Source organism: Nilaparvata lugens, chromosome X, assembly GCF_014356525.2.
Source record: "Nilaparvata lugens isolate BPH chromosome X, ASM1435652v1, whole genome shotgun sequence".
Classification (NCBI taxonomy): Eukaryota; Metazoa; Arthropoda; class Insecta; order Hemiptera; family Delphacidae; genus Nilaparvata; species Nilaparvata lugens.
This window is the reverse complement of record NC_052518.1, coordinates 57,732,893-57,849,424: the sequence shown is the minus strand read 5'-3', so window position 1 is coordinate 57,849,424 and position 116,532 is coordinate 57,732,893. Positions and strand designations below refer to the sequence as shown.

The 116,532-nt window shown below is 34.2% G+C and overlaps 3 protein-coding genes and 1 long non-coding RNA gene across 4 annotated transcripts; all 4 read right to left on the bottom strand.

The window, feature by feature from the left end:
• Positions 1-25,992: 25,992 nt before the first annotated feature.
• Positions 25,993-62,127, bottom strand: LOC111058057 (ubiquitin-conjugating enzyme E2 H). The gene is made up of 5 exons (XM_039443368.1): positions 61,913-62,127; positions 48,381-48,457; positions 46,736-46,903; positions 43,213-43,341; positions 25,993-30,720 (listed from the first exon to the last, which is right to left on the bottom strand). The coding sequence occupies exons 1-5, from the start codon at positions 61,963-61,965 to the stop codon at positions 30,593-30,595; spliced, it is 555 nt and encodes a 184-aa protein (XP_039299302.1). The 5' UTR covers positions 61,966-62,127; the 3' UTR covers positions 25,993-30,592.
• Positions 62,128-77,302: 15,175 nt separating this feature from the next.
• LOC120354630 lies at positions 77,303-79,034 on the bottom strand. Its single transcript, XM_039441996.1, has 2 exons — positions 78,870-79,034; positions 77,303-77,800 (listed from the first exon to the last, which is right to left on the bottom strand). The coding sequence occupies exons 1-2, from the start codon at positions 79,032-79,034 to the stop codon at positions 77,543-77,545; spliced, it is 423 nt and encodes a 140-aa protein (XP_039297930.1). The 3' UTR covers positions 77,303-77,542.
• A 17,662-nt stretch (positions 79,035-96,696) lies between these two features.
• LOC120355068 lies at positions 96,697-97,631 on the bottom strand. The gene is made up of 2 exons (XR_005573409.1): positions 97,432-97,631; positions 96,697-96,972 (listed from the first exon to the last, which is right to left on the bottom strand). It is a non-coding gene; the product is annotated as an uncharacterized LOC120355068 (long non-coding RNA).
• A 2,109-nt stretch (positions 97,632-99,740) lies between these two features.
• On the bottom strand, positions 99,741-100,133 carry LOC111058058. The gene has a single exon (XM_022345559.2). The coding sequence runs from the start codon at positions 100,131-100,133 to the stop codon at positions 99,741-99,743; it is 393 nt and encodes a 130-aa protein (XP_022201251.1).
• Between the last annotated feature and the right edge of the window lie 16,399 nt (positions 100,134-116,532).

Genomic DNA, 116,532 nt, shown 5'->3' with positions numbered 1-116,532 from the left:
TTCATCCATTGATTATCCACATTCTCCTTCCAAATCACTAATGGAATGCCCTGCACTAGCAACCTTTATTCTCTGCATCCGCTCTTAAATTCACTTTTATCAAATTAATCTTAGCTTTCCCTTTATATGTCTTCTGCATTGAGATTGGTATTAGAATCAATTTTGAAAACATAGATCATTAACTAGTATGATTAGGGAAAATGATTCGATTAGACAAAAATCATTAGAACCAATTATCAATCCACTAAAACAATTGAAAGATACACTTGTACAACATGCACATACTAGTAGCAGCAGACTTAAAGAAGAATCAGAGGACGATGAGGAGGAGGAGGAGGAGGAGGAGGAGGAGGAGGAGGAGGAGGAGAAAGATACGGGCAAGAAATGGATGTGGATGAGGGTTTGAATAGATCTAATGTAAGTGATATTTTGAATAAAACAACAATAACAGTGGATTTTATTGATGAGTATATACGTGAATTTCATAATGAAAAAATGAATAATTGTATATCTTATGGTATATGTTATGATAGAAAGTAAATGAATACTATATGGGTGTAAAGGATATTAGTATTGCCAATGGTTATTTAATTATCGACAATAATAATAAGTATCGTTTAACAGTTGGTTTGTGTGAACTTCTATTTAAAAAACAGCCTGACCAGAAACTGTACACAGAACGTGATTTAAGAAAATATCGTAATATATTGCAGCTCACCGCTGCTCATTTAGATAGACGCGGTATGTAAAGAGAAATACAGGCTATAAATCACAAATTATCAATCTTTATTTCCATCAAGTAGTAGTAGGAAAAGAAAAAGATCTAGGATGATGATGCAGCGGCAGCTGTTAGTGGTATGGGTTTTATAAGAAATGAATCTACTAGTCGACAGTATGTCTACTGGGATAATCCAAATGAACTGATAGACAGATTAGATATTCTGCTTTCATCACAGCAGGCGGGAAATAGATCACATTCAGTTGAAATAGCTTCTATTATTGAAGAACTGAAAGAAAGTGGTATTATATTAGGTGGCAATGTTGCTGCTTTTAGTCGTTAGTATGTGTTTAACACTTGACAAGAATAGAGATGTCGGGCAGTAGCGCTGCCACCACTGCAGTGAGTAGTACAATAGATCGATTTGGTAGGACACATCATGTGTTTAATACAACAGCACCATTAGTTTTAAACAGTGGTTGTGAATCAGCAGCAGCAGCAGCAACATCATCATCATTAGTGGCAGCAAGTAGAGAATATTTAGACAGTAAACTACTTGAATTATCATCAAAATATTCAATAAACTTCAGTCTGATCCATTGTCACCGCTAGTTAACAGAGAATACTGGACAGTAAATTGCTTGAAATATCATCAAATATATTCAATAAACTTCAGTCTGATCCATTGTCACCGCTAGTTAACAGAGAATACTTGGACAGTAAATTGCTTGAAATATCATCAAATATATTCAATAAACTTCAGTCTGATCCATTGTCACCGCTAGTTAACAGAGAATACTTGGACAGTAAATTGCTTGAAATATCATCAAATATATTCACTAAACTACAGTCTGATCCATTGTGGTCGCCGTCGCTAGTTAACAGAGAATACTTGGATAGTAAATTAAAGGAAGTTTCAACTAGTATAATACAAAAACTACAGTCTGATCAATCATCGCCGCTAGTTAACAAAGAATACTTGGACAGTAAATTGCTTGAAATATCAACAAATATATTCACTAAATTGCAAACTGAATCATCTGATTTAGTAGATAGGAAATATTTGGACAGCAAATTACTTGCAATATCAACTAGTATATTCCAAAAACTACAGTCTGATTTAATTACTAAAAAAGTGTTTGAAAGTAAATTGCATTCAATGTCTGATATATTGAAGGAGATAGCACAACAAAAACAGTATTTCGATTCACAATTGAAAACATTGTCTAAATCAATTAGTGATGATATTGAGCTAAAGTATGTTAGTAGATCGTTGTTTGATCAGAAATCAGACGAATTGAAGACATTATGTGAACAACAAAGTAAAAACAATTGTTTAAAAGATGATGAACTAAAAACTTCATATTTTTTCTTCTTCTTCTTCTTCTTCTTCTCTTTTTCTTATTCCTTTACTTCTTCTTTACATAGCATTCTCATTCTTACAGAACACAGAGTAATATAAATGATACAGTCATGATTCAGCTGTGAGTTTCCCAATCATCAGGAGAATGTTAGGATGAAATGCAAAGAAAACAGAAGGCAGTTGAATAATATTATTATCACAATAGTCCTATAATTGCTTCACATGTTGACAGGTGTCTGGTGCCGAGTTGACTGTGTGTGTGCATCTGTGTGGTGTGTGTGTGTGTGTGTGTGTGTGTGTGTGTGTGTGTGATAGTGTGAAGGAGTGAGGGGCGACTACCGGTCAGTGGAGTGGGTGATAGAGTTGTTGTGAGGATGGAGTGCGGAAGGGGGGTGAGCGAGACTGGAGTAGGGTTCTGCGCGCTATCTACAATCTGGCAAAGGAACTACTCGATTACGCATGAACAGATAGTCCTATTCCGTTAGCCTTCTGTGCTATTATTAATTCTGTGGCCATAGGTACTGCAGAATTTACTTGACTAGAGCATGATATGATCATTTTCAGGTGGTTCTTATTAAGAATTCTGTTAACTTGGTAAAATTTAAAAGATAAATATCTCTTTGTAGCAGCAGTTGTAGTGAGTTGTAGTAGCAGCAGTACTAGTGGGAGGTGTAGTGCTAGCAGGAGTTGTAGTACTAGCTTGACTAGTTGTGGTGCTAGCAGCAAGAGTTGTTGTAGCAGTTGCAGTACTCACTGGAGTAGTAATAACAATGAATGCTCATTCTTCACAGCACAGTGCACAGACCTCAACTGACCTTGCAACAACCACTTCCAGAAAGTCCTGTGATGTGAATGTACAAACCACTCTCTGTCTCAGACAGCACCGTATCGCGCATGCATTAGCAACGGGTTTTTTCCGTTCCATTCAGTCAGTTCTTTGAATGTAACGTTCTTTGTGATGATGGTTACCGAGCACTGTAACTGGAGCCAATCGTCATTCTATTTGATGAAGACATTATTATCCAATGATGATTTATCATTAAATTCAATATAATAATCACCCAGGTAGCACACCTACGTGTTTCCAACGTTGAAATTTGGTTGTTGAGGTCGAATAACCGTTAGCGGTTGAATTTTTCAACGTTTTAAATACAACATTGTTTTCAACGGTTGATCTCTCGTTAAAAACACATCAAAAATATTATTATTACCATCTTCACGCTTACCATCTTCATCCATTGATTATCCACATTCTCCTTCCAAATCACTAATGGAATGCCCTGCACTAGCAACCTTTATTCTCTGCATCCGCTCTTAAATTCACTTTTATCAAATTAATCTTAGCTTTCCCTTTATATGTCTTCTGCATTGAGATTGGTATTAGAATCAATTTTGAAAGGATAGATATTGGTTGAGCTTGCAGAAGAATATCACAATGAACAAAGGAAACAGCTCAAATGTGTAAAACTTAATAAATAACGAGAAAGCTCAAGATAACCATTAAAGCATTCAAGCCAAGTCTAATTATTATGATGATAAAACAGTGATTGGAAAAAAATAGGCCTATATTATATCATTACTAGGAGAAATACATTCAGTACCTTTCTTTAACTTTATATAATTGTTGGGATATTAAAACTTTGAATAAAAAACCTCCAGTAGAAAACCTTTGAAGCCATTCATCTTTTCAAATGTTGCCAAATTAAATCAGAGAAATCTTCTATAATAATTTGCTATATTAATTCTGTGATTGAATCTATTAATTCCTTATAGAGTATCTCTTCTCACAGTATCAAATGATAGTTCTCTATCTCGAAACGGGTATGCCCTCACATTATCGAGCATTCTGGAAGATCTAAGAGTTCAAAAGTGAATTTCTAAAAAAAAATTAAGATAAATATTGTAGTTGTTGGTGGTACTTGAAATGCATGTTAAACAGCTCATTAGTTAATAATAGTCCAGTTACGAGATAGTGAAAAAGGGCAGTTTTGATAATTAATTCCGAAAACGCAACATTTTTCGGGTAATGATTCTGGAGTATTGGATATCTTTACAAAAGTTGACCTTATCAATTCTTTCAAACCTTTTCTCAAGTGAGAGAAAAATGAGTATATTGTGATTCCAGGCTATTAACTATGTATACTAACATCCTGCAAAAATTCAGCTTCACCAATATTATGGATATGGTGACTTATGTAGTTTAAATGAATGTCATAATAGTAATACATCAGCTTCTTCTTTCTTTTCTCATGATATCTTATTCTCTTCATCTCCTACCTATTTTTCTTCATCTCCAAACTTATTTTTCTTCATCATCAAGTTGTAGCTCTTCTTCTTTTTCTCCTTCTTCTGCTTCTTACTATTATCTTTTTGTCATCATGCTCTATTATTTATTCTTCTTCTTCTACTCAAAATCGTCATTTTATTCTTATCATCTACTCATCTTCTTCTTTTTCTTCTCCTCTTCTTCATCATTCTATTCTTCCTCTTCTTCTCCTTCTTCTTTTTATTTTTCTTCTTCTCATTGAAGAAAGAGAAGAATGGGAAGGAGTAGCAAGATAGAAATAAGAAGTGGTAGAACATGAAGAAGATTAGATAGTGGAAGAAGAAGGAAGAAATCTTCTTCTTCTTCTTTTTTTCTTCTCTTCTTCTTCTTCTTCTTCTTCTAGGAGGAGGAAGAGAAAAAGAAGAAGAAGGAGTAGCATATGAGAGAAATAAGAATTAGTGGATCATGAAGGAGGAGAAGAGGATAAGAAAGATGAAGATATACTATACAATAGTGATAAAAAATAATTAATATTTAAAAGATGATGAACTAAAAACTTCATATTTTCTTCTTCTTCTTCTTCTTCTTCTTCTCTTTTTCTTATTCCTTTACTTCTTCTTTACATAGCATTCTCATTCTTACAGAACACAGAGTAATATAAATGATACAGTCATGATTCAGCTGTGAGTTTCCCAATCATCAGGAGAATGTTAGGATGAAATGCAAAGAAAACAGAAGGCAGTTGAATAATATTATTATCACAATAGTCCTATAATTGCTTCACATGTTGACAGGTGTCTGGTGCCGAGTTGACTGTGTGTGTGCATCTGTGTGGTGTGTGTGTGTGTGTGTGTGTGTGTGATAGTGTGAAGGAGTGAGGGGCGACTACCGGTCAGTGGAGTGGGTGATAGAGTTGTTGTGAGGATGGAGTGCGGAAGGGGGGTGAGCGAGACTGGAGTAGGGTTCTGCGCGCTATCTACAATCTGGCAAAGGAACTACTCGATTACGCATGAACAGATAGTCCTATTCCGTTAGCCTTCTGTGCTATTATTAATTCTGTGGCCATAGGTACTGCAGAATTTACTTGACTAGAGCATGATATGATCATTTTCAGGTGGTTCTTATTAAGAATTCTGTTAACTTGGTAAAATTTAAAAGATAAATATCTCTTTGTAGCAGCAGTTGTAGTGAGTTGTAGTAGCAGCAGTACTAGTGGGAGGTGTAGTGCTAGCAGGAGTTGTAGTACTAGCTTGACTAGTTGTGGTGCTAGCAGCAAGAGTTGTTGTAGCAGTTGCAGTACTCACTGGAGTAGTAATAACAATGAATGCTCATTCTTCACAGCACAGTGCACAGACCTCAACTGACCTTGCAACAACCACTTCCAGAAAGTCCTGTGATGTGAATGTACAAACCACTCTCTGTCTCAGACAGCACCGTATCGCGCATGCATTAGCAACGGGTTTTTTCCGTTCCATTCAGTCAGTTCTTTGAATGTAACGTTCTTTGTGATGATGGTTACCGAGCACTGTAACTGGAGCCAATCGTCATTCTATTTGATGAAGATATTATTATCCAATGATGATTTATCTTCAAATTCAATATAATAATCAATATATTATAAATTTATTTAATAAAAGAAAGAGTACTTTTGAAAAATATAATTAATAAAATATAACAGTTGTTATTTAACTGATGTTAAAACACACTATAACCAAGTCAGCATAATTATTGTCATTTCAAAACAAAAACCAAACCCTCAACCTCCCCTTCTACATTTAAAACATCAATAAACATAACTATTTGAAAACCCTCTAATCCCTTCCAGCATATTGCAATATTTCAAAGCAAAATTCTAACCTATCTTTCCACCTTTGAAATATCAAAAAGCATAATTCTACCTGGACCCTAGCCCTTTCTAGCATATTGCAATTTTAAAGCAAATACCTAACCTAACCTTATGGAACATTATTAGATATAATACAAAAAAACCTAACTCCTAACCCCTTCACATTTAATAATTTAGATTTCAAAGCAAAATCCTAACCCCCTAACCTATCCTTTCACATTTGAAACATCAAAATCAAATCAAATTTTATTATGTTTTTATCAAAAAACATAACTCTAACTGCGCCCTAGCCCCATCTAGCATATTGCAATTTCAAAGCAAAAACCTAACCTATCCTAATAACACATTATTAAATATAACCTAAATAAAACCTAACCTCTAACCCTTTCACATTTAATACTTTAGATCGATTCGTCATCTTTAGAACCAAACATGAACATGTGGTTCATTTCATGAACATGTTCATAAACATGTGGTTCATTTCATGAACATGTTCACAAACATGTGGATCAAAGCAAAATCCTAACCCCCTAACCTATCCTTTTACCTTTGATACATCAAAAAACATAACTCTACCTAGACCCTAGCCCCTTCTAGCATATTGCAGTTTTAAAGCAAAAACCTAACCTATCCTAATAAAACATTATTAAATATAACCTAAATAAAACCTAACCCCTAACTCTTTCACATTTGTTGAACTATAGACAAGGATAGCAACACCATTGCAAATCGAACACTACCATCATAACGTGACCTCACTATAGATACTCAAAGAATACTTTTAAATAACTATGTTATAACTGTGACTGTTGCTGGCCGTTACTCTGTTTCTGTGACAAAGAGAAGCTGCTGTGAATGTAGGGTGAAGACAGGTGCGCAGATTGTATGCGCAGTGGACTCGTTTGCAGAGAGCTCCCTCCACAGCTTGTTCCCCGGCCGTATTCATGTACCAGTCTCTGATATCAATGTACATTTGATCGATCGCTGACTGATTACATAGAGCAGGAATCCCGGATGTTAGCAGGCACTGTTGCATATGATGGATGTTCAACGTATCCAGTCCATGTTCCCTTGAAGTGAGAAATTCCTGTGTCCTGTACTTTGGATCCTATGCGCTGGCACTGAGTACTAGCACAAGGTGGAGCGCTGCTTGGTAGATGCTTGTAGCTTTGTTCATCTGTAACATATGTACAAGCAGATTAATAATAGGATGCAATGTAGGTGGCAATCATCTAGAGTGACACAGTAATTTTGAATGATATGTCTTTCACTCAATCTATAAGTTTACTATATATATGCTACTGAGAACCAATCATCTGATGGTGGTATGTTCAGGAAAAACAATGTTTGAAATCAATATTTTGAGGTTAGGGTAGGTCGGAAGAAGTTACTAGTAACTCCTGCAGACCTAACCTAACCACAGTTCATTGTCTACAATTGTTGACATATTGTTCATAGAGCTCCACAGGCAGAAACATGCTTATTCACAAAATATATTATGCATTACATTATGAGGTGACATACTTGGAATCATTGAAAGGTTAGGTCGGAAGAAGTTACTAGTAACTTCTGCAGACCTAACCTAATCACAGTTCATTGTCTACAATCATATCGATCTGTTGACTTATTGTTCATAGAGCTCCACAGGCAGAAACATACTTATTTACAAAATGTATTATGCATTACATTATGAGGTGACATCTGTGACATCTGCTGACATTTTGTTTATAGAGCTCAACAGGTATGAAGACTAAATAATAATAAATTAATCATATAAATCAATACATATCCATTTTTATGAGTAGAATAAGACAAATTCTTTCATCTCTTTTCAAAACATATAATAAAAAACATTTGCGTACTAACCTTTTTTATACAATTGAAGATCAAAATGGCAGCTGTGTGTCCTAGGATACTTTTCACGAAGAAAAGTGTGTGGCTGTGTGCTGAAACGCCGGGTCCTAGAACTGAACGTGGGAGATGTGTCTTCTATAGCTCTTGACTGAACACTGATGGTCCTCTCACTGTTATGAACACTATATATACACTCCAGAGTGGGTGGGAGGCCTTCTGACTTATTTTTATTTATTTTTGATTTTTGATTATTTATTTTTGATTTTCAGTTAATTTTTTTTTCAGTGGCTGTGTCCTAGGATACTTTTTCACAAAGAGAAGTGTGTGGCTGTGTGCTGAAACGCCCCATTCTAGAACTGAACAGATGTGTCTTGTATGGCTCTTGACTAAACACTGATGGTCCCCCCACTGTTGTGAACACTATATATACACACTCCAGAGTGGGTGGGAGACCTTCTGATTTAATTTTATTTATTTTTTATTTTTTTTTATTTTTTTTATTTTTCATTATTATTATATATATATTTTTTTTTTCTAAATTTTTTCCGCAAAAAATAAAATATCTCGAAAAATGTATTTTTTTATTATGGACTTTTTGTTAATTCTTGAATATTCAAGTCATTAGCCGACTTAGAGGAAAAGCCGACTTAGCCGACTTATAATTCTCATCATAATATACAAATATGGTCAAATTACAAACTTCATCTCATTATCATTATTTATGATTACATTGTAATGATAAACCATCTTGTTTCTTGTTAGGAATCCTATTTGTGTTTCTCAGTCGATAAAAAACTGATATCTCATAAAGAGGGAATAATTATTCGATTTAGTTCAATGATCACTTTGGAATTGCGAAAGTCAAGTAATGGAGTAAGTTTAACAAATAATATAGGCTACCTCATATAGAGCATCGTGTAACAGGAGTAAAATATTTTCTCAATATAAATTTACAATTGAAGCACGAATATCTTATTTATTTATTTATTTTTTCATTTATTCCAAGAAAACATAGAAAGGCTCACAGACAAACTCCAGTACGAGCCTTAATGACATAGATGATAGTATAACATTACAATTAACATACAAAAAAGAAAAAAAATAATATTGCATTTCATAAAATCGCGATTCAGTATATAACTAATAAGATTAGAAGAGAACGATTTTTACTTTCCTTGCCCTACTACCATAGGTAAGGAAAGTATTGCTTTCCAAAAAAAATTAAGGTACCCTGATTTCAATTTTTCTATACGTTTCAAGGTCCCCTGAGTCCAAAAACATGATTTTTGGGTATTGGTCTGTGTGTGTGTATGTGTGTGTGTGTGTGTATGTGTGTGTGTGTGTGTATGTCTGTGAACACGATAACTCCATTCCTAATTAGCCGATTGAATTGAAATTTTAAACTTAAGGTCCTTATACCATGAGGACCCGACAATAAGAAATTCAATAAAATTCAATTCAAGATGGTGGAAAAAATGGCGGATAATTACTAAAAAACCATGTTTTTCACACACTTTTTTTTTATGTATTTTAACACGACATGCAGTCAAATTATTGAGTAAATATTAAAAACTTTTACTTTCAATTGAAAGTACTCCAGTCAGTAAGTAAAAGTTTTTAATATTTACTCAATAATTTGACTGCATGTCGTGTTAAAATACATAAAAAAAAAGTGTGTTTATACAAAGCAGCTCGGAATGGATCAAGAAATCATCACCTTTAATGTTTTTCACGTTTTTCTCGAAAATGGCTCTAACGATTTTCTTCAAATTTATACCATGGATAGCTATTTATAAGCTCTATCAACTGGCATAAGTCTCATTTCAGGGAAAATTTCAGGAGCTCCGTAATATTCTTGAGAAAAATGGCGGATAATGACTAAAAAACCATGTTTTTCACGGTTTTCTCGAAAATGGCTCCAACGATTTTCTTCAAATTTATACCATGGATAGCTATTCATAAGCCCTATCAATTGGCATGAATCTCATTTCTGTGGAAATTTCAGGAGTTCCGTAATATTGTTGAGAAAAATGGCGGATTATGACTAAAAAGCCATGTTTTTCACGGTTTTCTCAAAAACGGCTCTAACGATTTTCTTCAAATTTATACCATATGGATAGCTATTTATAAGCGCTATCAACCGACATGAGTCTCAATCCTGAGAAAATTGCAGGAGCTCCGTAATATTCTTGAGAAAAATGTCAGTTACAAAAAAACCATGTTTTTCACGATTTTCTCAAAAACGGCTCTAACGATTTTTTTCAAATCCATACCCTGTATAGTTATTTATTAGCTCTATCAACTGACATGAGTCTTTTTCCTGGGGTACTAATGGGGGTCCACCCAATCCTTGAGAAATGGACTTTGTAACCTCCTTCTCGTGCATGAGGTAGGTAGGTTGAGCAGTTTATAAAAAGAACACAGTCATAGTCAAGATATTTCATCTATAGAACAGCTGTTTTGACGATTTTCGAAAAAATCATCGAATTTCACAATTTACATAAAGGAAAAAGTACTCTGAAAACAATTTGTACATACACATATACAGTTGTCTGATCGTAGTTGCAAATATGTTGCCGTCAATCGTCATTAAGTTATTCCCCTAAATTATTCTCGTTTGATAATGAGGCTTATAGTTCAATGAGCAAGGAAAGTTGTGTGAGTGCGCCACACCAGATTTTTGGGTTAGATTCCGGAAAGTTAGTAAAGGGGAATAGGATGAAAGATACATATAGAAAGAAGAAACCTTTGAATAAAGAGAGTTAGTAGAGCTCAAAAATAATAATTTATTCATCAATTGAGCAGCATAATCTTTCACAAGATCTCTTGAATGTATTGTAGCGGTCATAGAAGGGATCAAGGAATGGGTTTAGTCTATTGTACAATCTCATTGTTCTATTTAGGTAGGATTTGAAATGATGAGCGGTTCTGACAAACGGTATTTAAAATAGCCTATTAAGACTTGGTCTTTTGCATGGAACATGAAAATTTAACAAATTGATCAAATCCGGCATGAATATATTATTATTTTGAATTTCATATAATAACATTAATGCTCTAATGGATCTACTGGTTTTCAATTTTTGGACTTTAAATGTTGATCTTAAGGTTTCAGTGGAAAAAGCTATTGGACAAAATATATTGTACTTTTTAAAATAGAGATATAATGCCAATTACTCCCATGTGATATGACTAAATATTTGAATACAGAGGAAATAAAACTCTACAGCTTTGTTAACACCAAATTTATTAACGAGATGTTAATAACATAATCTTTATAGATACTATTTGATTGAACATAATTTATCATACACATGATGAACATATGTGTTTGTCAAGTTCCGTTCAATCTAATAAAGATTAAGTTATCAACATTATGTTAATAACTTTGGTGTAAACGCAGCTTTATCAACTGATTTCTGTAACTTATATCTACGAATAGATACGTTTCATCTGGCTGAGTTTGACTGATTGTCTTGGGGTGGTACTTGAAAGGAAGTGGAATGTGAGTTATCTTTGTTGAATCTGAAATATTTGGAGAGAATACTGTTGGAAATCTATTAAAGGGGAGATCAGTCTAATTAAGGTGTGAGAGCAAGCAATCAATTCAATGAAACAACTACAAAGAAGGACTCATGAACGGTTCAAATATGAGAGATTGTCAAAGTATATTTGAAAGAAGTCAGGAGCTATTTGTGGAGTTTTATTAGAATCACAATGCAAAATCAATGACTACTTGAAATTTATGACTGATTATTGTAACATAGTTTAAATTATCTTGAATTGTATTCGTGCTCATAAGGAAGGACTCTGGTATTGCACATAGAAACTGTACGAGAAAAGACCCATACTTTTTTCATTCAATCGCACAAACCATGTTATGGAGTCTGTGTTAAATCTAGAAAAAAATACCCAAAGAAGAAGATATCATCTCCAATAAGGAAACATTAACTTTAGACAGTCAATACATTGACTCTCTGTCAAAAGGAAATCTTTAAAATTTAATAATGTGACAACCGGTCATGCTTTGGAGCAACCCTCATTCGATCATCTAAAACTCATAGGTGAGTGATTGGAATAGCTAGTTCTTCAAAGGCTTTCCTAAAATGGCTGCTACTATATAAATAAATCTTAGTATGTTGACATCATTATGGTATCACTGGAGATTGTGAAGAAAGACATCGAAGGAAGTAAAACAAGAATGAATAATGAGAGATGAGAATGATTTCCACATTTTTATTCAAAACTCTGATGGACAACAGAATCTGCATAATATTATCAATGGTCTGGGAGCAAGTGAAGAAGTGTGTGATTCTCTTTTGAATGTATAAGGAAATAGTTATTCGGTCTTCAACTATTTTTATCTGAACATAGTTGTGGCAAATTGTAAAAGTGTATTCTCACCTATAAAAAGAAACAGAGTTCTGTCATTCTCCACGATGCAATCAAACAAAAAATCCTAGTCTTAGTTCATTCTAGAACAAAAAAGATCTGATCTCTGTATTTTTACTAGGTAGCTGTTTGAAAATAATCCATCATTGAAGTTTTAGTGCAGCATGCATTTATACAGTAACCGCAATCTCTGTCAACATCTGATGAATATTTGAAAAAAAACGCTTAATCTCACTTGGCCCATGAAATAATTAGTGAAACTAGTTGTGGATTTGACTAGATCCTTAAATATCGTATACAGATTCGCATAATGATTACATGGCTCTCCTGAATTCAACTCCTACTTCACTTTCCAAAACTTTCAATACGCTGCAAGATTATGGAAACTTTGTGATGAGAAGAGTTATGAAGATTCTCAATGAAGATGGAGTGATACAGGTGGACATAGTTTTTCATGTCTATAGTCTAAATTCAAACAAAGGTAGTGAACATACTAGAAGCAGCAGAGTAAAAGAATCACTCCAATAATATGCTCTCCAAACCATCGAGACTTGATTTTTAAATCTGTGGCAGAGATTTATTAATGTAACATGCAAGAATCTATAAAGGAATAATCCATACGTTAGCTACGTGCATGTATACATCCATTCATTCATTTGTGGATTAAATTATAAATCATATAAATATGTTTGGGAAAGATTAACAGGCATGGCCCAAAACTATTCTATTCCCAAATTTTGATACTGAATAACTTGTTACCATTTCAAAACAGTCTGAACGGGAATACCATGATGGATGAATCAATCAAAAGTTAGTATAACTAACTACCATTATAATAATACTGTTAGAAATAATTTGAATGAATATTTAAATCTTCATTTCATTTTGATTTGACACATAATATGTGTCTTATCTATTATTATATTGTATAATTACTTTCTCGAAAGTTCATGACAAACTGAAGATTCACGAAAGTTTAACATTTTCATATTAAACATAATTATTATGATAATGAATAGATGATGAATTCCATTTCCACCATAAAGAACTAAGAAATTCCACAAACATTTCTTGGAAATTAACTGACCACTATATCAAGTAAGCGTGGTAATATGTGTAATTAATAATGTAGCCTGCAGCGCATCACAATAAATTAATTTAAAATAAAAACAATAGAACATAAACACATATAAATATTATCATTTTCTATCTTAATATATTTCTTGAAGCCCAAGTTTCGTTTATTTCAAACAGTCATTTCTTAGTTTCCTTGTAGAATGAGATGAAGTTTGTAATTTTGACCATAATTTGTATATTATGATGAGAATTATAAATTATTGAGGCTTGAGAGTTGAAAAATCGTGTTCAGTGACCGAAAATACATAAGATAGCGTTCCTGAAATACATAATTTGAATGCATAGAATAGTAGGAGCGATGCGATAGACAGGCCACTACGTGCATTAATCATGGGGGAGGACCGCGCCGCAGCGTAACAGTGCTACTTATCCCCCTCCCAACGCCGCATCTATGATCGTAACCCCCAAACTATATATATCATTGAATTCAGGAAGAAACGGCCTACAACGTTCATTGAGAACCTTTTCCTCTAAGTCGGCTAACGACTTGAATATTCAAGAAATAACAAAAAGTCCATAATAAAAAAATACATTTTTCAAGATATTTTATTTTTTTGCGGAAAAACTATGCGGTTTATCGCAAAAATGTAGAGGACCACATTGAAAGCCAGTTATAAGTACATAATATTGAGAAAAAATTCAAAGCTGTACTATGAATAGTAACTGCAAGACAGGTGATTTTATAATCGCGCGTTTTTTACAACTTACCCCCCTCCCACCAATCGGTCGACCACCCTGGGACGTGACGACATCGAGTTTCATATACACTAGAGACCCCCTAACAATAATCCGAAGTCAAATTCTCTGCCTCTCTCATGTATGCTCAATGTAAGCCAGCGCCTGGACTAAAACGGTTCTTTTTATTATTCTAGCTCTCGAGCGTCTATATTATTACAATACAATATGTTCAGAGCATGTGTTACAACAAACAAGAGATATCTACAATTCTTCAATTTTAGGAGAGCACGTGGACGCCATTTGTGGCTCAAAACCCCCCTCACAAGAGCAAATACTAAATGAAACATGAGACCGTCTTTGCGATATTAACACTAAAAGGATGGTTATTAAGAGTAAACTAAGTGATGAAATTAATCTTCTCACACTTCAGACAACACAACATGAGTTCATAATATGGACGGTCTAGAAGTTGGAAGATCACTGTAGTTCTCCATCACTGTACAACCAGATCATTGGATGCTGCATGTTATGTGGAATTTTGACTGGTCGTGACCCGAGTGACTCTCGTAATCTGATAATGTCAACTCAGTCCGCTGCTCCATTTTCTTCCGTCTCCTTTGTTTCTATCTTTCTTCATCATACCGTACTGTACAATATTAATACTACAAGCTACACATATTTACAATTAAGTTTTTCAGCATGGTGCATCCTTGACACAATAAGGCTACTCAATCCACCCCTTGTGTGAATTCCGCACAATGCTTACTGGCTTGTTTACTCCGTGAACAATACATTATCCATCTCACTCCTTCTCATGTTGCTCACTCATCTCACAAGTCTTACCACTTTCTCTTCCCACTCTAGCCCTTACACTTTCATTTTGTCCTTCTTGTGAGTCATTTGCTGTCCTTCTCCCTTCATTGTTTATTGATTGTTCACAGGCAACTCTCTATTTCCTAAGAAAAGCTGAGCCACCCTACTGGTGGTCTACTACATCAGGCCCAAGCAATGTACGAACTCGTGCAAGAAACATCATAAGGGGAAAACTACCAGGACTCAGAGGACCAGCTCGAACACTTGGAAACAGACCTACCAAAGAAGAAGTATGGAATCTATTATATTATGTAGGTATGCTTGAAATCATTGTTAATTTCACGAATCAAAAACTTTCAGTGGTAAGATCTGGGTTGAGGGACTCAACAAGTAAGTCAAATTATCATGATACAGATAGACTGGAAATGAATGCCTATATTGGTTTACAACTACTTGCAAGCATCCTGAAAACAAATCTTGAGGATATGACTTCACTCTTCTCAAAAGATGTAACCAATCGTCCTTATTTTACCAGCACAGTGTCATCTCAGCGATATGAGACTAACAGCTTGTTTGAGATTTGATGACTATACTACGAGAGAACAACGAAAAAGTGAGTGAAATCTTTCTAAAATTCATTGAGAACTCACAAAAAGTTTATAGTCCGAGTGGGTATCTAACTATTGATGAAATGCTGGTACCATTTAGAGGGAGACGTGGCTTCAAAGTGTATATGCCTAAAAAGCCAAGTCAATATGGCATAATGATCCAGTGCTTGTGTGACTCCAAGACATCATATCTTTATAATGCATATATTCATACAGGGAAAGACTCAGATGGTGTTGATCTTCAACCTACTGACTTGAAGCTACAAAAGCCAACACAAACAGTTGTACGTCTCTGCCAGCCAGTGAAAAACACTCACCATAACATAACTTGTGATAACTATTTCACCTCCATCGAATCTGCAGATATACTCACGAATAATATGGGTTTGACAATGGTGGCACAATGCGAAAAGATAAGCTTGTTATCCCAAAAGAGCTTCCAGCTAGCCCTGCATGACCACAGGGATCCTCGTATTTTGTTTTCAACAAAGACATTACTCTAGTTTCTCATGTCCCAAAGCACAACAAGGCTGTTGTTCTGCTTTCAAGCATGCACCAGAAGAAAGAAATCAACCAGCAGAAGAAGAAGCCAGAAATTGTATGTTTTTACAACAAAACAAAGTGTGGTGTGGACCTGCTGGACATCAAGTGTGCTGTTTATGGCTCAAAAAGAAGGACATGACATTGGCCAATGGCTGTATTCTACCGGATTCTGAATGTATGCAGTGTGAATGCTTTCATTCTGTTCCTTTGCTATAAAGACTCACCAATACTAACGAGATCCAATTTTTTGAAAGAACTGGCTCAGGATTTGGTTGAGCCTCACATGAGGAGACGCCTTCAAACACCCAACCACCAATGCATCATCAAAGATGAAATAACGAAGATGATGAGGGAAGACACTCCTCAAGACAACCAACTGGTGAAGGGTGATGATGCGACTGGTGATAAGCTGGAAAAAAGGAAGACTTGCAGCACGTGCCCATCTGTAAAGGAGAGGAAAACTGCATACTGCTGCATTCTTTGCAGAAAACCAATCTGCATTCAATGTAGCCGCAAGATTTGTAAAAAGTGTTTAATCAGATCTCTGATTTTTGGGATTGTTATCTAAGTCTGGAAGTATGGTGGACGGATTATTGAGTAAAATTAATAGACAAATTTCAATCAATTCCAGCTTTCTAGGCTCAAACTGTGAGGAGAAGACTTGGATAACAAACCCATATTTAGGCCTTTTATCTGATAAGATTAGTAGGGAATTGAAGAGGAATGGATTTCATGTTGCTTTCAAGACCAAACCGATTTTGAATAGTCTATTTAGCTAGAGTAAAGACAAAATTGATATTTGGGATAAAAATGGGGTGTACAACCTTAAATGTGATGATTGTAATGCTTGCTATGTGGGTCAGACTGGTAGAAGTTTCGAAAGTAGATTTAAAGAACACATCAGAGATTGGAATAAACAAAATGAGGAATCTAACTTTGCAGAACATTTGATAACAAATAATCACAAGTTCACAGTTAATGAGAATGTTGAGTTTCTGCATGTTAATAACAAAGGCAGATCTTTGAATATTCTAGAGGCTTTAGAAATAACAAGAGTAATTGAGGAAAATTCCCAGTATAGTTTAAATGACCAGATTCATTTCAACCAATACAACACTACGAATTTAGTTTTATCATAAAATTGTAAGCATACATTAGTCAATAGTTTTTTCATTTACATATTTTTTTTATTATCTTTCACACTTGTTTTCTTGGTTCTTATTTTGTACTAGAAGTAAATTTTATTATCATGGCGACTCTGTTGCTTAAGCCGCCATTTTGTCAAACCATTGAGTGGGAGGAGACTGTCTAGCTAGGCCAATGGCAGGCATTCATGCCCTCGACCAATAGCAGTACTTGCCTACTAGTATAAATTCTGCTGCTCTTGTATTTAGTTTTAGTTTATCAGAGATTGACAATGGTGTAATAACCGAAACCGGTCTTTCTAATTATCAATAAATCAGTGGTTTTTTGACAATTTCTTAGTCTTTTTCATTCAATATGAATAATTACCACAATATCAACTTCTCAACTACACAAAAAGTGAAACTAGCAAGTCAAGCTGAACAAGTGAATATATATTTTAAATTGAAACTCAAGTATGGAGTAGCAGAAGGGAACATTTTCTCCAATAGACATTGCTCGAAACTAAAAGTTATACCAAAGTATGTGGCAATAGCAACCAACAACACTTCTACTATTGCACAGAAGAGCATAAAAACCGCCCAGAAGTTTTGGATTAAGAAGGAGATCAGTCACTGGTATAAAATAAGGGATAGCTTATCTTTCTACATTTATATTCTCCACATACAACTGACAAGCAAACTACACAAGGCTGAGTGGGATTTCCTAGACAACAAATGTAGGGAACAACTTTTCAGGAGATTGAGTGAGAAAGTAGAATTAAAGAACACATCAGAGATTGGAATAAACAAAATGGGGAATCTAACTTTGCAGAACATTTGATAACAAATAATTACAAGTTCACAGTTAATGAGAATGTTGAGTTTCTGCATGTTAATAACAAAGGCAGATCTTTGAATATTCTAGAGGCTTTAGGAATAACAAGAGTAATTAAGGAAAATTCCCAGTATAGTTTAAATGACCAGATTCATTTCAACCAGTACAACACTACGAATTTAGTTTTATCATAAAATTGTAAGCATACATTAGTCAATAGTTTTTCCATTTACATTTCTGTTGGTCCAACAGAATATTATTTTATGTATGTCTATATAATTATAGAATTTAGTTTGTGAAACTTTTTATATTTGTTATATATTAAAATTTTCAATCTTTTATACATTAAATTTCTATGTTTGTTACTCTATTCAAATTATATAATTAAATCAATCTAAATTCATTCATGCTCATATTCTATTGATTAATTATTATCCTTTAATCCTCTAGCCCATAATATTAACATTTTCAAATTGTATTCTGATACCTGTAAAGTATAAAACTACAAAAATGTAATGAAAAAAGATGTGTACAAGATAATACATAACTGATAGGTATATAATATGTACATTGTTTACATATCTGGTACATACCTGATCTATATCAGTTATGTATCAGATAGGTAGAAATGTCCGCTTTTGTGATATCTACCAAGCGAGTATCAGTGATACATATCAGTTATGCATCACTGATATGTAACCGATACTTATCAATGAAACATATCAGTTATGTATCACTGATATGTAACCGATACTTATCAATGAAACATATCAGTTACATATCACTGTTACATAACCGACATGTATCAATGAAATGTATCAGTTATGTATCATTGATACTTGATTGGTACATATCACAAAAGCGGACATTTCTACCTATCTGATACATAACTCATAATATATCAGATATGCATCCGTATGTTTCTGATATGTATTGTAGGTTTCAAGGATACGTATCTGATACCCATCAGATACATAACCGTGCTGTGTAGGATATGATGGAAAAAGAGTTTTTTCCGCTGCAAAGAGTAGTTTTTTCTCTTTTTCAAATGACGCTCCAGCAGTAGAAGGTGGACTTACAGCCTTTAACTAGATGTCATTTTGAATCTTTTATAATATTCTACAACACTGAGCCTGTAATATTGGTGTTTATTCACTCTGAATACATTTACAGGGTAAAAATGAAATTTTGTCCTAAAAAAATCAAATATCAAGAGTTTGATGTTATTATATTCACCGTAGTAAAAGTTAGTGGAATTGGATAAATCTCTCGGATATTGTAGTATGATTATTTTGAATCTTCCAGATGGCTGAATTGACCCGATATCCTCGACATTATTAGAATTACAGATGATTTCTTGAAAATCGACATATTTTTGCCGCCATCTTGTTTTTTTCTACACATCACTATGAAGAGATTGATACCTTTTCCAAGTCTGAACCTTCAAGGAGTCATGAGTAACACGGTTTTCTAATTGTTGGGATTGGCATTTGGTGGAAAAAGCGTGTTTTCCGCTGCAAACAGTACTTTTTACTTTTTTTCCGATGACGCTCCAGCCGTGAAATATGGACTTACAGCCTTCAACTAGATGTAATTTTGAAGCTTCGAAAATATTCTACAACACTGTGCCAATAATACTAGTGTTTGTCTACTGCGAATACATATGCAGGGTAGAAAGTGAAATATTGTCCCCGAAAAATATATGTTTCAAGTTTTTGAAGTTGAATAAATAATGGAAAGAATGGTCAAAATGAGATGATTCTCTCGAACATGATTGTCTGGTCAATTCTGAACACTTTGGTGATAAAACCAATCCGTAATGTCTCACAATAACTTAATAACAAGCGATATAAAAATGTCTGTCAATAATGACCGCCATCTTGTATTTTTCAATGATGTGGAATATTTTCGTTGTTCCCATCATTAATATTCTTATTCGTCTTGTTGTAACGAAGAGATTGAGACCATTTGCAAGTCTCTATCTTAAAGTAGTCATGAAAAAATAGATTTTATAGTTCTAGCTTGTTACCTCATGCATATGGAAAAATGCACCAGAAATCATGCAGGGTTTCCTTTGGAGGGCGCTGGAGAACTCATTTTCTGACGTACAGCGCATGAAGATATATAGCTTCAAAGTTGAAAAAACGCTGTAAATTTTATGGGTTTGAAATTTCTCTGTATCTCTTGTACAAAAACGTTATAATGAAATTAAATTTGAACAAATTTAGAAAAAAAGTTTTTTGGGCTTTTAAAGGCTATAACTAAAAAAATATGCATTTAGAGGAAAATTATATGAAACAAAAATTGTAGAGGAAGATTTTAAAAATATTTTCGTCTAAAAAACGGTTAAATATATTGAACGGTTATTGAAATACAAGCTATATAGCAAAACCCTGAAAATTTTGGCGGCCATCTTATTTCCGATGTGATTTCGACATATCACCATCACGATCCTTATTATGCTAGATTTAACGAAGAAATTGATACATCTTCCACGGCTGTTACTAAAAAATGAGTGCCTTATTCATGACATTTATTGCGCCCGGACTAGTATGGAAGGTATAAATGATAGGCTGGAGACATGCAGGCCTTTATTCAAAAGACTTGAACTGCTAACAGTACCTTCTATATGAAACAATCTTGTATGTGAAAATGAACAGTATAAACCAAAATTTTAATATTCATGATCACAATACACGACATAGAGCCGATTATCATCTGGAAAGCCATAAAGCCATAACAGACTTTTTGAGAAAAAGCCTAGCTATATTGGTAGGGTTTTCTATAATAAACTACCAAATACTTTGAAAAATCAGGAAAGTATGAAAAATATTCAAGAATCAACTAAAAACGTTTTTAGTTGATGGAACATTTTATAGTATCCAAGAGTTCCATTCCATCTGAATATCTGGGTTTGTTTCAAAGTATTGACATTCTGTGTGTATGAATAAACAGTATTTTCTATGTTATAAATAAACTGGACAGCTTTTTTACATAGGTACATACAGCGAGTTATTTTCAAACCATATGTGTATATAACATATGCATATTATATGGCATATTGACTTGTCTTATACTCCATCCTGGGGTCCCCAAGATGTAATCTAGAAAAAAATTCACGCCCTCTTTTGTTGACGATAACGTCGTTTGAATTTATCACTTTATTCAGCCTATTGATTGCGTGTGGCTCAATGTTGGACTTATTTGATATTTTTTTCTTTACCTATACGTATATTCTTATCACCTATAACTAAAAATACCTCATCCGCATTTTGCAATAAAAAGTTCTTAATTTCTAAAAATTCAACATCCCACTTATTATTACAGTTGACATAAACAGGAAATATGTTCAAAGCATTGTCTATTTCAACAAGCACAATATGTTTACATTCTAAATTTTTTAATTTTATTTTTTTTTAAAAGTGGAAACTTTTTTGATACCCAACACCATACCCTTACTAGCACGACCATAACGAGAGATCTCTCCATAGCATCATACTAGTTCAAAATCATAAAGATAACCATTAACATAATCTACATCCTCCGCTATTATATGAGTCACTGAAAATAAAATAATAATGAAATTTAAAAATCAGAATTTTTAACCTTTTGTTTTAGTCCACAAACATTACGGTTTAATATAGGTAGTATTTTTAGAAGATTTCTCTGACTCACAACGATAGACTGCTCGTCACACAGCGGTTGAGTAGTGGGAATTTCCTATACGACTGACGAGATGCGAAGTTCGCCAGGTCCACACGCAGCATCGACTTCAGCTTGGCTATTCCATCCTCCAATTCCGGCACCAACCTTGAAAGTTCTTTTTTCAGAGCCAAAAGCTTACTGCGCTTCACCCTCACCTCACTAGCATAGTCTCTATATGAACCACAATATTGGTATTTTTGAGTTTTTCAACATTTCCAAAAATTTTATGGATGTCTTCATCTTTTGGAAAATGTGCAGTAACTGTCTCTTTGCCTTTTCCCAGAAAATGTGCACGGTTAACAAAAATTTCTTCACTTATACCCCAAAATGATAGAACAAAAGTTTTTCACTTTAGTCACACAGTCCACACTCTGTATACTTTGTATTCCTTTAAAAATTAAATTATTCCTTATTCTTGAGAGGCTTTCTAAATCAATCAGCTTGAGTTCACTTTTTCACATACCTTTTCCATCCTAATAAGTTTTTCCTTCAGCTGAGAGTTCTCCCTTTCCAGAACACTCACTTTGTCCCATAGTTCTTTCATATCCTCCTTGGACGCCGCTTAGCTTACTGTCGAGAATTTCGCTGAACGGCACCATCAATTGATTCAGTGTCATCTCGCCCACCTTTGTATCCATGGTTTGTTTATTACACTTTTTCAACTCACTGTTCTCACCCGGTGATCCTCTTGGCCGTTTTTTAAAAACAAAATTCGAATTACTCATGAAAAACTTGACTAGACCGGACAGATTAGAATCACTAGGTAGCGGAGAGAGAGGGACGATAAGAAAACCGTTCACCACCGAAGCCAAGCTCCAACTTCCAGAGACAATACAACATAATTATTGTATCTGCATGTCAAGCAATGGCAGCCACGGAGTACCTCACGAGGCTCATCAATAATGTTGCTGGCATACTGCACCAGGACCTTGCTTTGAAGTTTGAGCTGATTGAAGAGAAAGTCCCCTATTATCAATATACTCCCAATTCAGTAAGTGAGAGCAACACCTACAAAATATACTGGGACAGATCAGTGCTGACAGGACAATTCCACACAATAGGCCAGATATAATATTGTGATGAATAAGCTGACAAGAGAAATAGTAATAATAGATATGGGCATTCCATGCTGCCACAACTTGAGATCATATACTACAATGAGAAAATTACCAAGTATCTTCCCTTGTCAGCTGAGATAAAGGATATCTGGCATTAAGAGAAAGTTGAAATTGTCCCAGTCATAATATCAGCAATTAGATTTATAAACAAAGGTGACTCTAAATCTGAGTCGGCTGGGAATCTCAAGAAGCACAAGCTACTTGATGCAGAAGGCAGTGGTGCTCAATATTGTATCAATGGTTAGGGCATTCCTGAATATAGCAACAGAATAACATCAAAGTCTTGCCATAGGCCGATTTTGAAGAGAAAAACTCACATAAAAATGTGATGAAAAATAAAATAATAATAATAAATGGCCTTTATTCAATTATTTCATAAAAAGTACAGTATACAAAGCAAATCAGTGTGGGCATTTTTAGCCCATGGCAAAGTGCCGTCTGGGGGAGTTGATTGGAAATAGCAAATAAGATTGTACAAATAAAGACGAAAGTGAGAATTATGCTCTCACAAGAGTTCAAATTGATTAGAAATTGAATTGCTGAACCAGGAAGTATCTATACTGCCATGCATCCTTGCAGTAGCTGCTAACTGCTTGCCAGTCCCGTCCGATCAGATGTGACAGCAGCTCCTCTTCAGACAGGATTCACAGGATAAACAGTTTGTTTTTCTTCTCAGGGATTTGAAGATAAAATGTAGAATTATATTTACAAAGAGGAAATCGTCAAAATATAAAAAATAATAATTTAAGAATAGAATTGATCAAATAGAAATAAATATTTTTTTTCTTTTTATAAATATTATAAAGACTCATTAAGTCTGTTTAAGTGTTGTTTATAAAATATATAATGATTAAATTACATGCTTAAAATTATATTGTCTGATTTTTGTACCAATAAATCTATGTATCTCATTAAATTTTTGTTCTTTTATTTAAATATATGCTCTGCCATCTTCAGCTATGTAACTCCTTTGTAACTCTTCTTCCCATCTAGGAATCACCTCTTCAATAAATTGAATACAATAAATTGTAATTACATAATTGAATGTTGAGATTTCTCACAAATTTTGGAGGCTTACTTCCCAAAACCGTAACACATCAGTAAACAATGTGTCTATAATACAATATTATTATACATTGTAGTATATAGGCTAGTCAATTATTGGAAATATGATTACAAAAAAATCATACCCATCTAGTAGAGGTACTGTGATGTAGAGTTTTGGAAAGAATCTTCCAAAAGGTGTTATATTTTATAGAGATAGTACGAAGTAACTATCTCATGTTTATAAGTAGACCTTTACAGTGATGTACTGGAAATAGTGAAATACAAAAATAGTTTACTAATTGGATGAGAAGACTACCTAAAATAATATTTCCGAAATACTGTATATTTTTTCATTCCAAGCAGTGTACGTAATATCAGTGATCAGCTTACTGATGGAAGGGAGCAAGCTCAAATGAAAATGGTTTCATTCCTGGATTCATCCAGGCCGGGGGTCCATAGGGTAGAGCCCCCTGGCTAGACGAATAAGGCGAGAGAAGCGAGGTGCGCCGAGTTCGTTTCCAGGCTTTTGAATAATTTTTAGATTTATACTTTTCAATTTTTGCAGTAGCAGAAGTTTTCAGAGTAGGTTATAAAAATTAATTTGTATTTCCGTTTGAAATTTTGATCAATGCATCTTGATACATAGACTTTACAGTTTGTTGTAACAATTGAAACACCTCGCTCAAATAGATTAATTATTAGAATAGCTGAGTCATCACTCAGGCCACCGAATTGGCCTTTTGTAGGCTACCAGTGAGCTGAGAGTGTGATGATCGCGTAGAGACTAAACAAAAGGCCAGAACGTTTCAAGGTGAGCTAGAGGGAGGTTGTGTGAGAGAATTGGTGTTTGGAAAGTGATTGAAGTGTTAGTATGCTCAAGAGAGAGTATATACTTTTATAATGGGATTTGTCAATAGAGAGTGCTTCTGTGCTTGAATTTGTGTATTTATTCTAAAATTATCTTACATAAAGTAGCAGGACCCTAAAAACCCAGTGGTGGCAGCGCTACTGCAGAGCACTGTCATGCTCGCCACGCACACCACACCATGAAATGCCTCAGTAAAGGAAAACAGGATAAGAACACTCATTATCATATTGTAATTGATGTTGAATCATTATTAGATATGATTTAGGCCTACTTTGAGAGATACCAGTGCAAGAGTTGAATCTACTCCCTAGATCATAGATTGATCAAACTCTAGTTGGATGCTATTTCAATAGAATTCGTTATGACTGTGCATTTACCAGTAAGAAATCAGGAAATGCTAGGAATAATAATATATAAATGGTTCAATGAAATGGGAGCGGCAATCTCTGTTCCACATTTCCTTATACAGAAATCGCCAATATTGTATCTATCCACTACTTTTAATCTAGGATAAGGGTGGATTCCCGCATTCAGTACCAGTTAACGTGTCCGGTACAGTGCGAATATTATTCTCATAAATTCTAATGAGACTATTCATACTCACTCGGCGGGCTGAGTGGGAATATTCCCATTAAAACTCATGGATATAATATTTTAACTGTACCGGTCACTGACTGATATGACTGTGGGAATCCGCCTTTGGAATTGGTAATCTAGGATTGATGTAAAAAATCATTTCTTTGAACTTTTATTGAATTCAGATTATTTTAATTTGGAACTCATGATCCCTGGTGTTAATAAACATCATATATGTATGAACACTAGTGTATGAAAACTGAAATCAAGTCCACGATGAAATAGGTTAATATAATTGTAGCAAAATGGAAAGTCCAGAAATCATGAAAAATATTCAAATTAAAGAGGTCAATTAATTAGAATAAAATATAGGTCAATCGATTAAAATACTTACCCGATTACCTGTTTTTCCTCAAAAATTCCCTTGAATGTGCATTTTTCATCACCTGAGTAACTTACATGAATAGAAAGGTTGGTACCAGCTGGTAAAGTGCACATCAATTGTGATAAAAGAAAAATAGGTTTTATTAAACGATATGACACAGTATTTGAGTGTTGGTTTTCGAAAAATATGGAATAATTTGAATTGTAATTAGTCGATGGACAAAACTAGATCTCAGTAAAATACTTCTGAAAACTTATTATGAATGAAATAAAATCGATAAATCTACTATACCACACGGCATTCATTCATCGCAATTTCAATGGTTCAACACAATCAATTTCATTCTTTTCAATTCATAATAATAATAACTTTATATTATTATAGTACAAGCTAATACAGAAGAAAAGATCTGTTGAATATTGTATGTCAATCCTATATTCTACAACTCAATCTAAGTTTGGTTGGGATACAATAGAAATGGAAGCAGTAATAATTACTAATCTTAAAGTAGACAACAACACAAATTATCATTAATCCAATGTATCTCAGATGATTCTGAATTACTTTGTGAATCTTGACAAGATAGAAACAAACAGGATACAATGATAAGTCTTGATTTAAACGTTTGGTGAGGGCTACTCTTGTATAATTGGAAATTAAAAATCCAAGTACCCATTTAAAAAAAAATTATTCACAACATATTAATGTCATTTTCAAATGAGTGGATAAAATTGATAACTTTAATTAAAACGTTCACAACATGTTTCAAAAATTTTCCATTTTCTAATGAGTGAATGAAATAGATAAGGTTGATTTGAACGTTTTATTTAACGTTATACATTGCATTCACTCACATGAAAATGGCATAATTAAGCTTATGTTAAAACATGTTGTCAATAAACGTTTTTAGAAAAAAGTATCGTATTTTTAGTTTCCAGGTTACAAAGAATATTCATTTGGAATAGTCAAAAAGATCTCTATCATATTAAACCATGAAAACAAGATTTCCAGTGATTGTTGAAATTCAACACAAATTATGTTTTATACTGAAAAGTCTTTTGATTTTATTCAAAAATACAATATTTGACTTTTCAGCAGTTAATAATTTAATGAATTATACAATAAAATTGTATAACTTATTATTGAGTAAATGTATTATATATTAAAATAAAGTAAGTAAGTAAGTAAGTTTAAATTATATATTTATAATGAGCCAGGTGGAAGAATTTGATAAGACACAATTCACCATGTAACAAAAAATCAGCTAGTTGGTAGAAATAAGTAGAAGAAATAATAATTGCAACTATTTTTAATAAAATAGACATTTAATATTATAATTATGAAAAAACAAACAAAAAACTGAGTTGAATACAAAAAAATAGTAACTTTTTGGTGAGGACTACTCTTATTTATCTTGAAATGAAAAATCCAAGTAGGTACCCTTTTTGATAAAACATTTATTCATAACATGTTTCAGCATGTTAATGCCATTTTCAAGTCAACAACACTTCACTCACTTTAAAATGGTATTAATATGTTGAAACATGTTGTGAATAAATGTTTAAAAAAAGGGTAATTGGATTTCTAATTTCAATTTAAAATGAATAATGTTTACAGACCAAACATGTTTTCTAATCATGAGCTCTGGACGAGGTTAATGATACAAAAAAATAATCGGCTAAAAGCTAGAAAGTATGTATTGAAATATTCATCAGCTCGTTTCTAAAGGCGGCAAATGAAAGGGAATTTTTGATAGTTTATCTAAATTGATTATAACGTGGAGATAATAATAATCTAAATTGATTATAACGCGATTCTAAATACAGATATTTTAATCGATTTAAAATTATGATATTCATATTATTTCTGATTCAATATATCGTATTTTTTATTTGAAACTCAGAGAATTTGGAATTTTAGTCTGTTAGAATTTTGCTTCAATTTATTTAAGCTGAAACATAATATCACGTAATATGGAAAGGCTGACTTAGAAACCTCTAAAATACACATCTTCTAATAAAGCTTTATTCCTTCCTCAACGGTATGTAGCTTTCAATTAATCCACATCCATGTTTTCATTTTCGTCGGTAAACTTCATCCGTGTTTGTTTCACAAGTGATAACATGTTCTTCTGTTTCTTACAACACATTAATCGGAGCTCCAACCGACTTTTTCGAACAAAGTGTCGTCGGGCTCCATGCAAAATTTGAAATTGATAAAGGAAATTATAAACTGTGTATTATCAAGAACCAAATTTACATGCTATCATGGAATGGCTTTCTGGAACGTGTCTACCTTCTGCTCTTCAAAATCAAGGTTTTCTTATTACCCGATATGTGCAAACGGTCGCTCTAATGCTTAGACGGCAGAGCACGGAACTTCGAATATAAATTATTTGGACTCATGTAATAAATATAAATATCATTTGAAATTGATAAATATCCTCATACCGGTTTGAAAAGAGTAACGTTATTTATGAGGTAAGCTCATATTACGTAAAAGACAGAAAATTTGATTATATTAGTGTGTAGAGTGTGAATTACATAGATATCCGTGTCCCGTTGCAGCTAGTGCCGGGTCTAGGTATGAACTATGCCTCTCCATCTTCTTCGGTCTTCCCACCATCGCTCGTCCTTAACCTGTCGCCATCTGTGTCCTCTCTTCTCCACTTCGTTGACCTCTGTATCTTTCAATCGTCCTCTTGGTCTCCTTCCTTCAATCCTCATCTCTTCCATTTACTTTGGCAGCTGATCCTCTCCCATTCTCTTCACGTGTCCAAACCAGCGTAGTCTCATGCTTTTTATCTTTTCCCTTATGCTTCCAATGTTCAGTTCTCTTCTTATACCCTCATTCCTAACTCTGTCTCTTCGTGTCTTTCCCTTTATTGCCCTGAGGAACCTTATTTCTCCTGCTTGTATTCTACTCCATTTCCTCTGTCATTTGATTGTATAAGCACTATACAACATGATAAGTACATAATACATATTATATACATCATCATCTTGACCTTTTCTGGTATTTTTCCATCTCAAATTGAATGTTTAACTGTCTGGTAAAAATTTGCTCCCTTTTGCAATCTTTTTGTTATCTCATAACTTATTTTCCCATCGTCTGCAATTTCACTGCCCAAGGACCTGAAACTCCTAATATTTTTCAGAGGTTCTTCATTTAATTCAATATCTCAGGCAGTATTTCCATCCCTTCCTGCCACAAACCTTGTCCATCCACTGATGAATCATATGCTTTTTCTACATCTATGAATAGTAAAATAGTATTTTTATTAAATTCCCAACTCTTCTCCATCAATAATTTGATTGTATGGTATGAAATGTTGTGGTATTTCTCCATAATTGAAAGAATAAGACGTTGATATTGTCAACGTTGATAAAAGTGGTATTGACAATATCATCTTCCCCATCAGTTGTATTGCAAATACCGATAGAGTTTTGTATTGAAAGAACCGAAAGATATCCTCTTTTCTAAGAGTGAAAATACATTTTACAAATTAAATCATTTTCAAAGAGTTAACTACAGTACCTTATGTAAATACTTAGTACGCATTTATGTTGTATATATTTTTTAGAATTGCACAGATTAAATCGGAGTAAATTTCGATAATTTACAGATAATAACTGATCTGGTAAGAACATTTGAATGAATTATTCTGAACTTGAGGTATAGAGAAGCAGGTTTGGTAGAAAAAATAATTTTAAAGAGCACTAGTCCGGTAAATCTGAGCATCACTTAAGAAATGGAATATGGAAAATGAAATTTCAAGTTCAAGTTTATCCTTGACTCGACTTATTCAAAATTCAAGTATACTCAGCACTGGTATATCACTGTGAAAAATACAAAAAAAGTATACCTAATACATTTCTATCTAGAGAAACTTTTAGCACGCGCTTCCGAAAATATACATTGAGCTATAACAAGTAATAAAATTATTAATAGATTTATTGGTAGGCTATTTTGGTTATTTGTACCGTTGAGCAGGCAAACTCATCAAATACTTGTGAATAAGACAGTTCAAATTCAATCCCTTCAAGTGAAAATTATAGGCTACAGAAAACTACTTGCTACTTGCAAGTAATATCTAATAAATAATGTTTCGCAAATCAAAGCGAATGATAGAATAAGATAGTTAATGTTTGAAATATTTCACATTTTGCTGTAACAAATAATAATATTCTCAAATTGGAAATTATAATAATTTATTTGGAAAATGAAATGTAATTTACTGACAGTAAGCCAGTCTTCATCAAGGTGGAAATATTGGTGTTAATTATTTTCATCGTTTAACTTTATAAAATTCGAATCTTGATACGGTGGAATATAAAATCTAATAAAGGAAACACACACACACACACACACACACACACACACACACACGAATTGATTTTCTGCTCCTCAATCATGCCATTTTCCATTTTTCATTCCAACTTAAGCTCTATCCCTCGAATTATTCGAATTTATACACATTTTAGATACATCTTGAAAATAAAACAACTTCACATATCTGTTGTCATATGAACAGGTGATGCTTGAGAATAAATATACTACAAACTCTAACAAAATCAAAACTAACTCAAAATAAAAATATCGCAAGCTTCCACAATGCTTAAAGAGCGAAATTAGTTGGACAGAGAACATATCTTAACAACATAACTGTCTTTTCACAGAACATGATGAGTAATGATTAAATGCAGGAGAAAAATGTTATAACTCCATGTCCTGAGCTTCGTCTTCACTAAAATCGGACATGGAAGATTCGTCGCTGTCCGATGAGACTCCTTGCTGTTCTTGTTCTCTCAACGCCTCTTCAGTTGCATACTTGCGCACATACTCTGAAAACAGAATAGAATTCTATTGGTACTAGTCTGTCAATGTGTCAACAAATAGCATCATATTTTTGCCCAGGAGAGCAGAAATTCGTTAGTAAGCAGGACTTGAGACTTCAGCCAGTTACAGACACATCAATGTTTAGACGTTCGATTTTTTGCCGTCCTTATAAATAATAATAAAGCTTATTTGCATCCAAATTCGAACAAAAGCCTCTCAATATGAGATATAGTTTACAGGTTGGCAAATTTATTATTAACAAAAAATGATCCAAAAAATTGAAGTTATAAATGATCTAATAAAATTTAATGAACTGAATTAATGATCCAATAAAATTAAAGTCCAATAAAATAAATGATCCAATAAAAAGATCATTGAATTATAACAGCCCACCACTGTTATCCCATATTGAATTATAGATTGAACCAGAGCAAAATATACCATTTTCAGCTGACTTTGACTCAGAATTTTTTTCGCTTCCTAGAATTTGAAGGTAAATTCTGTTGCAGATAAATTTCATGTGGATGGCCCATTTCAAATGTTCATCGATGAGAACACCTAGATATTTAGTACTACTGACTTCTTTATATCAGGACAATTATTACAGTTGATTGAGTTTCGATTGCAGTTACCACGCCTCACCTGTCTTTTTTAAAATTTTTATCAAATATAAAAATTTAAATAAAATTCTTCAATTTTTCCACTGTCAGGAGCATAATACAAAAAAAGAACAGTTCCTTACATAGAGCCTTAGGGAGTTTTTAAATTTTACTATGAAAATGATAGCCTAATGGAATTGTTAGTGAAAATAAGAACATATTTAATTTAGTAATGTGATGATTTTAATTTTATATTCATGTTCTTGGACACAGTCCTTAAATGAGTTCAATTTCAATTTACAATACATAGGTTATACAAAATAATAATAGTAATAATAATGACAATGACTCACCCTTTTTAGAAAACATACAATTAATAATAGAATCTGATGATTTTAATACATTTTATTTAATTTTTCTGTCAATTCATATAAAAAAATAATATTACCCCACAAAGTGTGTCAAGTTTGATTCCCAATTTTATAACATTTAACCGTTTCAAAACTACATTTCATCTCCACATTAATTACCACATATTTCTTTTCCATTATATCACTTTACATTTTAATTCAAGATAAACTTTGAATAAAACTGCACTAGCTAAATCTTTTTACACACAACAAAGATGTTGAACTTCTACGTCCCTAAAAGTACAAACCAGAACAAGACTTGGCTCCTTTCCCTCCAGTTTATAACTGCCTTAATCTCTTATACAACTCTTCCCTCCAAATATTAGAATAATTCTTTTTGTTATTTATTTACTGTTCAAATTTAATAAAAAAGCTATTTATTTGATTTAAATTTCTATTTGGCTTTTTGTTTATTGTTTTATTGGAATCCTGTAAATGATAACATTATGTGAAATTTGTTTTAATGTAATTGGTACAATTCTTTTGATTGATTTAATAAAATTATCAATATTATTTTATCTTTTGAAGTGTTTTATTATTTTTTTTTTAAATTTTAGTATTGGAAACTGTATATTTAATAACTTTGTTGTGTTGGCATCTAACCTACAAACATTATTTTGAATTATCAATGATACATCGACAAATGAACTTTCGACTATCGATATTTCTCTATTTGATTATTCAGCAGGGGTGCCCAGCCCCCCCAAGGGCAATGGCGCATGCCCCCCCCCCCCCCAATCAAAGTGTAATGCCCCCCCCCCAAAGTACCCCAATTCCCAACCCTTTAGTTTTTAACATTAGTCAGTGTATGACAATAAAATTCACATCTTACATTCTAATCTTCCAAAGGACATTATTTTGCTTTGGTCTTGTGAGGAATTCTTTCTGTTTTCATAATATTGTAAAAAATATATACCATCGTTTCTTATCTCTTTTAAAATAGAAATAAAGTATCTTTTTGATATTATTTTTGAGACTAGCAGTGCACCCATTCTTGTTCGGGAGGACTAAAATGTACTACATTACATCAGGAAAAACTACATGACAAATATTTTAATGGGATATTAAAAGATAAGTAAGGGAGGCTTTGATTTTTAAATGTTAAGGTTACTTATAAAAAGTTTTTTTTTCAAAAGTTTTCCATTTTTTTCGATGGTTCTATATGTATTTTGGGGCGCTGAATTCTAATCTGAAATTTGCTGACACGCCAGAGGGCGACTTCACCCCCAAAATTTTGGACTGTTTTTAAGTTTTCCATTTTATCTCGAGAACCTTGAATTTTTCGAAAAAGATCATTCTCTATATAATATTAAAGATAATAAAATTTCCAATGAATTGAGTGGTCGCGCAGGACTACTTTTTGGATTTTTTATCTGAAGTGTTCCAGAAGATACACAACTTTAAATGTGCGAGAAATTTGTGATATTTCCCCCATTTTCACAGTCTCGCATATGCAACGTTGCGTATCTTGTGGAACACTTCAGATAGAAATAAAAAAAGTAGTCGAGGTTGTGATGAATTTTCTCCTCTTTTCACTCCCATGAATTATACTTCTGTTTTCAATACAGTTCAAAAGTTACAGCCAATTAAATGATAATTTTTATTTTCTCATTTTTCTTGCGATTTTACTGTTATTAAAGAGTCTCTAAAATGAGTACAATACACGATAGAAACTTGCGATGGGTCTTAAATGAGAGAAAATTTCATGCTCTATAAGCTGAGTTGCCTTAAATTGATCTTGCATTACTGTTAATATCGAAAAACTGTCGAGACTGTGAAAATAAGAAAAATATTGCAAATTTCTTGATTTTTTGAAAAAAACGTATCTTACTTCACGATTATATTTCTACAAAAATCATTAACCTCACATAAAAGAGGAGACTCTTTTCTTCAAATCAAGACCAAGTATCATTTTGAGTTACCGTGACACACATTTTTGAATATAGAAATCGGTCATTTTTCTATGCATTGAAATATGGGCTAAAATACACTAAAGGAGGAATTTCCTATTTTTTTAACAAATTTTAGTGAGAAGATAAATGATTACCAACCGCCTTGACGAGCTGATATGAACGAGCTGTAGTACGAGGAGATGTGATCATTCAGTCAAAAGTTATAAGTGTTTAAAGTTTTGATCCTGGACGTATCCTTATGTGTGCCCCCCACTAGGGAATACTGAAATCTAACAAGTGATTATCATAGAATATAACCCTCGTAAGGTTATTTCAGCCGAAATATGTTTCTTTTTTGTTAGGAAGGCCATGAAAAGGTATTATAATGGAAATTTGAATTTTGGCTGTAGGACATGATTTTCTATTCTTGGGTGTAATCCCCCTCCCACCACTACTAAATTCAAAAATAGGTACCTAAGGAATTCTGTTCAGAATTATTAATATTGTTAATTCACGTGATGTGTGGCTTTCTATCATTACTAGAAAAAGATCCTAGTTGTATAGGGTAGAAGTGGTAGGTTTGCATAATTTTGAAAACCCCTTAAAAAATACCCCTTTTTTGAAAACTCTTAGCTCCAGAATCAAAAATCGTAGAGTTCCGCGCGACCACTCAATTTATTGGAAATTTATTATCTTTAATATTTTAGGGAACGATTTTTCTCGAAAAGTTAAAGGTTCTCAACATTAAATGGAAAACTTGAAAAAAGTCCAAACTTTTGGGTTTTTTTGGAGTTTTGGGGGTGAAGCCGTCCTCTGGCGTGTCAGCAAATTTCAGATTAGAATTCAGCGCCCCAAAATACATATATAACCGTCGCGAAAAATTCTTTCGGGCTGTTTCCTGAAAAACGATTGGTCTATTATACAAAACGGAAAAAAGTAAAGAAGCATTACAATAGTTACTTGATTAATGTGTGTAAATTTAAAAGATTGAAATTGGCTTCATTTGATATTTTTCACAAATCTTTTCTTCTGTCAAATTCACTAGAGTTTGCGATGTTGTTTAATAGAATAGAATAGAATATGTTAATCCACCAATAAATACAATTTAATGTACATTAGGTGTCATCAAGAATAAAATCCCATTAAGCTACTGAGCCAATTCATAAACATATATTATCATCACACAAAATAAGTATTCACTACATCGACGGGCAAATTGAAAAATTTCTCTACATTATATAATGGGTTCTCTGTTAGCAGCTTTTTAACTTGAGTTTAAAAACGGACTTGATTCATATTTCTCACACTAACAGGCAGCTTATTGAATGCCTTGATTGATAATATTCTATAATGTCCTTGAAGTTTTTTAATTTTTATAATTGCATTCCCATTTCAGAGAGATTAATATCATCATGAAACGCCTTCAAAATTAAAATAATTATTAGATTAAAATGTACATTACAATTTAACTTATAATTGTGCTTTTAAGAAAATTAGGTTGCAACAGCAAGGAAACTCAAACACATGACCATTAAAAATTAAAATTAAGCAAAGGAAATAGTGGAAATAGTGGATGATGAAGTTATAATTTATTTTTGTCAAAGATTTACCTTCAAACTCATAGGCTTGAAATTACTGTACTAAAATTCCTGCATATAAAATATTATCAATTGTATTTTTTATGCTTTTTATTGAGTTACACTTTGCAAAATAATATAACATTGTAAAAGTGGGAAAAAGTATTAAAATTAACTACATTAGGATATCTCTATTTAATACCTTGATCTTTCAACCATGATTCAAAATGTTGACATAAAATATAAAAAAATCATGCTCCCCCCCCCAAAAAATGTTGATGGCGGAAATTGTGCCATGCCCCCCCCCTTGTGGGCACCCCTGTTATTCAGTATCGTTTTGTTACGCGCTCAATTCAAAATATTTATCTTTTTAAAAAGTAACATTATACAGTTTATCTGGAGTTTCAATTTTAAATTTTCTTCAGGTTTACCTGATCTGTTTAATGTGAAAGTGATGTGATTGGTTTTATCAACAACATTCAAGATCAGTGTATTTCTGTCCAGCCAGCTTTTTATAAGCAAACAATTTCGTTCAGCCATTTGATGTAAAAGATTTTATGATGAATAATTCTATAGTCTGATTTCTACTCTAATATTGGCGTATGAAGGAGGCTCATTTTCCTTTTATATTATCCTTAGAATGCAAAATGTCCAAAAACCTTCTATGTACGTCGACGCAAAATTTGAAAAGGAACATATCTGTCAAATTTCATGAAAATCTACAATCGCGTTTCGCCGTAAATGCGGACCATATAAACATAAAGAGAAATGCAAAAAGACTTAGACCTTACTTCGTTTGGTCAATAAAATATAAAAAAATAATTTGAATAACAAAATCTGCAACTGACTCCACTGAGGTTGGCAAAGCAAACTATTACTAAATATCACAGACTTCAGACAACGTGCTGGCATAGTAGGATCACAGATCTAACCCTACTGTTTACTTAGTCTATGGTAACATGGTGACCACTTTTTCATATTCACGGACAGGCGGTATCAAATTGCTAATCAATTGCATACTGATCTATCAAACAATACTGCCAACCTTCGATATTTTGTTATCGACAACTGTCCACACTAGTCTGCTTGTCACATTCAAACTCTGAATCTGAAGTCTCTAGTGCTTAAGAGTTAGTGCTAAAGGGTTTAGACGTCCACCTCCTCCTCCTCTTCTTCTTCTTCTTAATAAACTAATTTGATTAATCAACTGATTTCGATTTAATTAACTGTTGAAAACACTGTGTAAAAGTAGTTGATCAGTTGATAATCTGGAAATAATTAAGCTTTACAGGCCAAGGGCACAAAGTTTTAACCCAATATAATAAAAAGCACTTCAAATGTTGTTCAAAAGAGTTGACGAGGGGTCTTTTAATGAGAAGAAGTCTACTTGATGACAAAGGTTAGTTTTTTCAACTTTTGATCTTGAAAAATTTGAAACTATTTGCAGGCAATCTCTACTTCATGTGCCCTTAATTTTCCTTCAAATTGATTGAAAAAAGCCATTACACACTGTTGTGGCCATTTCTTGAATTGAGTGCGTCTATGTAGCGCTGTTCCGTGTGGTGCTGCCTCCTGGCGGTGGATTGTCGAAAACTGTCATCAGCCCAGGGCCTTCTTCTCAGTCAAGAAAGAAAGCAGACAGGTTCAAGAGTGTACAAACCAGACCGTTCCGACTTACCTTATTTGTTATTTTGTTATTTGTCTAGCCGGACATTATATGTCAATAGTTGATTGAAGTGTTTAATGAATGTCGTGAATATTTGGGAGAAACAAGGAGCAGTGAAATTAATATTGCCAAACAGCTTGTAATCATCGCCAGGCCACAGTGTCAGAGTATCAGAAAGGTATTTCCTTTCCCAAAGGTATTTATCCTTCTCATTTCTGTATTCCATCCTGTATTTCGATTCCAATACCTTATAATTGATAATTTGGCACATATAAAAATTACGACTGGTGAGTCTATTATCTATACTAATTTGAGAATTTCCATATCTTTGCTCACAGTAAAGATTTCTTTTAATTCCAGCTTGAAAAGTATTTTCATTAAATACAATAATAATTTAGATACAGTCCTCTCACTCTACAAAACATTTTGGTCCTCCAGGCCGGATTATCATTCAATCAGTGAATTTATTGAATTTGAAACTTGCTTTTTCCATTTATTATTTGTATTTAGATGTTGGAATCTCTATTTCAATACACGAGTTTTTTGTATTTGTCGGTACATGCTCAAAACAGGTTCAGGCTCAAGGTCGAATTGAACGACCTCATTATCTTCTTATCTCTGTTGAGCATTCGACTTTATCGATCGATTATCAGCGAATAAACGATGAATATTATTGTAGTTGTTGTTTTATAGCTTTGTACTTGAATGAGTCTGCTTTTCACTTGACTGATTGGAAGTAAAGAAACATCGAATTGGATGTTCTTTTATTGTTCCTATTTTGCCTTTCATTTTTTGTCGTTGTGTATTTTTGTCATTTTGTATAGTATTTTTTTTATGTCATTTCGTTGGTTAATATGACAGACAAGGTAGAAAAGACATTGAAAGTCTTACAAGCAAGAAAACAACATTTATTCTTACGAATTCAGCGTTTGTATGACTTATCAAAAGGCATTGAGGATAAAAAGGTTGCCGATCAATTCATAATCTTAGGAGAGAATCTTCCGAAGACATTGGAGGAATTCAAAAGTTGAGTCTTAAGAATTCAAGAGTTGGAAATTGAGTTGAAAGAGGATTATGTTCCTGAATTCACAGATGCTCATCTCGATTTAGTGGCTTTCATTAAACAGGCATTGAAAAAATTAAATCAATCAGCTGAAACTGAAGTTGTATTAAATCCCACAGTTTCAGCAGTTACTCAATCGAATCCTGATTTTAATTTGCCGCATATAGAATTGCCGACTTTCGACGGGAACCAATTGAAATGGGCCAGTTTCTATGAGTTGTTTAAGGTTTTAGTCCATGATAACGAATCTGTGACCAATCAACAGTGGATACAGTATTTATTCTCACGATTAAGTGGTGAAGCATCTTATTCAGCATGTATTGCCCATTGGGGCCAATTACCAAAATATATGGATGTCATTGGTTACTCGTTATCAGGACACAAGATCTCAGACCGAAGCCTATTTGAAACATATTTTTGAATTTGAGGCTCTTAAAGTCGGAAGTAGGTGTGGTCTGACTGCAATTCTTGATCAATTTTGTGCGCCAATCTCGGCTTTGAAACGTTTGCAGGGAGTCAATCTTACAGATATTATTTTCTTGTATCATGCATTGAAGCTGTTAGATCCTGTAACAAGGCGTGCATTTGAGGTGGCAGTAAGAGATAAAGATGTTCCATCTTATGATGACTTGGTCTCTTTTATACAAAAACAGGTTAAATCTTTGCTGTTTGATGATAATAAATTGTTTAATTTGTCAAGTAATTCTGTTGTAAAAAAGACTCAGTCTGCTTCCAAAAATTTCAAAACTCACTCTCATTTGAGTTCAAAGGTGTTTGTCACTCATTCACCCAGCCATGAATTGTCAACTGATCTCAATAAAGCTGAGAGAGGTGTGAGCTGTCTGTGTTGTTCAAAAAAGGGTCATAAATTTGTTGATTGCATTTTATTCCTGAAACAGACCCCTAGAGAAAGATACGCTTTTGTGAAGGAAATTTCGTATTGCTTTCGTTGTCTGGAGGATACTCATTTGAGTAGAGCTTGTAAGAGTAATAAAACGTGTTCTTTATGCAACCAGATGCACCACACATTGTTACATTTTGGGTTGAATGAGTCTAAAAGTAGTGTAGCGTCTGTGAGTGTTGAGAAAAATCTTTCTGTCACCTGTTATTCTGCTACTAATGGTAGTAATAGCATTGTCGTTTTGTCTACTGCTAGGGTGTTAGTGAAAAGTTCATCTGGTGGATTACATGAACTTCGTGTTTTGTTGGATAGCAGTTCTCAATCGCATTTTATTACATACAGTGCTTGTAAAAAATTGAATCTTCCAATTAGTAAATTGAATACTGTTGTTCACGGTTTTGGAGGAAAGGAGACGGTTGTACGTGGACGTACATGCTTCTCGTTTCAATCTAAAATTGACTCAGATATTTGTTTCTCCGTCGAGTCTCTTGTGGTAGAGAGTATTGTTGAACGGTTGCCCTCTTGTGAAATAGATAGGTCTAAATTGTCTCATTTGAGTGGATTACAATTGGCTGATGAACAATTCTATTCACCGAATACAATTGATGTGATTATTGGTGCTGGATTGTTACCTCATTTGCTGAAGTCTGATCGTGTGGTGGGAAAGGTGAATGAGATTACAGCTATAGACAGTCTTTTGGGTTATATCCTCATGGGAAGAGCTCCGGTTTTGTCGTCGTCGTGTGATACGAGCAGTCATGTTGTGTGCAATCTTTCATTGGATAAAATGGTTCAAAAATTTTGGGAATTGGAAGAGTGCCCTGCCTCAACACGGCCGCTAAAACCTCAAGAAGTCGATTGTGAGAATAACTACGTTTCATCTGTTTGTCGTACTGAATCGGGGAGGTTTATCGTTTCATGGTCATGGTTGAAACCCCCTGATAATTTGGGTGACTCGTATGATTCTGCCAAATGACGTTTTTTGAATTTGGAAAGACGTTTGGAGTTGGATTCTACATTGCGTGTTGCCTATCACGAAATATTGAAAGACTATTTGAAACAGGGACACATGTCATTGATAACCGATCAGTCTGATAAGAGTGGTTATCACATCCCACATCATGCAACGCCAATTCGTATTGTGTTTGATGCTAGTGCTAAGACCACCACATCGCTATCGTTAAATGAAATATTGCATGTTGGATCGAAATTGCAAACGGATATTTTTGTTGTGTTCCTCAATTTTTGATTATTTCAAATGGCGTTGATAGCTGACATACGTCAGATGTATCGTCAAATCGTGATGGAAGAATCATGTTGAAGATACCAGCGTATTCTATGGAGATTTTCTATTGAGGATCCAATTGAAACTAAAACTAATGTTCTCACAACTCTTCACACAGATGCGACTTGTGATAATGTGATATATTCATTGATTTAACGCTGTTCAAGCTACCAACGTTTGTTACGTGTAGTAATTGTGATTTTGGAATTTGTTCGTGTATTACCTAAACAGGGTGAGTCTGATTTGAATGTAGCTGAAATGTATCTATGTAGACTAGTACAGAAAATCCATTTTACTAATGAATTGTCTCAATTGAAAACAGGAAAGTGTTGTTCAGTTCGTATGCAGTGTTTGTCTCCATTCCTAGAGAATGAAGTGATTCGCGTCGGCGGTCGATTGTCAACAGCTAATCTTGGTTTTGATAATTGTCATCCAATCATCTTGCCGAAAAAGGACTATTTGGTCACGTTATTGGTGAATAATTTCCATGTGAAGAACTGTCACGCTGGGCCCCGTCTGCTGTTATCCTTAATCAGGCAAAGGTTTTGGATTCTGTCTGGTCGTCTTGTTGTTCGTAAATGTGTTTATCTTTGTAATAAATGTTTTCGGTGTAAACCAAAGATTTCACCCCCTAAAATGGGTAATTTACCGGCTAGTAGAGTAATGCAATTGAAACCTTTCGAGCATTGTGGAGTTGACTACGCTTGACCAATACGAGTTACTATGGCTAAACGACGTAATCCCGTCATTTTGAAGGCCTATAAATGTCTGTTCGTATGCATGTCTACAAAAGCAGTACATATTGAACTCGTCTCTGATTTGTCTACTCCAGCATTCTTGGCTGCTTTTCAACGTTTTCTGTCTCGACGTGGGCCTTGTAGAGTAAACTACTCAGATTGTGGAACCAATTTTGTTGGCACTCACAAGCAATTAGTTCAGCTTTCGAAATTTGTTAACTCTTCTACGTTCCAAACCAGACTTATAGGTGATTTGTCCGATAATAGAATCGACTGAAAATTTATTCCGCCAGGAGCGCCCCATTTTGGTGGCATCTGGGAAGCGAACATAAAGGCAACAAAATCACATCTATTTCGTGTGATTGGTACTCAATTGTTAACGTACGAAGAGATGAATACCGTTTTAGTTCAGGTCGAAGCTGTACTGAACTCGAGACCACTGTGCTCTATGAGTGAAGATCCCAGTGAACCACTTGCATTAACACCAGCACATTTTCTCAAACTTACCCCATTGAAGGCTTTTCCAATGGAAGATGTTGTTGATTCTCCTGTCAATCGTCTTACTCGCTTTCAGCTGGTAATTGTGGATCAGCCGAACCTCCCTCCACTGCAGTGGCCACTGGGTATCGTGGAACAAGTTTTTCCAGGGACGGACGCCAAGTGAGAGTGGCTCTGGTGCGTTTGAAGAATGGGTGTCTTAAACGACCAGTCACTAAACTTTTCCCACTACCCACTCAATAGTGGAGGGTGTAGTCGTGAATCTTGTTTTTTTTGTGTTCTTGGTTGTGGTTGCATGTTTGGATTTTTGTATTATATAATCGTCATTTTTGTCTTTGCCCTAGCTGAAAAATATCTTTTCAGGTGGGGGGGAATGTTGTGGTCGTTTCTTGCATTGAGCGTGTCTATGTAGCGCTGTTCCGTGTGGTGCTGCCTCCTGGCGGTGGATTGTCAAAAACTGTCATCAGCCCAGGGCCTTCTTCTCAGTCAAGAAAGAAAGCAGACGGATTCAAGAGTGTACAAACCAGACCGTTCCGACTTACCTTATTTGTTATTTTGTTATTTGTCTAGCCGGACATTATATGTCAATAGTTGATTGAAGTGTTTAATGAATGTCGTGAATATTTGGGAGAAGCAAGGAGCAGTGAAATTAATATTGCCAAACAGCTTGTAATCATCGCCAGGCCACAGTGTCAGAGTATCAGAAAGGTATTTCCTTTCCCAAAGGTATTTATCCTTCTCATTTCTGTATTCCATCCTGTATTTCGATTCCAATACCTTATAATTGATAATTTGGCACATATAAAAATTACGACTGGTGAGTCTATTATCTATACTAATTTGAGAATTTCCATATCTTTGCTCACAGTAAAGATTTCATTTAATTCCAGCTTGACAAGTATTTTCATTAAATACAATAATAATTTAGATACAGTCCTCTCACTCTACAAAACACACACATTAGGTGCTACGAATGGTCTTGAACAATGATAGCTGGATTAGGGCCGGTTTCCAAGCTCGGGATTTTGCTTGTGTGTTATGTTTGAGAATTATTGTCCTTTGAAGGCCGGTTTCCGAGCTCGGGATTCATATAAGTTCTAGACTTTAAACAGCTGGAGTCAGAAAATTGGCTTTCTGAAACGGGGCATAGTCGTAGTTTTTATGATAATCTTTATTTTCTCACTTCTATAATCAGAAAAGTTTCTCCTTGACAAAATAGAACATTCCAAAACAATTCAAAATAGCTGATACTTAACACTATCTTCTCTTAATTTTACTTTGTGTTCAATAGTCTAGTTTTTCGTAATTCAATTTAAACGTGGACTATGACTACGCCCCGTTTCGGAAACCCAATTTTCTGACTCCAGCTTTTTAAAGTCTAGAACTTATCTGAATCCCGAGCTCGGAAACCGGCATTCAAAGGACAAGAATTATTGTAGAATTCTTGACATAGCTATCGATAAATATCGAAGGTTGGCAGTGTCGTTCTATAGATTAACGATTCGATACCGCTCGTCTGTAGTCACCTAGAAGCATTCGAAACTGCTGCCAACCTGACAATAATTTCTTGTGAATTCCTCCAGTTTAGCCTTTAGTTGAGGGTTAACCCCGAGGCTAAACGTGTGAGTAACTAAAAGTTTAAACTAAACGATCCCAAGGAGCTCGAAGCTTGGGACTAGCAGCGTGAGTCTAGCGCAAGTTTTTCCTAGGTCAAAAAATTGGCTTGGTCTAAAAATGGCAGGTCCTAGAAACCGGGCCTAAGCGTTACATGAATATTTTGAAAGTTGAAGCGTGCAATGGTGGAGCATTGAAGAATTATGATTACAATTGAAAAGTGAAAATACTTGATTGATTGATAATAATACTAACCGTGCACTTTGTTTTTGTATTCATCAGGCTTGTGCAAGTACATAGCTGCCGCATCACCATTCAGAGGATCGATTGGATTCGGATAAGTCAGCAGTTGTGGCAAGAAAGACTCGAATATGTTGGACAGATCTAAAAAGAAACCATCATTACAGACTTTCACTCTTGTAAGGAGTCATAAGATATGCAGTTTTCTAATTGTTATGTTTGACATATGGTGGAAAAGCATGTTAACCGCTGCAAGCTGTAGGTTACTTGCAGCTTACATATTGAAAATTTCCCAGTTCTTTTGTACAAAAAAGTAATAATAGAAACACAAAGGCTACTTTGTGTCAAAACGCAAAGATCATTGTGTCAAAAGTTATGATTGTTTGAAATTTTGATCCTTGAGGTGTACTTATGCGCGCCTCTTCACAAATTAAGTGCATCTAACGAGTGATTCTTATAAAACATGATCTCATAAACTTATATCATTGTGCGAAATCTCAATGTGTGGACAATGAAGTTGGCGATGACGATTGAAGCAAAAAAAAGTGTTTTTCAAGATACAAAGAGGAAAGAGCATTGTTGTCAGGGGTACCGGGAAATCTATATGAGATAGAGCGCTTTACCTGAACTCAGGTATTATGCAGAGCACAAAATTACGCCCAGAAGGATTTTGGATTAAACATTAAAATGGTAGCAATCGTGAGATATTGTTGATCAAAAACTACAATTCATCAAAATTTATATTTTCTTGAAATTTTACTCATTTTTGAAAAATTATAACTCTATACTCACTGAAAATTAAGAGTTCCAAATTATTATTGTGTGGCTTGGATTGTGTGGAGTCCCGCAGGAAGTACCACTTTGCCGACATATCCTCAATCTCCCATGAAGGAGAAATGTGATAGTTTTATTCTTAATTTTCACATGAATTTTATTTTAAAAATGTTTCTTTCAATTTTAGAAAGCCAAAAACACAAAACAAAACACCAAAATCACTAACCCAGGACCGGAGAGTGATAATTTAGAGTGAACATTATGTAAATAATGTTCACCGATTATTTCTATTGTTTTGTAGTATCACTATATTGTTTGTATTAATGTTGTTGGCGTTTGATTTAATTAATGATTCATATTTGTTCAGTTCAAAGTATATAGTGCTTTTTAGGAGTTCTAGAGAATAAATAATTGAAATACAAAAGACCAACAAATTCATTAATTTATCACGAATTATTATTATTTATTGATTAATACAATAAGTACATCACCAAAATGATGAGGAGAGAAAAAATGAGGCAACCTTGTGCTATTCCTCTCCCAAATTTAGATAAGGTTAAAAATTCATTAATTTATCATTCATATTGATAAAATAATAATAATCACACTACTTGAAGCAGTGGTCATTCATTTCAAAAATTTTCTATACCATAGTCTTTATAGTTATTTTGATCAACTTAAATGTTATTCCTTGATTGAAATAAACGTATTATTAGTAGTTTTTATTTTATTTCATTCATAAACATGGAAATTATTTGATAAGCGTTTTTTCCTGTTGAGGGGAGCTTTCATTAATATCAACTATTTCATCAATTAATAGATAAATCAATCAATTTCATTTAGTAAGGTGAATAATTTTTATAATTCACATTACTCGCCTAGCTGGTCTTAAATCACCATAATTCCAATTGGATCAACTAATTAAACTAAAAGTAATGAATGAGATAGAAAATAAAATGTGAAGTGTGATAAGGAGCTAATGCTCAAATGATATGATGTGAAATGATAAATTTTCACGGAAATAAATTATTCATTTTTATACGTGTATATGAGCTCTCAAGAATATTCAATATTAGCGAAGCAAATGTTCATTTATCATAGTTACCATATATTATACTGTATATCTTGAGTATGTATTTTCATTCAACTTCTTATTTTAATGCCAGTATCAAAGAATCAGTTTTTCCATCATCACTCAAGCATTCTAGAACAGAGCCCATATACAAGAGGGGGGACAAAGACTCACCAGAAAGTTTTAGGCCAATATCGGTACCACCTATCTTTAGTAAGATATTTGAATACATTATTATCTCACAACTATATGAATTCTTTGGATCAGCGAAACTCAGTACGGATTTAGGAAAGGTAGGTCAGCTATTGATGCTGTTAGTACCATTGTGGCTGACATTGAGGATGGTTTTAATGATAAGAGATACACAGGATTGGTTCTTTTCGATTTGAGTAAAGGATTTGATGTGGTGGATCACAGAATTTTATCAACTTTCTCGGAATCCAAAACAATGCTCTTAAACTATTAGAATCTTATTTACAGGGTCGTATCGAGACAGTATGTGTGAACTTAGATCTTTCCAAGCCAATTGCTGTACCACATGGCGTTCCTTAGGGGTCCATTCTTGGGCCTCTACTTTTTCTGGTTATGATGGACGATATTGGGTTTAGTATTCGATCCAAGGTGGTATGCTATGCTGATGATTCATCATTAGTTACTGTTGATGTGGATCTCAGTGCACTTGAACAAGAGATGTCCAGATGTCAGGGCGAGGCAGAAGCCTGGTTTAGGGCAATTTTTTAGTACAACCAAGACCCAGACGTTAGTGCTTGGTTTGAGATCAGTCAGAGTGCAAAAAGTGCAAAGCTTCTTGGCATTACACTAGATTATAGACTTACATGGATACCTCATATATAAAAGTGTCTGCTCCAAACTTAGTAGGGTTATATACCTTCTTCGAAGGCTCAAGGATTGTGTACCCACACACTATTTAAGAATGTGCTATTTCGCTGTTTTCTAGAGTGTCTTTATGTATGGTTTGATCTTATGAGGTTATGCCCCAGATGTGCAAAAAGTGTTTTTACTACAGAAAAAGGCTATAAGAATTATATCGGGTGCTGCGTATTTGGAGCAAGCCATTATTTATAAAAGAAAAAGTTATGACAGTTTACAGTATGGTAGCTTTCAAACTCCTACTTCAAGTAAAGAAGGATATAGGATCATATAGATGCAGAGTTGACATCCACAGCCATAATACACGAAATAAGACAAAAATAGATGTACCTTAGACAAGACTGAAAAAGTATTAACTAGTCCTAATCATGTATCCTTGAAACTTTTTAATATTTTGCCTAACTCTGCCAGAAACTTGCCTTTAACAGTATTCCGACAAAACCTTGAAAACCATTTCTTACAGTACCCACTATACTCACTTTTTGATTTCCTCCAGCCGCCAGTAGAAAATCATTTTTTGAAAAACCATAAGTAATAGTACTCGGTAGTCTCTAACTATAGGTGTATATAAATAGGTGCCCTGAAGGAAAACTTTTTATTCTATTAGAATGTATTTACAATGTATAATTTTAATTTGACGTTTCCGATAGCATTTTTTGTATGCACTAAAGGGATAAAAATCACTCTTATTCATTCATAGCTTAATAATAGTGATAAATCGAAGCAGATATTATAGATTAAAATCACAATTTAAATCGACGATTGATATACAAAATATAACATGGAAAGAGATAAGCTTACCATAGAGAGCAGTCCAAGCCTGATTGATGACATCCAAACAAACAGTGCCAGATACTTCATCAATGTTGGGGTGGTACACCTTGTTCATGAAGCCAATTGATGGCGACTTGAAAGGGTAGTGCTCGGGTAGATGAACCCGAACTTTCCATATACCACCTTCATAGGGAGCTGAAATTGTCAATTTGAATTTATTCAAACAATACAAGGTATGACTAGATTTGACTTTCTTCCTGCTGACTCTTCACGAGTATGGGAAATCGTCATAAGATGAAAATCAATGGTCCAAAAGTCAAATTAATACATAAACTAACTTTTTGTATGAACAAAGAAGTAGACACGTTCAATTGTTTTGTGATTTATTTTGTTCTCATTGACTCAGATGTCCTACGGTTCTATAAAGCATTCATTTTTTTATTCCTCGTATTATACTCATGTGTGCCATAATTATTTAAAACTCTATCTCTTGTGTAATTAATTACTTCAATTATGTAGAGGGCAGGCACAGTAGTTGGAAGTCCCATTTCTTTGAGATATCCCCTGCAGAACTCTAGAAGATTTAAACCTTTCATTTCCCTCACAGCTCTCTTCTGGATCCTTAATACTCAATTTCAAATGTACAGAGCTGAATCTATTCTCTGGCTAATAGCTGAGTGAGAGGCTTTTGAATTAATCGATACAATGTGCGAATATGTATTTTATTTTATTCAATGGCTATGGTGGTGTAAAGTATTATAGAGGAAGTAGTTTGGAGTTTGTATTGGTTTTGTATTATTTGAAGAATAGATATTATGTTATTATAGTTACTTAGTCTTTGTCTGTCAATTTCAATGACTAATTATTTCTAACACTTAGGCTCAACTCACACTTACGCGACTCAGGTCGAGAAGAGACTCGACTCTATAATTATAGTCGAGAGCATGTCTTTTCAAATGGTGACGTCGCGGAGACTAGAATCGACTGGTCTGGGTGTCACAATTTGGAAACACATGTGTTTCTTTCGTGTTGCTCTTCTCAGCGCAGCATATGTTTTCAAATGATGACACTCAGACCAGTCGATTCTAGTCTACGTGACCTCACGACTGTGAGACTGAGTCGAGCGTCGACTCGACATGTTGGTCGAGCCTCGACTTGAGTTGCGTAGTACCGTGCAAATTTAATGAAAGTTAGGTTATGTTCCATGAAAGTGATGTTTTATCATTTTAGATAAGACAATAATACGAATTAGATAAGACAATATATTCATAATAAATATAAATTTTGTTACATGCTAATTAGTGACGAATTAGACCTTATAATTTCAATAAAGTATGGTTAGAAAATAGAGTAGCATGGAACAGAAGTAGTGACAAAGAGCGAAAAAGTTGTAAGGTCGAGAGACTGGAGTATCCTCGACTGGTTGTACGATTCGAGTTGAGCCTTAGAGTTACTAATTATGTTTAAAAAATTTACTTTGCACTTCATATTTGGATTAAAAATATTATAAATGATATATATTGTATTTAGAATTTGTTTTTTCTCTAGATGAAGTTATTAATTAGAAGAATCAATAACGGTTAGCCTAAATTAAATCGGAGTTGATTAAATTCTTGAATTCAATTAAAATTAATTAAATTGATGAATAAATTTATCTTCTTTCTCAACTCACTTCCATTAGGTCCATAGAATTTGACGCAGAACTCATTCAATCCTCCAAGTATAGTAACTTCGTGTTTGCTTTCGATTCTGAACAATCTCAATAGGAAAATTGAATCGACATATATAAAATAAAGTATGTAACAATCATGTAATTAATCTAATATGATATGATTAACAAGTAAGGTTGTCCGCCCACTTGCAATTTTTTAAACTTGGATTGTCAACTATTGCTTTGAAGAATCAGTATAAAACTAATTGTATGGTGAACTTGTACAAAAAAGCTGTTAATAAAGCTATTTTTAAGCTATTAATTGTATAAGAACTTGACTGATTTAGGGCAAACATGCAATTGGATTTAAAAGTGAAAACAAAGAAAATACAGACTATATTATTGTTTGTTTTTGCTGAAAACGACTGAGTCGTGGGATGACATTTGTTCTTATTGGCCTGTTGTATTGAGAAGTTGGTGACACTGTCAGATGATGATGGCACTGGTGTGGTGCGTGTATGTGTTCTGCAGAATTACTTGACAACATAGTTATAATTATAAAATAAAGTGCTCTAATACAAAAGCAGTAAAGCAGTAAATTGCTTTTTGCTTTTTTATAAAATACTACATGGCGCAGTCGGAAATAATGACAAAATTCAAAGTTGACAGAAATTATTGTGATATCTAAGTGATTATATTTTGTGAAAGTGAATCTGGGAGTACGTTATGGATAACGCCAAGGTTCCTGGCCCATTGAGGTTAGACGGTAATTTAGCTGAAAATTATCGAAAATTCAAACAAAATTTTGAGATTTATTTATTAGCTGCTGGACATGAAAAGAAGGACACCAAAATAAAAACTGCTATTCTTTTAAATGTAATAGGGGAAGATGCAGTTGAACTTTGCAATACATTTAATCTGTATGATTCATGTAAATCTGATTATGACAAAGTAATCAAGCAGTTTCAAGAATATGCCGATCCAAAAAAGAACATTGTTATGGAACGTTTTCATTTCAATTCTAGATCTCAACAGGAAAATGAACCATTTAATATTTTTTTGACAGACTTGAAAAACTAGTAAAGTCTTGTGAATACAAGGACCAAACGGATAGTTTAATTCGTGACAGAATTGTTCTAGGAGTCTTCGATAAGGGATTACAGGAACGCTTACTTCGTGTTCAGGACTTAACTTTGGATAATGCAATAGACTTTTGTAGGGCGGCTGAGCTTGGTAAAAACAGGGTTGAGGACATTGCAAGTAAATTAAATAAGAGTGTATGCATTGTAAAGACAAGTATTCCATCACGAGTAACAGACATCAGGTAGGCAGTAAATCTTTCTTTAATTGTACTGCAAAGACTGATAGTGAGAGTATTCAAGGACAGCAACAGATAACTGGTGACCGAAAATATGTTTGCCGAAAGTGTTCTCGTGTTCATCCTCAGAGACAATGTCCAGCATTTGGAAAAAAATGCTACATTTGTCAGAAATTCAATCACTTTGCCAGTTGTTGTATCAACCAAGGAAGAGTCAACACTTTATTACAAGACACTAATAAGACAGCTAACAATGACAATGATTCTATTAATGTACGGCTAGATAGTAACACTTTTGTGATTGACACTTTGGTGACAAACAATAATGGTAGCTACAAGGAATGGATAGAAGAAATTTCGATTCAAGGTCAGAATATTGTGTTCAAAATAGATACTGGTGCTGAGATTAATACAATACCACTTTCTATACTATCAGGTTTTACAGGAACAAAGCAGTTATCAAAAACAGAAGTTACTCTTAAAGCTTATGGGGGATTTCAAATTAAACCTGTGGGAATAGTCAATTTAGATTGCACTAGGAAAACTGGAAAAAATATAACCTTACCTTTTGTTGTAATTGATAGTTCACAGTTGAAAGAAAATATACAGCCAATTCTTGGTTTACAGGCAGCAATGAAACTAGGGTATTTGAAAAGTATTGAGGCACTTGAAACAGGTCAGGGTAATAATAGTAAAGAGAGGTTTATAAATGAAAACAAACAGGTTTTTTTTGGAGCTGGCGAATGTGAATATTTCTGTCATATTGAACAAAAAGATGATGTAACACCGGTAGTGAAACCACCTAGGAGAATACAGTTTGCTATAAAAGATAGATTGAGAAGCAAATTGGAACAATTAGAGAAAGACCAGATTATTTCTAAAGTGGATCAACCTAAAAACTGGGTGAGTAATCTTGTTGTAATTGAAAAAAGTGACAAATCTCTTAGACTATGTTTGGATCCAGTTGATTTAAACAAAGCTGTAAAGCGTGAGCATTACATAATTCCCACCTATGATGACATTTGTAGTAAATTATCTAACAAAAAATTCTTTAGTGTTTTGGATATGAGGGAAGGATTCTATCACATACCATTAGATTATGCTTCTAGTGAGTATTGCACTTTCAATACAGAATTTGGATTGTATAAGTTTAATCGTTTACCATTTGGTTTGATCAAATAAGCAGAAATATTTCAGAAAGTAAACTCACAAAATTTTGGGGATATTCCTAATATTGTAATATACATTGATGATATACTTGTTGCTACTGAAACTGAAGAAGAACATAATAGAATAATGAAGCAAATTGTAGACAGGGCTTTGAAGTTGAACATAAAATTTAATTCAGACAAGCTCCAGTATAAAGTAGATGAAGTCAAATTCTTTGGTCATGTTTTTACTGCTAAAGGGGTCACTCCAGATCCAGAAAGGAGGTTGGTACTGGAAAATCCCAAAGATAAGACTGAATTACAACGATTAATGGGTCTTTTCAATTATTTGAGGGCATTTATTCCAGATATGGCATCTATAACTGCACCACTTCGAGAAATGCTCAAAAAAAGGTGTTAAATTTCAATGGCTGGATTGTCACACAAATGTATTGAATAAGTTAAAAAGTCTGATAGGAAAAACTCCAGTTTTAGTTAATTTTGATGAGACAAAAGAAATTTCTATTCAGTGTGATAGTTCAAAAAGTGGAATAGGTTGTTGTTTTAATGGTTGATGGTCAGCCTATGTCATATGCATCCAGGAGTATGTCAGATGCTGAGCAAATTTTTTCACAAATTGAGAAAGAATTCTTAGCAATTGTATACTCATGTCAAAAATTTCATTATTTTATATATGGTAGGAAAGTCAAGGTGCTAACAGATCATAAACCATTGGTGTCTTTGATGAATAAGCAGATTGCAAATATAGTTTCACCAAGGTTACAACGTTTAAAACTTAAAGTGTTGAAAAATGATTTACAAGTTGAGTATTTGCCAGGTAAATCAATGTTTGTTGCTGATTTGTTAAGCAGGGATTATTTGAAAGATAGTTCTGACAGATGTGATGATTTTGTGAATGAAGTTGTTCACTGTGTAGGATTATTTAATAATGTATTGATTTCTGATAGAAAGAAAGACTTTATAAAAGTTGCTACTAAAGATGATAAAATATTACAGGAAGTAATTAATTATTTGAATAATGGATGGCCTAAGAATAGAAATAATGTAAGTGATAGAGCTAGATTGTATTATAAGTTGAAAGATGATCTGTGTGTTAAAAATGGTTTGCTTTTTCTAAGTGAACGAGTTGTCATTCCTACAAAAATCAGGAAGAAAATTTTAAATGATTTACATGCAGGTCATTTTGGAATTGAAAAGACAAAGTCACGGGCTAGACAAGTAGTGTATTGGCCTGGTCTTAATAACGAGATTGAAAATCTGGTTTCGCAATGTCTTATTTGTGAAAAATTTAAGCCCAAAAATGTAAAAGAATCGTTAATACCTCATGAAATACCAGATCTTCCATTCCAAAAAGTTGCTGTAGATTTATTTGATTATGCAGGAGATAGCTATTTAGTACTAGTAGATTATCTGTCAAAATGGTTGGAAGTTAGGAAATTGAGGAATAAACAAGCAAATGAAGTTATTCGAATACTATCATCAATTTTTGCAACACATGGTATACCAAATTTTGTTGTAGCAGATAACGTTCCATTTAATTCATATGAATGCTCAAAATTTGCAAATGATTGGAATTTTCAGTTCATATATAGCAGTCCCAGATATCCTAAATCCAATGGCCTAGCTGAACGTGGGGTTCAGACTGCTAAGAAAATTTTAAGAAATGTATGGAAGGAGGTACAGATTTGCAATTAGCACTACTGGAATTTCGAAATTTGCCAGTTTATAATTTGCATGTGTCACCAGCACAAATCTTGTTTTTGAGACGACTTCGCACTAAACTTCCAATTTCTGAAAACTTGCTTATTCCAAATGTACAAACTAATATTAAAAGTAAATTGATTGAGGTTCAAAGTAAGCGAAAACAGTATTATGACAAGAATGCAAGGGATAGACAATCCTTTCAGACAAATGATAGAGTGACTATACGGAACGGGAACCAATGGGAACCTGCCATGATACTTGAGAAACATTGGGCACCTAGGTCTTATATTGTTGGAAATAAAAATGGGAATATTGTTCGCAGGAATTCTTTTGATATATGGAAAGGAAATGTCATGAATAAGCATAATTTTTACATTAGGAACTATGATGACTTACAGTTGGAAGGGAGGGAAGATTATGAAGGTGTAGAAAATTTTGGAAATTATCAACATATAAATGATAATAATCAAAATATTGGTTCAAGGAGATCAAGATATGGTAGAATAATTAGGAATAGAGAGCGATTGGATTTGTAAAATTTATTCTCATTCAGGATTAGGATATATGTTTGAAAATTGAACTTTGTAATATGTAGAATTAAGTTTATATGTTTGTATCATTTTGTGATACCCTTTAAGGAGGGAGATGTTGTATTGAGAAGTTGGTGACACTGTCAGATGATGATGGCACTGGTGTGGTGCGTGTATGTGTTCTGCAGAATGACTCGACAACATAATTATAATTATAAAATAAAGTGCTCTAATACAGTAAATTGCTTTTTGCTTATTTATAAAATACTACAGGCCACTTTAACAGTTGACCAATTAACTTTTGAAAAAGTTGCAGTGTGGGCGGATTGTCTAATCCCCACTTTCTAAATGATACGTGATCATTAATGTAACATAACTAGTGATGTGGGTCGCAAATACTCCAAGTGGGAAAGGTTCTTATGATTTGGGAATATTGCCCTGGCCAAGAAATTTTGGGAATTTATGAAATTGCTTTTAAATAATTCAAATTCTTGGTGAATAGTTCAATAATCGTCAATCAGCACGACTAATGTTGAAAGTCCCAAAGCCGAATTCCAGTACATTACAAAGATGTTTCAAAGATGATCTTTCTGGGACCAACGTTTTTCAATATTTTCCCAGATCGAATCAGAAACATAAACATTACAGGTGACTCACTCATGAAACAAAGAGTTGGCTATGGCTTCATTCGCCTATTGAATTTGAAAGCATTTCCAGAGTGGTGGCTGACATGATTTCTCATAAAACTCATTTTCTGTACTTGCATGCTTCCTTTTTTCTAGAACAAAAACCTTGTGACCTACTTATTATTATTGTGGACTTCCTGGTTTTTATTTTTATTTTGAATGTATTTATTTTGACCTCCAATGAATGAAGCTCATTGGTAATACAGTATTCTGTTACATCCAAATATATATAATATATATAATACTTATTTGAACAGGTAACACGATACAGATAGATGAACAACACTTGGAAACTTACATAATTTTCCGAAAATTTTCGGTGGCTTCGCCAAATTTTGTCAACGGTTGTTGTAGTTTTAGTGGTGTTTTGTTTGAATTCAAACGGTCAAGACCACAAAGTACGTGATAAAAAAAGGATTACGGAGACCACAGAGTACGTAGTAAAAAAAAGGGCTACGGAGACCACAGAGTACGTAGGAAAAAGGATTAAAGATTGAGGGGGAACCATTATGGGTTACAAGAGGAAGATTTCAAATTTGAATGGGTTATGGATAAGGAAAGGGGTAGATTATGAATATATAGAAAAGAGGAGATTTAAAATTAGAAATCAGAAAAGAATTTATCAGACTAAAATTAGAAAATAGAATTCTAGAATTGAATTGAAATTAAATTCATTCTATTTCAATTGAAAATGTTGTATAGAGTTGATAGCTGTAAAATTAATTTTTTGATGAAATTTATTTTATTTTAATTAAAAATTCGGTGTAGAGTTGATTGCTGTGATACTATTGCTGTCTGTTGAGACCAGGAATGGAAGCAGCTCCAAGCACCCAAATAAAAGTCAATTCTTTCATCTTGACTCCATGAAAGGGGGTTGTGGGAGGGAGAGTGGCATGAACTTTGACTTTGAAGCATTGGTCAAAGTTCTTGTTGTGTTCCGAGCCATGGGTAGGGATGGGTAGGGAAGTATTATTTTTTGAAGGAAGCCCTGTGATTGATCCGGAGGTTTAGGGCAGTGGTGGATTCACCTATGTAGAAGGCAGGACAGAAGTTGCAGGAGAGGAAGTAGATGCAATTACAGTATTGATGGATTTGATGGGTTTAGTTGGTGATAGGACTGGTAGAGGAAATAGAGGGATCAGTGATAGGACAGGTTTTACAGCGGGGGCGTTAGCAGGGTAGGGTACCAGGTGGAGTTGGGATTTCATCAGAGGTGAGTTTTTACTGAAAATTTTCTTGGGGTTGGGAGGCTGCTTATAAATGAGGGTGGATGGTTGCTGGAAAAGGTATTTGGTAGAGGGATTGGAGGAGATGACATGGAACAGATCTTTAAGAACAGGTTTGAGGTTTTCGATTCCAGGTAAGTAGGTGGTACAGAGCTTTGTTTTTGAGGGATTTGGGAATTTTTCGTGGCTGGATTAGTGTCATAAGCTAAATGACTAAAGACATGAGCGTAATACACTCTTTAAAACATCAGGGCTCACAATACAGTAACATCTACTCACATACTCAACACTTTGAAAAGGAAAGTTTGATCTGTCATATTTTTCATGTACTAATTTATTTCATTTCATTTATGTAAAATGTATAAGTAGGTTATCTTTAAATCTGAATTTTTTTTTTTTAAGATTACGTCCTAAAGACTCCAGTCATGGAGTATAAGACAAGTCATGTTATTACATAATAATTCTAACACTAAGTAGTTCAACCTAGTTTAGGTTTGAAAGGAATTCTTGTACACTATAAAAAGCTCTATCAACTAAATATTTTTTAATTTGTTTTTTGAAAATCTTCAAATCATCATTACTTTTCAAGATTTGAGGTAGCTTGTTATAAAATTTCCTACCAATATAATCTGGTTTTTGTTCAAATAACCTACTATTGTGACCCATTATATGATAATCTGCTCTGTTTCACGTATTATACTCATGAACATCTGAATTCTGGATCACACCACTCGTTTTCACATGCATTACAACTTCATATACATACAAAGATGGCACAGTTAATAGACCAAGCTTTTTAAATAAAGGCCTACAAGAGTCTAACCTATTCACTTTCTCTATACATCTGAGTGCCTTCTTTTGAATCTTAAACACTCTGTCCATATTTTGTTGAGATGAATTACCCCATACTAAAATAGCATACCTAATATGAGATAGTATAAGTCCATGGTAAGCAGTTAACAGTAGTTTTTTATCATTCAGCCTAGCAAGCTGCCGCAGGACAAATACCCCAGATGATATTTTATTACATATCCTCTCAATGTAAGGATGCCATGTTAATTTCCTGTCCAATAAAATTCCCAAGAATGCTACTTTCTCTTCTTGGTCTAATTCATTTTCCTCTACAAACACATTTATTTCTCTATCCTCTACTGAATTATATTTACTTTTGAATTGTAGGAATTGACATTTCTTACTATTTATTGTTAATTGCCTTTGCTTCAAGAATTGGACAATTGACTGTACTCCAGTAAAAGCATTTATTTCTAGACTATCTAATAAATAATTGTTAAAGATAAGCGATGTGTCATCAGCAAACAACAGAGCTCTGTGATCTTTTAACTCTTTTGGTAATTGGTTCACATACAACAGAAACAGTAAGGGGCCCAGAATTGAGCCTTGAGGTACTCCAGCCTGGACCTCCAGTTTTTGAGATTTAATTTTTACTATTTCATTCCCATCCACCTTGGTAAGCTCAACACACTGGTTTCTACCTATGAGATATGATTCAAACCATTTTAGTTCTATACCATTCACACCTACAGTTTTTAGTATTTCCAATAATATTCTATGGTTCACACAATCAAAAGCTTTGGATAAATCAAGAAATATTGCGGCTGCCTTCTCACCTGAATCTATTATATCTATTAGTCTTTCAACAAGGGATACTATTGCAGTCTTAGTAGATTTCCCTTTCTGGAACCCATGCTGTTCATCACATATGAAATTAATTTCTTCCAGGTGCATCAATAGCCTATTTAAAACTACTCTTTCAAAAATTTTACTTATTACATTTAGAATACTAATGGGTCTATAATTTTCAACTCTTTCAGAATCACCGCTCTTGAAAATTGGCAAAATTTTTCCTTGTTTCAGATCATCAGGGAGAATACCCTGCTCTAGTGAAGTATTAAGGAGATGCAATAAAGGGTCCAGTAATTCATTTTCACATTCTTTTAAAATTTTGCTTGAGACCCCATCCAATCCTACTGTTTTTTTGTTATTCAAATTTTTTATTATTCTTGACAACTCATCTCTTGATAATGGATGAAATTTAAATACCTTTTCAATTGGCTCAGCATTTAATGTAGTTGTATTATAAGTATTAGTGTTCAGTGACTTTTGGAGATTATATGCAACCTGTTGATAATACTTATTGAAAAAGTTACAAATGTCTACACTATCATCCATATAATTTCCATGTTCATCGATTATCCTAGGGACATTAGTAACTGTATCTTTTTGAGCTGCTCTCCTATTTCTATTAATTACCTCCCAAACAGCAGAGTTAAAATTGGTACTAGTTGTTAATATTTCAGCTGTTTTCTTACACTTAGCTTTCCTCACTTCTTTTGCATAGTTTTTCTTTAGACATTTGTATTTGACTTCACTCGGAACATCCCTCACTAATTTAAATTCCTCATAAGCTTCCCTAACAATATTTCTTTGAGTAAGAATATCTTCAGTTATCCATTCATCTACTTTGTTTAATTTACTTTTTACTTTGACTTTTTTTATTGGACAGCATACACTAATGTGAAATCTTAGAGTATCAATGAATTGCTTATATTTGTAATTTAGGTTACAACTGTTATAAACACTACTCCAATTTTCTTGAAGCAGTTCCTGCTTCAAACAATTTATATTTCCTAGCTCATATTGCTGAATTTCTTTCACAAAAGTTTTTTTTCTGCTTGGATTCTGGCCCTGCAACTTAACATCTAAAATTTGATAGTTATGATCTGATAGATCTGAGCTACCTAACCTGACATTACAACCTTCTAAATTTGTGAGGATATTATCAATAATTGTCTGTGAAGTTCGAGTTACTCTTGTATATTCGTGGACCTTAATTTCTAAATTATTCATATTGATAATATCTCTAATATCCTCTGTCATTTTATCCTGCCTGGCAAAATCGGTATTGAAATCTCCTACTACTATAACATTTGTGAAATGAGCGGTTGTAATTTCCAAAAGTGTATGGAGCAGCTCACAAAATTTTTGCCAGTCTCCATTTGGTGACCTATAGATACCTAACACTGCTACCTCAAATCGATCATCAATTTTTAACCTTAGTCCCATCACCTCTAAATCCATCTCAACAGAAAATCTCTTAACAAAATCCAGTTCATAAGTTTGGGTATGTTTAGCATTGCTAGTGAATATACATACACCACCACTTCTATGAGCTATTCTACAAAATTCTGATCTCAGTGAATAGCCTGGAATCCTAACTTGATTTATTTCCTTTATTTTTAAGCCATGCTCTGTGAAAATAACAATGTCAGGATCCTCCTGTTTAAGAAATACTTCTAATCTGTCAATTTTGTTGCGAAGATACTGAATATTTTGATGATAAATACTAAAAACCTTACCATCTTGTGCTACTCTATCTCTAGCATTTGTAGCTATTTCCCTTTCCCTGTTTTGAGCCAATTTACTAAAAAATCGTTATTTGTTTTTTTGACTGTTTTTAAACCAGAGGATTGCAAACGGCTTTCAATCAGCTCTGCCAATCTATTACAAAAGATTACTTTGCCAGATCGATTTAGATGCAACCCATGATTAGTGAAGTTATGTCTTTTCAGCCTTTCATTTAGAAAACAAATCCCCAGTTGTTTAGAATTCTTATTTTTTAGGCTGTTGATTGTATTATGGATTGATTTGTTTGTCGAATTGATTGCTTTATTTAATTCTGGCCTATCAAACCTATTAGGAATAGTACTTATTATTAAGTTTGTTTTTTTGCTGAGTGGCACAATTTCCTTGATTTTTTCTGTTACTTGAGGAAGATGATTCAAGTTAGGTTCATTTATATTATTTGAGCCACCCAGTACAATTAGATAGTCATTTTCATCAAAGTCTTTAGTTTGTTCCCTAGCTGACTCTACAACTGCATTAATTGATACACTTGGCTTGAAAAAACATTGGACATCAAATTTATTTTTCAATCTTTTATCAAGGAGATCACTGCAATCACGTCCATGACTGGACGTCAGTAGCAGAACTATCTTTATTTCCCTCAGCTATATTTTTGGTTGCTGTCTTCAAAACCTCACTGTACGTTTTATTTCGACCATTTTCAGAGCATTTCCCATCATTTAGGTTAGATTCTATTTTTTTGCATTTGGACGGAGGTTCTATCATACATTTAGCATTATCAAATTTAGATTTTAGTTTCTTTATTTCCTCCGACATAAGACTACATTGATTTTTTAGATTTAGTATTTCTTTTTTATGGTCTTCATCTTGTAATTTTATAATCAGTTCCAAAGATTTAATTTCTTCTACCATCCCTAACCTTTCTTCCTCAGACGTTTTTAGAGTTACTTCTAATTGGTTTTTTAAATTAGTGTGGCTACTTTGTAGTTGAGCAACTTTTTCGGCTAAAGTAGTTTGAGGAACTGGGGTTTTTGGTTTTGGCGTTTTTGAATTTTGGTTTTGGGAACGTGTAAGTACTCCCGCTATGTGTACATTTCTATTAATAACCTTCGGTGTTCTACTTGAGCTCATCTTCCTATCTAAGAAATTATATTACTTGCAATAATAATAATTGATTTATAAATGATAGGATTTGAATTTGGTTATAATTTTAGTCAAGTAAACTATCTATGTTTATTTTTAAATCTGGAAAACCTAACCTCAAAATAACCTCTAAACGATGTTTGGCTTATAAAATAGAATTAAGAATTAAAATCTAAAACAAAATGATAAAACGTGATCAAGAAACAATTAATAATGAAATTAATACAAAATTTGTACTTATCCGTGACTATTTATAACACAAAATCTTCCAAAACCCAGGAGCGAAATTATGTATGACTTTCATTCACAACCTCAAGGTCATACCTCCAGGTCATACTCAAGGTCATTTGCTGTTAATCTTGAAAAACTAGTAGATATTTTGATATCATACATAGTTTTTTTTAAGGCTAACTGCAAATTTGTGTGATATTCTCTGGACAAACTCCTATGTAGTCTTCTGGAATCGCTATAATTATATCAACCTTAAGGGCCGGTTTCCGAGCTCGGGATTTAAATTAGCTAAGTTCTAGATTTTAAACAGCTGGAGTAGAAAATTGGCTTTCCGAAACGAGGTGTAGTCACAGTTTTTATGACAATCTTTATTTTCTCATTTCTATCATTGGAAACGTTTTCCCTTGACGAAATTAAACGTTCCTAAATAATTTAAAATGGCTGGAACTTTACACTATTTTCTCTTTATTTCATTTTGTGTTAAATTTTCTAGTTTTTCAAAATTTAATTGAGACGTGATTATGACTACGCCCCGTTTCGGAAAGCCAATTTTCTGACTCCAGCTGTTTATAGTCTAGAACTTAGCTAAATCCCGAGCTCGGAACCCGGCCCTTAAATGGTTTGAGATATCAACGTGTGGCTTTCGCGATTTATTTTCCTTGATATTCTGAATCGAAATCATGTATCATAATTTGACCACTTTCCCATTTAAAAATGAAATTGGATTCATAATAGCGGTTCCAAGATGGAGGAACAAAATGTTTAAGTGACAGAAAAGTAGTTTTTGGTTCTAATAGGATCCCAAATGAAACCTACTGTCAAATTAAATTATCCTTGTAATAGATATATTAGGCTGCTTCTATAGTTTTCACCAAACCTGTATATCTATCTGATCTCTAATGCCAAGAAAATGTTATAGAAATTTTAATGCACTTTAATTTCTAAAATTAATGTAAACTTAATTATTGGTGTTTGATTTTGCATGCAAATAGTAGCAGATTAAATAGCTTACACATCGAGCTACGTGTATGTATACAACTTTAATGCATAAGTTAATCATTACTTACTTACTTGAATACTTGAGGTCGTTGCCAATGACTGGGGCTTCCAGATAGGCAGTGTCGGAATTCTCAATAAAAATAACCTACATGGTCATTCACACTGTGGAGGTGCTTGACTATAAAATAGGTCTATTAAAATAGGCTATACCTAACTAGAAATTACACTTTATTTGATGTAACTTAAAATAACGTTTCTAACTGAAAAATTAATGTTCTTTCGTCAAGTAAGCACTGGAGAATCTTAGAAGGTTGTGGGATACCGTACTTCCCTTCTCACCATTTCGTATGCGTATTTTGTAACACTCGGTCGTGCGTTAATGTATGTTCCTTGGTTTATAATTAATTGCATAAATATCATTATCAGCTTTTAGTACCATTAAAACCTCTTTGGTAACTCAATACAAAATATGGAAACGAATGCTAATTCCTTGCTACACCTATAAAAATAATCTAATGATAAGTGTATTCTTTGAACTTGAGACAGTTTTAAAGTGTTTCATCCCAACTTAATCATTTTTAAATATAACTGTTGTATTACATGGTATTACCACTTTTGGCGTGACATAAAAGCAAGTTCATTAATTATTCCAGGATCTACTCAATAAATTAATTTGTATGTATGTAGGCTACGATCAATTGAATGAGAATGAAAAAAAATTTAAACAGCCAGTCAAGACCAAATACTGTAAGAATAATCATTTCAAGAATGGGATACGACAATCAGTGAAAATCTTGGCATGCTAAACATGACTTAAGAATTTATTTTCTGTTTCTTCCAATTCATATCCACTTAGAAAATCAAACCATATCCAAATTTCTGTCAAATGACGTACCGTACGCTAGGGCTACAACTGTAGGCTATAGATATTTAGTAGCAAATATCAATAGAATTATTCAAAACAAGAATTTATTGTTCAACTCATAATACTAATTCGAGAATAGTAACAAAGACAAAATAACTCCACTACCTACACACAATTATTATTTAAAAAGATGGGGAGCAAGAGCAATCATTAGAAGTCAAAACAAAGAACAGCTGATGATCTTCTTTGTCACTTCAGCTGAGTATTGGCAGTGGGGAATAAAATGAACAAAGGATACAATTTTATAACATCGGTGTCCATTCGACGTTTTCCAGCACTTGGAGAAGACATTTTTGGAATTTAGAATATGAAACACAGTAATCACTGCCCAGAACAAGTATGTAATGGCTCACTTAAACTGAAAACAGGATCGAATCGAATTACTGTTCTCTTCAGGCTTCAGCAGCTGTTTTAGCCACTGAACTCTATACTAACTGGAATGGACTAGCAACACAAAGAAAGTGAGGCAGCTGGTAAAGATAGGCAACCCGCATTGCTGTGGGATTCGTCGTTTTGTAACACATTGGCTCTTATGGGAAAATGCATTGCACAGTTTCAATTTCTATTTTACTTCTATATTGTATGTCTTATTCCATGGAAGCGTTATTTTTCCTTAATTAAGCAGTTAAGCAGTTAATTGTTAACTTTTTTAGAGCAAAAATAATGAAACAGGTTGAATATGAATAATGAAAAGATTTTTTTCATTTGTGACTGCAGTAGTTTTAGCATTGTCAACTTTTCACAAGCAAGGGAATAACTTTGGGCCAGATTTCAGAGAAGCGTATCATTCATCAATTTTTATTTATTAAACAAGGACAAATATAAACTGTCATGAAATGATTGGGAATGAAAAAACAGGTTCATAGTCCTTATTATTCCAATCCCGAATGTTGTTCGTACACGCAGTCCAAAGGAGGGCTGTGTTTAATTGAAACTATTAAACACAGTCTTATGTTTATTTTGATAGGATATACTATTGTTTTTTGGATTATATGATTTATTGTTACTGTTAAAGGAAATATTTATGATTTATTGTTCAAGGAAATATCTCAATTTAATAATATATGCCTACTTACAGCAGGCTATGAATGTAGAATATTATTTAGGTGTGCATTGGTGTAATTTCAAATGATATAAGAGTGGGAGTTTCAGAAATGAAGCAAATAACGAAGAAACATTTTATTATATTATATGACTATGATAAGCAAACAGTAAAATATGCTACATAATTACCATAGTAAAATGAACAATTTGAAATTAAAAGGTTTCAAAAATTAATTACAATTCAGCTGATAATAATCTCATATTTTTTACAATAAAAGTAGGTAAATAAAATGACTTATGTGGACTCATGATGATTAAATAACACAGGATTATTGAATATGTAATGATGGCAATATACTAGGTATTCTGATAACATTTCAAATCATGTAAGTGTGGGAGTTTCAGAAATGATGCAAAGAAATCTATGAAGAAACATTTATATTAATTGCATTATAATTATGACTATATGATAAGCGAACAGTAAAATATGCTTAATAATTATTATAATATTGTAAATTGAACGATTATTTATTTGAAACGGAAAGTTTCCAAAAATTAATCACAATTCAGCTGATAGCAATATCATATTTTTCAAAATAAAAGTAGGTACCTAAAATAAATTATGTCATCTCTTGATGATAACACAGAATTATTAATCATTTATATTTATTCTTTTTTGAATAAGGATTTATTTGTTCTTTAACTATGTTTTTCATTTTAGATGCTACAAAGTAGGCCTAAATTTTCAATTAGCATAGAAACTATCACCGTATACTATGAATATATAACCAAATATGTTGTTTTATTTTTGGTCAAATAAACTGACCAATATAGAAAAAAGTATTGGAAATGTAGGCCTATAAGGTTCCTTCAAATTAATCAATAGACTAAAAATGTTTGACTTACCTGAGAAATGGTATTTCATTTCCTTTAACATGCCCATTATTCTTGCATCCAAATGCAACACAATACATCACCATTTCTCGGTCGTATTTTTGTTCAATTCTACGCATTTTACGACAAATACATCACAATATTAAAGAGAAAAGGTTGTGATCTAATACTGATAGCCCTAATACTCATTCAAATCCTTTTTTCAACTTTAAAAATGAAAAATCGTACTCAAGAGCTGCAACAACCTGCTTAAATGTATGAGTATGAGAGAGAAGGGAATCCCACACGGTAGGCCTGTCTCACTCACTCCGCCTTACACACTTTTTGCTGTAGCTTAGCATTGGACAGCCCGTTCCAGTTAGTATAGAGTTCACTGGTTTTAGCAGGAATTTGTCTTCAATGAGGCCAACCAACAGATCCAATTTATCTTTCACTCAACCTACAATTTCACCCAATGTTTCGGAATCGTGTAAAGCCCGGTCTACACGACAACGATATTAGCGCAAGCCTGCCAGGTTTGTAGACGGGAGATCGCTGTAAATTTCTGAGGTTTGAAGGTTTGTGCTTTCTTCCATCAATCTCAGCTAGGTTGGCGTCAATTTTTCTAGGAAACGATTATGTCTCATCTATCAATCAAAACCTTAATCGCTTCAAAATGAAGATAGAGAATTCGCGATTTCAGAATCGGATTCAGCACCCTCAAATTAAATATAAGCTAGGTAAATTCTCAAAAATACTCGAAAACAAGGGAGATTTTTTGATGGATAATAATATCTTATATACTCAATAGTTAAAGATGTAGTCACAGCCGTATTGGCTGTGAATTTTTTGTCTTTGCAGCTTTAATATAATAAGATTCATGCTTTACTTGATAAGCAGTATTCTTGATTATTATTATTGAGGAGAAGAAGAAGTGGGAGGAGGAGGAGGAGATGGATGAGGAGAAAGAGTAGGTGAATGAGGAGGAGAGGATGAGGAGGTGAAGGAGGAGTAGGTGGAGGAGGAGGAAGAAGAGGAGAAGGAGGAGGAATAGTTGGAGGAGAAGGAGAAGGTGGAGGAGGAAGAGGAGTAGTTGGGAAGAGGAGGAATAGTTGGAGGAGGAAGAAGAGTGAGGTGAGAAGGAGTAGGTGTGCGAGGAGGAGGTGTAGGTGGAGGAGGAGGAAGAGGTGAAGGTGGAGGAGGAAGAGGAGGAGGTGAAGGAGTTGAGGAGGAGGAGGAAGAGTAGGGTAAGGAGGAGTAGGTGGGGGAGAAGGAGTAGTAGATGAGTAGGTGAAGGAGGAGTAGTTGGGGGAGGAGGAGGAAATAAGGAGGAGGAAATAAGGAGGAGGAGAAGGAGGAGTGGTGAGGAGGAGGAGGAGGAGGAGGCTTGAGTTACTATTCATCTCAAGTTTATAAACACTTCAAAAACTTAGTATAGAATTTATATATGGTTTAGTTCATGATACAAGTTTGTGTTAAAGTTGGTGTCATGTGAACAGAGGTTTGAGCAAACTTGGCTCAAAGCCAGATTTGCTTAAATATTGGTGTCCTGTAGGCAGGCACGGCCCTAGGGACTTTGCCGCCCTGGGCGAGATCGGCATACTGCCCCCCGCAAGTATTCCGTTTTTAATTGTTAATTCCGGGTTCCACCCCTCCTTGAACGATCGCCTAAGGCCAGTTACACATTGGGCGGTTTCTGCCGGGGCGGTAATTTCGCCGTCGCCGCCGTTCGAGCAGTAGTCTATGGACTTGAATGGAAGCTTACACACTGGGCGGCAGAAACGGCGCACGGCTATATTGCCGTTGGCGGCAGCTGTGCAGCCGTCCACTGCCACTGCGGCTGGCAGTGTTTTTGCCGCTCTTGTCTACATAGTTGCGTATGTGACCAAATGGGCATTAACATATTTGGCGGTTGTCTACCGTTGCCGCTGATCAGTCATCTTTCCCAGTTGCTCCAAGTCAGAGGTCTTTGGAAATCAGCCTTTCAATTTGTGTCTTTTTGTAAAGTTGTTTATAACATTTATTTATTGTTTTAAGTGTTTGTGGTTGACGAGTGTGAGAAAATGAGTAAGTTAATAGGCAATGAGTTGTTAATATCATTTGTAGAACAGAGGCCAGTTTTGTGGGACAAAACCCTCAACATAATTAAGGATCGAGATGCAACAAGGAATGCGTGGAAGGAAGTGTGTTTGGAGATGAGGGGGGATTTTGAAACTCTGGATGACAAGGAAAAACCTGTAATATGTTGTATATCACTGTCGATTTGATAAAAACGTTCATTTCAATGAATCCAAGCAAGGCGATTTCTCTGCTGTCCTCTATTCCTTCGACGGTACAACAAAAGTGGTAAAAGTTGTTGCCTTTCCATTTGAAGTTGAACACTTAATAATATAATTATACTTTAGAAAAATGTGCAAAATACAATTAACTGAACACTCATGAAACAGAGAAGTCACAACACGTTCGTGATGAAGAACTACAAGAATTATTTTGGCTACTGATCATATGTGGCGGTAAATTTGCCGCTCGATGTTTGGCGGTATTTTTTCCGCTGAATGTGTAGGCTCGACTTTTTTTCGAGGCGGCGACGGCAGTTTTGCCGCTGCGGCAGAAACCGCCCAGTGTGTAACCAGCATTACTATTGTGTCTCCGCTGTGATGCGACACCACAGAGTCTCAGTAAACTCTGAAAAATTATGTTCAACAATATTTATTGACATTTAAACAAATATTTGACAAATAATATAAATATTGGGGAACAGTAAAGTCCAGTCAATATAGGCATAAAAATGGGGGTTTGGTTGCAATTTATATCGTAGTTCTGATTTTTTAATATTTTATTTGGATACATGATGTACATGAGAGAGGTTCAGAGCCGAATTCTTCATGTAAAATTCCCTTGTGTAGATACAGAGTGGCCCAAAAAGTTTGTATTTTAGGTTCATTTTCCAGTTTTCAGATATTTCCGGCAAAATCAGTGATCGGACAGAAAAATTTGCTCTTGCTTTTTTTAAGATCATAAAATTCTGAATGAAATGAAATCTTTTGGAACTCTCTATCTCCAATGAGTACTGAGTTATGATTCTTCAAATATGAGTGATATTTTAAGAAAAAAATCAATTTTGATCATATTTAGTATTTGATCAACAATATATCCCGATTACAATCTAGATGTAAAATTCAAAATCCCTATGGGCGTAATTTTGTGCTCCAAAATCTGAGACTAGGTAGAGCGCTCTATCTCATATAGATTTTCAGGTTCACTTGACAACAATGCTCATTGTATTGTGAAAAACTCCTCATTTTTAGCTTCAACCATCATCACTATCTATATTGTCCTCACAGTGATATTTCGCACAATGATATAAGCTCATGAGATTATGTTCTATGAGAATCACCTGTTAGTTGCACTTCATTTCGGTATTTCCTAGTGGAGAGGTGCGCGAGGACACGATCAAGGATCGCTTAAGGATCAAGCTATCAAAATGAAGAAGTTTTCTCAGGAAAACATTTTTTTTCAATCATTACTTTCTGAGACATGAGCGCCTAAAGTTTAAATTTTTGGGACAGAACCAAAAATGACCTGTCCCAAAAATTTAAACTTTAGGCGTTCATATCTCATAAAGTAATAATTGGAAGAAAATTTTTCCTAAGAAAACTTTTTCATTTTGATATATACCGGTACGAATCGAAAAACTTTGAAAAATATCACCAGTACAAGAAAGTTTATTTTTAGCCTTCAGCCGTATACTGCAACATAGTATTAGGCCTACTTAACTTGCTAAGTAATTAGAACTACAATTTCTACAAGTTTGTTCAACACACCTGTTTAATTAAGTAGAACTCATCTGACCTTTGCATGGGGAAAATCCTTCACCAATTCTTCAAGATCTGGGGACTGAACTATTTTATGTTCGCTAGACCACTCAGACGTTCCTGGGACATTGTTGTTCTTAGAAAAGTCTTCATTAGCTCGAGGTTGAAAAGCTTCTTATATAATTTTACTATTCACATTATTTTGATATTATGGATTTATTATTTATTTGAATTTTAAAATTTTCCGTTCCTTTAAATTTTCCGCCCCCAAACCTGCCACCCTGGGCGGCCGCCCAGTCTGCCCACCCCTGGGGCCAGGCCTGCCTGTAGGCATAAGGCTCAACTCATACTCTCACAGTAGTGTCAGTTTGTACATACTGCGAGACTTTTTTGCGACTTTTCCCCCCCTCCCACCTCCCCCCGCACCCATCCCACCTTCCCCCCACCACCCCTGCTCCTGCCTCACCTCCCCCGCTCCTGCCACCCCTCTCCTGCCCCCTCCGCCGACCCTTAGAAGGAGAAGAGGCTCTCTCTCTCTCTAGAAGAAGGAGAAGAAGAAGAAGAAGAGGAAGAAGAAGGAGAAGAGGAGGAAGAAGGAGAAGAAGAAGAAGAAGAGGAAGAAGAAGGAGAAGAGGAAGAAGAAGGAGAAGAAGAAGAACAAGAGGAAGAAGAAGGAGAAGAAGAAGGAGAAGATGATAATGATGATACTCTCTCTCTCTCTCTCTCTCTCTCTCTCTGGCTCAGACTCCATGGCATGAAATTGAAGCATTACCCTCAGTTGATGACATGGTCAAGACTTTCGAGAATTGGACTTTGACTCTGTATGACAAACATGCACCTTATGTGACAAGGAGGATTAATAGAAAACGACGAGTACCGTGGATGACTGAAGACATACTTAAGATGATGGGACGTAGAGACAAAGTACATAGAAAATTTAAAAAGACATTTGACTTGGACAGTTTCATAGAGTATAGGAGCCTTAGAAATAGAGTTAAACAGGAATTACGGAACTCAAAGATTAGGTACTTGAATTCGTTTATGACAAACAACAGACAAGACTCTAAATCACTTTGGCAGGGAATAAAAGAATTCGGGCTTGGCAAGCAGAAATCGAATCCACAAATTGACTTAGCTTTGAACAATATAAATGACCATTTCGTTTCACACTCTAACCAACGCGACGAAGTTGTCATTGCTAATCATATCGATGATCTTGAAGAGCAGGTTACAAACTTAGATTTACCAATTACTGATCAATTTCATTTCCATCCAATCTCAAAAGAAGACACTTTCAGAGCAATTCAACGTATTCATAGTAATGCTACGGGTGTTGACAAAATTCCTATTAAATTTATCAAGAAAATGTTATTTGCTGTTTTACCAACCATTACATACATTTTCAACAAGTCTATTGAAGAAGGCATTTTCCCTGAAAACTGGAAGTTTGCTCTGGTTCGCCCTCTAAATAAAGTTCCATCGCCCAATAAAGTTGAGGATTTTAGACCAATCAGTATTTTACCTGCATTGTCCAAAGTGCTAGAAAGACTCATTCATGCTCAAGTTGTAAAATTTCTAGACAACAATAGTGAGCTTCATAACTTTCAATCAGGCTTTAGAAAATTCTATTCAACTGAAACAGCTCTGCTTCGTGTCACTGATGATATAAGGTTAGCTATGGACCAAAGAAAATGCACCATCCTCACCCTATTTGATTTTTCTAAAGCATTTGATACTGTTGATCATACAGTCCTTCTGAATAAGTTGGCTATTCTTGGTTTCAGTCACAACTCGTTAGTTTGGTTTAAATCCTATCTATTAGGTAGGAAACAATGTGTATCTGTCGGTGACAAAAAGTCTACTTGGAAAAACGTTATGCATGGAGTACCACAAGGTTCAATTTTAGGCCCTCTCCTCTTCACTTTGTATGCTAATGACCTTTCTTCCATTATCAAATTCTCCAGTTTCCATACTTATGCAGACGACCTTCAAATATATTTAAGCTGTCCCATAACAAAAATTAACGAAACAGTTGGAATAATGAATCAGGATATCAATTCGATAGTGGAATGGACAAAGAAAAATGGCCTTAAGCTTAATCCCATCAAAACACAGCCCATTATAATTGGATATTCTCGTCTTATAAACAATATTGACTATGAATCGATTCACAAAATTAGTGTAGATGGTAATGACATTCCTTACTGTAGCTCAGTTAAAAATTTAGGCATTATTATGAATAATACTCTTGACTGGTCAGAACAAGTGAACAAAACTTGTAAAAAGGTATTCTCAGCCATGCATGCATTGAAGAAAATGCACGATATCCTCCCTAGAAACATTAAATTATTATTGGTTCAATCTCTCATCTTCCCACATTTAATGTATTGTAATTCTGTTCTTAACGATATGCAAGTCACTCTGAATGATAAACTACAGCGTTGCCAAAATTATTGTCTACGTTTCGTCTACTCTCTCCAACGCCATGATCATATCACCCCAGCCCACATTGCTAGTTCAACATTAAAGCTTCCCGATCAGAGGCTTTTTCGAATAGTCAAGCTTGTTAGAGATATCTTGAAATATGGTAATCCGAACTATTTTAAAGAAGATTTCAAATTTGTCTCCAAAGGTAGGAGGATAGATGCTTCACATACTAGAACCGGAGAAAGTACTTTAAGGATACCCAATCATCGAACTACTATTTTCACAAAATCCTTCTTAGTCAGTGCCTGTTGTGCATGGAATGCACTTCCTGTTTCTATCAGGTCCATCGAGAGCCGAGCGAGCTTCATCCTGACTTTAAAAAAACATCTTTTGGAACAAATGACTGAAACTGTCCGGCCCTAGAACGATCACATGACAACCATCCCCCACCCATCCCACAAATACAAACCTTTAAACCTGTTATAGAACGAATTGTATATATATATTATATAAACTCATGTTATTTCAATTATTCACTGCATACTGCTGTATATTACTGAAAGTTGATTACCCTGATCTACTTTCAGCATACTTCATTTTATTAATCAATTATTAATTATTTGATCTCATCTACCTATATAATTATTTTACTTTATAAATTTTCTGTTTTTTTTCTCTTAAATATTCATATTGATTGAAACTTTCACAATATTTCCATTAATAAATAAATCCTTAGTTTAAATAATGAAATTAACGTTTTGGTAGAGAGTTAGTGGGGAGGATATTTTTAATATTCTTTCCAAAGAATGGACATTGATATGTCCAAACCTCCGCCAATTTATGTAGATGCATAACAATATAATTATTATCTATAGTTATTATATTACAAATTGCTTTTTCATATCATATACAGTTCAACAATTATTTTCTTAGTCTATATAATGTAAATTCATCTATAACTTTGCTGTATTGTAAGCTATTGTATATAAGTGTATAAGACAGTATATATTGTAATCTACATAAATAAAGTACTCAATCAATCAATCAATCAATCAATCTCTCTTGTCATGCTCTAGTTAATATAGTCATGCCTAATTACATTCAGTCATGCTCAATTACATTTGGTCATGGTCTATTTGATGATTAATAGCAGAGAGAGAGATATGTGAGAGAGAGAGAGAGAGAGAGAGAGAGAGAGAGAGAGAGAGAGAGAGAGAGAGAGAGAGAGAGGCAATCTACTGACAGATTTAAGTGAAACGAACTTCTGCCAGATTTAAGTGAAATGAATATCTTACTCTCAGATTTAACTGAAACATGTTCTTGACAACGATGTGAAGTACATGCTGAATTGTGGGTTGTACACACAACGAACATTATATTTTTAATGTTTCCTCAATCATAACTAATGCATAGAATGAACTTGTATATCCAAATACACATGTATCTTTAAACTCTCTAGAGGGTGATCTATGATCTTTTACATTTTTTATCGGCAATGTCATATAAGCATTTCCAGAGATCATTAGAGTTATTAACAATAGCTAATGATTCATCATTATTTGAACAACCATAATGGAAATGTCCGGTTTCTAGTATATCGAGTAATTCAAAAATTTCAGATAGAATTGGAAAGTGAAGATTTTCTGTTTTTGTTAATGCAAGATCACTCACCTCATCACCCATTGAAAATTTAATATTCTTTGCAATTAGATCAAATTCATTGAATGAAATTGTCATCAAGAGATGAGATAGTTTCTTGAACTTTGAAAAGCTATAACAATCAACCATATTTTTCAGTTGAGTGTATGTACAGGTAAAACGTGGTAAGAAACTATTTGAATGAACTTGTATCTGCACACTATACTACACACTTCTATAAATAGCATTGAGCTTCAACGCATGTGAGATCTTTACAGCTCAACTAACAAAGCGATACCGTACTGAACGATTAAACCTAGACATTGCAGGTACAATGGAAAATGAAAACAATCGAGTATACACTAGAAATTTATTTACACAATTCACTACAATTGTTCATCACTTCCTCTTCAATTTTTATTAGTTTACTAACAGACAGTTTATGGGGTCTGTAATAGCATAGATAATCATTTATATCGTTCAAATTCACTGTGTTTAAGAAAATGTCTTTTAGTTGTTTCACCAAATGATGACTTTCATGAGTTAAATGTTTAATTGCAATTTCACAGGCATCATACCAATCAATACACTGCTCTAACCTCATTTCCAATTCACTATCAGCTTGCATCCACTTGCACGGGTCCATGATGAGCAAATGAAGAAACTATACATATGTCGGTACTAATATAGAGAAATTAAACGGTTCCTGTGCCTTCCCTCCAATGCAACATACACAAGCAGTAGGATATTTCAATGCTTGCATACAATAAACACATTGAATTTCTTGTCCGTTATAGAAAAAACCATATCTTGCAAAGTTTTTCTTTTCAGTATTTGAATAGAATTGACATTTTTTCATGCTAAGCATTCTATTGTTTTCGCACATGAAATTTGGAGATGAGTCCATATTTTTCATCATCAAACTATTGTAATGAACCGCCGCGAAGAGCACACAGCGCCCCTGCGGATTGCGATGATGAATTTCACAGGCATTATAACACCAAGAACTTGTAAAGTAGTTAAAATTTGGTTTCTCAATTTCATCCGGTAAACAACATACGTTTTTGTGTAACCTTCTAAGAAACTCAGCTTTCTCTGTACCTTTTGTGTAGATTTTATCATATCCTTCAAGATAAGATATCAATAATTCGTGTGTATAAATAAAATGACCATCTTCCCAGCGTATTTTGTGATAATTGTTCTCTGCCCATGTTACTTGCTTACGCAATTTAGCATTCAATTCCGACTTTGCGAATGGAGACTTGAAATGTAACACAACAAAGCTATTTACCTGATCTAAGATTCCGATTTCTTTCACGATAATTTGATTAGAATTTCCTTTGAACCAATGCATGTTGACTGTTGCAAATTTTCCTACAGGAGAGAGTTTCTTCCTCCTCTTGTGCTGTTTTGTCCTCCTCCATTGTCCTCCTTTGTCCTCCTCCTCCTCCTCCTCCTTCTCCTCCTTCTTCTCCTCCTCCTCCTCCTCCTCCATTCTCCTCCTGTGGTTTAGGTGTACTACATCTTGAGTGATAGTAGAAGAAGTCTTGTTCGGCGTTAAGATCACACTGTGTGTCAATAGATTGTGTTTTCTTCTCAGAATTAGAAGACATTATAGGTGTACTACATCTTGAGTCATAGTAGATGCTGTCTTCCTCCTCCTTATCAAGATCACACTGTATCCCGATAGAGCGTGTTTTCTTCTCAGAATTAGAAGACATTCTAGATGTTAACCGATCAAAGCTAAAACCTCAAATGAGTAAAATTTGAAAAATGCAATACTTATATAGCTTGTGCTCTATCGAGAAATTACTGAACTTCCTTCACCATGGAAGTAAGAGGAGTGTACTCCATGATACGATCACTGATTAAAATGCAATAAGCGGAAGTATTTGGAGGTACAGCTTCCTTAAATTCCATATCTATTCTAATATCTGTGGAGGATTTCAAATGAGAAGATTGATGTGAACAGTCAATTACAATCAGGGGTGTTTTAGTACAAAATGTGTCAAAATCAATCTCTGTTCCAAGCTCAGTATTGATACTATGGTTATAGTACGCCGAGGGAAAATCCAAAAACATACGGTACATCAATTCTTGTTTACCAAGGAGGTTTTCATAAGGAAAATAGTCAGAGTTCAAGTAGACCTTTGCATTTTGAAGATTACAACTATCAAATTCCGAGATTGATTTATTAATTTTATTCTTACGATCTGTTTGAAACACTAAAACAACATACTTTGGTGTGTCGAGATGGGATGCAGTTTTTACTGCCCAAGAATGAACAGTGCTATTTTGTAAATTTGGTAATTCTGAAATCTCCCAATGACGAAAGCTCAGCTTCAGCGGTGTATCAGCATCGAGCAATCTCAAAAATTTCAACCTCACATGATCTTCTAAAGTAATATAGGGAATTCTCCATTGAAGCTTTGTTATTTTTATATTAACATATGTTGCTTCTGTAGACTTGATGCAATTGAGATCTGTTGGCGATCTTAATAATACAAGTTCTTGTTTCAAGTTTAAAATTATTCTTTGAAAGTCTTCAAAAAATGGTAAAACTAATTTAAGAGGCACACAGAATGTAAACTTATTATCTTTTAGTGTATATCCTGCTCTGTCAAACCCAGCCAAGTGATATGTGTTCTTATCAAACATATTTTTCACTAGTATAGCTTCAATTGTTGATGTTAATCCAATTAGTCTTGATTTAGAAATTTGTTGTCCAGCCAATTCATATCGAATTTCATCAAAGAGATTTCCAATGAGGTTACTGGATAATATATACTTAGCTTCTATCAGAGCATCCCCGGCCTTCGCAGCTGGTTTTGTACACTTCACCTCCCCCTCAATAAATATAAATGATTTGCATGGAAGACTGTACTGATCCATAGAAGCCACATGGATGCGAGCTTCATCTGAGGGTTTAATTTCTTGACCCGAAAATACTGTATGAGTATGGAACTGAAATTTAGTAATATCATTATAGAACTCGAGTTGAGATTCAACATCGAGAATTTCACTAATTGCTGCACCGTACATGATGCCAATCTACTATAAATCCCAACTTTTCCAATATTCTCGCGCTTTTCGCTGATATAGCACGTAGCTTTTTAGGTGTTGACTCTATCACGTTTGAGTCTCTAATGAGCTTCTGTGAGCAAATGCTAGTGTGTGGTTTGAAAACGAGGAATCCCATTTCAAGTTCTTTGTTTTTCACGAATGTGAAGTCTAATTGTAATTATATCTCCTCGGAAATCAATAAACGATCCTTCTTGATCGGTTACCTTTACATTAATGCTTTGAATTCTATGTGTGTTTAAAGGCATATAGATTATCGGATTAGGTGTTTCATTTATCAAATACCCACTAGGTACTCCAGGTGAGAACTCGTATATAATATATTTCTGTTTGCCATCGGAGTAACTCCCACAGGCTATATTGCACTCAACTACAATAGAGTCAATATTTGTTATGCTAACTAAATGCTGAGAATAATACCATTTATTCGGTTGTAATATAACATTATCAAAACCAAGCATTTTTCCTATTGAAGTAGATGATGTAAAGTCAATAGGCTTATCAGAACGAATTTTGAGCTTCATAGTATTCATGTTAGCTCTTATATTAAGTTTCTTTTTGTCACTATTCAATTTACTCTTTAAAGCTAATATAATGTCATCAACTTCATATGCACCCGTATCAAGATCAATTAATTTATCACCATATTTGAAGGTAGAATTTTTACCTTTTATAACATTTGCAATGCTATTGTAAGTACAGAAATTAATCAATCCAATTTCCCATTCTTTATTTTTATCCAAATCGAGAATTTCTTGTAAATGTTCATAGAGATCACTTGATCTAGATCGTAATGTAATAACAACCATCTTATATGTTTTCGGTACAAATACTGGATTACAACTGGTTCGCAAAAAACAAGAGCATAAGGTGTCCACATATATTTGTATGTAATGGTTGCATGTGCTCAACATTGTAAAAAATATTTACACCTGTTTTTTTTCCAATATTTATTCAATTCATAAGGTGGTTGTAAATTACCAATTGGATCAAAATAGTAAACATTTGATCCTCGTTTCTTATAACCAACCCAGTGTGTACCATGTCCGGATTGAGTGTCTAAATTAACAATACAATTCTCATTTTTTAGAATTTTATTAGGTAATGTATCTATCATGTATACACCTCGTAGGGGAATTTGTAATAATTTACACCATTTTATTAGATCGTGATTGGACAATTCACCATCGATATTCATTTTTTCACCTTCTTTGTCTTTCTACGTTTTTTAACTCCTTTTTTCTTTGGGAATAAACTTACACCATATGGTGAGGAGGAGGAGGATGTGGGGTTGGGCCCAATCAAAATACGACCACCACTCGAGATTGGAGGGTACGGTTTCAAATAGTAACCTCTACCTGCAATATGCTGTTTCAACTGAGCAATAGCTTTTTTCCTTATCGAGCTGCTATGAGTTTTCCCAACACTTGTGCTCTTCTTCTTCTTCTTCTTCTTTCTCAAACCACCGCCAAACGCTGCTTTAGCTTTCATCACGTTTGTTACAAGATAACTAAGTGCTCTTTCACTTAGAGATGATTTTGGATTCTTGAATATTTCCCATGCTGTGTTTGCAAGAGCTCTGTCTGCAATCGCTCGCGACTTATTATCACTATTTTGAGTGTATGCTATATCATGTACCTTACAGGCTCTATCTAATGAATTTATACCTTGATCGCCTCTCTTTAACCTTTCATTAACCTTTGTGCCAGGGCCACACCACTGATAGCCAGGGAAATGGGTTTCCAGTGATGCGTTTTATAATTTATTTATAATAGTTGATGTAATGTCCCCCACAGTACCCGCTATACCTTTGACAATTTTGCTAGCCGAACTCAAGATTCCTCTCCCTCGTTTTCTAGAAGATAACTTTCTTCTACATACCATTTTTCATTACCTTTCAACTCAATAGTTGAACATCGACTGAGGTTAATTAATTAAACACTTAACCTCAATCGCGAGACAAAGAAATTGTCTCACTATGTGCTTTATATATTATCACAAAGTTGGTATGTTTTAATCAATAGGGAATACAATTTTCTATCATCATGATGTGTCTTATTAACACACTTGTTAAGTATGTTGTAAGTTTTGTAGAAATTGCAAAGAATTGAACGTTCATCAATCATAAATCTATACCAATGTCTTAGACTAACATCGAGAGAAGCATCTGATGAATTGACACATGATTTGATATAAGATAATGTATGATTTCTTACTAGCAGTGATTCCTGCATCAATTGAGGTGTTTCCAAATCCCTAATCTTATTTCGTACATTTTGTATAGATTCCAATATTCTCTTACTATCATTTTGCATTGAATCATATTTTTTCAAAGCAATATGGAAAAGTAATAGCATATTCACACAACATATTATAAAGAGAAGAACAAATAAAACTCTCCATACGATTATCTTCATTGCACAACTTCTCCATTCAAGTGTTGTAAGCATACTGATAAAAATAGATTGAAATATCTATAGTGAGTGTATAGCGCAAACAGATGGAAGAGAATCTCGCAACAAGGTCAAGACCGTCATGTGGTGCATGCGCGTGCGCGCGCAGCAGCAACTATAAAATAGCTTCTCTTGTGACCGAACACTCATTGACTGTACAAGAGCATTAATATTCTTTGTGTGAACTATTCTACATTCATTGAGTGTTCAGTTACAAGAGGATCTATTCTTGCATGAACAGTGTACTATTCTACATCTTCTTCTTTGACACAACAAACAGGTGAGAATTAAAAACGATTTTTTTATAAAAACAATATTACAATTTATTATCAATCACTACAATATTTACATTATATACTACTTGTGATGCATCTCACCGCAACATGGTATGAGAATAAGATTGTTACATTTTAACAATCTTAATGTCACTCCATGTAGCGGTGACATGCTTCACCACTATTCCTAAATTTTTACACTTAGAATTAAATTTAATAACTTTACAGGGCGAAATTATGGAAGAAAATCTCAGAGGTTTTCTCAATATCTGAATACCTCAGAGATTTTCTTTGTAGAAGCGATTTTTATTTTTAATATAATTCGTCTGCCATGATGGTTTGTTTCTTCTCGCACGGAGATGATAGTATGTGGGACATCTTCCACCAGCTCGCGGAGAGGCATCCATGGTTTTGGTGATGGCTTATTGATGAGTGCGATAAAGTCATCATCATCATCATCATCCCGCGCCGCTGCCTCCTCTAGTAGCGGAGCCATGGAGGTGTTCTCACACATACGTTTCTGTTAAATGAAAATCTATGATTAGTAACTTTATTATAATTTGTTTCAGATTATCAACTACTTGTGATCAACAGATTATTGTCATAATCTCAACTTGATATCATCAGATTGACAAGACATTCTCTACATAAGATTATCAACTACTTGTGATCAACAGATTATTGTCATAATCTCAACTTGATATCATCAGATTGACAAGACATTCTCTACACAAAGTGAGTAATATCAGTTATTGAAATAATATTTCTTGCTTCATATTGCAGAATCCAATAGTGATGCATACATCAAATTAATAAGCAAACTTTTTCATTGCAACAAATAACTATCAACTGAATCAGTAATTTTCTTAACACATCACTTCAATATTATAGCAAAAAATGCATGATTAGTACAAATAATATGTAAGCATCATAATAATGAAATCAAAATATTCATCTTATTCAATTTTTTTGACTGAACTCTAATCAACTAGTAAGCTTGATCAGTTCAATTTCAAAAAGTAATCATTATAATATTCATGAATTCAAAATATACACATCTTAACTGAACTCTAATCATTTAATATCACATTGTGCATGCATGTAATACAAAGACATCTATTGGAAATTAGTTTTTTTCTCACTAAAGTATTTATTAGATAGTAGCATGCATTCAACCTAATCACTTCAAATAATTATATTTCTTGATTTCATAAAACAATTTATGCTCAATTCAAATGAATATATCAATGTAATCATCATATTCATGAACTCGAATATACATCTTAACTGAACTCTAAAGTTGAATAGTTTCATTTCCTATATTCGTTATCAAGAAATAATTCTTGATTGAAATTGTCTTTCAATCAGATTCATCAATTTCTCACAATAACTCTAATCATTTAATATCACAATGTGAGTACATGTAATGTGAACAGATCTATTGGAAATTAGTTTTTCTCAGTAAAGTAAGAAATTTATCAGATACTAGCAAGCTTTTTACTAGGAAGCTTTCAACAAATTAATGACAACATATAAGATTTAAAATTATCTGTTCACATTACATGTTAATAATATTTGAAATAACTAACCTTTGAGGGTACAAAGTTGGTTTCCTCCTCATCCTCCTCCAGAAAGTGCAGCTTTCTCTTCCCCTGCTGCTTGTTGGTGGAAATCGTTGTTAGTGGTACACGCTTCGGTGCCCATCCCAGATGAGATGGTGGTGTGTCTGGTATAATGAATTCCTCACTGCTCATCCCTCTCTCCACAAAGACCCCACGTCTCTTCAGCGGAGAGTCCTCGGAGTCGGATGCAGCAGCAGCAGGGGGAGCAGCACTGCTATTGGCAGATGGAAGCTTCTTCTTCTGTGCAGCTTGCGCTGCCCAGTAAGATGGGAAGGAAGTGCCTTGTTGTGGAGGTGTATCTGGTAGGATGTAGTCCTGACACGTAGATGATGAGTCCATGATGACGAGGATATGTGTAACAGGAACGTGACTAGTGCTCGAATGAAGCTGGCAAATCCAATAACCGCTGCTTATATACTCATTCGTTTCTCTCTCTCTGTTTTAGGATGAGTGAGAGATAGTGCATTTTCCCGCTTATCACATCCTTGACATACAAATGCATTCTAACACGTACAGCAAGGTGCATTCAGAGAAAAAATATCAAATTCTCACAATGCACTAATATAAAATTTCTCACTTCCAGATATAATATCTCGAATAACAATATTTCGAATGTGAGAGCAATGTAATCTCCTCATTAATTTTCATAATTAACATCACATGTTGACTTGCTAAATTTCTTCTCAATATTATTGTGATTTTCATTATGTTCGTTGATTTCACAGAGTTCGAGTGTGCACTACTGCATAATCACTCCAGTCTTTGAGGAGGAAAGACGTATGAAGAACTAGTCTGAGAGTTGGAGTGTAAGCAGAGAGAGAGACAGTACAGCACATCATTCATTGCATGTAAGTATGATACAATTCTTTATTTTTCTAATCATGATTTTTCAGAACTTACTTCTTTCCTGATACTACTACTACAATGCACTTAGGAATCACTAATATCTTGATTCTGATTGAGAATTACTTCTACAACAGAGTGCATATTGTACAATATCCAGCTTGTTTTCCCACAGCATCTCCTTTTTCATCATTCGTCTTTTCTTTTCCATTATAGCTCATCTTTTAATATATACAAAACAGAACATGTATCACTTTTTCATAAGGATTTTCAATAATATATTTGCAATATACACATTGCAGATATGATTTCTCATGTAAAAAGTATCCATTTATTGCAAAATAGTCTGCTCTATTAATAAATACCGAGAGCTTGAATGGTTCTGGACGATGGAAAGTTAAAACTCGTTCTTCATATTGTCGTAGAATATTATTATCGAAATTCTCCTCTTCACATGAAATATTATCTTCTTTGCGCCATCCACAATTTGGACTGCATCGCTCATGTTCCTTACTAGGATCGTCTGTTGCCAACCAATTTTCTAAATATACTGAACAAAACACACATTGAACAACGTCAGGTGCTCGCACAAATTTAAAACCCTGTTTAGCCATATTTTGAGGTGACAACAGACTCGATTCTAATTTCCAACGATTATCAAATGTTAATAACCTCAATCGTTCGTGCATGAAAATCTGATCCTGAGATAGCATTTTTTGCACTGTACTTGCAGCTTGTTAAATCACAACTGATTTTTAGATTAATGTTTACTTGTTTTTATATCTAATTCTGTGCCATAGTAATATATTCTTTGTTTGTTTTCAGTAACCCGCTAGTAGCAGAGATGGAGCATAGCAGAGAACACAGGGTTGGAGGCGTGAGTTCGCGAGCAATTCGCCATCGCATTTCCTTCGAAAACGTAGCACCTGACATTGAAAATGTGCTTCAAAACTCGAAAGCTCGTGTTTTCGAGATAATAAGAGAACACGCTGCACGTTTCGAAGGAAATGTGAAATGGTTTTTAGTATTAAATGTATTATTGTATAAGATGGTAGTTTTAGAATCAGAGGAATCCGAAGCTGTTTCATCCATTGTGAATCTTCATAGCTACTCGGCCATAGGCATGAATGTCTTAGAGAGTTATGACGAATTGAATGAACAATTTATGTTAGCAGTTAGGAAAATTTTAAGTTCATTCGATAACTTTGTTCAATTTGGGAGTGGGTGGGTGTTGAAGAAGATTGACTCGCTTCATGTAAATGTGATTAGATATAATCCAATATACACAAGCAGTTATATTCAAACACCCCAGTTCATCAACAATAAGAAATGTGTTATCAATGTCAAAAATCTTTCTGATAAAAAGTGTTTTCTGTGGAGTGTTCTAGCCTATTTTCACCAGAAACCGAATAGGCAGACATTAACGGTGAAATATTTGAGCAAATTTGCTCACAGGCTGAACACTCGCAAGTTAATTTCCCAACCACCAATCGTGACATAAAGAAATTTGAAATTCTCAATACAGACATCGCAATTCATGTTATTGCGTATGACAACAAAAAGTTTTTCCCCTATCGAACAAGCATATTCCATACGCATAAATACCAAATTAATCTTTTAATGTTGAAAGGTGATGCAGGAAAAACAAATTTTTGTTTAATTAACACTGCGAATGGGAAAAATGGATTGTCGCGTCTTCTTTCTCACCTTTCGAAAAATAATCGTCAAGTAGATGTTTGTAATTTCTGTTTTCACAGATTTACAACAAACAAATCTAAAAATTGTGATGGGAAAGCAAATTTGATGAGACATCTAGAGCTTTGTTCAAAGTTCCAGTCTCAGAGAACTTCATACCCAAAACGAGGTGAGACAATCAAATTTAAAAAACTCGGTTCGACTTTGAAGAAAAAGTATACAATCTACGCGGATTTGGAAACATTTGTTGTGAATATGGATGGTAATGAATCTGAGGATGTACCTATCACCAGAAGTTACACCAAGAAAACGGCGCATCATATTCCGTGCAGGTATTGTTTCGTTGTAATTTATGTGAATGGAGATATCGCGTACGGCCCAGTACTCTATAGATCGAGTAATATCAATGAAAAGATCATGAAGAAATTTCTCAAGGGAATAATCGAACTGGGCGATTTATTGAGTGCGGATATAAAATGTGAAATTCCGATGGAGCATTTAAGTGAACGTCAGCAACGCGAATTTCAAAACGCTGATAACTGTGCCTTTGCGATGAAGTTTTCACCGAAACAGACACAAAGGTACGCCATCATGCACATGAAAATGGAAAGTTTTTGTGTGCTGCTCATGTGTCGTGTAATTTAAATACTCGAACTGACGATACGATTAGCTGTTACTTCCATAATTTTAGCGGATTTGACAGTCATTTTATTCTAAAAGCTCTTGGAAAATGTAAAAAAGAAATTTCCTGTATCGCCAATACATCAGAAAGATTTTTGACATTGACAGTGGGAAAAATCAAGTTTTTAGATTCATATAAATTTATGAATGAATCTTTAGAAGTATTAGTGCGCAACTTGGTAGATAGTACAGATATGGAATCGAAGTTCAAACGTCTGTTTTCAGTATTTAATGACCCCGATCTCAAACATAGGCAACTCTTGTTAAAAAAAGGAGTATATCCCTATTCGTACATATCTTGCCCTGAAAAATTCGCTGAGACTTCTCTCCCTCTGATAGAATATTTTAAAATGATCTTAACGATACACCCCTCTCCCCCAAAGAATATGAGCATGCACAAAGAGTGTTCTCAACATTCAAGTTGAAATCTCTCGGCGAGTATCATGATTTCTATCTGTGCCTAGACGTCATGCTATTAGTTGAGGTTTTTGAAGAAATGAGGTCAACGCTTTTTAGGTCATATGGCCTCGATGTGACTCATTTTCTTTCGCTTGCTCATTACACTTGGAATTGTATGTTAAAGTTCACCCGGGTTGAACTTCAATTGATTAGCGATCCCGATATACATCTATTGTTTGAATCAGGAATGCGCGGTGGTGTTTCGTTTATTGGCAAGCGTTATTGCGAAGCCAATAACAAACACATCCCTGACACATACGATCCCACAAAACCAAGTAACTATTTGCTTTATATAGATTGTAATTCTTTGTATGCCCACTCTATGAATCAATTCTTACCTTATGGAAATTTCAAGTTCCTCTCAGAGGAAGAAATCCATGCTCTTGACTTTACAAATTTGGAGAGTGAATCAGAAACTGGTTATGTAATTGAATGTGATCTCAAGTACCCACAGGAGTTACATGATATGCATGCCAATTTCCCTCTCGCTCCACTTCATCAAATTCCTCCTAGCGAATTGTTCTCCGAGTACCAAACCAATGAGAACGGTCAAACTCTGACTAAAAAACTCATGAACACACTTTTTGATCGAGAGAGGTACATTGTTCATTACATGAATTTGAAACTGTACCTTCAACTCGGATTGAAATTAACAAAAGTACATCCTGTCATTAGCTTTTCCCAATCGCCTTGGTTGAAGAACTACATTGAGTTCAATACCTGTAATAGGCAAGCCGCGAAAAATAAATTTGAAGTCTCTTTTTTTAAACAGATGAGCAATTTAATTTATGGGAAGACACTACAGAATACTCGTCATCATTGTAATGTCCAAATTATCACAGACGCCAAGCGTCTAGATAAGTACATTTCAAATCCCCTATGTAAACGCTGGCAGATAATAAGTTCGGATGTGATTGCGGTTTTCTTGCGAAAGTTGGAACTAAAAATGAATAAGCCAATCTATTCAGGTTTCTGCATCCTGGATTTGAGTAAACTATACATGTATGATTTTTTTTATTGTAAATTGCAAAAAATCATACCATGGCAATGCATCCAGCTTTGTATGACTGATACAGATAGCTTCCTCTTATCGTTGGAGACACCTGACGTCTACCAACTGATAAGAGAAAATCTAGAATTGTTTGACACTTCAAATTACCCAGCTGAGCACGAATGCTTCTCCAATGAGAGGAATAAAGTTGTAGGGAAATTTAAGGATGAGGCAGCTTCAATTCCTTTAAAATCTTTTCTGGGATTATGGGCGAAATTATATTCATATCTTTTAAATAATGAGAAGGAGGAAACTGTAAATAAGTGTGTAGCAAAAGGTGTGAAGACACATGTGAAAAATAGAAAACTTAGTTTTGACTTGTATAAGAAATGTTTGATTGAACGATACCAACATATAGAAAAATGTAATATGTTGAGATCCTTCAATCATAACATGCATCAAATTGAATGCGCAAAGGTTTGTTTAAGCCCGTTTGATGACAAGCGCTTTATTGCAGAGAACGGAATCGATACATTACCATTCGGTCACTACAAAATAGCAAACTGATGGCACAGATCAGTGTGTGTGTAATGAGGTAGTGACCAACACATCAAATTCTGTTTCAAGCGTGTCTTCACACAAAGAAGAATAAGTAATATTAGAGCAAAATTAGCAGCAGAGCTTCACTCTGCTGCACATGTAAATTACCCCACACGTAGATATGAGTTGAAGAATGAGAACAATTCATATCAATCAGATCTGATTGAGATGGGTAGCTTATCTAAATTCAAAATAGGATATCGTTATATTTTAGTTGTTATTAACTGTTTTACTAAGTACGCTTATTGTATACCTTTAAAGAATAAGACTGCACAAAGTGTTTATAATGCACTCGAACCCATTGTTTGTAAGAATAAACATATGCGTTTTTTCCAGACAGATGGAGGGAAGGAGTATTTTAATAAGCATGTGAAAGATTTGTTAGATAAGTATAATATCAAGCATTATTCTGTTTTTACTGATAAGAAAGCTAGTATCGCTGAGAGATTTAATCGTACAATAAAATCAAAAATATATCGATCTTTAACTGAACGTGGGAGTAAAAACTGGGTTAATAACTTACAAAATATTGTAGATGATTATAACAATACAGTACACAGTAGCATTGGAATGCGACCTAAAGATGTAACTAAAAAACATCGTAAACGTGTTTTAGAATCACTAAACTCTGCATTTAATAGACGATTCAAATTAAAAGTGTTGAAACCAAAATATAAGCTAGGTGATATTGTGAGAATTTCTAAAAAGAAACAGATATTTGATAAAAAATATCTAATGAATTGGTCACCCGAATATTTCCGAATTGTGAGCATACATCCCACAAGACCTATCACTTACTCATTAGAAGATCTTAGTGGTGAGATAATACAGGGTAGGTTTTATCAAGAAGAAATTAAAAAAACACTTTTGAATGAATCTGAAAGAAATGTTTATTTGATAGAAAAAATATTGAGACGAGATAAGGATAAGTTGCTTGTGAAATGGATTGGATTTCCACAACCATCATTCATAAATCGAGAGAACTTATTAGAGTAAGATTGTAAATAATAATTAGAGTAAGATCACATGGTATAATTTTATCGAATCACATTTGTTGTAAATAATTAGAGTAAGATCATATATATGTAAATAATGTACATTATAATTATCTATCCACATTTGTTGTAAATAATTAGAGTAAGATCATATGATGTAAATAATGTACATTATATAATTATCTATCCACATCTGTTGTGGATAATCATTGTAATATTCTTTACATTGTGTGTGTTTTTTAAATAAAAACAACTTGAATTGAATGTTCGCTCTTTCATTTCTCATTTTTGTCATAGAGAAGTGCTAGTAGCATGTGGCACAAGGTGACTAGATGTTGAATGGGTGAGTACATGTATGTGTGTCACCTAGAAACGCTTCATTAGCGAGTGAACCAGACACATGAAACAGTTCTGTTTGTATATCTCACTTTCTCAACATGAACAAACTCGTCATTGTAAATTTCGATAAGTTAATTGCACAAGAGGAAAAGCCTGAATGGTGTGAGAATGGTACATTGATACCACATAACGCTAGAATTCTCATCGTAGGCCCATCTGCATGCGGTAAAACGAATTTATTGTTCAACTTGATTTTTTCCAAAAATGGATTGAGATTTAAACATATTTATTTAAATACTAAAAGTCAATATCAAGATAAGTACTTGTTTTTAAGAAAAGTCTTTTCAAAAATGAAAGGTATTGAATTTCATGTCAATGATATTCCCGAGAGAATTCCCCACCCGAATAAAATACCACAATTTTCTCTTGTTATATTCGATGATTTACAACTTAGTCACACACCTCAAATAAGAGATTATTTTACTATGGGTAGACATTGTAATATTGATACAGCATATTTTATTCAAAGTAATGGTGCAACACAAAAACATTTCACCAGAGATAATGCAAATATGATTGTTATATTCAAAATTGATCAATTATCACTCAAATTAATACATAGAGACTATGTGGGTGAAGATATTTGCTTCAGAGATTTCAGTAAATTGTGTTCAAATGTGTGGAATTCTAAGAAGCATAGTTTTCTTACTATTATGACCAAATGTGTAGCTAATAGTGGAAAATATAGGCAGGGTCTGGATAACTTTATTGACATTCAGTAGAGAGTGAGTAGCAGTGTAAGAATGAGGATGTCTCGTAGAAGACAAAACGCAAGTGTTGCTCTAATCGATAAGATTAAGAAATTGAGGAAAGCTATTAGAGATAAACATAGAAGCATTGTACATTTTGAAAAGCAATCTGACGATTACAGAGAAAAACTTTTTAAACTGATTATCACACCTCTAGTTGAAATGGGGAAAACTAAATCTTCTCACCACTCTGATCAGAGTTTTATACCAAAAAAGGAGGAACAAGAAGAAGAAGAAGAAGACGAAGAAAGTATGGAACTGGGAGAAAAACATGATGATGATATTAGTGAAACAATAGAAGTTGCATCACCATCAGCAGCTGAAAAAGATCTAAGCATGAACGAATCAAGTATATTTAATTCAACTGGGCTTGAGAGTGATACAAGCAGCAAAATAAAGGAGATAAAGAATCAAGTGCTTGCACAATATTTGTATACATTTCATAGTGAAAAATTGGATAACTCGATTCCTTATGGAATTTCCTATGATTCTGACCGAAAATTATATTTTATGGGTGAGATGGTTGTTAGCTTTGATAACTACTTCTTTTATATTGATAACGAAAAATTCCGAATTAGACATGGACTATTAGAACTGTTATTTGCCAAAGACCAAATTCATATCTCTTTGATGAAAAAGATCTAAATAAATACAAGAAGATTTTATCAATAACAAAAGTTCATTTGGATAGACGAGGATATGTGAAACGTAACAGTGGTGTAAAGTCTCGCTTAATTCAAATGCTGTTTCCTGTTAAAAAAAACAAGTAAGAGAGGTTCTGGGTTATTGACATATGCAAAAAATATTTCTAGCAATAGAATTTACCAATATTATGACAACTATGACGAATTGGTTCAGAGACTTCATCTATTAAAATCATCAAAACTTGCTGGACACTCGGGTCATGATGTTGAGATTGCATCAATTATAGAGGAATTGCGTGAAGGTAAAATTATTGTTTAGTTGCAGAATGAGCGTGCACAGATTCGGAGGTAAAAGTGAGAGAGTCGCTGCGAAGAAAGACATTGTATGGAATGAACCAGATCTTACCAGTTTTAGTGAGAGAATAATACAGGCAATTAATCAACAGGGTGTTAGTGAATCTCTGCATTCGTATTTAGATTCACAATTATCTAATATAGTTAAGAATATTGGATTGAACAAGATCGAAAAGGAACACATCTTCAGTACATTACAACGGTTATCTGATAATATCGATAGGGGACTTAAAGAGAAATCTATCAATTTGGAGAATTCTCTTCATGATCTCAAATCAACAACAGAGATATTCAGATCACACTTGAATACGATCAACGATAATAAATTTGACAAGAATTATTTGGATGAGAAATTGAAAGTTATCTCAGACAAGATTAAAGAATTGCAAGTATTAAATAGAAATTATCTAAATACCAGATTGAAACAGCTTAGCACAGAACTTTTTACTAGAGTAGATGAAACTCATTCATTATCGGTTGATAAGGAATATTTGGATAAAACTGTGCAGGCATTGAATAACATTGTTATAACAAAACAAGAGTTTGAAGATCGATTATCCGCAATGACTAATACGATAAAGACAAATCTTATGGAGGGGATTGAACAATTTGTTTCAAAAAACGATTTGAATACATTGCTAACTACGTTTAGCGAAACTTATGTATTGAAAAATGATCTGAGTAGTGAAATGCGAGCATTTATTAAGAATGATGAATTACAAGCTACAGTCAAATCAATTCATGAGGGAATAGCAACTTCAATTAAAAATACAGAGAATGATGAAGTGACGAGATTACAATGTTCAGCTGCATTCACCGATTATCTCACTTCATCTATACATCGAATAGCATACCAAATAGTACGGAATTATGCTAAAGTTAGCTTTCATATGAATTGGATTGAGGCAAAACAACATAATTTGACAGAAGATCAAGTAGGTGATTTTATTACTGATAAAATGGGTCTCTCAATCTACGGCGATGTTCTAAAACCCTAAAGTTAGAATCATATCAATCTTTAACCAATTTTCACTATGCAAATTGCTTGGGAGAAATAGCTAGCTACATTCTATTTCAACATGAGAGAGTGTTCACATGCATTTTTTCCAAGGTGAAACAAGATTATGCACGAACGTGTTAATGCTCGAATTTGAGATGAATTAGAACAGAGATGCATTCGTCCTTGTGAACTCTGTGAAATTAAATTGCAAAAACGTGCCAATGATTGAGTATTGAATTAGATCGGAACCGCATTCGTCCTTGTAAGCTATGTTAAGTAAAATTGCAAAAACGTGACAATGCTCAAGTATTGAATTAGACCGGAACTGCATTCGTCCTTGTAAGGTCTCTGAAGTGAAATTTTGAAACATGTTAATCATCAGCCAAGAGCAGAATTGGTGCGTAATGATAACGTCCAAGGTTGTCTCACGGTAAGCTTATCTATAAATGTTGCTACATAGTGCTGTGAGATGAGTGAAAACTACAACAAGAAATGACAAACTTTGATATGCCAATGTTTTTCAGTTTGATTGGTTCTATGTTAAGAATGTAAGATTTGGTGAGAATGATTTAATTTATATCAATATAGATTCAGAAAAAGAACTTCGAATTCACTGTTATTCTTCCAAAAGAATATTCAACTGTGCTGAATACACACACATAAAGAGTTTTGAAAAGATGGGATTTGAATGTTACTGCTGGACATGTATTCTTGAAAGAATGGTAAAATCTCATCCTAGTTGTCAAGTACATCTAGAATTTATGACAGTAAGAAGTTCGTTTCACTTAAATCTGGCAGTGTTCATTGTGTGTACAACCCACTGCTTCACATCGTTGTCAAGAACATGTTTCAGTTAAATCTGAGAGTAAGATATTCATTTCACTTAAATCTGGCAGAAGTTCGTTTCACTTAAATCTGTCAGTAGATTGCCTCTCTCTCTCTCACATATCTCTCTATCTACTATTAATCATCAAATAGACCATGACTAAATGTAATTGAGCATGACTGAATGTAATTAGGCTTGACTATATTAACTAGAGCATGACAAGAGAGAGAGAGAGAGAGAGAGTATCATCGTTATCATCTTCTCCTTCTTCTTCTCCTTCTTCTTCCTCTTCTTCTTCTTCTTCTTCTCCTTCTTCTTCCTCTTCTCCTTCTTCTTCCTCTTCTTCTTCTTCTTCTTCTCCTTCTTCTAGAGAGAGAGAGAGAGCTTCTTCTCCTTCTAAGGGGCGGTGGAGGGGGCAGGAGAGGGGCGGCAGGAGCGGGGGTGGTGTGGCAGGAGCGGGGGTGGTGGGGGGAATGTAGGATGGGTGCGGGGCGGGGGGAGGTGGGGAAAAGTCGCAAAAAAGTCTCGCAGTATGTACAAACTGACACTACTTCTCACACTACCTCGAATCGTATGACTCCAGTAGTGGATACTCCAGTCTCTCGACTTTTTCACTCATTGTCACTACTTCAGACCCCAGTTCGGTGGGTACCCACTAGGACGACAAACCACTCGGACGACATTGTAAACAAATGTATTATATGTCATCACTAGGCATTTGGTCGATGTAGAACGTCATCAATTTATATATAGCATATACACTATTTTTTTTTACGGATCATTTTATAGATCCGTGACGTTTTGGAGTTTGATACTAGCGCTGCCTATAGTAGTGGATACTCCAGTCTCTCGACTTTTTCACTCATTGTCACTACTTCAGACCCCAGTTCGGTGGGTACCCACTAGGACGACAAACCACTCGGACGACATTGTAAACAAAGGTAGGTATTATATGTCATCACTAGGCATTTGGTCGATGTAGAACGTCATCAATTTATATATAGCATATACACTATATTTTTAAAAGCTGGCTTCTTACCAGCTTCACAAAGAAGAAGGGATCAGAGGGAACATTCTTACCGACTATTGTTTCGCCTAATGTGTAGTATCACTTATACTGGTAGACGCTTGTATACGCAAATGATGATTTCTGTCTGATCTGGATTAGTACTATAGTAGGGGGACGTAGTGGGGAGTCAATGGCATCCTACACTTCCCTCTCTAACAAACCAGTTCACACCACTCTCTCCCCCCAGCAAAACAACTGCTGACAGCATTTGTGGCTTGAGGCATGCATGTCATTGTTTTGCTTATAATACATAGACTAGACATTCATTTTTCTTATTCTAATCACTTGCTACTCTTAACACTCCAGATCGCATGAACGCTGCGTCTCCAGTGACAAAGAGGATTAATTTTTATTTCTAATCAACAAGAACTAGAAAACAATAAGTGAATGAGTGGCCAGATAAACTATTGTCCATTATAAAAATGTAATATAATCCAAACTTTATTACATTATGTACTTCAATTCAATAATTAAAAAAAATTAAATCAATCTAATTTAATCCACAATATTGCGATTTTGAACTTAAAAATTGAGAAAGAGCATGGAATAATTTTAATCATGACATGTTCTTGAGGTGCTGTGTAATGCAGCATTATATTTCTCTATTATTGTTTTGAAATAATTTTAATAAATGATGTCAAAACTGCTCATTAACAATAATATTGTTTCAGTTACTTTTTTTTCATTGAATAGCCAAAGATTGTTAATCTTAATAATATTATTTCAGTTGCTTTTTGTTTTCATTGAATAGCCAATGGTTGTCAACCTTTTTCATGGACTGTACCCATAGTGGAAAGTTCTAATTTTCCATATGAACTAAATGCTGTTAGGCTAGCCGTCTAGCGGGAGATTGGGGAAGAGGGAGTAATTTGAAAATTCAATGAATTTCTCTCATAATAAACCTATAAGAGCCACTATCTTCTTAGCATTCAGTAAAATAACATCCAGTTTCATTGTATATTATAAGGAGGAAATTGATTGATACTCTTTGAAAAGATTTACCTACCCTGTTATTTATGTGTATTTTTGTCGTAAATGTATTTCCTTTGCTTGATATAATACAAAATTATAAGTAGAGCAATAAAGAGCAAAACTAAAATCGTAAATCGATTTTGAAATAATCTTCATGACCTTTTAGAAGAAACTTTGTGGCTGAATCTGCTAATCAATTCCGACCATGTTGATAAACTTGAAACGCAAAAAATTCTGTTGATTTTATCATTTTTATTCATAGTTCACTTGGAGTACGATTCAATCACATGAAAATATCAAGAGATTGAAGATATTCTCCTCATATTCACGTTCTCGGTAGTTCTAAGATGGAAAACAGTAGTTGAAGATAAATATGTATGGTAACTGAGCTCCTATAGGATAAAATTTAGAACCAATCATGAGTTTCTATGATGTATGATCCTCGTTTAAGAGACTCTTGATTAACAGTGGAATTGCGAAAAATGGTATAACTTCAATCGTCACTTTTTCAATCGGTTGTAACTTTCTAATGGTATTGAAATCGAAAGTATTGTTGATTGGAGTGAGAAGAGGAGGAAATTCCTCACATCCTTGACTAGATTTTGATTTTATATCTGAATTATTTCATAAGATATGCAGCATTGAATAAATAAATTGTCATTATTTTGTGTATGGAATATGGGTTGAAGTATAGTGTACACTCAACAAGAAATTTAACATTTCTCATAGGAACTTGACTCATGATATAGTCTATGATTTCCAACTACCTTGACAAGCCGAAAAGAAAGAGCGTACGGGAAGATCCGAACATTGTATCAAAAGTTATGAATGAAATTTCGATCCTTGAGGTGTCCTGAAAATCTTTGAGATAGAGCGTTCTACCTGTTCTCAGATTGTAGAGCACAAAATTACGCCTAGTAGGATGTTGAATTATACATTTTTGAATTGTGACAATCGGAAGATATTGTTGATTAAATACTATAAGATTTATCAAAATTGATTTTTCCATGAAATTCTACTCGTATTCGAAAAACTGTAGGATAGAACTGATTGAAGTTAGAGAGGTCTGAATGATTTCATTTTATTCTTAATTTTATATACAGTAAAAAAGGAGAGAGAGGATTTTTTTTGTCCAATGACTGGATTTGATTGTAATAGCTCAGAACTGGAGAATGAACCAGACATAGGCTATTAGGTATTTGGGCCACTCTGTACAAGGAAACTTTGCATGCGAAAATTGGTTCTGGTCTTCTCTTATGCATACAAACCCTAAAAAATCAGAACTACAATGAATATAAAATATTGCCTCTTTTTCATGCCTAAATTGACTGGACTAATTATAATGTTATAACGTGAGTCACATCTATCTTCTATAGAAGGTGGCGACAGGCGCGGATCGCCCCGATCCCCCCCCACCTATTTCACAAGTGATGTTTGAAAAAACTACAGTTACTATAGTTCAGTCACTATAGACATCAAAAATGGGTGTGCTTGCATTTTATATTGTAGATCTGAATTCTCAATTTGGATACATGAGAGAAGTCCAATTTTTTCATGCAAGATTTCCTTGTGCAATATACAGAATGGCCCAAATATACCTAAAATTTATGGTTCATTTTCCAGTACACAAAGAAATGGCCAATTTCTATATTGAGATAAATTATAGAAAAATACTTGAACTTGAATTTTAGAACAGAATCTCCTCTTTTAGTTGCTGAAAACGATTCATGGGAGAATATGATCCTAGTGTAGGATTATATTGTTGAAAAAATCATGAAATCAAAGATACTTTCCCTAGTATTATTCTTTGTATTAGTATTACTCATGTTCATTCTTATAGAACATGATCTAATGAACTTATATCATGGTGCGAAATCTCAATGTTATGACAAGATTATGAACTTGCTGGTGATGATTGAAGCTAAAAATAGGGTATTTTCCAAAATACAAGGAGCATTGTTATCAGGTGTACTTGAAAATCTATATGAGAAAAAGCGCTCTACCTTGTCTCAAATTGTAGAACACAAAACTACGCCCAAAGAAATTTTGAATTATAAATTTAAATGGTAAAAATCGGAGGATATTGTTGATGAGGAATGAGAATTCATCAAAATTCATTTTTTCTTAAAACTTTACTTATTTTTGGAAAATTGTAACTCTGTACTCATTGAAGACAGTACGTTTTGAATGATCCCATTTCATTAGGGATTTCGTAATATAAATAATAGGCTGCCACCCAACACTATTTAGTCGTAAAAGACAATTGTGCGGGCGAAGCCCGCATTCCAGCCGGAGCGCGAAGCGCGGAGGCTGCTATCCAACCCTATATAGTCATAGAAAACGATTGGGCGGGCGAAGCGCGGAGGCTGCTACCCAACACTATACAGTCATAAAAGACGATTGGGCGGGCGAAGCCCGCCTCCCAGCCGGAGCGCGAAGCGCGGAGGCTGCTTAACCATCCTACTGGGGGTGCAGGGGGCGAAGTACTTTGGAATCGTTCTATCTCACACTTATTCACGCCTTCTCTCAATTTTTTTAGTTCTCCTTTCCAATTGGCAAAGCTCTGTCTATTCAAGTTTATCTCTCAATCTCCGGCCATATAATTCCAATGTTTATACCATGACAATCTCTGACTGATTATTTGTAACGCTAATTTTTCGGATACCTATCCTTCGTATAAGACAGAACTTTTACAATATACGAAGACTGCAAACTGTGAGTGAAATAATATATTGATTACTCCATATTTTCCAGAAAAATGACATAGTTGGGCGTATTATAGGGTAAACCAAACAATCTTTTTATGAAATATCGTTTGAGCTTCTCTGCTTCCTCGAATTTTCTATATCCCCATATCTGAGCTCCATAACACATTATCGCTCTTGCTACCGCTCTAAACAATGCCCATTTGGAAGCTAACGGCACCTTTCAATCATTTATCACCTGATTCCATGCAGCATTCAAACCTCTCTTTGCGCATTTCAATCTATCAGCTAGGTGCGGGGTGAAACTCAAGTTTGGCGTGAGTGTTACTCCTAGGTATATATACCTGTTAACAATTTCTATAGCTTCTCCATTAAACCCCACTTTTCATCACCTCTCCTTCTTCCACCTTTTCTAAAAATAATAATTTTCGATTTCTCCAGGTTTCTCTCTAGTCTCCACCTCTCACAATACTGCTCTAACCTCTCTATCATGCCTTGTAATTCTCTTGGAGTATCTGCCAGCACCACAATATCATCGGCATACATGGGTACACCGAGCTTAACACCACCCGTAGTGGCACCTCCTCTCAATTCCTCCTCAATATCATTCAAAAAAAATGCAAACAGCAAAGGACTGAGTAAGCAGCCTTGTCTGAGACCTGTATCTGTACCAAACGACTCCGTTACGCCACCCTTATACCACACACTTGAGTTTGTGCCACTATACAAGCTCTTTATTACTGAAAGAAACCTAGTGGACAGTCCCATAGATGATAATTTATAAAACAAAGCTCCTCTATTCACTGTATCGAATGCAGCCCGGTAGTTCACAAAGAAGGCATATAATTCACCACCTTTTTTGCTGTTTTCAATTCCGCCAATGAAATAAGATTAAATGAATTATCTGCTGTCGAGTACCCTTTTACATATTCATGATTATGTGCGGCTGTATGGTTATTATACACATGCATGTTATAGATTTTTGTGTTGAAAAATTAGAGTTGGGTAGATTATGGGGGTTATAAGTTTTTGGTTTGGCCAAAGACCGTTCAAGTCAGAAGGAAGCTTTTCCATCAAGGGCCAAGCGTAGTGATAGAGTATGTGCATATTTTTTGTAAATATTGTTGTTTACTGATGTTTTTCACTTAGTTTTATCTTTATATTTTCATATTCTAAGCGTAGTGATAGAGTATGTGCATATTTTTTGTAAATATTGTTGTTTACTGATGTTTTTCACTTAGTTTCATCTTTATATTTTCATATTTCAAATAAGTGATTTAATACTTCATATTTATCGTGATATAGGTATTACAGTATGTTTTTTCACCTTACAAATCGTACCAGATAGAATAGAACATTCATGATTGTGTGCGGCTGTGTGGGCGTTATGCTCATGCATGTTGATGTTACAGATTTTTGTGTTGGAAAATTAGAGTTGGGTAGCTTCGGGGGTTAGGTTTTTGTTTGGAATTGCAATATGCTGAAATGGGTTGGAGACCAGATTGAGGTATGTTTATTGAATGAGCGAAGCGAATTTTATGTTTCAAGTCAATCAGCGTTCGTCTATTTGTAAGATCTTTTATCTTTCCAATCGTGCTTCTAAGCTCAAAAGTGTAGAGAACTTCTATTTCTCAGCGTTCTCCACCGATCCTATTGCATATATCACCATACTCTAAATACAATTTGTATGTGTGTTTGTGTCTGAATAGGCAGACGTGTGTGAGTATAAATGTTAGTGAGTGTAGCGAGTTCTACTATTCTCCGAACTAATAGTTATGAAACATTTCATAACCATATAAAGTAGAATACCCGTTTCCTGATTTTATGATACAATGGTAATTAAAAGATTTACTGTTATCTTCAAGGTTTATAAATAGTTTTCCAAACGAAAATTGTATAATAGAGTGATTGACCATGTCACCTCAATTTAATTAATTGATTATAAATAATTTATTGATAATTTAGTAAATTAGGTGTGAAATTATTAATAATTTAATTAATTGAGCACCTCCGCTCTGTAATTGGCGCTTGTGCGAGTGTGCAGGACAAGTTTGTAGGATAACTGCAGTGAACCATGATAACGCGATTACAAACGCATCCACCCCTAGTAGGCCTAGGCAATAAAATTTTTAGCACATGGAATTAGGGATATTTTATTTTTTTCAATTATTATATCACCTTCTGCTTCTCATACTGAGTCTAAAAGAATTGTTCTATCCACCTAATAAGAAATTTAAGTTTTATATTGTTTATCGTATTGTATGTTGACATTCCAATCCGCTCTCAACTGCAACAGACAAATAATGAGCTGTCTTTGTTTAAAATGAATGAATTGCCTCTCGTGACAGCTATTCTTTGTAAACTACCTTTGAACAGTTGAAATATTACCTCAGTTTACCGCAGTTGAAATTAATCTTTGAGATGGGGAAGGAAATAATCCTCCGAATATTTAAATCAATACATTGAATATATAGTTCAATATATTAACTAAAATATTCCATTTATTTAATTTCAAACCCCTTCTAAGTAGCAACATTTATAATTGTATGATATGACAGCTCAACAATTCAAGATTTACCCCATTCATTACTTGTCATTGATGATTGTTAGGCATATTCAATAATCAACAATAAGATTGTAATCATGTTTGCAATTTAATATACATCATAGATCAAATAAATAGAATTTCCAAAAAATAAACAAAATTTAAATCAAGTAATTACAAATTTATTTATTATCTTGTCCCATTTATTTTTGCGAAGTAGTTGCCTGTGAATTTTCCATAAATTAATATTGTTTGTTTCGTAAATACCTGGTGTATTGAAGTGAGGAGGCCTCCGTACACTTTATTCAAATTTTTCACTTATTAATTTTTCACTGCACAAGAAGTTCTTGAAGTATCCTTTTTACGGCGAATTTAGATCTTTTCTGGAAATATTGGTTTCCTTGTGATGAGTTGGTCAGCAAGGATTCAGCTTCATGGCCATAACTAGGACATCCTGTGATACTACGAGTCTACGAGTCTACGAGTCTACGAGTCTACAAGTCTACGAGTCTACGAGTCTACGAGTCTACGAGTCTACGACCGCTGTATAATAGAGAAACGAAAAGAATATATATAAATACTGTAATACTAAAGGAGAGATCAATAATACAGAATTTGCTCTTCTTAACAAAATCAACAATACACAAGATCTTTAATAAATTCATCAATAATAGTTTAAAGATAAATAATTCAAGATACTCGAAGTGAAGCTTCCAAAAGAGATTTTTTTAAAAAGAAAAATTATAACTTGAATAAGGCTTTACAATTTTATTAAATTATTTATTTATTTATTTGACCAGCGTGACAAAGATAATTTGATATTTATTTATTTATCAATTTAATTTTACTATTATATAAACTTGCATAGAAATATTTCCAACATTTTGAATTACGAGAATTAGAGCTGAAAAACAAATTTAAGGAAAGCTGGGATTAATTATAATCTGATCAGACTTCACTTATAAAACAATAAGTAAAGTATATAAATAAATAATGCTCTACCTGTACAGCGGAAATTGTAGAAATTACTATGGATACATATGTGATGAATGAGGTTTTCAACAAATATAAATAAATTGCCATAACTTAGGCCAGCTAGAATGAATACTCAATTAAATTTTCGGACATGATTACTTTTCTTTTTTTTTTTAATAACAAACAAGAAAATTTACATATTTAAAAAGGAAATGAAAAAAATAAAGAAAATAATAATAATATCACAACTTGTGATGTAAGAAATCTGTCTCTGATCAACTACATATTGTAATAAATAGAAAAATTTAGCATAAGCTAAATAAAAATGGAATCAAAGGAAAAAGTTGAATTTACAACCTCCACTCACGAAATTCAGAGACAGAATGGATCATCGAGCGTTGAAGACGGGGTAGCAAACAAGACAGTGACGTAAGCAAAACGGAATTATCAAAATTAGACAAAGAAACTAGAGAGAAAGAGCAATGCAAACTCAAAGCTACCAACAAGGACAGAAAAAGGGAGAAAGAAAATAGCAAAAAAGAACTGGAGAGAACAAGAAAGTAGATTATTCGAAGGGTACAGCTCGATCCCATAAGTGCATCTTTGTCTCACTGAGAAAAACAAGCTGATAATACAATCGAATTTAGAACCGAAATAACAGAAAAACAAGATAAAAATAATCATGTCCAAAATTGTTACACAGTTGCTCTAGTGAGACAGGGTGTCAATTTGTAGATTGTAGATTCCAACCAGTTTGACACACGCAAAACTGCCAACGCCCTTCTTGCAGAAAGGTGTTGCTGAAGCCTACGTGAACAATAGTATTTCAAAACATTGTTATTCGAGGAGCTATTCACAAGTAATTGTCAATAAGGGCCTGTCTATTATAAACTGTAGGATGTTGAACAAACTAATATACAGTCGAACCTCTCTATAACAAACCTCCACCTAACGAAATCCTCTACACAACGAATTTCTACCTGGTCCCATGACATTTTAGAGTTTTTGCTGCTTATTTACCTCTATTTAACGAATTTCGGACCTCTCGAAAACAAAGTTTTCTCTTGACTTCAACATACAAAGTGTAGTGTGTATAGGAAGCAGACGGTCATTTTCAAGGAATTCTTTAGTTTCAGCAGAAAGGTCAATAGACTTAAAATAATGGCAATTCAGGTAGGAAGAAGATAGGGTGGTAGACAGTCAATAGAGGGTGAAACACATGTGGGAAATTGAATTCCAAGAGCTTGTCATTATTGTAGACCAGGCAGGTGAACGACTGGACTTTCCCATTCTTGCTTTTGTCACACATTCACAATTCTTTGAACTGACTATGATGATGATGATGATGACTGTGACGTACCTGAGGAGAAGAATCCGTCAGATCAAGAAGTTCTAGAGGCTTTCAAAATTATCAGGCAAGGATTAAAACTGAAAAATAGTGTACCAGACATGTCCGACTGTTTGAATAGATGTGTGTCATTTATCGAACATGATGTTTTATTCAAATGCAAAATCCAACCGATATTACTCACTTTTTCAAATATAAAAAAAAAATAAAATAGGAAATTTGAGTTATTATAGTATTTATAGTGTAGTTATTTACAAAATAACCATATTTTGCATTCCATCTAATAGTAGTGTAAAAAGTTGAAGAATATTGCTACAGAGTATGTACTTTTATTAAGCTCTACTAATAGTACAAATCAAGCTTTCTGGAAATAAATTGGTGAGTTCACTTATTAGATTCTAAAAATATTAGAAAAACATGTTTTTTCAACAGCATAAATTTTTAATTTTTTATATTAATATTGGCCTAATAGGTACCCTACCTACGTTTGCAATGATATGTTTTATGTACCATATTCATTTATTTACCGCCGTGATACGATATTATAAGATCCATAGGGTCGTGGCAGTTTTCTTGACAGAACCTCTCAATAACGAATACCTCTCAGCAGCGAATTTTTTCTCGGGATAATCGACTTTGTTATACAGAGGTTCGACTGTATTTTCATTTTCATAGTATTGCTTTTCGTAACATTGAAGGACTGATGAATTTCGAAGTATTTTCTATTCTTGTTGTGAATATAGATGTTATTGTGGAATGTTGAATATTATTGTTTAACTTTGGGCTCATACAGGGTGTCTATAAAAGAACTCCGGGGTTTTAAGACAAAATATTTTAATAAATTGAGGACCTTGCCTGACATAGGGCACATGGGCCTATGTGCCCTTTTTCCGGCAATCGTTTCAAACGAACCGCTATGATTTGAAAAAAATACATACATGTTTTATACATGATTAGAAAGCCTATATTTTCAAGATTTTTTAACAACTTAGTAAAGTTCAATGTGAGCTCCGTGAGTGGCACGGCACATGTCGAAACGGTATTCTACCTCTTCCCATGTCCTGGCGAGCATGTCTGGGGGAACGGACGCCACACAATTCACTATTCGTTCCCTGAGATGGCGAACATTTAGAATTTTCTCCACATATACAAGATTCTTGATATGCCCCCAGAAGAAAAAGTCCAACGGAGTCATATCAGGGCTCCTTGGTGGCCATGGAATAGGTCCTTTCCTTCCAATCCACCTGTTGCCGAAACGAGCGTCCAGTGACTCACGGACACGCAAACTGAAGTGTGGTGGCGCCCCATCTTGTTGGAAATAAACTAAACCTTTCTCCGCCTCAATGTCATCCAACTGAGGATAAACATACTCCTCTAACATGTCACAATAGACATCACCATTTATATTCCTTTCGTCAAAAATGAAGGGTCCTATGACTCTGTCATGCATAAGAGCACACCAAACATTCACTTTGGGCGTGTCACGTTCGTACTCAATAAACTCATGGGGCGGCTCTGAACCCCAAACTCTGCAATTATGCCTGTTTACAGTTCCGTTCACATGAAAAGTAGCTTCATCACTAAAAACCACACTTTTAAAAAAATCATTATCTTCATCAATTTTATCCAGCATGGAAACAGAAAAGTCGAACCTTGTCTGCCGGTTTAATATGGTGTAAAAGTTGAATCTTGTAGGCAGTTAAACGAAGTCTTTTATGAATTACCTTATGGACTGTTGTTCTTGGTAACCCCAACTCCAGACTGCGTCTTGTTAACAATTTCTTAGGGCTTTGAGTGCATGAAGCTCGGATTCTGTCCACATTCTCTTGAGACACACGCGGCCTACCCGGCGACTTTTGCTTCAAAACATTTCTTTGTACAGTAACAACAGAATTAGTTTTTATGAGCCAAATAACACATTGAGCCTTTTGTTGAGGTGTCGCCATAGCGTGGCAGTCCAGACGACACTGACTGCCTGCCGCAGCCGCTACGTCATTTCAAGGTCAACGCTCCGCAGCACTGCCAACTGTTGAGAGAAACATTCCCAATTGGTATGAGTAAAACTCTTTGAGCTGCTTGTTTCAAAGGAATTGATCAAATTTTGCTATTTTTTATAGTTGAAAAAATATACATTTTTTAAACCCCAGAGTTCTTTTATAGACCCTCTGTATATTCTATTGGTATTCATGATAAATTAAGCTTAGTAAATATATTTTGTTCATTTATAGTGGTTTTGTATAGACTAATTATTGAGCTAGCGTGAGTTTTAACTTTTGACTTACTGAAGGACAAAGTCGTTGTCTGTCTGTTTGTATGTTCTACAATAACTTTAGAAAGAATTGATCAATCCTCTCAAATTATGAACATGTATTCTCCGAACCCTTTTACAGGTCAAGTTCGTTGGACAACAAATTGACTCACTCTTTCGTCCTTTTCCAGGATATAGAAATAACATTGAAAGTGCATAAGAAAAAAATTGTTATGATCTATCATTTGGTCAGCTGAAGAATTCTTTGCATGCAATTACTACAGTTTTTCCATTCATTCATTCGTAACATCATCTGAGGTTATTTGGGAGCAAAGTTGGTAGACTGTCTACTAACGTTGATTTGGGAGCTATCACACACGCTGACATATGATTTTAGCTGGTTCTTTATACTTTACAACTTTTGTATCAGCAAAATGATATGGGTTGATATAATTATCAATTTGCAGTTTTGACTATTTATTTTCTCTTGGAACTATGTATCGAAATCATGTATCAAACATAAAAAAAAATGATTTTGGATCCATATGAGTGTCAAAGATGTTGAAGTGACAGAGTAATATTTTTAGAGTAATTTTTCATTTCAAATAACATTCCCAATGGAAACTGCTGTCAAATTATTATTGTAAGAGAAATATTTAGCAGCTTTATTAATTTTCATAAACTCTGTATAATCAAAAGTTGAGGGTTTCAAAGATTACAATGCGAAACAGTTCTTGAGCAAGTTCTCTGAACCACGGGGGTCACAAGTTCATACAGATAGAAAAAAGATAAATTCTTTTAACCGTATATTATCATAATATGCTAGAATAGTATCAGTAGTTATTTGTAATTTTTCATATAGTGATAGCTAATAGAAGGTTATAGTAATTGCAAAAATAATAGACTATTTATTATTTGATATAGCCTATTACTAAATAAGTTTCATAGAATGTGTAAATTATTTATTATGCAGATTTTTATATAATTTGCATCCATCAATTCCATTGAATTAAATTGAATTTTCATTCTGGGATATATTATATCATGCACTGTCAACAAATTTATTACTTTATATTTCTTCACTATAAAATATATTATTGAAAGGAAATAAATTATGGAGGTTTCTGTTTTCTTCGTGATCTATTCATTATTTGAGTTCATGAATTTTGTACTCAGAAATAAATATGGCTGTCTAGCAAGTAGTCAAATAGAAAAAAGCATGAAATACTTTTTTCTGTACACCCAGTTTCCAGAATAATTTTAATAACTGAATAATTTTAATCACCCAGAATAATTTTAATTGACTTTAATTTTTAATTATGGACTAATCATATGAATAGATGGTATGGTGATTTAATAATAAACTATTTGATTTGAAGTTTCACTTTGAATTGAAAACGTATAACAATAATTGATGGAGCCTCAATTTAATCAATGATAAAAATTAATCTAGAAGGATCTCATTATCAGATTATTTGTTAATGTGTAATAGAATTGACTCGTTTATTTATTAATTTATGCATTCATAGAAATAAAATAATTCCAAACTTATTATGAATTATATTGGAAAAGGACCAACAGCTTTTATGTTGATATCAGCAGCATGAGATAATACTGAGAGGGAAATTATGGAGTACTGTAGTATCACACAGAAAATATATTTTCCTTTCTCCTCTCTGAGAACTGAGAAGTTACTGTACTAGTGTGTGATTCACTGTATGGTGTATGCTTGTGTGCGTATGCGCTTCATAAAATTGAAATGCCAGCAGAGCAGAGCAAGCCGATCATCTACTAGTAATATTGGATAATTGCCAATCGTGACTTGTTTTTATTTTGTTGAATGTTGATGTGGAATGACAATAGCAGAGCAAGGGGAGGAGGTGACAGAGTACTACAACTGTTGGAGGGGGATTTCTGAATTAGCGGGGAAGGCCTGTCGATGGTACTGATCTCTCGTAGCGAGTTGAAGAACTAACTGTTAGTCACCCACTTTACCCCCTCAACACCCACTCAACAATGCTGATCACCAATTTAGAGCAACATTAGATGAGTTCTCTGTCCTCTTCTCTGTGCCAGCTTTGTCTCTCTAGGAGCAGCTTCTCTTTGTCTCAGAAACAGAGTAACGGCCAGCAACAGTCACAGTTATAACATAGTTAATCAAAAGTATTATTTGAGTATCTATAGTGAGGTCCACGTTATAATGGTAGTGTACGATTTGCAATGGTTTTGCTATCCTTGTCTATCATTCAACAAATGTGAAAGAGTTAGGGGTTAGTTTTTATTTGGGATATTTTTAATAATGTTTTATTAGGATAGGTTAGGTTTTTGCTTTGATATTTCAATATGCTAGAAAGGGCTAGGGTCTAGGTAGAGTTATGTTTCTTGATGTTTCAAAGGTAAAAGGATAGGTTAAGGGGTTGGAATTTGGCTTTGAACCACATGTTTGTGAACATGATCATGAAATGAACCACATGTTTATGTTTTGTTCTAAAGATGACGAATAAATCTAAAGTATCAAATGTGAAAGGGTTAGAGGTTAGGATTTATTAAGGTTATATTTAATTATGTGTTACTAGGATGAGTTAGGTTTTTGCATTGAAATTGCAATATGCTTGAAGGGGCTAGGGTGCAGTTGGAGTTATGTTTTTTGATGTTTCAAATGTGAAAAGATAGGTTAGGGGGTTAGGATTTTGCTTTGAAATCTAAATTATTGAATGTGAAGGGGTTAGGGGTTAATGATTAGGTTTTTTTGGATTATATTTAGTAATGTTCCATAAGGTTAGGTTAGGTTTTTGCTTTGAAATTGCAATATGCTGGAAGGGATTAGAGGTTTTTCAAATAGTTATGTTTATTGATGTTTCAAATGTAAAAGGGGAGGTTGAGGGTTTGGTTTTTGTTTTGAAATGACAATATGCTGACTTAGTTATAGTGTTTTTTAACATCAGTTAAATAACAACTGTTATATTTTATTAATTATATTTTTCAAAAGTACTCTCTCTTTTATTGAATAAAATGATAATATATTGATTATTATATTGAATTTAAAGATAAATCATTATTGGATAATAATATCTTCATCAAATAGAATGACAATTGGCTCCAGTTACAGTGCTCGGTAACCATCATCACAAAGAGCGTTACATTCAAAGATCTGACTGAATGGAACCAGAAAAACCCATTGCTAGCATGCGCGATGGTGCTGTCTGAGACAGAGAGTGGTTTGTAGCATAAATACAGTCACTGAACTCTATACTAACTGGAATGGACTAGCAACACAAAGAAAGTGAGGCAGCTAGTGAAGATAGGCAACCCGCATTGCTGTGGGATTCGTCATTTTGTAACACATTGGCTCTAATGGGAAAATGCATTGCACAGTTGCAATTTCTATTTTATTTCTATATTGTATGTCTTATTCCATGGAAGCATTATTTTTCCTTTATTAAGCAGTTAGTAGGATAATTATGACAGACCCCAGTTCAAATCAGCTGATTTGAATCTATCTCGCCCATCCCACCCCCTCCCCAGTGTCGCCCACCACTCCTTGCCACCTAAGCAGAGTTGTGATGTCATGTGACAGCTGGTTAGTGACGTCATCAGCTGAACAGTGACATCACTTGACCTTGAAATTTCCCTCCTTTTTTCTTTTCTAACCTCAAACTAGATTTCCCCCCCCCCTGGGTAACATAACCTCAAAATCTTTTCCCGCCATAAGCGAGTGCACGCGCGCGCGCGCTCAATGTCACCCCAGTCCAAGTATTGATTTGATGTAAAGCAGGTTTCATAAACAAACCCCCTGTTTCTTACACATGATCTCTTGAGCAGTAAGTGGAGTAGGAAAAAGAGAAGAGAGAGAGAGAGAGAGAGAGAGAGACAATAAAATAATATATATTGTTTAAACACACACACACAAAGTACATTTATATATACAATAGTTATAACATAAATCAATTACATATTCATATTTAATTTCAACATTGATTTTTTGATGTAGCCATGCAAAGCATGGACAATCTGCAATGAACATCTATAGTTATGTCTATCAGCACCCAACAATGATGATGATGAAGACAAAGGCAAATTATTATCAACACTATTCCGCTGTGTTGTAGATGCAAGAGATTCTTGTATACATAGACATATTTCCTCCAATAATGTAAGTACATTTTTTTAACAGTGCATCAAGGTTTGGTGGACTAAAATCAGAAGCATACTTACACGAAATATCAATAATTCAAACATAATCGTGAATTGTGTTTGAGAGAAACAAACCATCCAATTGTTTGTATAGGAGAGTCATTGTTTTAAACCCATAAACATATATTTCTATTCCATTTCTATGCCTTTTGGTTAGATTGAACAACCACCCTTCAATTGCATCAACAATAACTTTTTTAAAACTAGTGTAGGGTAGTAATTGCTGTTACCTATTAGAACACCCTCCCCACACCTCAGTCCATGTCTATATTGTAAACCATTATAATGATTGTTTGTACTTGTTGACAAGTAGGTATTTGGAAATGGTTGTTCGAAAAAATAATGACTAGTTACTACACTTTGGTGTCCACTAACTCCATCACTTGTAGATTCTAGAATTACAAGTTCTTTTGCAACTAGTTCTCCATTATTGTCTTTAAATCCTTGAATGTCTATTATATATAAATCACTACTACTACTACAATTATTATGAGGTCTTCTAGAAGCTAAATTAGATGTATCATGATGTGCAGGATCAATTGGAATTGCAGGTGATGATGGTGAAGAAGTTGAAGAAGAAGATGATGATGTGTCATTCATTAAATTTGTTGCAGATGAAATTTCCATTGTGCTATGTGTAGTCACTTTCTCAATTAATTTGTCCAACATTATAATCTGTAGAGAACAAAAAACTGTTATGAACCATATTATCACATCACTCTTTGTTAGTATAAAACAAACACAACTAAACAATTTTTAAACATTAGAAGTAGATGCAGTTTGTACGAACTAACGCTTTTTTTATGACTTTTCCCCCCCTCCCCCCTCCCCACGCACCCATCCTACCTCCCCCGCTCCTGCCGCACCTCTCCCGCACCTCTCCTGCCACCGCCACCTCCCCCTTAGAAGGAGAAGAGGCTCTCTCTCTCTCTCTCTCTCTCTCTCTCTCTCTAGAAGAAGAAGAAGGAGAAGAAGAAGAAGAAGAAGAAGAAGAAGAAGAAGAAGAAGGAGAAGAAGAAGAAGAAGAAGAGGAAGAAGAAGGAGAGGAAGATGATACTCTCTCTCTCTCTTGTCATGCTCTAGTTAATATAGTCATGGCTAATTACATTCAGTCATGCTCAATTACATTTAGTCATGGTCTATTTGATGATTAATAGTAGAGAGAGAGATATGTGTGAGAGAGAGGCAATCTACTGACAGATTCAAGTGAAATGAACTTCTTGTGAAATGAATATCTTACTCTCAGATTTAACTGAAACATGTTCTTGACAACGGGTTGTACACACAACGAACACTGCCAGATTTAAGTGAAACGAACTTCTTACTGTCATAAATTCTAGATGTACTTGACAACTAGGATGAGATTTTATCATTCTTTCAAGAATACATGTCCAGCAGTAACATTCAAATCCCATCTTTTCAAAACTCTTTATGTGTCAAGCACAGTTGAATATTCTTTGGAATAATAATAGTGAATTCAAAGTTCTTTTCTGAATCTATATTGATATAAATCATTCTCACCAAATCTTACATTCTTAACATATTATCAAACTGAAAAACATTGTCATTTCTTGTTGTAGTTTTCACTCATCTCACAACACTATGTAGCAACGTTTATAGATAAGCTTACCGTGAGACAACCTTGGGCGTTATCATTACGCACCAATTCTGCTCTTGGCTGATGATTAACATGTTTCAAAATTTCACAACAGAGAGCTTACAAGGACGAATGCTGGTGCGGTCTAATTCAATACTTGACCATTGTCACGTTTTGCAATTTTAGTTCACATAGCTTACAAGGACGAATGCGGTTCCGGTCTAATTCAATACTTGAGTATTGTCACGTTTTTGCAATTTTACTTTGCAGAGTTCACAAGGACGAATGCATCTCTGTTCTAATTCATCTCAAATTCGAGCATTAATACGTTTCGTACATAATCTTGTTTCAGCTTGGAAAAAATGCATGTGAATGTTGAAATAGAATGTAGCTAGCTATTTCTCCCAAGCAATTTGCATAGTGAAAATCGGTTAAAGATTGATATGATCCTGACTTTAGGGTTTTAGAACATCGCTGTAGATTGAGAGACCCATCTTATCGGTGATTAAATCACCTACTTGATCTTCTGTCAAATTATGCTCTTTCGCCTCAATCCAATTCATATGGAAACTAACTTTAGCATAATTCCGTACTATTTGGTATGCTATTCGATGTATAAATAAAGTGAGATAATCGGTGAATGCAGCCGAACATTGTAATCTCGTCACTTCATCATTCTCTGTATTTTTAATTGAAGTTGCTATTTCCTCATGAATTGATTTGAGTGTAGCTTGTAATTCATCTTTCTTAATAAATGCTTGCATTTCACTACTCAGATCATTTTTCAATACATAAGTTTCGCTGAACGTAGTTAGCAATGTATTCAAATCGTTTTTTGAAACAAATTGTTCAATCCCCTCCATAAGATTTGTCTTTATCGTATTAGTCATTGCAGATAATCGATCTTCAAACTCTTGTTTTGTTATAACAATGTTATTCAATGCCTGCACAGTTTTATCCAAATATTCCTTATCAACCGATAATGAATGAGTTTCATTTACTCTAGTAAAAAGTTCTGTGCTAAGTTGTTTCAATCTGGTATTTAGATAATTTCTATCTAATACTTGCAAATCTTTAATCTTGTCTGAGATAACTTTCAATTTCTCATCCAAATAATTCTTGTCAACTTGTTTTGATCGTATTCAAGTGCGATCTGAATATCTCTGTTGTTGATTTGAGATCATGAAGAGAATTCTCCAAATTGATAGATTTCTCTTTAAGTCCCCTATCGATATTGTCAGATAACTGTTGTAATGTACTGAAGATGTGTTCCTTTTCGATCTTGTTCAATCCAATATTCTTAACTATATTAGATAATTGTGAATCTAAATATGAATGCAGAGATTCACTAACACCCTGTTGATTAATTGCCTGTATTATTCTCTCACTAAAACTGGTAAGATCTGGTTCATTCCATACAATGTCTTTCTTCGCAGCGACTCTCTCGCTTTTACCTCCGAATCTGTGCACACTTATTCTGCAACTAAACAATAATTTTACCTACACGCAATTCCTCTATAATTGATGCAATCTCAACATCATGAGCTGAGTGCCCAGCAAGTTTTGATGATTTTAATAAATGAAGTCTCTGAACCAATTCGTCATAGTTGTCATAATATTGGTAAATTCTATTGCTAGAAGTATTTTTTGCAAATTTCAATAACCCAGAACCTCTCTTACTTGTTTTTTTAACAGGAAACAGCATTTGAATTAAGCGAGACTTTACACCACTGTTACGTTTCACATATCCTCGTCTATCCAAATGAACTTTTGTTATTGATAAAATCTTCTTGTATTTATTTAGATCTTTTTCATCAAAGAGATATGAATTTGGTCTTTGCGCAAATAACAGTTCTAATAGTCCATGTGTAATTCGGAATTTTTCGTTATCAATATAAAAGAAGTAGTTATCAAAGCTAACAACCATCTCACCCATAAAATATAATTTTCGGTCAGAATCGTAGGAAATTCCATAAGGAATCGAGTTATCCAATTTTTCACTATGAAATGTATACAAATATTGTGCAAGCACTTGATTCTTTATCTTCTTTATTTTGTCACTTGTATCACTCTCAAGCCTAGTTGAATTTAATATACTTGATTCGTTCATGCTTGGATCTTTTTCAGCTGCTGATGGTGATGCAACTTCTATTGTTTTATCATCATCATGTTTTTCTCCCAATTCCCTACTTTCTTCTTGTTCCTCCTTTTTTGGTATAAAACTCTGATCAGAGTGGTGAGAAGATTTCCCCATTTCAACTAAAGGCGTGATAATTGGTTTAAAAATTTTTCTCTGTAATCGTCAGATTGCTTTTCAAAATGTACAATGCTTCTATGTTTATCTCTAATAACTTTCCTCAATTTCTTAATCTTATCGATTAGAGCAACACTAGCGTTTTGTCTTCTACGAGACATCCTCATTCTTTCACTGCTACTCACTCTCTACTGAATGTCAATAAAGTTATCCAGACCCTGTCTATATTTTCCACTATTAGCTGTACATTCGGTCATAATAGTAAGAAAACTATGCTTCTTAGAATTCCACACATTTGAACACAATTTACTGAAATCTCTGAAGCAAATATCTTCACCCACATAGTCTCTATGTATTAATTTGAGTGATAATTGATCAATTTTGAATATAACAATCATATTTGCATTATCTCTGGTGAAATGTTTTTGTGTTGCACCATAACTTTGAATTAAATATGCTGTATCAATATTACGATGTCTACCCATAGTAAAATAATCTCTTATTTGAGGTGTGTGACTAAGTTGTAAATCGTCGAATATGACAAGAGAAAATTGTTGAATTTTATTCGGGTGGAGAATTCTCTCGGGAATATCATTGACATGAAATTCAATACCTTTCATTTTTGAAAAGACTTTTCTTAAAAACAAGTACTTATCTTGATATTGGCTTTTAGTATTTAAATAAATATGTTTAAATCTCAATCCATTTTTGGAAAAAATCAAGTTGAACAATAAATTCGTTTTACCGCATGCAGACGGGCCTACAATGAGAATTCTAGCGTTATGCGGTATCAATGTACCATTCTTACACCATACAGGCTTTTCCTCTTGTGCAATTAACTTATCGAAATTTACAATGTCGAGTTTGTTCATGTTGAGAAAGTGAGATATACAAACAGAACTGTTTCATGTGTCTGGTTCACTCGGTAATGAAGCGTTTCTAGGTGACTAGATGTACTCACCCATTCAACATCTAGTCACCTTGTGCCACATGCTACTAGCACTTCTCTATGACAAAAATGAGAAATGAAAGAGCGAACATTCAATTCAAGTTGTTTTTATTTAAAAAACACACACACAATGTAAAGAATATTACAATGATTATCATTGATGTGGATAGATAATGTACATTATTTACATCATATGATCTTACTCTAATTATTTACAACAAATGTGGATAGATAATTATAATGTACATTATTTACATCATATATGATCTTACTCTAATTATTTACAACAAATGTGATTCGATAAAATTATACCATGTGATCTTACTCTAATTATTATTATTTACTCTAATAAGTTCTCTTGATTTATGAATGATGGTTGTGGAAATCCAATCCATTTCACAAGCAACTTATCCTTATCTCGTCTCAATATTTTTTCTATCAAATAAACATTTCTTTCAGATTCATTCGAAAGTGTTTTTTTAATTTCTTCTTGATAAAACCTACCCTGTATTATCTCACCACTAAGATCTTCTAATGAGTAAGTGATAGGTCTTGTGGGATGTATGCTCACAATTCGGAAATATTCGGATGACCAATTCATTAGATATTTTTTATCAAATATCTGTTTCTTTTTAGAAATTCTCACAATATCACCTAGCTTATATTTTGGTTTCAACACTTTTAATTTGAATCGTCTATTAAATGCAGAGTTTAGTGATTCTAAAACACGTTTACGATGTTTTTTAGTTACATCTTTAGGTCGCATTCCAATGCTACTGTGTACTGTATTGTTATAATCATCTACAATATTTTGTAAGTTATTAACCCAGTTTTTACTCCCACGTTCAGTTAAAGATCGATATATTTTTGATTTTATTGTACGATTAAATCTCTCAGCGATACTAGCTTTCTTATCAGTAAAAACAGAATAATGCTTGATATTATACTTATCTAACAAATCTTTCACATGCTTATTAAAATACTCCTTCCCTCCATCTGTCTGGAAAAAACGCATATGTTTATTCTTACAAATAATGGGTTCGAGTGCATTATAAACACTTTGTGCAGTCTTATTCTTTAAAGGTATACAATAAGCGTACTTAGTAAAACAATTAATAACAACTAAAATATAACGATATCCTTTATTGAATTTAGATAAGCTACCCATCTCAATCAGATCTGATTGATATAAATCGTTCTCATTCTTCAACTCATATCTGCGTGTGGGGTAATTTACACGTGCAGCAGAGTGAAGCTCTGCTGCTAATTTTGCTCTAATATTACTCATTCTTCTTCTTTGTGTGAAGACACGCTTGAAACAGAATTCGATGTGTTGGTCACTAGCTCGTTACACACACACTGATCTGTGCCATCAGTTTGCTATTTTGTAGTGACCGAATGGTAATGTATCGATTCCGTTCTCTGCAATAAAGCGCTTGTCATCGAACGGGCTTAAACAAACCTTTGCGCATTCAATTTGATGCATGTTATGATTGAAGGATCTCAACATATTACATTTTTCTATATGTTGGCATCGTTCAATCAAACATTTCTTATACAAGTCAAAACTAAGTTTTCTATTTTTCACATGTGTCTTCACACCTTTTGCTACACACTTATTTACAGTTTCCTCCTTCTCATTATTTACAAGATATGAATATAATTTCGCCCGTAATCCCAGAAAAGATTTTAAAGGAAATGAAGCTGCCTCATCCTTAAATTTCCCTACAACTTTATTCCTCTCATTGGAGAAGCATTCGTGCTCAGCTGGGTAATTTGAAGTGTCAAACAATTCTAGATTTTCTCTTATCAGTTGGTAGACGTCGGGTGTCTCCAACGATAAGAGGAAGCTATCTGTATCAGTCATACAAAGCTGGATGCGTTGCCATGGTATGATTTTTTGCAATTTACAATAGAAAAAATCATACATGTGTAGTTTACTCAAATCCAGGATGCAGAAACCTGAATAGATTGGCTTATTCATTTTTAGTTCCAACTTTCGCGAGAAAACCGCAATCACATCCGAACTTATTATCTGCCAGCGTTTACATAGGGGATTTGAAATGTACTTATCTAGACGCTTGGCGTCTGTGATAATTTGAACATTACATTGATGCCGATTTCCCTGTATCGATTTTCCGAAGCATAAGTTACTCATCTGTCTAAAAAAAGGGACTTCAAATTTATTTTTCGTGGCTTGCCTATTACAGGTATTGAACTCAATGTAGTTCTTCAACCAAGGCGATTGGGAAAAGCTAATGGAGCGATGTACCTTTGTTAATTGCAATCCGAGTTGAAGGTACAGTTTCAAATTCATGTAATGAACAATGTACCTCTCTCGATCAAAAAGTGTGTTCATGAGTTTTTTAGTCAGAGTTTGACCGTTCTCATTGGTTTGGTACTCGGAGAACAATTCGCTAGGAGGAATTTGATGAAGTGGAGCGAGAGGGAAATTGGCATGCATATCATGTAACTCCTGTGGGTACTTGAGATCACATTCAATTACATAACCAGTTTCTGATTCACTCTCCAAATTTGTAAAGTCAAGAGCATGGATTTCTTCCTCTGAGAGGAACTTGAAATTTCCATAAGGTAAGAATTGATTCATAGAGTGCGCATACAAAGAATTACAATCTATATAAAGCAAATAGTTACTTGGTTTTGTGGGATCGTATGTGTCAGGGATGTGTTTGTTATTGGCTTCGCAATAACGCTTGCCAATAAACGAAACACCACCGCGCATTCCTGATTCAAACAATAGATGTATATCGGGATCGCTAATCAATTGGAGTTCAACCCGGGTGAACTTTAACATACAATTCCAAGTGTAATGAGCAAGCGAAAGAAAATGAGTCACATCGAGGCCATATGACCTAAAAAGCGTTGACCTCATTTCTTCGAAAACCTCAACTAATAGCATGACGTCTAGGCACAGATAGAAATCATGATACTCGCCGAGAGATTTCAACTTGAATGTTGAGAACACTCTTTGTGCATGCTCATATTCTTTGGGGGAGGGGTGTATCGTTAAGATCATTATAAAAACATTCTATCGGAGGGAGAGAAGTCTCAGCGAATTTTTCAGGGCAAGATATGTACGAATAGGGATATACTCCTTTTTTTAACAAGAGTTGCCTTTGTTCGAGATCAGGGTCATTAAATACTGAAAACAGATGTTTGAACTTCGATTCCATATCTGTACTATCTACCAAGTTGTGCACTAATACTTCTAAAGATTCATTCATAAATTTATATGAATCTAAAAACTTGATTTTTCCCACTGTCAATGTCAAAAATCTTTCTGATGTATTGGCGATACAGGAAATTTCTTTTTTACATTTTCCGAGAGCTTTTAGAATAAAATGACTGTCAAATCCGCTAAAATTATGGAAGTAACAGCTAATCGTATCGTCAGTTCGAGTATTTAAATTACACGACACATGAGCAGCACACAAAATCTTTCCATTTTCATGTGCATGATGGCGTACCTTTGTGTCTGTTTCGGTAAAAACTTCATCGCAAAGGCCGCACTTATCAGCATTTTGAAATTCGCGTTGCTGACATTCACTTAAATGCTCCATCGGAATTCCACATTTTATATCTGCACTCAATAAATCACCCAGTTCGATTATTTCCTTGAGAAATTTCTCCATGATCTTTTCATTGATATTACTCGATCTTTAGAGTACTGGGCCGTACGCGATATCTCCATTCACATCAATTACAACAAAACAATAGCCGCACGGAATATGATGCGCCGTTTTCTTGGGTGTAACTTCTGGTAATAGGTACATCCTCAGATTCATTATCATCCATATTCACAACAAATGTTTCCAAATCCGCGTAGATTGTATACTTTTTCTTCAAAGTCGAACCGAGTTTTTTAAATTTGATTGTCTCACCTCGTTTTGGGTATGAAGTTCTCTGAGACTGGAACTTTGAACAAAGCTCTAGATATCTCATCAAATTTGCTTTCCCATCACAATTTTTAGATTTGTTTGTTGTAAATCTGTGAAAACAGAAATTACAAACAGCTACTTGACGATTATTTTTCGAAAGGTGAGAAAGAAGACGCGACAATCCGTTTTTCCCATTCGCGGTGTTAATTAAACAAAAATGAGTTTTTCCTGCATCACCTTTCAACATTAAAAGATTAATTTGGTATTTACGCGTACGGAATATGCTTGTTCGATAGCGGAAAAACTTTTTGTTGTCATACGCGATAACATGAATTGCGATGTCTGTATTGAGAATTTCAAATTTCTTTATGTCGCGATCGGTGGTTGGGAAATTAACTCTGAGAGTGTTCAGCCTGTGAGCAAATTTGCTCAAATATTTCACCGTTAAGCGACTGTTATTCGGCTTCTGGTGAAAATAGGCTAGAACACTCCACAGAAAACACTTTTTATCAGAAAAATTTTTGATATTGATAACACATTTCTTATTGTTGATGAACTGGGGTGTTTGAATATAACTGCTTGTGTATATTGGATTATATCTAATCACATTTACATCAAGCGAGTCGATCTTCTTCAACACCCACCCACTCCCAAATCGAACAAAGTTATCGAATGAACTTAAAATTTTCCTAACTGCTAACATAAATTGTTCATTCAATTCGTTATAACTCTCCAAGACATTCATGCCTATGGCCGAGTAGCTATGAAGATTCACAATGGATGAAACAGCTTCGGATTCCTCTGATTCTAAAACTACCATCTTATACAATAATACATTTATACTAAAAACCATTTAACATTTCCTTCGAAACGTGCAGCGTGTTCTCTTATTATCTCGAAAACACGAGCTTTTGAGTTTTGAAGCACATTTTCAATGTCAGGTGCTACATTTTCAAAGGAAATGCGATGGCAAATTGCTCGCGAACTCACGCCTCCAACCCTGTGTTCTCTGCTATGCTCCATCTCTGCTACTAGTGGGTTACTACTAGTGGAAACAAACAAAGAATATATTACTATGGCACAGAATTAGATTTAAAAACAAGTAAACATTAATCTAAAAATCAGTTGTGATTTAACAAGCTGCAAGTACAGTGCAAAAAATGCTATCACAGGATCAGATTTTCATGCACGAATGATTGAGGTTATTAACATTTGATAATCGTTGGAAATTAGAATCGAGTCTGTTGTCAACTCAAGATATGGCTAAACAGGGTTTTAAATTTGTGCGAGCACCTGACGTTGTTCAATGCGTGTTTTGTTCAGTATATTTAGAAAATTGGTTGCAACAGACGATCCTAGTAAGGAACATGAACGATGTAGTCCAAATTGTGGATGGCGCAAAGAAGATAATATTTCATGTGAAGAGGAGAATTTCGATAATAATATTCTACGACAATATGAAGAACGAGTTTTAACTTTCCATCGTCCAGAACCATTCAAGCTCTCGGTATTTATTAATAGAGCAGACTATTTTGCAATAAATGGATACTTTTTACATGAGAAATCATATCTGCAATGTGTATATTGCAAATATATTATTGAAAATCCTTTGAAAAAGTGATACATGTTCCATTTTGTATATATAAAAAGATGAGCTATAATGGAAAAGAAACGACAAATGATGAAAAAGAAGATGCTGTGGGAAAACAAGCTGGATATTGTACAATATGCACTCTGTTGTAATCGAGATATTAGTGATTCCTGAACGCATTGTAGTAGTATCAGGAAAGAAGTAAGTTCTGAAAAATCATGATTGGAAAAATAAAGAATTGTATCATACTTACATGCAATGAATGATGTGCTGTACTGTCTCTCTCTCTCTGCTTACACTAGTTCTTCATACGTCTTTCCTCCTCGAAGACTGGGGTGATTATGCAGTCTCGAACTCTGTGAAATCAACGAACATAATGAAACTCACAATAATATTGAGAAGAAATTTAGCAAGTCAACATGTGATGTTAATTATGAAAATTAATGAGGAGATTACATTGCTCTCACATTAGAAATATTGTTATTTGAGATATGTGGAAGTGAGAATTCGAGTGCATTGTGAGAATTTGATATTTTTTCTCTGAATGCACCTTGCTGCACGTGTAAGAATGCATTTGTATGTCGAAGATGTGATAAGTGGGAAAATGCACTATCTCTCACTCATCCTAAAACAGAGAGAGAGAAAGAAACGAATGAGTATATAAGCGGCGGTTATTGGATTTGCCAGCTTCATTCGAGCACTAGTCACGTTTTGCACATATCCTCGCTATCATCATGGAGTCCACACGTGAGCAGTACATCCTTCCGGATACACCTCCTCAACAAGAGCCATCATTCCCATCTTACTGGGCAGCGCAAGCTGCGTGGAAGAAGAAGATTCCTTCTACCAGTGCTGCTCCCCCTGCTGCTGTCGCTGCTGCATCCGACTCGAGGAGTGCCCCTGAAGAGACGTGGAGTCTTGTGGAGAGAGGTGATGAGCAGCGATGAGTTCATTATACCAGACACACCACCATTCATCTGGGATGGGCACGAAGCGTGTGACACTAACAACGATTACACCAACAGCAGCAGGGGAAGAGAAAGCTGCA

Coding starts and splice junctions, on each gene's coding strand:
- LOC111058057 (XM_039443368.1), bottom strand. CDS start 61,965: ATGTCTTCTCCAAGTGCTGGAAAACGTCGAATGGACACCGATGTTATA. Junction 46,904..48,380: donor ATTCTATGGACCTAATGGAA/GTGAGTTGAGAA, acceptor TGACAATTTCAG/CTCCCTATGAAGGTGGTATA. Junction 30,721..43,212: donor ATACAAAAACAAAGTGCACG/GTTAGTATTATT, acceptor TTCTGTTTTCAG/AGTATGTGCGCAAGTATGCA.
- LOC120354630 (XM_039441996.1), bottom strand. CDS start 79,034: ATGAGCAGTGAGGAATTCATTATACCAGACACACCACCATCTCATCTG. Junction 77,801..78,869: donor CCAACTTTGTACCCTCAAAG/GTTAGTTATTTC, acceptor TTCATTTAACAG/AAACGTATGTGTGAGAACAC.
- LOC111058058 (XM_022345559.2), bottom strand. CDS start 100,133: ATGTTAGAGGAGTATGTTTATCCTCAGTTGGATGACATTGAGGCGGAG.